This window comes from Neofelis nebulosa, chromosome 7, assembly GCF_028018385.1.
Source record: "Neofelis nebulosa isolate mNeoNeb1 chromosome 7, mNeoNeb1.pri, whole genome shotgun sequence".
Classification (NCBI taxonomy): Eukaryota; Metazoa; Chordata; class Mammalia; order Carnivora; family Felidae; genus Neofelis; species Neofelis nebulosa.
This window is the reverse complement of record NC_080788.1, coordinates 133,428,765-133,572,943: the sequence shown is the minus strand read 5'-3', so window position 1 is coordinate 133,572,943 and position 144,179 is coordinate 133,428,765. Positions and strand designations below refer to the sequence as shown.

Here is a 144,179-nt window from a genome sequence, read left to right as displayed (position 1 = left end):
AAATGTTCCTTCCAGCAGCAGGAGAGACACCTGCCTAATGAATCAGCAGTTATGCAGATGGTAAAATGGAGAAACCAAGCAGGAAAGGTCTGGAGTCGGCTTCTCTCGGTAAGTAATCAGTGCCAGAGCATCTTCCCCCCCCTCTAATCCTGCTGGGCTAGACCACATGGCTTTCCACACAAATGTAGGTCATTTAAAATGCTGTCAGCAAGCTGGTGTTTCTTACTGCCAAGACACTGGAAAACCTATAATGACTAGGAGAAATTATTTCCAAGCTGGTGTTTCTCTCTTAAAACAGAGAATCCAGAATTTTAAAGCTGTATTCTATACTCAGAGTCATGATTCTCCTTCAGTGTTCCCCAGATAGCTACCAACTTTGTACGTGTATGGGTTCAGGGGTGGGAATGGAAGTAATGGGAAAAGGAGGGGAAGGAAAGAGTGCTAAGCTATCTTTTTAAAGGCACTAATTACAATTTTGCACTTTACTCTTGAAGGTATTTTAAAGCATTATACTCACTTATATGAAGAATCAAAATGTCATCCTTTATGCCAAGATCTGGAGACACATTTGGCCCTTGGTTTGGCTGAAAAAGAAAAGTATCTGTTCTACTGATTGAATTTACCATTTTGCAAAATTACCTCTGTTTAATTCATGAAATTTAATCATGATCATGCTGGGATTTATTGCTTCTCATTAATGCTTCCTTTGAAGATGAGTGGGAAGACCTAAGGTTGAGAGGAAAGAAAGATTCTTTCCAAAGTACTGTAAGATTTAATTTGGATTTTATTAAATCTCATTAGTTCACTAATACAAAATTTATAACACTTTGGACAGACAGTGGGCTGGTATTTATCTTCGTTTAATCTATGAAAAAGTGATTTTTCTCTGCAGGTGAATGATATCAATAAGTCTCAAGGGGATATTCTATATCCTTGATAGAATATTTATTAGACACTTTCTTTTATGTACAAGTACTACACTAATTTCAAAATTTTTCATATATTCATTAAAGAAGATGGATAGAGGCTACCTCTTGAAATACTTTCCTATTTACTATTGCCATTGCTTTTTTTTTTTATTTTTTTTTAACATTTATTTATTTTTGAGACAGAGAGAGACAGAGCATGAACAGGGGAAGGCCAGAGGGAGAGGGAGACACAGAATCTGAAGCAGGCTCCAGGCTCTGAGCTGTCAGCACAGAGCCCGACGCGGGGCTTGAACTCACAGACCGTGAGATCATGACCTGCGCCGAAGTCGGACGCTTAACCGACTGAGCCACCCAGGCGCCCCATTGCCATTGCTTTTTAATTTTTACTCTTCCTCATTCCAAAAAGTGTCTGAACCAGCCTACAACAGAGGGCAATCTATGTAATTAAAACTAAATGTATGTCTGATTACCACATCACACAAAAATGTTGAACCAGATTTTCATTAAATCGGGAGAACATTTTGGGGATGGTCTGTCTTAAAAAAATGGGTGAATCTGAAATTAATTTTTGAAAAGTACTGGGAAATGCTGTAAAAATGGTGTAGCAGTTTTAGTGAAAAACCCAAAATAAGAGTGACTTCAAAAAAGTAAAAGTTTATTTCTGATTCACCTAAGAGAACCCATTAGCTAGGTGGCTGGAGCTGAGAGGATGACTTTCCAGGCATCAGTGACTTACTACCCATCTTTTTGTTCCATCATCCTAGTGCAGGCTTCTATCCCTTGGGATACTTCATGGTCCAAGATAGCTGCTGGTGTGACAGGGATACTACCCATTCAACAGGTAGGAAAGACAAAAGACACCCTCTCCAATGGGTCAGCACCCTTTAAGCAGCCTTCCTGGAAATCCCACAGAAAACTTACGTTAAAGCTCATTGGTCAAAACTTAGTCACATGACAAAACTTCACAGAAAGGGGACTTTTGTTAGTAAGGAAGAACAGGAGAATGGATGTGGGGTGGAACCAACCAGTCCCTGCCATGAACAGATAGATAGCCATCCGTCTGGGTGGCTACAATTGTGGTATAACCTGAGGAGGAGAACTAGAAAATGAAGAGCAAGGAAAGTAAACGAATGCATGCAGTTACTATGATTAAACAGCAGCTTTAACACTGATCTTCTTGATAGCCACCAAAAAAAAAAAAAAACCATTGTTTTTACTAAAAAAGCAAATATATCAATTCTTCAGTAGAAGCAATATGTATATTGGAACTGAATACTATAATGTTTCTCTCACTGGCACCACATACAAGCATAATAGACACATGCTCTGTACTTTCAAAATTACTTTCATTATTAAATATTCTATCCCATTGTTCTCCATACACATACTCACCTCTGCACATCCAATTTCTGTCTTAGAAAACATGGTCACCTTGGGTATTGGAAACAGTGAAAGGCACAATTGAATGTTGTGATAAATTTTGCAGGCAGTATGAAGAGTGGTTCTGTGGAAATCAGAGGAAGGGATGAAGCAGAAATGTCATAGTGTTGTCATCCATGCCCAGGTCTTTTGTTTTATAGGCCCCTGGACCTCACTGATACCAGGCTTGACCAAGTCCTGGAAGACTAACTTGGCCTAACTGAAATGCACATGAAATGGAGACAAAAACCAACAGTAAGTAAAATAATTGTCACAAAGACTAAGAGTGTCTTTCCTGGCATTATCTGCACATTTTCTCTCTTTAGTTAAGATATTTGGGAAGCCCAATCTTGATCCAAAGCCACACTTTGGATCTGTCATGAAAAATCTCTATCACAGGGGTCAAATTACTCAAAACTCAAACAATTCATTTATCTCCCTCTTAGGCAAGTGTACATGGAAACCCAAAGGTTGCTTTGAAAACAGGAAATTAGAGGAAGTTAAGTGATACCCTGAATATTTAATGGTATCAAGACTGTCTACTACCACATAGATGGGATAGTTTTGCCTAGAGAATGGAAATCATAGAAACCTTTTGGCTGAGACTCTTCTCTCCTTAATACAATCTCAACATGCATGACCAACATTTGCTCCTTTGCCCTTCTTTTTTGAGGCTCTCATGGCTGCCCAAACCTCCTTGGGGACATAGCATTCTTTAATGATGTCCTGCTTACCCAAAAAAGCTTTTTCTCTTTTGGGTGACCTTTCACTTCTTTGCTCTTCTTCATTGAGTGTTCCTTTCCTGGGTTAACTCTGAGAGGGCAATCCAGAGTCTTATGGGGGCCATTGTAGTGAAATCCCTAAGTATGGTCCTCAAATGAACTTTCATAAATATCAAGAGCATAAGACTCTAGTGGCTATAATTTATTGAGAGCCCACTGTGTTGGCCAATGGCCAAAGGCAGCTTTACTTATAGTTTCTCATTAAATCCATAAAATCTAGTGGGAAAGATTATTATGTCATCTTACAGCTAAGGAAACTGAAACTTGCAAAGTATATTCATTTCCTAGGGTTGCCATAACAAATTATCACAAACCTAGTGGCTTAAAAACAATAGAAGTGTATTCTCTCAGAGTTCTGGAGGACATCAGTCCAAAATTAAGGTGCTGGCAAGGCTGTAATCCCTCCAAAGACTCTAGGGGAGACAATTCCTTGTCTCTTTCAGCTTCTGGAGTGGTTACATCCTTCCAATCTCTGCTTCCATCTTTATGTCACTTTCTCCTTCAGACATCTAGCATTCTTCCACTGATGTTCTATAGTATAGGAGAAGGCACAAAAAATGAATTTCTTATTTCTACAGCTCTCTGGTTCTCAGGTGGACTCCCGTACAGGACTGCCTTCTCCTTGGAGGTTCTGAGCAGGGACCAGCATTAAGAATCACATCACAGTGAGCTAAAGAAAGTAGATATAAAGCCACTCTCAGAATAATGGAGTCAAGACTAGAATCTGGTTCTGCTTGATGAGTGCTCATTACTTTGATCTCTATAATACTGGATGATAGTATCAGAGTCCATGTCATAGTTTGAGTTAGGTGGGTCACTAATAGTGTTACCTAACAAGTGTGGCAGTTTCTCAGAGTGTCATCTGTAGGTGTGCCTCCTAACACCTCCACCATGTACCAGGCTCTGTGCTGTATCTTGGGGACACAGGTACAATTCAGCTATACTCCTTGATGCCAAGGTACTAGGAGAAGACAAGCCAGTGATCAAATAAGCAGGCATGGTGAGATGCAAGTGTTGCAGTAATAGAAGTTTGTATTATGGGGTAACATAGAGGAGGGGATGGTTTGTTTCAGAAGAGGCCGGACTCAGGGATGCTTTTACAAAAAAATATGGGTTCTCTACCCAAGATTATACAGTCAGTAGGCAAAGCAGCTAGAATGGGAGCCCCGATCTGTCCACCTCCAAAAACATTCTTAATGTTCTTTCCACTCTGTGAAGACATTTATGCAAGGGCAAAATTAATGAAGTAGAAGTATGCATCCCAGGAGGTCTGACCTGGTCCAAATTAGAACTTAGAATGTCTTGAGGGGTGGACATAGCATTTGTTTGCATGTCCTTTTCTGAAATATCACCTGTCTCAGCTGGCTGGTGATGATGGGAGAAGAAACAGCAAAATATTCTAGGTTTCTCTCTCAGAAGGCATCCTGGAGTGCTAGTTATTGCCTCCCTGATTGGGGGAAGCAGACGACCAGATGGTCATACTCTGTTTATTTTCTCCAAAAAAGCACTTTAACTGTTTATCTAAAAGCTAATCTTGTAACGTACAGCATTTAAACTAACTTATCTCAATTAATCTAATTAGTAAGATACAGCTGCATACTCTGTAGGATAAAGGCAGTGTACTCTCTATTTCTTTGGCCCCCACCAGGTCTAGCCCAGATCCTTGCATATAGTAGGTGAGCAGTACAATTCTATTGGACTAAATTGAGTTCTTCTTGTGCACTGTTGGTGGGAGTGTAAAATGGTGCAGCTGCTGTGGAAAACAGTATGGAGGTTCCTCAAAAAATTAAAAATAGAGTTACCATATGACCCAGCAATTCCTCTTCTGGGTATATACCCAAAAGAATTGAAAGCAGGGTCTCCAAGAGATATTCATGGATATAACCCATGGTCATAGCAGCATTATTCACAACGGCTAAAATGTGGAAGCAACCCACGTGTCCATTTATGGTTAAATGAATAAACAAAATATTGCATATACCCACAGTGGAATATTACTGAGCCTTAAAAAGGAGGAGATAGGCTACAACATGGATTCAATTTAAGGACATTATGCTAAATGAAATAAGCTGGGCACAATAGGACAGACACTGTAGGAGTTCACTTATGTAAGGTGCCTAGAGTAGTCAAGATCATAAAGACAAAAAAGTAGCATGGGGGGAGGGGAATCTGGAGAGTTAGTGTTTTAATAGGTACAGTTTCAGTTAGAGAAGAATGAGTTCTGGAGATGGATGGTGGTGATGGTCACACACCAATGTGAATGTACTTAATGCCACTAAACTGTATGCTTAAAAATGGCTAAGACAGTCAATTTCATGTTGTGTGTTTTAATCGAATAAAAAAAAAGGGAAGATGGGCACCTGGGTGGCTGGGTCAGTTAAGCATCCAACTTTAGCTCAGATCATGATCTCACAAATTCCAGCCCCGCTTCAGGCTCTGTGCCTCCCCCACTCTGTCTGTCTGTCTGTCTGTCTCTCAAAAATAAATAAAACAATAAAACAATAAAACAATAAATAAATAAATAAATAAAACATTAAAAATTTTTTAAAGAAATAAAAATTTTTTGAAAAGGGAAGAAAAAAGGAAGCGATAGAGAGGTCAAACAAACTTCATCCCCTCTGAGGTTTGTTGTGCTTTTGGTACACATTTCAACTTTCATAATAGATAGATTGATGTACAAAAAATGTTTGAGTTCTATTTAGCATCCCCATACAATGTTGGAAACCAGTAAGAATTCAAGTCATATTAATTTCATGATCAATTTAAAGTGATAAAGCCTGTAGATAAAATAATTTGGCAAGTAATTGTTATCTGAATGAAAGATTACTTGATCTAATATTCTAAATTTATTGTAGGTCATTGAAAATAATAGGTCCCAAATGATGGTAGAGTTCCCACTACGAGCTCCCATGAAAAGGCAAGGTGTCCCAAAGGAATAGCTTGCTGTAAGCTGAGAAATGTGGGGCAGGAGCATTTTGTTTTAATAATAACTTTGTTTATCCTGCTAGTTTCTCTCACTGCTCTTCTTATTCGAGCAGCCAGGCCTTCCCAGTGATGATGACCCAGAAGTGTCCTCCTGGTTTTGGTTTCCAAAAGCCTGAGGCCCTGACTAGGTGGTCAGTTGAAGAGGATAGCTATGAACTGAATGTTTGTGTCCCCAACAATACATGTTGAAATCCTGTGTGGAGCTATGAGGATTTAGGGGCCTTTGGGAAGGAAATAGGGTTAGTAAGGTCATGGGGGGGAGCCCTCATGATGGGATCAGTGTCCTTGTAAGGCTTGGCATGGGGCTTTCTTCCCTCTCTACTCTTACCACGTGAGGATACAATGGGAAATCAACAGTCTACAGCCTGGAAGAGGGTCCTCACCAGAACCCAGCCATGCTGGCATCTGATCTCAGACTTATGCTTCCAGAATTGTGAGAAATACATTTCTGTTGTTCATTAGCCACCCAGTCTGTGGTATTTTTGCTATAGCCACCCAAGCTGATTAAGACAAGGACTCCACCAAATCTTGGAAGAAGGGGGGGGGGAGCTTTTTCTGAAGACCAAGCAAGCATTCCTTAGGCTGTGGGAATAGGAAATGAAGAGTGAGTGATGAGGGTACAGGCACCACTAGGTTCCTAAACAGGGGGCCCTACAGCCTGCTTCCTGCTACAGCCAGCAAGACCCAAAGAGGAGATGGCAGGTTTGTGAGTTTGGCAGGTGGCTGACTGCAACCTGGCAGTAGTGGGGAGAGCCCTGAGACATGAAGGACCTTTGTGGACAGGAACAGGGGCACCTCTGTGGCAGCTGCACAGATTGATGGCTGTGGCACCTCTCAGGAAATCTCCTTTCCAGTAAGACTGCCCTTCCAACAAGGCTAGAACAGCAGTTGGATCATTGGCTTGTACTGAAATGGTTTGTTGTTGGAGGATTTGCTACACACATAGAATAGACTTCCCAGAGTTAAATATGTATATGACACAACTCCCCCATGCTCTCCAGAGTTGAGAGGAAATAGAAAACATTCATCCTTAGTGGTGATAGGCACTATTTGCAGGACAGTTTGGCAAATCTTGCCACAAGCTTTAATAGGATACAGACTGTTGGGCTGCCTGGGTGGCTCAGTCAGTTAGGCGTCGACTTCAGCTCAGGTCATGATCTCACAGTTTGTGGGTTCCAGCCCCATGTCAGGCTCTTTGCTGACAGCTCAGAGCCTGGAGCCTGCTTCTGATTCTGTCTCCCTCTCTCTCTGCCCCTCCCCTACTTGCTCTCTCTCTCTCTCTTTCTCTCTCAAAAATAAACATTAAAAAAAATTTAAAGCATACAGGCTGTTCAACTCTGTACCTCTCTACTTCTAAAAATTTATCTTAAATGATTCATTTTGTACTAAATACTAAATCAAAGATTTAAGAACAAGATTGTTCAGTGGAGCATTGTTTGGAACAGAAAAACATAGTAGGAAACCACCAAATTGTTCAATCACATGGTTGGATCAGAGATGGGAAAGTGAAAGCTCTCTTAGCCAACCTAACTGAACTGACTTCCTTTTTCTCCATAAAATCCACTGACTGAGGCTGTGGTCCCTCCAGCAGGCCAGCGGGCTATGCAGAGGAGTGCACTGAATACCTTCTGCCACCTGCTGAGGTGTGTGGTCGCTAAGAGCCTGCAGGAATCACCCCAAGGTAGTTCATGGCAGTTGTACTTACTATCTTCATCCCATGATATAATGAAATATTATGTAGTGATACAATATGGGTGCAGAGAGAAAGAGTTGTTTCTATGAAAACGACCTTGAGTGTATAAGAAAAACTTTCCTAAATCAGAGTTCCCAAGGAATCACTGTGGAATGAGATCTGAGTGAGATCATTATAAGTAAGTGGGGAAAATTAGAAGGATTTTGCACAAGGAATGTGTGGCTGTGTCTTTAAATGTTCACCCACTTTATTTTTTTTTAATGTTTATTTATTTTTGGGAGAGAGAGAGCACAAGCTGGGGAGGGGCAGAGAAGGGGGGAGGGGCAGAGAAAGAGGGAAACACAGATTCTTTCTGTGTTTTCTTTTTGTTTGTTTGTTTTTTTAAAATTTTATTTTTAAATAATCTCTACACCCAGTGTGAGGCTCGAACTCACAACCCCGGGATCAAGAGTTACATGCTCCACCGACTGAGCCAGCCAGCAGAGTGCTTTCACATGTACTATATGGTGTTATTCTCAGACCATCTCACTGGTTAAAGGCAGAGCCAGTTTTTTACCTTTGCTTTACAGATGAGGAAACCGAGACAGGCAGAGTTGGAATGATTTGACCAAGGTCTCCCAGCTGTAAGGCTGGGAACTGGGACTAGAATACACACCTCCTGACTCCTGGACAGGGACAGGTGCAGCCGAGTCATTCCTTTTACTGAAACCACACCAAACCTGCTGCCTGCTCAGCCAGCAGAGAAAGCCTGAGAGGACCTGGTTTCTGAGGAAGCAGGAGCAAGGCCCTTCTGTCTGGACCTGGGGGTTTGACAGGAGGCCAGATCTCTGTTCTGTTCCAATTCACTTTCTGCAAGGCTGTAACCTCTAGAATTCCCAGGAGGATGATCACAATGAAACATAATCTGATAGCCCCGAAGCAATCCCCAGCACCTGCTTGTTCCTTCCCACAAGGACATCACGTCCTGCAGGCTGCCATCAAGAGCAAGTAGCTTATAGCCCTGTTACCCTCCTATGGCAAAGCTCTGTGTCTCTGTGTCAGGTTGGTGGGAGGCAAAGGGATGACAGTGTCTCTTCTTGATGGTTGCACCTCCCCAGAAATGAAGGGAAGGTTGGCTCAAGGTGGCCATATTTGTGTAACTGCATGCTTTTAGCATTTCCAGCTCCACCCAAAGACCTTACATTCAGTAGAAGCATCTATCTCAAGAGCAGATTCAGGGAGACAGCATTGCCATTTGGGTGGTTGTCCTCAGAATTCTTGTCCATACACTGGAGGTGCTCAGTCCCTTGAACAGCCCCATTCTGTGACAGCAGAGTCTTGGAAAGAGATGAGTTTGCCCCGCTAAGGAGTTTGGTACTGAAGGCCAAGTACAAGCTGCATCCCAGAGATGCCTCATTCCCCATGTGGCTATGCAGCAGGTGCAATCTGACATAACCTTCCCCTTAAAGGTTCAGAGTTGAACTTCCAGTGAACTGGAAAGTTCTAGGTCTCTGGAATTCTTTTCCCTTCCTAGCTAGCTCAAGCTGGGTGGATTGAATTTGGAGGACATAGTTTTTCAAAAAAGAAAGAGAGGAAGGGAAGGAGAGATTGTGAAAGAGAAAGAGAGTGGGAAGAAGGGAAGGAAGGAGGGAGGAAGGAATAAAAAATGAAAAGAGGAAGGAAGGAAGGAAGGAAGGAAGGAAGGAAGGAAGGAAGGAAGGAAGGAAGGAAAGAGGTCTTTGAGATCTGAAAGAAGAAAAATAACTAGGTAGAGGGGTAGAGGGAAAATGTTCTGTCAGAGGTGGAGGAGGACGCATAAGCAGCCCAGAAAAATACATGATACTTGTAGTAGTTAAGGTTGTACCAAGTTGCTATGATAAAAATCCCCAAAATACGACTCACATGATAGCAATTTCATTTCTGTCTGTAATTAGCAACTAGAATGAATAGGCAGTGCTGCCCCAATAGGTTGTTCAGAGACCCAAGCTTCTTCCATCTTATTGCTTAGCCACCCCTCTTGGAACAGAAGGTGTTTTCCTTATCCACATAATCAAAGCTGGTTCACCCTGAAAACCCCACCATTTCAACCCAGAGGGGAATAAAGAAGTGGCTAGCAAGCACCAGTGGAGAGAACTTAATCACAGAGCCAGATCCAACTGCAGGGGAGGCTGGAAAATGTGACCTTCAGCAAATGGCCATGTGCTCTGACAAAAAGTGTACGAGAGTGGCAACAAGCTCTACTCTAAAAAGGGAGAAGGAAAGAATGGGCATTAGGATACATAGCCTCTGCCGTAAAGCAAAAGCACTCCCGACACATATTGTCATTGAACTAACAAATATAGATGGATGTCAGCTGTTGCCTTGGTTCAGTTGGAATGACTGCACCATAAAGATTTCGTAGTTTTATAAGTTTCCTGGAAATGTCCTAGTTGCAGCTTCTCATCTTTGTATATTGTGAATGAAGTACCAGGGAAGGAACTCCATCTATAGAGTACTTACTATGTCAGGGACTGTGTTCTGTATTTTGCATACATTGTCTCATGCGAATGTAGTAACAATCCATTTTATAGATGATGAAACTGAGGAAGAGAGAAATTAAGATCACATTACGTCACATCACAAGTGTATATGATGTATTAGAACTCAGATCTGATTCCAGATTCCATGTTTTTAACAGGTACACGATATGACTGCTCCTAGAAATTATAACTCTATTGAAAGGAATTTAAGAAGTAATGCATGTCAAAAAAAAAAAAAAGGAACTAATGTACGTCATTCTACTAAAGGAAACAAAATCACTACATTAAAGAGTTTTCTGCACCCCCTTCTCACTGCAGAATTATTTACACTAGCCAAGACATGAACACAACCTAAGTGTCCATCAATGGATGAATGAAGATGTGGTATATACATAAGTGGACACCTGGGTGGCTCAATAGGTTAAAAGATCTCAGCTGGATCTCAGCTCAGGTCTTGATCTCAAGTTTGTGAATTCAAGCCCCACATTGGGCTCCACACTGGGCACAAAGCCTACTTAAAAAAAGAGGATGATGAAGATGTGGCATATACATAAATATAATCTTTCAGTCATGAAAAAGAAAAAGGAAATCCTACCACTTGCAACAGCATGATTGGACTTTGAAGGCATTGTGCTAAGTGAAATCAGAGAAAGTCAAATACTGAATGATCTTATATGTGGAATCTAAAAAAAAATTGAGCTCATAGAAACAGAACTGATTGGCAGTTACCAGAGACAGGGGGCTTGGGCTGAGGGAAATGGGTGAAGGTGGTCAAGAGCTACAAACTTTTAGTTATAAGATTAATATGTTTTGAGGTTGTAATACACACCATGGTGACTAATAATACTTTGCTATATATTGAAAGCTGCTAAGAGAGTAGATCTTAAAAGTTCTCATCACAAGAAAAAAAATGGGGACTATGTTAGGCAACAGATGTTAACTAGACTTACTGTGGCAATCATTTCACAATATATACATATACCAAACCATTATGCTGTACTCTTTAGACTAATACAATGTTGTATGTCAATTATATCTCAATACAACGGCTGGTGGGGTAGCAAATTGAGATATGAATTGAACAGAGAACAAGGATAAAAATCGTAATTCATTTATAACAGGGCAGATACTTTCTATTTTATGTCCTTAGGAATATTCTAGTTTAAACATCTTGCTTTTTGCTTCTTTCCTTCCTTCCCCCATTCATGATTAAGTCTTCCATTTTATCATCTAAGTGACTGGCTTGCAAGTTACCCTTACACTGCTAAACACTGGGTTATACCACATACTGGTCATTGAATACTGATTTTTCAAACAGTGAGACTCCCAGAACAGATGACTTTTAATTCACTGAAGGGAATTTAACCTTTTTAGTTTTAGCTGTTCAGAAGTCTCAACTTTAGTCATCAAACATTTACTGATCACCTATGTTAGGAACAGTGTTAGGCACAGGCTACAAAAAATGAATACAGCCCAGACCCTGCCCTGGAGATGCTCTCAGTCTTGTGGTGGAGGCCCACAAGCAAGTGTGCAGTAATGGCATTGGCCTGACACAGTGGCCAAGGACATCAAAGACTGCTTGGAGAGCAGGGTGGGTGTTGAGGACAGGAGAGGCTTGGCGGGCATGATGATATTTAGAAAGAATCTTGAAAGGTGAGAAAGACTCAAATAGTGAACAAGGGCAAGGAAGGCCTACCAGGTAGAGGGAAGAGTATTTAGCAAAAGCACAGAGGTGTGGCATATAAGGACACCTGATTTACAACAAAAGCTTTATGGCAATTCAGTAGAGAAATGATAGTCTTTTTGATAGTTGATGCTGGGCCAGTGGAATGTCCACATGGGGGAAAAAAACAAATTTTAATCTCTGCCTCCCACCATACACAAAAATTAATTTATGATAGATCTTAGAACTAAATGTGAAAATAAAATCAATAAGGTATGTAGAAAAAAGATAGGAAAATATCTTCATGATCTTGGGATAAGCAAAGATTCCTTAAAACACAAAAAACACTAACTTTAAAATTTTGGTAAATTGAATTTCATTAAAATTTAAAACTTTGGCAAAAACCAACAGAAGATTGGAGGAGTAGAAAAGCAAGCCACTGGCTGGAGGATACATATATCCAACAAGGAATTTGTATCCAGACTGTATTAAGAACAGAAAATCAGTAAGAAATACACAAAGTGTGCAGAAGAATTGAACAGGCACTACACACACACATACACACACACACACAGACACACACACACACACACACACACACACACACACAAATCAGAATGGCTGATAAAAGTCTCTCCAAGACCAATGGTAGGACCTGGGGTTTCATTCTGCATGTAAGCGGGGAGCATCATGGTGGTGGTGGTGGTGGAGGAGGAGGGAGTCTGAGCAGGGGAGTGTCATGACCCAAATTTAGGCTCTCCAAAGCATTTGGAAGCAGGAAGTCCTGTTAATACATGACTGGAAAACTCAGCAGGGCTATCCCCATAAAAGACCTTATATGAGAACAATTGAAGTCAGGGTGTGACTTGCTCAGTTTCATGTGCTAGAAAAATCACATTGGCTACTATGGAGAGTGACCTTGGAGAGAGTGGGTTGGGGGGAGCCAGGTGAGTGACCGTGAGTATACTTCCAACTCTTCCTCAGGATCACCATTCTAAGCATCTATACATAGGTTATTCTAGAGTCAGGAATGCTGATTCGTTGGGAGTTCTGGTTAACAGGATGCCCAGTGCCAGAGAGCTTTCTCCATAGAAACCTCATGGCAAGATGGCAGCATTTATCTCAGATCTTTCTTAACAGTGTTTTACACAGAGGATAAATGAACAGCTGCCCCTCTATATTGACTCTCTTTTCCCCCTTTTCTTCAAACAAAATGGCAACTGGAGAGGGTTTGGCTGCTCTTTTGGGTTTAGCTCCATTTCCCAGCTCATAGTCACTCCCATGTGGCAAAGAGGAGCTGGTTTGTGGGCACATAAGTGAAGCCCAGCTGTGAGAGAGGCTAAGGAAAGAAGGGTCATTATCATAGCATCTCATTTGGATTTCATTTTTGCATGTCCACAACTGAGGAAAATTGAGAGATTAAGAGCCAAGTGGAAATTTTTTTAAGTTTATTTATTTATTTTGAGAGAGAGAGAGCAGGAGAAGGGCAGAGAAAGAGGGAGAGAGAGAGATTCCCAAGCAGGGTCCATGCTGACAGCGTGGGGCTCAATCCCACGAACCGTGAGATCATGGCCTAAGTCAAAATCAAGAGTCAGATGTGTAACCAACCAAGCCACCCAGATGCCCCACAAATGGAGCTTTCTTACTTGCAAAGCAAATCTATGTTCTACTGGAACCGCTTGCTGTAAAAAAAAAAAATCACAGAGAGCTGGGAACACACAGCCATTTTCAAACACTGTCATTATAGAAAAGACCCTTTTAGGGTTAAGCACAGTGATGTAATGTTGTTATTCAAAGGGATGTACTACAAATTTGTATTTTGTGCTTTTATTGTAGCTGGGGGGTAGGTTTTAAACACTGAGCAAAGTATAAGTCAACTGGAATATTGCTTATTCTCAAATGCTGTAGAAATAATAAGAAAGACAACCCCTTTTATTTGAGAAGCAGGGACCCATGGGTGGTTATAAGAAGACAACAGAGAATTTGGAGTTGGACAGATCTGGGTTCAAATCCCACCTCCACCACTTATCAGAAGAATGATCTTTGGACATTTGCTAAACCTCTCTGAGTATAGTTTTCTGTCTGTAAAATAGAAATAAAATGCCTACCTTTCCAGGTTGTTGTAAATATTAAACTAGAAAGTGCACATAAAGCATTGACACATAGTAGATGCTCAGTAAAGGAGAGAAATGTGACTAACATGTTATCTACATAATGCCTTCAGATGTATAATTGTATATACTCGATAATACCAAAACACATTGGAGACAATAAATAAAATAGCCGTTTGAATATTCCTCCTGGTACCAGACCTTCAATATGGCACTCCAAGGGCCCATTATCACAGGACTCCCCTATGGTGTTAGACACCCCCCCCACCAACCCAGGAGCCTCCCCAGGCCTCCCCAGACCCCTAATGGTCTGCAACGGAAATAATGGATTTCCCAAAAGCTATCATTAGTATTTCAAGAAAAGACTAACACAGAGCTACCCCTCAATAAACCTGCACAGACTATCTCAAAGTTGAAGAGCTGTTGCTTTTGTCTGAAATTAAGTCAGCCCAGGTGTTGACCCATGTTAGGCAGAAGCTCAGAGTCTTTGCCATACACATCTTTGATGATTAAAAATGGGCAAAATGAATTAGACATTTTTCCTCGGATTGTCTTCATATGTCCAGGTGCCTATGACAACAACAGCATAGACTGGGTTGCTCATAAACCACAAACGTTTATAGCTCACAGTTCTGGAGGCTGGAAAGTCCAAGATTATAGTGCTGGCAGATTTCCTAGACAGACATTATTTCTCTGTAACCTCACTTGACTGATGGGGCAAGGGATCTCTCTGGGGTCTCTTTTATAGAGACACTAATCCCATTTGTGGGGGCTCAGCCCTCATAACCTCATCACCTCCCAAGGGCCCCATCTCGTACTACCTTCACCTTGGAGGTTAGGATTTCAGTATATAGAGTTGGGAGGCACAAACATTCAGACCATAGCACAGATGAAATCTTTCTTATGGAGTCCAGAGGTCAGCTGGAGGCTCTGAGATCTGAGGAAACCTGCCTCAAGTCTCTCCATCCCATAATTTGAGGTAGTTCAAAGCCTTCGCTGAGGCATCTGCAGATCTCTGGGGATTTGGTTCCTCTGGCTCCTATGCTGGTTCCTCTTTGACTCCACTTCAGTCTGAGCTCATTTACACACACACACACACACACACACACACACACACACAATGTACTCACGCTGTGCATTTTGTGCGTTTAATTAACTTTGCTGAGGATTGTGGGGGGCACAAGGATGGAGGTGTCACCAGCAAGAACCCCTCTTCTTACTGACTTCAAACTGACAAAACTCCCTTTCTTCTCTGTCTCCCTTTTTCCTTCTTCCTTCCTCACTTCTTGCTTTGTCTCAGCAAAGCAGTCCAGCCAACATCCTTTTGAGCTAGAGCATTGGGTGTCTTCTCCCCCACACAAAATGGCTGCCTTCCTCCAATGAATGTCAAGGAAGAAGAAAAATTTTCCCCACCTTATAAAGTTAATATAAATTTCTTTGAGGAAAATCATCCAAAAAAGAAGGGGGGCAGTCTTTACTAACAAAAGTGTAAGAAGCATTAATCTAAGGAAGTGGTTCTCAAAATGTGGTCCCTAGACTGGACACAAGGGCATCACCTGGGAGCTTGTTAGAAACATAAATTCTCAGGCCTTACCCCAAACCCACAGAAACTCTGGGGTGGGATCCAGCAAATTCTGTTTTCACAAGCCCTCTGGGTAATTTGGAGGTGTACTAAAGTTTGAGAAGTGTTGATCTAGAAGGAGGACTTTGGGGTCGCCTGGGTGGCTCAGTCGGTTAAGCGTCCGTCTTCGGCTCAGGTCGTGATCTCGCAGTCTGTGAGTTCGAGCCCCATGTCAGGCTCTGTGCTGACAGCTCAGAACCTGGAGCCTGCCTGCTTCTGATTCTGTGTCTCCCTCTCTCTCTGACCCTCCCCCCATTCATGCTCTGTCTCTCTCTGTCTCAAAAATAAATAAACGTTAAAAAAAAAATTTTTTTTTAAATAGAAGGAGGACTTTGGCTGTTACCAGATGGGAGTTCCAAACTGAATGCCCATACAGGCCAGGCAGTAATATAAAAGGTATTGGGCAGAAGGGCATGTGATGAAGATATGAGTGAGCTCCGGCTGGTTTCTACTACCTGAAAAGGAAGATCCGGGGTGGTCAGTGTCTCTAAATCTTCAAGAGAAGACAGAAATGTGAGTTTTTATATGCAATCTGCAGCTGTTTTAAGTGTTAGCAACCAACTGAGAAGCAACCAAGTGAGAAGGTCATTTTGACCTTCTCAGTTAATTCAGAGGCTTGCAGATCCTATCCACATCGTCTCCCCACTTACACTGAGAATCACAGGTTTCCAAGCCCAACTCCTGGATCTGCTGCTCCCAGTTCAATTTTGAAAGCACAATTAGGAACACAGAAGAAAAAAGACCTGGAGACATTCATTTAACATGGATTTTGTGCCAAACGTTAAAATGGGTTTTTAAGTTAATGCAGGGCTGTGGAGTACAGAGCTTGTGAGGTGGCAGGGAAATGGTACTTGAACTAACATGAGACGTTGTTTCTGGGCAGCCTTTTTATTTCCATCTGTATTTTCTCAGGAAGTCACCAGGGAATCCGTTTTGTTCCCTGCATCAAGTTTAAAGCCCAGCCTATAGAATATATGCAGTTGCTCTGCTGTTGCCATGGCAACCATTAATCTCCTAATTCCTTTTCTAAAAATAAAGTGCCCTTTCTCAGAGTGTCTGTTTCCACTTTTTATTTAAATCTCACTGTCTGCAGAGGCTCCATCTCTGTTTGACCTGAATGTTACTTTTGTTTGGCTCCAGAAGAGATGGTGATAACATGCACTCTAGACCTGTTAAGGTAGAAGGCTAATCAGAGCTACAGACTCAGAGGCCATAAAACAACCCCAGTGATTTCACAGAGAGGGGTTCATGGCCATGTTCCTTCAGCACAGGTGCCACCTGGACCGGTGTCTCTCCGGCCCATTATTTCATCTGCTCCTTCCAAAGAACTGTATCTCCGCTACATAAAGAAAAGTCGGAGAGACAAAGAGACAGGCTGAGGGCCCAAAGCCCAAAGCGCTGATACAGGATGGAGTCTCACCCTCACTCCTGATCTGTAACTAGACAATTGTCACAGGCTTTTCTTCACCTCCACACAGGTCTTGATGATCCACTTTTGAGGCATTTGAAGAGCTGAAGGGAAAGGAAATGTTGAGTATTGACAAAAATTCTGCAGCCTTTGTACATCAAAGACCAGGCCTCCGTCAAGATGTCTGCTAACTGATTGCTTGGGACTTCTGACCTGAGAGGGAAATGATCTATAGACTGTCCTTCCTGAGGCCACTTGCCATGTTGAGATCCTACGAAAATGGGGCTTGTCAGGAGATAAGATGAAAAAATCTACCCAAGATGAAATAATAGGTGTGATCCCTGCCTTCTATGAGCCCGCACCCAAACTAGCCCACACTAAAGTGCCCAAGCAAATGACTAGAAGGCATTCATAAAGTCACAGTGGCATCCCTGGTTTTCAGGGGAATGTGTACTTGGAATTTTCTCCACATGTGGGCGAGCCATCCACACTCCTCCCTCTCCATCCTTGCTGTGGCCAGCCTGCTCCTTGACAATCCAAGCTTGTCTGTTAACTCTGTGATGACGAAAAAGGCACGTTCCTCCCTGCCAAACTAAGTGGCCAAGGCAGAAATGGCAAGTGTGACTTTGGCTCATTTATACCATACACAGCTTGTGTTTGAAACACAGACTGTCTAATGGGAGTCTTAAAGTTTGCCTATTATAGATAATACAAAGTTAGGTAAAATCATTATTTTCTTTCTCTTCCTCTTGCAATTTTAAGAGCTAGTTTTAGCTGCCATTCTGTCCTACTATAATGTTGTTCACTTGGATGATGGCCCTTTGGCACTGCTAATGTAGAGCCTCAACTCTGTGGTGTTTTTACTGAGGTAATGTCACCTGCCATGACCCCAACTGTACACTGTGGCTGGGGGTCAGGCTGGAGGTGATGGGTCAGCCACTGGGGACTGAAAACAGTCGGCCAAGAATTGGTCCTTGGAAAATTTCATATGACTTCATTCATATGTGGAATTTAAGATACAAAACAAATGAGCATAAGGAAATGGAAGCAAAAATAATATAAAAACAGGGGGACAAAACATAAGAGACTCTTAAATACAGAGAACAAACTGAGGGTTGCTGGAGGGGTCATGGGTGAGGGGATGGGCTCAATGGGTAAGGGGCATTAAGGAAGACACTTGTTGGGATGAGCACTGGATGTTACATGTAGGGGATGAATCACTGGAAGCTACTCCTGAAATCATTATTGCACTATATGCTAACTAACTTGGATGTAAGTAAATAAATTAATTTAATTAAATTAAACTAAATTAAATTAAAAAAAAAAAAAAAGAATTGGTCCTCGCAGAAGTCCAGGGCAGCACAAGGGATTCTGGGCCATATCTCCAAATGGACAAGTTGCTCACAGAAGAGAGCACTGAATTAGGTGTTGGTGGCACTGGCCAGTCCTACTATGAGGAGGAGAGAGTCCAGGGGCAGGGACTGCCCTGATGGAGGATGAAAACACCTGCACAGAAAGGGGGAAGACTCCTCCCTCTGACTACTTCCCCAGGAGTCTCATGATCTGATCCCTAAAGACTCAGACTGACCTTGGCTTTCACAACACTTTTTCTAAGGTCTCATCACATGCTTGATAATCTTCATGTTAATACTTAATCTTAAAACCCCTGTGCTTTTATAGCAGCATTTTCCCCAGCAGCCAAACTGTAAAGCAATCCAAGTGCCCATCAACAGACAAAAGGATAAACAAAATGTGGTGCATACACACAATGGAATGTCATTTAGCTTTCACAAGGAAAGAAATTCTAGCACATATTACCACACAGATGAACTTTGAGGACATGATGCTAAGTGAAAGAAGCCAGTCACAAAAGGACAAATACTGTATGATTCCATATATATGAGGTCTTTGGAATAGTCAGATTCAGAGAAACAGAAGTAGAATGGTGGTTTCCAGGGGCTGGGGAGCAAGGGCGAGTGGGGTAGTATGGAGTTGCAGTTTTGCAAGATAGAAAGATTTCTGGAGATTGGTTGCACAACACTATAAATGTACTTAACACTACTGAACTTAACACTCAAACATGACTGAGATCATAAATTGTATGTTCTGTGTATTTTACCATAGTAAAGACAAAGGAACAAAACCAAGAGAAAAAAAAACATCTCTTGTTGAATGGCCTCCCCTCTCCTTCCCCAGCTGCTCCCCTGAGATGAGTTGAAGACATTGGGTCCTAATCCCAGAGCTGCTGTTCAGAAACCAAGTGGCCCTGGGAAGCTCACAAAAACTTTGTGAACCTAACTTTCTTCATGGATAATTGGGAATAATAATAAGTACCCTGGAGGATCACATGAGAAAGGGTTTTATGAATTAAATAGGCAGTACATAAGGGATAATGAATGTTGTAAAGCCATCGTAACCCATATGGCACCTAAAAGGAGATCTTGTATTCCATTTCAGGACTCAAATATAGGGACTGAGGGGATGGGTGAAGAAATGTGCACTAACCAGCAACCGACCCACTTTGTTGAGACAGAACAGTGAGGCCCCACCACCTGCTAGTCCCTCAGCGTTCTCATTCTCTCCATCCCAGAAAATTAGGTGAAGTTTTACACTCAGATGTTGATTCACAGACATTTTGCAGGGATATGTGCACTGTTATAAGGAGCATTGGGGGCTACAGAGCACTAACCCAGAAGAATAAATACCAATGATGAAAGTTCAGGCATTAGCTTTTTTTTTTTTTTTTAATTTTGAGAGTGAGAGAGAGAAAGAATGCGAGTGGGCAGAGACAGAGAGAAGAAGAGAGAGAATCCCAATCAGGCTCCACACTGTCAGTATGGAGCCCAACTCAAGGCTTGATCTCATGAACCATGAGATCATGACCTGAGCTGAAATCAAGAGTTGGATGCTCAACTGACTTGAGTCACCCAGGTGCCCCCAGGCATTAACAATAGTACAACATGGAATATATACTGGGGCAGGGACAGAGGTTGAGGTGGGAGGGGATTTTTTTTATCAATCCTTTATCACATCATGCAGACAGATGCCAGGCTTGATCTCATGAACCATGAGATCATGACCTGAGCTGAAATCAAGAGTTGGACGCTCAACTGACTTGAGTCACCCAGGTGCCCCCAGGCATTAGCAATAGTACAACATGGAATATATACTGGGGCAGGGACAGAGGTTGAGGTGGAAGGGGATTTTTTTATCAATCCTTTATCACACCATGCAGACAGATGCCAGGTACACCACCAGAGTCTGTCAGTGGATAAATGGGCAAGAAAAACCAAGGTCCTCGTCTTTAGAGCCATGCTGCCATCTTGGTGAGATAAGCAACACAGCTTAGAGTTAAGGACAAGGATACGGGAATCTAACTAACTGGATTGGGATTCTGGTTCTTCCACTTAGCAACTGTGTGGCCTTGTGCATGTCATTTAACCTTTCTGTACTTCAGTTTCCTCACCTTTAAAAACGAGGATGAGGATAATAGCATCCACCTCATAGGCTTGTTGTGAGGAATAAATGACTATTTATATAGAGTGAGTACTTAGTGCTTGGCACATAGGAACCACTCTATAAATATTTGTTAAGTAGAACCCAGAAAGATTGTCAACCACCAGGTTTATTCTCTGGCTTCTCCATTTCATCTTTTCTTCTCATTGCTCTTATCACTGTAATTCCCTGCATGGAAAATGTACTCCCCACCCATGCCCTGGCCACAATCATTTAAGTCTCTCTTATATTCCTGGCTCCTAATAAAGCTGGCTTTCAGACCTCATTTTCTAGTTAGTTGTCTAATTTAGAGACCTTGTCAATTTGCATTACATAGAAATAATGCAGTAGGACTTCAAAGCTACTTGGAATTGTGCCCTGTAGCCCACAGCTCTGAACCTTCCAGAGTGGGCTGGAACAACTATAAATTATTTGACTGAACAAAACTTCTCCCTTGCTGATTCTCTTAGGATCACTGGGTTGGAACACTTTTTGGGGTAACTGTATAGAAACAGATGGGCCTAAAAAAAGTGAAGTTTTCTATCCATAGATAGAAGTTGAGTGAAATGTAATGTTTTCATTGTAATGATTTGGGTTTCTCTGTTATCATTGCTGCTCTTTTTCATTTCTTTCTTCTACTTTTTCTCTTATGTTTAATCTAATAAATCCTTGTTGGAGTTTTAGATAAAATAACATGCACAACTGCAATCTATGCCCCAAAATTTTTCAGACAATATTACAAGCCCCTTAGAAGCCCCATCATGACCCCTTCTAGTCACCCTGCACTCCTAAGCATGACCTTACTCCCAAGAGCACAGAATGGTTCTGACTGTTCTGATTCCCTGCATGAATAGAATCCTACAGAATGTATGGTTTCAGGTCTGTTCTCACTGAACACTATGTTTGTGGGATTCATCTGTCTTAATCGTGCATGTGTTTGTACTTTGTTCCACATTGTACATTGTACATCTGTACATTGCTGTGTAGTATTCCATTGTGTGATTATACCACCATGTGTTTATACATCCTATTGGACAGATATCTGAATAGTTTCTGGCTTGGCGCTATTTTGAATGGTGCTTCTAGGAGCCTTCTGGAACATGTCTTTTGGTAAATGCGTGTAATTGGTCTTGTTTTGTACAGTGGGTTTGTCTCCCCTCTTTTCCAACAGGGGTCCTCTCTCTTGGCACAGTGAGCCAGAGTAAGTGGTGGGTAGGAAAGGAGAAAGGAAAGGAATTCTGATAGCCTGACAACTAGCTCCCACCTTCCTTCCTCCCCTACCACCTTCCTCCACCAGCTCCCTCATACCTGGTATTCTACCTACTCCAGCCGGTAGCTGCCTTCCTGCTGATGCACTTGCCCCTGGGGGCTCCAGCTCTTGTGCTGGGGTCCCTTCCACAGACCTACGGGTCAGAGTTCTTGGGCCCTAAGGAGAGCCCTCTGAATCAGACACCTAACTTCTACTGATAGCTCTCTAGCATGCCCCTGTCTTCACTGGGCGACATGACTCAACTGCTTTATTGGACTTCTTACATCCTTAATAGCTGTGTCTCCTGGGCTTTCGTCACCACAGAAAACTCATTGTAACCTTTTAGTAGTTATGAGTGTGGGATTGAAGGGAAGGAAATGTAGATTTGAACTTCAGTTCTGGGTTCTAGTTGTGTGACCCTGGTTAGTCATTTAATCTCTCTACACCTCACTTCTTCATCTATAGTAACAGTAATAACACTGAATTCATAGTGTGGCTACTGAGTTAAATGAGATAATACACTTAATATTATGATAGTTATTGTTATACTACACTCTGCATTATATTTTATCTTGAGGAAGTCCCAATAGTTCACATTTGTTTGCCTTGCTTTTGGCAATGTGTCTAGTAAGAAGTTGCTCTGACTGAAGCCAAAGAGTTTGCTGCCTGTGTTCTCCTCTAGGATTCTGATGGTTTCCTGCCTCACAGGTCTTTCACCCATTTTGAATTTTTTTGTGCGTATGGTGTAAGAAAGTGGTCCAGTTTCATTCTTCTGCATGTCGTGATCCAGTTTTCTCAACACCATTTGTCGAAGAGACTGTCTTTATTCCACTGGATATTCTTTTCCGCTTTGTCAAAGATTAGTTGACTGTATAGTTGTGGGTCTGTTTCTAGATTTTCTATTCTGTTACATTGATCTATGTGTCTGTTTTTGTGCCAGAACCATACTGTCTTGATGACTACAGCTTTGTAATATAGCTTGAAATCCAGAATCATGATGCCTCCAGTTTTGTTTTTCTTTTTCAGGATTGCTTTGGCTATTCGGAGTCTTTTTTGGTTCCATAGAAATTTTAAGATTGTTTGTTTTAGCTCTGTGAAAAATGCTGGTGTTATGTTGCTAGGGATTGGATTAAACATATAGATTGCTTTGGGTAGTATCGACATTTTAACAATGTTTGTTCTTCCAATCCATGGAATATAGAATGCTTTTCCATTTCTTTGTGTCCTCTTCAATTTCTTTCATAAGTGTTCTATAGTTTTCAGGGTACAAATCTTTTACCTCTGTAGTTAGGTTTATTCCTAGGTATCTTATTATTTTTGGTGCAATTGCAAATGGGATTGACTCCTTGATTTCTTTTTCTATTGCTTCGTTGTTGGTGTATAGAAATGCAAGATTTCTGCACATTGATTTTATATCCTGTGACTTTGCTGAATTCATGTATTAGTCCTAGAAATTTTTTGGTGGAGTCTTTCAGGTTTTTTCTACATACAGTATCATGTTGTCTGCAAATAGTGAAAGTTTGACTTCTTCCTTGCCTATTTGGATACTTTTTATTTCTTTTTGTTGTCTGACTGCTGAGGCTAAGACTACCAATACTATGGTAAATAGTAATGGTAAGAATGGACATCTTTGTCTTGTTTCTGACCATAGGGGAAAGTTCTCATTTTTTCCCCATTGAGGATGATATTAGCTGTGGGTCTTTTGTATATGGCCCTTACGATGTTGAGGTATGTTCCATGTATTCCTACTTTGTTGAGGGTTTTTACCAAGAATGGATGCTGTATTTTGTCAAATGCTCTTTCTGCATTTTGTCACACTTTTTAAAAAGAGGCAGGATACTAATATTTATGTGTATTTTTTCATTTTAGAAAAATTAAATACATAGAGAAAGAGATAGAGAAATACATAGAGAAAGGACAACAGTATTTCCCTCTGGATGGTAGTATTCTGGGTCATTTTTATGGTGTCCCTTATATTTTTCTAAAGCTTCTGATACATATATATATATACATATACTTTTATACCCACATACACATAATTATCAGATTTTTAAAATAAGCCTAGTTTGAACAATGGAAAGGAAATCAAAATAGTGAACTGGTTATCTGAGGGTGAAGTTAGGAAATGGTTTAGTATTAATTTCCAGGATTTCACTCAATTTTTTCTGTGCAAAACCTACTAGGGTTGCCACCATGCCATGGGGGCAAGGAGGAATATGTTTCACACGCAGGTGACCCACTTGAGTACCTCTTGGCACTTGCACCATTTTGACAGTAAGTACAGCAAGCCCAACCTGAGAGGGGCATGATGACCTGGGGCAAAGATCCCTCAGGGATGCAAATCTGGATCACACCACTAAGTAAGCCCTGTAGATCAGTAGAGGTGCTAGCTGAGGGTGCGAGGAAATGGATGCTAAAGGAGAGAGATGATGAGTATTAGTTGTGGTTCTAAGACCAGATACAGAGCAGGGGCTCTAGCTCATCTTACAAACCTTCCTCTTCTAATTTTCCTCCTGGGAAGAGACCCACTGGACCCTGGAAGGAGCTGCTTCCAGAATGCATATGAAGACTGGATCCAAATGAATAAAGGGTGGACTGTGGTGATCACCTAGATCCCCTTTCAGGAAAGCCTTGTTCCCCAGCTGCTGGGAGTGCTGTTGTGACTGCCTTCAGCTGTCATCCCTTCATGGCAGAGAACTGAAAGAACCAAATTTGTGATTTGGAAAGATTTCTCTGACAGCTGTTAAAGGGAATGCTCTAGATCCATACATATCCACATGGAGAGAGATCCAAAACAAATCTTAAATGTAAAATCAAGATGTAGAGAAATAGACAGTGTAACTATTTGGAACACCTACCAAGCAAAACCATATACTACTTGTGGATACATATATATGTATATCAAGATATACAAAATGAACACATACGTGTATATCAAAATATATATAATTAACACAGTAGATATATTTGCATTCATTTTGTAAACTTTCACATACGTAAATATTTTGAATTAGTTAGCTTTTGCTGTGTAACAAATAACCTCAGTATATTGGTAGATTGCAATACCGAATGCTTATTTTTATTCACGTTACATAAGGACTATAGGTTGGTCAGGGCTCTGCTCAACTCTGCCCAGCTCTGCTGGACTATGGTGGGTTTATGTTCTGCCTCCAGGGAGAACAACAGGATGAGGAGGCAACAAATTATTGTGGAAAAAAAAAGTGATTCAATCTACCATACACACCAAACTTATGATGGTAATTGCCTCCGAAGGAGCAGGAAGGGGAATACAAAGAGGAGTTAGTGAATAAAGGGGATGTTGTCTAGACTGTTACATAGTTTTATAAATGACTTGATGCAATATGACAATTCTGGATGATGGAAATATAGATAATTGTTTAAATATCCTTGGTATTTAGCTTTCTATTTTTGCAGACATGATGGATTGTTAAGGGATGAGATTAAAGATGGAGTTGGGCGGGAGTAGTTAGGAGGTAGAATTCCAGGTAAAATGATAAAGACCCAAATTATGACCCTAAGAATAGAAATGATGTAATAGAGTTATTTAAAAGCTAGAGCTGACCAGACTTGATGATCAACTACATGTGAAAAGTAAAAGAGACTATAAGTGGAGCATGCCTACAGAGATGAATCCTGAGTGACCACAGGTGTCCCAGCTCGGGTGCCGTTCTCTGTGCTGGGGAACAGAGGAGGAGCAAGCAGGTCATGGTGTGGGTGGATCGAGAGGAAGTGATGCCTGTCGTTTCAAGGCTTGGTTGATAACTGAATCTTACTATTTTCCTTTTGTCCTGTTTGTTTACTTATTTGTTCTCTTGCTTTCTCTCTCACTACTGGTTTGCAAACCAGGAAGGCATATACCTAGCTGTAGCTGTTATTATCTGTAACAAGGCTCTTCGCTTAAGGATGTGAGTTCTATAGAGATAGGGTTGGTGAGATAGTGTCAGGCTGATCAGGGACTGTGTTGCTCTGAAGAAGAAAAGTACCACAATGAAAACTCAGTGACTGATCAACACAAACACTTTGTAGACTTCTTAATTTTGCTTGGAGGACTCATTCACCATCATTCAATATCTTTATGTATTTATTTAATATGAACCTGGAGCATCCCTCAGAGAGGCCTCCATGAGAGCCTGCTAGACAGCAAAACAAGCCTTCTAATTCAGAGCCTCAGTCCTTGTGACCTTTTGATTTGGGGTTCATATCTGAAACCACGGTTCATTTTTCTCTGTCGTTTTACCTCGCCTTCAGACATTCTGGAGGGAACACCCTCGCCCTGAATTCCTGGGACTTCCCAGAAGAAACATTTAACCAAGCCAATCAATATTTAATCTCCAAACTGTTAAAAATCTCTGCAACGCTTTCACATGACGAAATGACAAACAAAAGAAAAACAGAGCTGTATATGCATATAAATAGATCCTGGGCAGCAAAATGACCTCCTTCTCTGGTTAAAAGCCAGACTGACATTACATCTAGCCATGTCTTAATTCCTCCTCACTCCATGTACTTGAGGAAGAGACTGGAACTAATAGCTAATTCCCTACCTGCCCCTCCAATTCTATCCCATTCCACAACCCATCTCCACTATCACTTAGATCTGCAGCTCATGTTTCCAGCAGCAAAGTGCTGTGATCTTACTCCATCTAAGACAGTCCTGGAAGAAACAGTGGTGATGAAATTGCCTGGAACTAGACTGTTCTACTGTGTGCAATACTAGAAAAAATGCTGGGCTTGCAGACAGTCTCTCTTCCCCTTTTGTGGTTTTGAGCAAATCACATAACCTTCCAGAGGCTTAATGACTTCATGTCTAAAATGGGAAGACTCATAACCACAATGTGGATTTTTTATGAGGATCAGGTGAAATAAAGTCTGTGGAAGTGCTACCATAGTTTTAGAGCAGAGCTTCTCTGGCGTTGAAGTGTGTACAAATGCATGTGAATGGAATACAGATTCTGATTCTGTGGGTCAGAAGTAGAGCCTGAGATTTCTGAATTTCTCACAAGCTCCCAGGTACAGGCATGCCGTTTTACTGTACTTTGCTTTATTTACTTTGCTTTGCAGATACTAATGCCAGAGCTGCTTGTCCACAGATCATAACTTGAGTTATAAGCTCTTTGCTGTGCTGTCCATTATGGTAGCCACCAGTCATGTGAGGCCACTTAGATTTAAATTATTAAAATGAAACAAAATTAAATTAAACTTAAAATCCACTTCATTGATTGCAGTTGCCACGTTTCAAGTGTTCAGTAGCCACCTGGGGCTAATGGCTACTGTATCAGACAGCACATATAGAGACCATTTCCATCATTATAGAAAATTCTACTGGGCTGTGCTAGGTTAGAGCACTGTAGAGATGTTAGAGAGCCACTCTACAACACTCAAACTGTGTGTACTGAGCACCATTCATGGGAGCTCTATGCCTTTTCGTCATACCTTGCCACATGACTTCTGGCAGCTCCTGAATTATATCCTTTTGTAACAAACCAGTAATCCAGTGAGTAAATAGGTTTTCTAAGCTCTGGGAACCGCTCTAGCAAACTAATCAAACCCAAGGAGGGGATCGTGGGAACTTCTGGTTTATAATAGCCATTCTGTCAGAAGTACAGGTGACAACCTGGGCTTGCAACTAACATCTGAAGTTGGAGCATGGGACAGTCTTTGAGACTAAGCCCTGAACCTATGTAACCTGATGCTATCTCTGGATAGATAGCATCAGGATTGAGTTCAATTGTAGGACACCCAGCTTGCTGCATCTGGAGCATTTCTTGGAGGTGTGAGGACACTCTCCCATCCCACGATGGAATTGGGTTCAGAATCACCTTATGGCCCAACTTCCCCAGCCTTACATCCAGCTATAGCTTTTACTTCTCTGGGTCCTACCACAACTTTAAGAAGAGTGAGAGATGAAGTCTGCCTGCTCTTGCATTGTTGACAATGAAACACTGACAGTGTGCTGGAGCCTGCTCACCGTGACTCTCAGGAGCCAACAATACACATCTCTTCTCAATTTTTCATTCAGTGAATTCACACTGGAAGGCTTGGAAGTGGCCATAGTGGGAGTATTTATACCACAGCAATTGGCATAGACTATAAATCCTCTCCCCAACTCCCAGAGAGCCAATGGTTAGACATTTATTAGCATACCATCAGATACAGGAATTGTGGGGAGAGGATGTGGTGCTCAACATAATTTAGAATTTATTTGGAGGACTCTGTTATTTTTCAACCCAGATGCTTCTTACCCTCTGTTTTCTCCTATGAGGTCTGAAAGTTGTTTCATTTCTCAGAGCAGAGATTCCCTGGCAATACACAGGACAAGTGGCCACTTTGGCAATTCAAAGACACCATTCCATGGCTTAAGACAGAGTGGTCCCCAGCATAAGAGAGACATCAGAGAGACAATGAGACATGAGCCAACACCCCCCCACACACCCACACACACACCCCACACCTATTGGCAGGCTGCACCTGACACTCACTTCCTTTGGTGTGCTTCCTTCAGTTTGGTGATCAAACCAGCTGATTTCATTTTCCTCTGTGACTATTAAATTAAGAACCAAAGATGTGCAGAAGTGATAAAGGAAAAGTGGGCTTGCTTTTTGTATCTCACAACCATCCTTAGTGGGCTGTAACCACCATGGAAACACTCTGGAAGTTATGGAACACCAAGAACCAGGTGATAGGCACTTTTGCCCAGTGCTGGGGCTGCGGTGGGAAATTAAGTCCAATGATGAGAAAAATCATTTGGAGGACTTGAAAGAAGCTCTGAGTAAGGCAGCTCCTGGGCAAGCTTCTCTTAAGCTCCTCTTTTCTCTTTCTTGGGTCAGTGATTGTTGGTAAAGCCAGCTCTGCGGGACTGCAGTGGGCAGTGCCTCATCGGAAACTCCTACCTCCATCCCTGTTGTTTTTATTCTTCCCTTTTCTGTTTCTTTCGAAGGTTGACTCTGACACTCAGCGAAGCCTCTTTTGCTTTGGATCAAAGTCCTGGAAGCAGAGGGACAGAGAGTAGGAGACTCTCCAGTGATTTATCCTGTGGTTTCAGCAGGGCCTCAGACTCACCCACTCACACCAGCACTGGATGTTAGGTTCTTCCCTACCCCCCCACCACACCCTGATGTTTTAGCAGAGGGTAGCATCCATGATGACACTTCCTTGTCTCCTTGGCCTTCAGTTCACTCTCCTGCTCCTTTATTCCATTTGGATCAACTGTGGGCTCTTTCTCTCCTAATTATAGTCTACAAAGGCCAATTTTTCAATGAGTTGGCACCTAAAACGAGCCTGTACTTTTTCACACTGCAGTTTGGTTTTTAATAGCTTGATTAAGTAAGATAGCCAACTGAGGTGAATCAGCTTGCTTGGAAGGAGGTATTTAGGGCTACAGAAGAAAAAGTCTTTATAAGTGGCCCACTTAAAGGTAGATCCAGATGTAGCATGTCGATCAGAAATTCCAAGTTGGATATACAGAGTTCAAAATATGGAGCAGATATCCCACATGCGCCCCATGTGCAGTGGGGAGGGAGTGTTAGAATCCTGTTTGTATGAGGGGGTCTCACTCTCTTGAAAAAAAAATAACTCTTCTGTGAACAAGAACAATAACAAAAACCTGGATCATAAGGTTGGTCCAGTAACCTGACCCCACTGATGGATGGAGGATGACTTAAATGTTGCTATTCCCTCACTTTCACCTCATTGGCACCCCCAACCCATTGGTCCTACCTCTCTTCCACTGTTCCTTACCTCCTATTGTCACTCTACCCCTTCTAGGCTTAATTCCAACAGTGCATCATCATCACTGCCTTGCCTCTGCCATTTTCTCTTTCTCCAATGTGCTTTTCTCGCAAAAGCCTGCCCCTCTACGTACTCTGCACCTGCACCCAAACCACTGACTGTGGCCAGAGAGAAGCCCATGGCCACGCTGTCTGTTCTCACACTCAAGTCCACATCAGTCCCCAGTGGGGCTCTTGCTGCCAGTTAGCAGTCCCATCTTGCGTTCACCTGAAGAATCACTTCGCACTTTCTCCTTTTTCCTCAAACCTCCAGTATCTCCTTGCTTCTCCTTACTCTCAGCTGAGGACCCTGAATGGGAAATAAACATTTCCCAGAAACAATGGAAGCAATTAGAAGAGAAAGTCACATGCTCCCACAAACACACCTGTCCAGATGGCGGTGCCTGGGCCCTTACGCTCTGTCTTCCCTCTGGAAGTTACTGTGGTTGGAACTGTCTACACTTCATCTAAAGCCAAACCCTTCCCTGGAATGCTTCCCCTCTCACCTGCAGTGGTCTCTCTCCTCCCTGCCAGTGTACAGACATGAAATACAAGCAAAGCAAAACAAAATGTAGAAACAAAACCACCCCTGACTTCCTATCTCCACTCCTAATACTCTCCCTCTCTTTCTCTCCTTTACCTAAAAATACCTTGAAAAGGTTATTTACTCTTGCGGGCTCTCCTACCTCTCCTTCCCGTCTTTAGTGAATCCCCTCAGGTCAGACTTTCATCACTACCTGTTCGGTGAGAGAGCTGTAAATCCAATGGTCAGTTTCAGCTCTCCGGTTACTTTAGGAGAAGACTCATTTTTATGCCGCCGAGCACCTTCACTGCTGAGACACACTTCACTAGTTTCCACTGCTCACTCTCTTGTTTCCTTCTTACTCACTGGCAACTCCTCAGCCTCCTTTGCTGCATCTGCATGGTGGTCCCATCCCCAGAGTTTGGAGGGTACAGTCACCAGACATCTTCTCATCTCTATTATGTATTTCCTAGGAAATCTCAACCTGATGGCTTTAAGCATCACCTATCCACTAACGACCCCCAAAAGTTCCAACCCAACTCTTGTACCCAGCTGTCTCCTCAACAGCTCCATTTGGATGACTGATAGAAATTTTGAGCTTAATTTCCACTCCTGATTGCTCCCCTCCATCAGGTGTCTCAATTGCTGAGACTAAAAAGCCATGGAAGCGTCTGTACCTCCTTTCTCTCACTCACTCTTCTACATCCAATCCACCAGCAAATCCCTGGCAGCTCCACTTCAAAAATATATCCAGAATCTGCTCACTCCTCCCATATTCCATGGCTACCGACCTGATCCCAGCCACCACCATCTCTCACCTGATCGTTGCCCCCATCCTGTGATTCCCTTCTTGGTCTCTGACAGCTAGGATGAGACTTTAACTCAGGATGGATTGTGTCATTCCTCTTCTCAGAACCTTCAGATCACCTTCTGTCTCTCTCAGATAAATCTAAAGTCTATACCATGGCCACCAAGGCCATGCAGAGTGTGCCCTGGAACCTCCCTGTCCTCACTTCATCCCACTCTCCCCCTCCTGCCTCAGTCAGCATGCACTGCTTTAACAGAATACCACAGACTATGCAGCTAAAACAACAGACATTTATCTTCTCATAGTTTTGGAGGCTGCAAGTCCAACATCAAGCTCTCAGTAGGGTTGGTTCTGCTGAGGCCTCTTTCCTTGGCTTGCAAATGGCGCCTTCCCCCTGTGTCTTCACATGGTTGTCTCTCTGTACATGCACATGTCTGTGTCCAAATGTCCTCTTCTTACAAAGACACCTCTTCTTACAAAATTGTATTGGATCAGGGTTCACCCTATGCACCTCATTTAAACTTAACTACCTGTTTGAAGACTTTCTCTCCAAACACAGTTACATTCTGAGGTACTGGGAGATAGGGCTTCAGCATGGAGTAAGGGGTAGCATAACTCAGCCCGTAAAGTCCCTGTCATTTCACTCCAGCCACACTGGCATCCAATTGTTTCTCCGATGTGCCAAGCCTTATCTCCCAGGTTTTTTGCTCTTCTCTTTATCTGAACATCCTTCACCCTTGCTCATTCCCTTGCTCATTCTATCTTCATGACATATGGCATAACCCTTAAAATCATAGGCTCTGGAGCCAGACTGTCTGTATGTGACTTTAAGTGAGGAACTCCATCTCTCTCTATTTCTATTTTCCCATCATGAAATGGAAATAATAATGGTACTTTCTTCATATAACTGAAATAAGCATAAGTTAGATCCTATATCCAAAGCACTTAGAGCAGTGTCTGGCACATAAGAGATGCTTGAAATATATTAGCCATTGGAGTTGTGACCGTGGTTGTCTAATACAGTTAAACCTTGGTTTGTGAGCATAATTCATTGCAGAAACATGGTTATAATCCAAATCATTTGTATATCAAAGTGAATTTCCCCATAAGAAATAATGGAAGCTCAGATGATTCATTCCACAATTAATCTGGCCCCCTTATTTCTTCTTTATTCTTTAATATTGTATAAATTGTCAATGTAAATTTCTTATAAAATCTTGCAATTTCAGCCACTTGGATGCCTCGTTCATAATTCTTGATGATTTCCTTCTTAACTTCCACTGTAATCATCTCTTTACCACCTTTGTTTTCAACCTGTTTCTGCATGGGGACCATTGTATACACTTGCATGGATGTTGACTACAGTACAGTATTAATAAACTCTTATCATATACTGTATTTCATGTACCTGGAAATAAGGCATCAGAGGACAGGGTCTATATCTGCAGGCAGCCTGAACTAGAATGAAGCAAAGCATTCCTGAGCTTATTCTTATATTGAAAAGCAAAGGACTGTCCATAGATGCTTTGATGACATGACCAAAAATACACTAGTGCCAGTTGGGGGTACCTTCCAGACTTCTGAAAACTCAATGATTTCTGCCAAACACTGCAGCCTGAGACTGAGCATCTGAGCATGGGAGATGATCACCCACAATCCCACAGTGCGAGAGACAGACAGAGAGAGAGAGAGAGAAGGAGAAGAACCATTGGCTCAGTTGTGATCATGTGACATTCAGTGTCACATACTACTCATATTGCAAGACATCACTCATTTATCAAAATAAAACTTGGCGCACCTGGGTGGCTCAGTTGGTTGTCCGACTTTGGCTCAGGTCATGATCTCACAATTCATGAGTTCAAGCCCCGCATCGGGCTCTATGCTGACAGCTCAGAGCCTAGAGCCTGCTTCGAATTCTGTGTGTCCCTCTCTCTCTGCCCCTCCCCCACTCACACTCTGTGTGTGTCTCTCTCTCAAAAATGAATAAATGTCAAAAAATGATCAAGATAAAATTTATTAGAAGCATTTGTTCATCTTGCAGAACACTTGCAGAACAAGTTACTCGCAATCCAAGGTGTTACTGTATTCTATTTGATGAACAGATATTGTGCCTGGAGCATCCCTGAGGACTGGCTGCTGGAGGGTCACTGAGATGATTGGATGCAGACAGAAACAGCATAAATAGCAACAGCCAGTATATAGAGAGCTGTCTCAGTTGACTTTGGCTGCTATCACAGAACCTCCACAGACCAGGTGGCTTACACAGCAAACATTTCTTTCTCATAGTTCTAGAGGCTGGGAAGTCCAAGATCAAGATACTGCAGATTCAGTGTCTGATGAGAGCCCCTTCCCTGGTTTGCAGACAGCTACTCTCTTGATGTGTCCTCTTATGGCTGAAAGAGAAAGAGAGAATCTCTCTGAAGGTCAGTTTTATAAGGGCATTAATCCTGCTCATGAGGGCTCCATTCTTATGATCTAATCACCTCCAGAGGCCCCACCTCCTAACACCATCATATTGGGAATCAGGGATTCGATTTCAACATATGAATTTGTTGTGGGGTGGGGGGAGTGGAGGTGGGGACACAAACATTCAGTCCATAGTAAAAGTAGAAGTCAAATGTCACTTTATCATGGAGGTCTTCCCTAACCACTGCTAAAATCAATGGATGTGTCTGTCTCTCTTTCCCTCCCTCCCTCCCCCATTGGGATACATGACATTCATTACCCCTGATATATTGTAAGATTGTTTATGATCTGCCTTTATTATCAACCTCCAACCTGGCTTATAAGCTCCACAAGAGCCAGAACTTTGCTCTGGTCACGACTTTACCTCCAGAGCCTAGAATGGGACTGGCAATGCCAGGTCTCAACACACATTTGTTGACCAAAGGAATGGGTGTACTGTTCTGGGCCCCAGGCTCCCATCATCCTGTTCTTAGAGAAAACTCAGCAATGAACTTAAAAAACGAAGAGTACCAAAAGGTCACTTTTCAAACAAAAACTGTGACATATGGTAGTGGGGTTACATGTGGCCACAAATTTGGGGCAATGAAAACAGCCATCTCCGGATGTGCCGTACGGGTGCAAGGCCACTTCGGCAACATCCCCAGAGTGTGCTGCTGGAACCAGCAGCAGGTGGCAGGGCTGGGTGGTGACCTGGCCCCGTGATGATGCGCAGACTTAGCAGATGGCGCTAGCAGTGCCATGCGAGGGCAGAGCCGTGAGACAGATAGCCTCAGTAGCCGATACTGTTGTTTTCAGCTGGCATATCGCGGTGGCACTGACACCTCCTGTAGATGGTGGCAGCGGCACCCCAGGGTGACAGGTGCAACCATAGATGGCAGAACCTGAGCTTTACGGGGTGCAGACCCTGTGGTAGCAGAGCCAGCAGAAAAGCCACAGCAGCAGCAGCCTCAGAATTGGCCGGCAGCACAGAACCCCCGCCGGGGCTCCAGAGAAGACCAGGTTAGCGACACGTGGTACCCAAGAGCGGTGTGGCCACCGGCCCTTAGAGACACTCAGAAGACCCACAGGAAGAGCAGGAGGGTGTCTCAGTGAGAGCCGAAGCCCCCATAATTGTGGAGGGGGCAGAGCCAGAGAAAAACTGTCTGGTTTGGTGAAGGGGACAGACTGAGAAAACTTGGATTAAACATTACACTGGGCATCATTTGTGGCCCTTAACCACACTCCCGACTTGGGATGCTGTCCCCAGCCAAGCAGAAAAATTCTGTTTAGGTGCTTCTGACAAGAAGCGCTGACCAAGGTCAGAAGGGAGGAAGAAAGCAGAGACCATTCTTCTTCTGCCCGGTTATCAGCTGTTAACCAGCGAGTGCAGAGACCACGGGCCCCTGCTGTGGCCGTGGCGTGTTGGCTTCTGCATTTTCTGGGCTCTGGATCACATCACCCTTCCCTGCTTCCTACTCCCCCAGCCCTTCCAATAATTCTGTGACCTAAATCCCGTGTTAAATTCCTCTCAGCCTAAAGACCTAGAGCAGTTTCCAGTTGGTTGAGCGTCCAACTTTGGCTCCCGGTGCGATCTCGTGGTCCGTGAGTTCAAGCCCCGCGTCGGGCTCCGTGCTGACAGCTCAGAGCCTGGAGCCTCCTTCATATTCTGTGTCTCTCTCTCTGCCCGTCCCCCGCTCATACTGTGTCTCTCTCAAAAATAAATAAACATTAAAAAAAAAAAAGCATAGTTTCTGTCTTCGGACTGATAACCCTGACTGATACCAACATGTACCTTGTGTTTGCCTGATGGTTTATGTTTTAAAAATAAATCTAATTCTACAACAGTTCTGTAAGGTGGAAAAGACAGGAATTTTAGTGGCCATTTTTTATACGGGGATAGAAAAAGAGAGTAGCAGGAGCCTCCCTGCTCGCTCTTTTCTTCTCAACAGCTGAGTAATTTTGGCCAATTTGCTTCCTCTTTCTATGCCTCAGTTCCTTCACCTATAACATGAAGGCTTGAGACTACAATCATTAGCCTTCAAACAGTTTCTCCTGCAACTCTAAGAAATATATTTTACATACTGCCCAGTACTTACATCTGCATGCATGTAAAAAAACTAAGACTAGAGTTTCAAGGTGTCTGTGTGGCTCAGTCAGTTGAGCCTCAGGCTCTTGATTTCAGCTCAGGTCATGATCCCAGAAGTGTGGGATCGAGCTCCATGTTGGGCTCCACGCTGAGAGAGGAGCCTGCTTAAGATTCTCTCTCTCTCCCTCCGCCCCTCTCCCCTACTCACATTCTCTCTCTCTAAAAAAAGACTAGTTTCATGAAATAGGACCCCTGAGAAGCACAATGTACTCTGATGTCATTCTATTTTTCCATTAATTCTTTTAAATGCTCTTGGTAGTTATTATGGACTGAATGTGTTCCCCCCAAATTCATATGTTGAAATCCTAACCCCCAGTGTGATGGTATTTGGAGGTGGGGTTTGGGGGTGGTGATTCTATCACATGGGTGGAGCTCTCATGAACAGGGTGAGTGCTTTTATAAAAAGATCCCCGTGAGTTCTCTCACTGCCTTTGCACTGTGTGAGGACACAACAGAAAGTCAGCAGTCTGCAACCCCATAGAAGAGCCTCACCAGAACCCCACTGTGCAGGCACCCTGATTTCAGACTTCCGGCCACCAGAAATAAACGTCTGTTGTTTAAGCCACCCAGGATTGGCTAATTTGTTCTAGCAGCCCCAACAGACTTCAGCAGTGACCTACTACTACCTTGATTTCACAATCCAAGTACTTGGGCAAGTAACACCAGTTTCCTGAGTCTTTGTTTCCCACCTGAAAAGTAGGGAAATAACACCTCCTTTATAGGGTTATTGGTAGAATTAAGCAAGGACTGATTCTAGCTCAGGGTGTAGCCCAGGGTTGATGCTGGCTTTTATCCTTGGAACCCGATCAGCAGAGCTAATCATACCTGCTACAGTGATTACATTAAAAGCGAAGAACAGGCCATGAACACAGTCCAGGGGAGAAAAAAACCTGAGCTGTTTATAACACAAGAATACAAGCTCTGCCGAGTGGTTCAACACCTCCCCTTCAGTTGCCAGGAACTCAACGTAGAAACACTCACCATGGCTTTATACATGCTCAGGGGTCTGCAGGCAAAGAGAAACAGCTCATGCTGGAAAAGGATGTAATACCATCAAGCAGCATGCCAGCATAAGCGTAAGTGAGAGAGTAGCCTCATTCTGTGCCTTATCCCACTGGGGTACTTTAACAGTCAAAATGTCTTCACAAGTTTCATGTTGCCAAATACCCACCTTCCGTCTTAAACCAATGCTATTTCCATAGTTTTGCTCTCCAAGAGGCAATGAGCAAATTGAATTTTTATAAACCAGCTGTCATGCCCCCACTGGCTTAAATTATAACTTGCAGAGGTTTTGTTTTTAATTCCTGATTCATTTTCAACCCTAACACTTAAATGAAAGTCTCCCTGCCATCTGCAGCCTGCCTGCACCAGAGGTCTCAGTTGAGAAAAATAGAAGGCATACCGGCCGTTTACACAGAAAGGGAATTTATTAAAAGATATGAGATTGCCTACAGAAATTCCTGGAGGGCTAGAGTCAGGCTAAGAGTCAAGGAACATGGGAGCCCAGGCTGCAGGGCAGCTCAGACAAGGTCATGGTCCCTATCGCTAGATGCAGATACTATGACTGCCACCTCTTACCCCAGGGGCTGGATGCCAGGCTCTCCCTCCTCCTCTCCCCAGCTTATTGAAAGCTGGATTCCTTCACTGCCCTATCATCTGAGAATTGCATTCTGGGGAACAGCCGTTTCCTCACTGCTTTCTTCCAAATTAAAGCGTCACATGGGTGCATCTGATTGGAGAAGACAAGGTCATGTGTCTGTACCCTAGCTGCCAAAGGAAGGCCAGCTTCTACCTTGGTTAGTGGGGGGGAGGGGGGGGAAGGGGGAGGATTTATATTTTGGGACATTCTCCCCCAAATGCTGGGGGACCATCCTTTACTGCGCACTATCTTTACACCATCCCTGTCAGTGTAAGCAAAGATTTTTGAAGTAGAATTATTTAGAGATTCAATAAGCTTCAACAATGAAACCAGTTTTATGCTGTGTGGAAGTTTATGTGCATAGCGATTCTGTATACAGAACCTACCTTTGAAGGATTTTATAATTTAGTTGAAAAAACAGACAACCAGATTATAACCCAGGTTGGTATATCATGGCAGAGTAGACCTTTAACCATTCAGGAGGACCATATCTGGAGACTTTGGGGTGTCTAAATTTGCAAATATGGATAATGTGTTTGCTGAGAATCCTGTTTGAACATGTTTCCTGTGCGTATCCTCACTGCCTTTTCAATGTTCACTTATATTCTCTCTTAATTTAGTGCCATTTTAAAACAAAGCAACAGTTTGTCTCGTTTGCTAAAAATATATGCAACAATGGCCAGAGATCCACAAAGAAAGTTGAGATGAGAGTGCTTTATGGCCAGCTAGTGTTCTCAGTAGTAGCATCACTTAGGACTGAGACGTCACTTAGGATTAAGCGTCACTTAAGCAAAATTGTGCCTAAAGAATTAGTGGAAGAAGGTCAGTGAAGGTTCATCAGAGAAAGCGAAAATCCAAAACTCCTTTGATACTTAATACATGGTCTGATCTGGCTCTTACTCTCCGGGCTCATCTCTGTTATTCTCCCCTTCACTCACTAGACGTCGGCCCCCTGGCCGCCTCTCTGTTCGTCCAATGTAACAGGCTTTCTTGCCTCGGGGCCTTAGCACTAGCTCTTCCCTCTACGTGGGATGATCTTCTTCCCTGATCTTTGCACGCTAGTTCCTTCTCTCATTCAGGTCTCAGAAAAAACAGCACTTTCTCCAAGAAAGCCTTCTCTAAACACAAGGGTAAATAGCCACCCTGCCCCCAGCTCTCCAGCACACGTTGTTTTATTTCTTTAAGCATGCTTACTGTTATCAGCTGTTACCTCATTCACTTGTTTCCAATTAATTGTTGGGTCTCTTCTTCTGAAACATCGGATCCATGAGCAGGAATCCTGTCTGACGAGCTCGCTCCCCCCGGGAGAGTATGTGACACACATTAGGGACTCAGTAATTATGGGCTAAGTGAATGGTAAATCATTTAAGGGTAAATAAGGTAAATCTTTAAGGGTAAATAAGAGTTTGTAAAGAAGAAAGATATGGGCAGGCATTCTGGTCTGGGAGAACACAAAAGCATACGTTATTGGCACTGAGGAATAAAACAGCTTTAGACTGCGTGGAACAGGCTGACTGTAGGCAGGCACAGGTGCGGAAAGCCTAGTGTACCGCATGCTCCATCGGGGAACTTATTCCTGCGGGGAGTGAGGGGCAATGGAAAGATTGCAACCAAAGGTGAAAATGTACTGAGATGGGAGCATGACGTGTGCACGCGAACTTGCAGAGATGAAGACAAGGGAAGGAGAGACACTTACCACCAGGCTAAAGACCTCGTGTTGGGTCTGCCACAGAAATTTTAAGAAAGCCAGGTTGTTATTGGGTTTGGCAAACACCATGTCCGATGGGGTGGATGAGTCAGGGCAGGGAGAAACTAGATGGATCTCAGGCAACATGTCACTAGGGCCTAAACAAAGATGGTAAAATTAACAATGACTAATAAGGAGCCAAGAGACATTTTAAAGAATCAATAGAACTTGGCTATTGGGGCCAAAGAAAATGGTTGGGTTCCAGTGAGAGCCCTTTTTTAGACTGCAGACTGCAGACTCTGGGTTGTATCCTCATAGGGCCAGAAGAAAGCTACGGAGCTCTGTGGGGTCCGTTTTATAAGGGCACTAATCTGATTCATGAGGGCCCCATTCTCATGACTCATTACCTCCCAAATATCCCATGTCCTAATACTATCACACTGGAATTCAACATATGAATTTGGAAGGAACACAAGCATCAGGTCCATCACAGTGGCCTTGGCTATCCCTTTCCTCCCCCGTCCCCTGCCTGTCCTTCGAGGTTGATTCTCCAGCCATCTCGTCATTTCTGGGCTCTGTCTCACGTCTTCTGACTCACTCTCCACTCCACTCGAGTTAGCCATACTTGATTTCTGTGGTTCACAACCAGGAATCCTGACCGGCTCAGCACCTAATAAACCGAAGAGACTTACAAAAGGAGATCCAAAACAAAAACAAACAAAACTTGAAGATTTTAAAGCAGTGAAAATAGATAAACTTTCTTCTGCGTATACAGTAGTTTCAACTACACTTTTTTTTTTTTAACGTTTATTTATTTATCTTGAGAGAGAGAGAGAGAGCATGAGTGGGGAGGGGCAGAGAGAGAGGGAGAGAGAATCCCAAGCACACTGTCAGCATAGAGCCCGGCTCGGTACTCAGTCCCATGAACCATGAGATCATGACCTGAGAGGAGATTAAGAGACGCTTACCCGAATTGAGCCACCCGGGCACTCCTGTAACTACAGTTTAAATGGCTCCCAAGCAGAAACCGCTGCATCCAGAACGAATGTTAACAAAAAGCAGCTGAAATAATCCCAAGATGCCAGCCGCTTCTGCTCTAACACCCCTGATATTGTTGTGTTTTAAACCAGAGCAACAATCTCCAAGTCTTGTGTAGAATGGATACCCATATATGCCCCGAAAACAGCTGAGATTTCGTTCAAAAGTCATAAGAGGCCCTCAGAGAAGCTGGGCTGTTATATAGCAGTTCAGAAGAGACAGATTGCTACAGAACACAGAAGTAAAGTATTTTTTTAAAGAAGTGCTTAATTGGTACAGCATGTGATAGGACACGTCCTCCCAGATTTAATGAAGTTTAGATCGTATGACTCAAATTGTGAGGTCATTCGCAAATCAAGTTACTAGATGGCTTTTTTTTTTTTTTTTTTTAATGACTCATGTTACCAGGAACTGCTAGGGCACAAGTGATTCCTGCCTTATCCCTGAAGGGCGTTCCGCTTGTCAGGAAGCAAAACTGCTGGAAAACCGATCACACATTCTATATAAAATATGGCTTTGTGATGACCACCTCTAGCAGTGGGGGTAAAGGAGAAACTTAGAGGACATGATAAAAAAAAAAAAAACCTGGTGGAGGTGGAAGTGGAGGAGGGTCGTAACCCTAGAATCTGACCACTTCTCATTTGCCCGGCTCCCGTCTGGGCTTCTGCAGTGTTCTTACACAAGAACTTATGTTCTTATTTTCACTCTTTAGGGTCTATCCTTATCACAGCAGCCAGGGTTCCTTTTAGAACCTAAATCCAGATTATATTCCTAATCAGAATTTAGCAGTGATGCCCCACCTCACTCAGAAAAGCCCTTGCAGGGGCTTACGAGACCCTAATGATCTCTCAGAACACCCCTCCACACACGTATGTGCGGGCGCACACATGGATGCGTGCACACACACACACACACACACACACACACACACCTCTGACCTTACCTTTGCTGCTCTCCCTCTCACACCCTGCAGCCATACTGGTCTGTTTGCAGCTCTCGAACAATACCAAACATGTTCCCGTCCTAAGGCCTTGGCTTGAGCTGTTCCGTCTGCCTGGAACACTCTTCCCTAAGATACCCACTTAGCTTATTCCCTCAACTTTCCTTATGTCTGTGCTCAAATGTCACCTCCACAAGTCTTACCCCATCCTCTCTCTAAAATTGCAACCCGCTGCTTTCTCTCCACCCTCCTGGTCCCCCTGCTCTTGTTCTATTTTTCCCTAGCGTGTATCTTCTCCTTTATCTGTTGTTACACTTGCTGACTGTTGTCTGTCTCCCCTGGTAGAGCATAAGCCCCATAATCACAAGGATTTTTTTGTGTATTTTTTCTCCTACTGTGTCTCCATAGCTTAGAACAGTACTTAGCATTTAGTAGCCGCTCAATAAATAGTTATTGACTAAATGTCTCAAAGGAGAAATAGAGCCGGGCAGAAAATAGTCTTTCTGAGTTTCTAAAACTCTAAGCCCATGGTCAGGAGAAAGGATAGGGTGTAGACAAAATGCATGGGAGACCCTTGAAAGGGAGAGGTTCCTTCCTACTCAGATGCTAGAAAATATTTGAGGGGACTGAAGGAAACTGATGAAAGCTGAGTTTGATGAGTTCTGCAGGACCGAGGACAGCCACGTGGACAGGAAGGAGGGAGGTCTCAGTGGCAACCTGTGTGTCTAGATGTTCCCTCCCCAAACCCGGTAGCCTGTAACCAACCCCTGCCCCCCACCTCCAACCAACACCTTCACACAACCCTGAGAAAGCATGGTGATCCCTAAAGACTGATGGGATTTTCACACTATCTCATTGGGATAAAGATAGAAATCATAACCGAGTTGAGTTACGTAAAAATAAAATTCTGTTTCCTTCATGCCAACATTCCAACCTGCCTCATTTTGTATCATGTCAAAACGATCACTAATATTTGAAGGAATGGAATGAATTTCAAAGACGTTTTGGTCATGTGCCAGGCAGAGCCCAACTTTGTCCCCAGGAGTCTGGGACAGGCATTGTGTGTCCTCTGCTGACCTTGGGTGCACTTCTGCAGGAAAATTAGAGACGCATTAGGTGCTGCACACAGCTGAGTGATTGCCATGGCAACCAAAGGCCCATCACCTGAGCTTTAGTCAAACTGCTTTATCAGGAGGGAATTGCAGACCAGCTCAGAAAATGGAAGATGGAAAATTCATATTCTGTCTCATTTTCTCTTCTTTTCTCACGTTTTGGTACTAGAGTTCTAAAAGTGGCCCATCCCGTCTCTTCCTAAAATTATTCTGAATGCCTTTTTATTTCCATCTCTGAGTTGTTGTCTGATTCATGGATCCTTGCACTTGATGAGGTGAGGGATTGGGATAGAATTAGCACACAGCATTTCCCTCAGGGGTCACCCTGCCATGTCGCACGTGGGCAAGGCTGGCAGAATGACGATGTGTCCCTGAAGAGGCCACTCGGGAGCAAGCATATCTCTGGTCTGTTGAAGGGGATCCACGACCCTGTCGTTCTGTTGTCTGGAGGCGACCATAACCAAGATAGAAAAGTTGTCATGTCAGGCTGTTTCTGGACGTGGAGCTGTGTTAATGAATAAGTGATGGCTTGCCCAGATCCTCGTGGGTTTTATTTCTCTCTGATCTATCACTTAAAGTAGGAGACAGTAAACATGAAATCACGGGGAATACAGTTCAGGTGATGGGTCCCTAGGTTACTATGGTGATTACTCTGCTATGAATCAATGTCCTTTCTAAAAACAGTTCTAACGCCTTAATAAGCCTAAGCATCAACCACAGAACACGTCTACAATGTTTATGCCTGGGACCCTTCCCCACAATCTGATTTACTTAGGGATGGATAGACGGCCTAGCAATTTGTGTTTTTAAAAAGGACACCCTTCCCAGGGCACCTGGGTGGCTCAGGCAGTTGAGCATCCGACTTCAGCTCAGGTCATGATCTCATGGTTTTGATTTCGAGTCCCACATCGGGCTTGCTGCTGTTAGCACAGAGCCTGCCTCGGATCCTCTGTACCCCCCTCTCTCTGCCCCTCCCCTGCTCACACTGTTACTCTCAAAACTGAACAAACATTAAAAATAAAGCCAAAAAAAAAAGACGCTTCCCAAGGAGTTTCTCATTCAGATGGTCTTCACACAACATTGTAAGAAACACAGCACACTCAAAAGCCTTTCCCATGAGTAAAATTAAGCTGTATTAGTACAGGTTTGGCAACATGCTAATGAGTCTCAGATGACTTTGGGGTAGGACAACATGGCTACAGTAGGGTCAGCTACTTAAGTATGTGTTCTTGAGCCACTTCCAAGCCCTCAATTTTCTTATCCATATTTCCTTTATACAGGGGATATCTGGTATCTGCTTATGAGTGAGCACCTGATACAAAATGACTAACCCCTGAATGTCAAACATACGCACAGACAGGCAAAGAAAAGTTAATTCCAGATTGGTTCATATGAAAATAGATATTACTATTTCAAAAACCTTATAATAATGATTTGGGCGAGAAGATTCCCATTCTCATATAGAAGGAAAGCCCAATCTCCTAGCTTGATGTTAAGATTGCATTAAAAAATGGATTTTATATTTTCAAGTCTCCGTAGCTGTTGAGATAAGGAGTCATGTAAGTTTTATGGAAACTTTTGTTACTTTGCCTTAAGGGTATATACACACACATTTTGGTGTGAAAGACATAAAATCATTACATATATGGTTATACTGGGCTGCAGGACAGTGGATGGAATTGAATTAATTGTTAGAATTTAATCAAACCTTTTGCTAATTATCCCTTGGAAAAGAGAAAACTTGTGGGTCAGTTATACCATGTGAGCAAAATTATGGGTTTCAAAAGGCAAAAAAAGGAAAAAGAAAAAATTGGATCATGGAATTTTAGTTTGGAAAAGCCCTTAGAGATGCTGCATTCCTATTATCTACACTCACAGATTTTGATCTTCACCTGGGCAAAATTCGCAGCACACCTGGGTTGTAGCAATGCATTAGAGCTTTATCATGCTGATGATAACTTCAGATAGGTTCGCTTGAATTCAAGTGTCTTTGTCATTTAGGTTTTAGTTGTTTGTTGTTTCTTCATTTTTCATTATTTGGATTTGACTTCTACAAGTATATTTCAAATTCTGTTTTGCTTTTTTGCTTGTTTTGTTTTGCTTTTGAGAATGGGGTCAGATGGAGGGAGTTGTTTGAAATAATGGAAAAACAAGCCGATACCAAGACTTTAGAAAAAAAAAAAAACAATAATAATAAGGGATAATAAGGCTGTCTTAGCTCTACTGTTGTCACAAAATACCATGCACTAGGTGGCTTAAAGAACAGACATTTATTTACAGTTCTTGAGGTTGGGAAGTCCTAATTTAAGGTGCCAGCAGATTCCATTACTGGTGAGGTCCCTCCTCCTGGCTCACATAAGTATGCCTTACCACTGTGTGCTCACATGGTTGAGAGAGAGAGTGGTGGTCTTTTGCTCTTCTCGTCCTCATGACCCCATCGGAACCTAATCATCTCCCAGAGGCCCCACCTCCTAATACCATCATACTGGGTGGTTAGGGCTTCCACATATGAATTTGGTGGGGAGCACATTCGGTCCATAACAATGGCCTTGCACAGAAAGCATTCAACATGGCTCAGAACACCTGGTCCCTCTGGCTGTGGTGGTGTTGAGCCAGGCCTCCAACATCCTGAGCAGTGTCCTCATCTGAGACATGAAGGGGAGGGACCAAACACTTTGTGCAAGCTCTTCTGACTCCCAAATGCTATGACTTCATGAGCAACTAGTGCCTGGCTCCTGGTAATCACTCCAGAGACATGTCTGAATGAGTGATTACTTGGATTAGGTGCCCATAAAGAGAAAGAAATCCCCTCACCTCTACGAGCTTCCAGAGCCTGGATCGACAGTCACACTTTTATTTATTTTTTTTTTTTAATTTTTTTTTCAACGTTTTTTATTTATTTTTGGGACAGAGAGAGACAGAGCATGAACGGGGGAGGGGCAGAGAGAGAGGGAGACACAGAATCGGAAACAGGCTCCAGGCTCCGAGCCGTCAGCCCAGAGCCCGACGCGGGGCTCGAACTCACGGACCGCGAGATCGTGACCTGAGCTGAAGTCGGACGCTTAACCGACTGCGCCACCCAGGCGCCCCATCAGTCACACTTTTAAAGGCAAAAGACATTATCCAGCTGAGGAGCACATTGTTAAGGTTTATGTGCAAGGTTGTTTTAGAGGAAGATGTTTCAACTTTTTCCTTTGAGCAATTCTCTTTACATAAACTCAAAAGGCAACACATTTTCTGGAATATATGATAAAGTTTATGGTTTCTTTTTGCTAGGCTTTTCCACAAAGCCTAATGTAACCCTGGCTAAGGAATCATCTTAGGTTCGTAGATTTCAGGGGCATCTGCTCTGGACCCCAGGTTGATTTCATCTGCCTTTTGGAGTCTCCTACAAACTCTGACATTTCCCATTTAACTCTCAGCCCAATTCCTAGTTATTTTAGGTCAACATCCTATGCTTTGGTTAACTCAGCTTGAAGCAAAGCTATGTCTACTTCAGATGAGATTTTCCACACATTTTGAGGATTTAACCGTAGGAAATATGCCTATACTTCATATTTGAGTTATACTGAAGAAGGGATACAATACAATACAATACAATACAATACAATACAGCGCCTGGCATAGTAAGGGTTTGTTGAATAAATAACTGCCATCTAAATATTCATCCCAAGACAAACCTTTCCCCACTGTCCACTAATGTCCCTTCACCTGCCAGCCATTCTTGCCCCAGTTCACCACAAAGGCATGGGCCACTATTCACACAGATTCTGCCACACACATAATAGCCCTAATTCCTCCCAGCAGGCTTCTGTTACTGCCATGTGGACTTAACTGTAAACATGGCCCCTGGCTGCCTGTGTATTTTTCCTCTGAGTCAGAGCCCTTTATCAAGAACACAAAAAAGAGGGTGAGGAGGAGGTTCATTTTTCCAGGCCCTGCGGGGTGTGCAGCCGGTGACTTTCCAATTTGCAGAAGGGAACTTCAGTCTCTCTTTTATTAGTACACTTACCCGTCATGACCTGCTGTGCCCAGAGCAGCACTCTACCCTCCATAACCTATCAAGATATTTGCTCCGAAGATTACCCGAAAATCCCCTTCCAGAGAAGGCTGGCCCCAGCAAAGGTGATGGGAAATGACAGACTTCATTCGGAGAATTAGACCATTATACCCCATGTGCATCATCCTCTGTGGTGGGATGACTAGTGTCTTCCAAATATTCATGCCCACCCAGAACCTCAGAATACTGCCTATGTAGAAAAGGGTCTTTTGCAGATGTAATTGGGTTAAGACAAGGTCGTGTTGTATTAAAGTGGGTCCTAAATCCAATTACTGATGTCCTTACAAGAAGAGGAGAGGACACGTACAGACCTGAAGGGAAGGAAACCACGTGACAGTAAAGGTGGAGCCTGGAGTGACACAACTACCAGCCAAGGAATACCAAGGATTGACTGGCTTTGAGGAAGACTTCAGAGGCAGCAGAGCCTTGCTGACAGCTTGATTTTGGATGTCTTCCTGCCCTGTGGGATCCCCCAAATGAAAGCATATTAAGGTAAGACAACATGGTTCTAGATTTTGTGCCATGCCATTGTAGGTCAACAAAGGCTTGGACCTTTATGGGGGTTGGTGTGGATCGAGAGAAGGACAGAAAAGATGGCACACACTGGCTAACTGAGCTAGATGTTACCACGTTAAGACTGAAGGGTTTCAAATTACACAGGCAAAGTCTGGAAAACATTAGAGACTTAAATTGAGGATGCCTCTAAATATTAAGAATAACTACGAAAAAGACACAGATAGAACTTGTAAAACTCCCAAATCAGTAGAAAGAAGCTAAAGGGAATGTTCTCTGACTCTCCTCCGGGACGCCTCAACTCCTCTCTGCCTTTCAGTTCTAGTGCCATCACCATGTGAGAAAGCCAGACCAGTCCTGCCTGGCCAAGGAATTGGCTACTCTGCTCCCAATTGCAAGGAGGGGAGAGGCCGAGGGGATGGGAGGGGAGGGGATGCGGATATGTTGTTTAAACCTGTCTGCAGATAGGGAGCAGATATGTCCAAGAGAGATCATGGGTCCTGCTGGAACCATAACAATATGTCTATTCATGTAGTTGATTGATGCAGCTTACATGAGGCCCCATGAGTATAAATATTGTTTCTGTATTTTATTTTTTAATTTTTTTAATGTTTGTTTATTTTTGAGACAGAGAGAGACAAAGCATGAACGGGGGAGGGTCAGAGAGAGGGAGACACAGAATCTGAAACAGGCTACAGGCTCTGAGCTGTCAGCACAGAGCCCGACGCGGGGCTCGAACTCACAGACCGCGAGATCATGACCTGAGCCGAAGTCGGCCGCTTAACCGACTGAGCCACCCAGGCGCCCCTGTTTCTGTATTTTAAAGCAAATGGAAGATATTGATTTCCCAAATGGTATCTACATAGCAACTTTTAGGATCTTCAGATTAATTTACAATTAAAAAAAAGAATATGATCCCCCCACCATATATACACCTACACACACACACACACACACACACACACCAAGAAAACACTCCGCAGAACCCCAAAGGTGTAATGTGTGTGGCACCATGTGGGCAGAAATGGATGTGTGAACAAAGCCAGCACAGAAAGTGTCTCGAAACACTTATTCATCCTCCCACCCCCTTCCAAACACATTGTGTTGAGTTTACAGCTTTGAAAATGTAATTAACACTTTTATTCATGGGAGAGTAGGCCCTAAGAATTTTAACAGGATGTACTAGAAACAGATTCAGATCTCAATGAGCAATGGTTGACCTGAAGGATAAACCAAGTATAGCCACCATTTTCTGGGCTCCTAGGAACCTGGATACCATCATGGGCTTAGGTCAACCTTTCTTTGAATCCTGCTGTCATTGTTGTCATATCCCTGTATCACATTTGAAAATTAAACTCCACCGAGTACAGCTCCAAGCATACCATGATGAAAGCCCAGAAAAACAATTTGAATAAATGGGATCTAAAGCTTTCTGTCTCTTTGCTGTGATAACTTCACCAGCCACACTCATGGTTTGGGGATCGGCAAGAGCAATGCCCCTGCCAAAGTGGCTGCTTTTATGGTATGAGCTTAGGGATGCCATGGAGCTCCTCCTGCCCCCAGATATCTCTCGGGTCATTCTGCCATAATGCCTGAAATCCCATGTAAAATTACATGTATTTTACTTAGGAGGGAGAAACATATAAACCTCCAACATTAAAGAGAAATCTGACATCACCTTGAAGGAAGACAGAACTGGCAAGTATTGGTGAAGGGACAAAAGGTCTAGAATAGGAGATACTGCCGGGCAGGGCAGGGCAGGACCCCAAGACCTGACTGCTGGGAAAGGAGGCAAGGTGAGCCAGAGCGGGAGGGGAGGCACTAAACAAGGCAAACTTCATCCACTTAATTCTTCTCCCTAGAGCTGAGAAAATAGAAGGATGGTGTGGGTACTGCTGAGGAAACCACAGGCTAAATTATAGACCTTCATCCTGGAACAACTACTTTGTGTGAAGATGTGAGGGATATATTATTTTTGTATTAAAACAAATACAGATATGCTTTGGAGTTAGTTGCAAGATCCACATAGCTATTTTAAAGACAACAAACCAGAAGGCTCCAGCTTCAAATGCCATGCTCACCATGGACTCTTGGGGTGACCTAGACTAGAACTTTCTCAGCTCTTGTCATCTTGCCTGCCCCTATGTCACTGTGCACCTGGAACAGCTGCTTGCTGAAAATCTTCAAGGATATGAAACTAAGGAGGTTTGTCCTGGGAAATCAGTATCAAGACCTGAGAATCAGTACAGCCCTGAGAATGCATGTTCTTTTCAATGGAAGTCGCTGAGAAATTTTTTTCTGATTGGAAATCCATTATAAAGGGGCATAAAACCAAAATAAGCCCTCTATAAACCTGGCAGGTCAGAATGGAAGGGATGTAATGCCTCCTGTCTCTGTCGCAGCCATTTGGGATTTTTTTCTTGCTTCCTTTCCAACGAATGAACATCTTCCATGCTTATTCGGTGTAACGAAACTAAGACGTGCTCAACGCTGGTTGAGGCGACGACTTCCGGTCACAGGACTCCCTAGCCTGGGAAGTTTAAAATATTCAGCTTTGCCTTTCAGTTAGTGTCTACGCTATTAGCAGGCTGCATGGTTGGGAAAGTGGAAATGTATCGGTATAGTGGGGAGCAGAGGTATTTAAGTCCTCAAACTCTGTCTTATAAAGGTGTCGCTATGGCAGGGGTGGGGCTGCATTATATGTCTCTGAACTTTGTGTTTCTCATCTGTAAGATAGAGATCCAAACTGCTGGACTGCTAGCCCCACAGGGTTGCTGAGAGTGTCAGAGAAGATCATGAAAGCACATTGTGACTCATAGAACTCATGGAACCATCAGGACACAGTCTGATGGGAGACCTCTCATTGCGCGTGGACCATTCGTTGCGTCACATCTTGATGTTTATCGCGTTCGTGGAGAGCTGCCACCTTGTCTTCTACTTTTGCCACCTTATCTGTTCTTAACTGGCTGGAAGGAGACAGCACACCAAGAGGCTGAGATTCCCAGCTCTGCCTTTTACTATCGAGTGCCCTTGGACACAGTATGTGACACCCCTGAGGTTATCGCCAGGAAAATAGGAATCATGACTGTTAACTTGGGGAGTTGTAAAGATTACAAGCAATGAGCACTTAATACATAGTCATTACCTATCATTATGATGTCCTCTCTCCCCACCTCTGTTCACAAGTATTTCATGAGGGTCTCAAAAGGTAATCTGGATCCTTCAGTTTGAAGGCCTCTCTCTAAAGAAAGCTGGGACCCTTCCCAATGGAGCTTTACCGGACACCTCCCATTTGAGTGGTAGTAATAGGTGGATTTTTTTTTAATTTTTTAAATGTTTGTTTATTTTTGAAAGAGAGATAGAGAGAGTGAGCAGAGGAAGGGCAGAGACAGAGAGGGAGACTCAGAATCCCAAGCAGTCTCCAGGCTGCACGGAACCCAGTGTGGGGCTTGAACCCACGAACCATGAGATCATGACCTGAGCCAAAGTCAGAGGCTTAACCGACAGAGCCACCCAGCCACCCCTACGTGGATTCTTTAATAGCTACAGGTCTATTTGGATTATCTATTCTTGAAGGTGCTTCAATAGTTTGTGTCTTTTTTTTTTTTTTTGAGAGAGAGAGAGAGAGAAAGAGAGAGAGAGCATGCAGGTTGGGGGTGGGGGGTGGGGAGAGAATCTTAAGCAGGCTCTATGCTCAGTGTGTAGCCAGAGGCGAGGCTTGATCTTATGACTGTGAGATCATGACCTGAGCTGAAATCGGGAATCAGATACTTAACCAACTGAGCCACCCAGATGCCCAATAGTTTGTGTCTTTTGAGGAATTTAAAGGTAAAGGTGCTCTTAGAAACCACCTGGCGTGCTGGCTTTGGCAGCACATATACTAAAATTGGAACGATACAGAGAAGATTAGCATAGCCACTGCGCAAGGATGACACACAAATCTGTGAAGCATTCCATATTAGAAAGAAGAAAGAAGAAAGAAAGAAAGAAAGAAAGAAAGAAAGAAAGAAAGAAAAGAAAGAAAGAAAGAAAAGAAAGAAACCACCTGGAAAATTGGTTCTCAAACTTTAGATACATCAGGCTACCCACAGCCTCCCCCTAGACTCTAATTCTAATGTTGTAACAAATATTATAATGGAAAAAAACTGTCACCTGGGTAAGTATTACTGTTTTTATTTTCCCCAAATTCCTGTTTCATGAAATACAAAATATCACATAACTAGTAGCCCTGCGTTTGTTGTTTTTTTTTTAAGACAGCAATCTTGTTAAAACTGTTTGTTGCAAGCCATGATTAGTGAAGCACCATCTGTGACAGTCAGTGTTCTTTTCATGAGTTGGGACTATCTAGGCAAATTTTTATGCATTTGAGTGCAAATGGGAAAGAGAAAAGGGTGAAACCAAGCAGAGATGTGGCATATACTGTCCGATCAGATGCATGTACTGTGCAGTTGGGAAATTTTTATTTATTATCTAATGTAAATATATTCATTTTCACACCCTTCCTAGAAAACTTAATTTAAAATCTCTGTCTTTATCTTCTCCAACTGATCCTCAACATTGCCTCCAGATCAATTCTTACAAAACACCTGCCTCCTCTTCAACCTGAACTCAGGTAAAGCTTGAACTCCTTAACTAGGGAATCAAAACCTTCTATATTCTGGCACAAGAACAGACACTCAGATCAATGGAATAGAATAGAGAACCCAGAAATGGACGCACAAACGTATGGCCAACTAATCTTTGACAAAGCAGGAAAGAATATCCAATGGAATAAAGACAGTCTCTTCAGCAAGTGGTGCTGGGAAAACTGGACAGTGACATGCAGAAGAATGAACCTGGACCACTTTCTTGCACCATATGCAAAAATAAACTCAAAATGGATGAAAGACCTCAATGTAAGACAGGAAGCCATCAAAACCCTCAAGGAGAAAGCAGACAAAAACCTCTTTGATCTTGCCCACAGTAACTTCTTACTCAACACGTCTCTGGAGGCAAGGGAAACAAAAGCAAAAATGAACTACTGGGACCTCATCAAAATAAAAAGCTTCTGCACGGTGAAGGAAACAATCAGCAAAACTAAAAGGCAACCTACAGAATGGGAGAAGATATTTGCAAAGGACATATCAGATAAAGGGTTAGTATCCAAAATCTATAAAGAACTTATCAAACTCAACACCCAAAAAACAAATAATCCAGTGAAGAAATGGGCGAAAGACATGAATAGACACTTCTCCAAAGAAGACATCCAGATGGCCAACTGACACATGAGAAAATGCTCAACATCACTCATCATCAGGGAAATACAAATCAAAACCACAATGAGATGCCGCCTTACACCTGTCAGAATGGCTAACATTAACAACTCAGGCAACAACAGATGTTGGCAAGGATGTGGAGAGAGAGGATCTCTTTTGCATTGTTGGTGGGAATGCAAGCTGGTGCAGCCACTCTGGAAAACAGGATGGAGGTTCCTCAAAAAACTAAAAATAGAACTACCCTATGACCCAGCAATTGCACTACTAAGCATTTATCCATGGGATACAGGTGTACTATTTCGAAGGCACACATGCACCCCCATGTTTATAGCAGCACTATCAACAACAGCCAAAGCATGGAAAGAGCCCAAATGTCCATCGACGGATGAATGGATAAAGAAAATGTGGTGTATATATATATATATATATATACACACACACACACACACACACACAACGGAATATTACTCAGCAATCAAAAAGAATGAAATCTTGCCGTTTGCAACTATGTGGATGGAACTGGAGGGTATTATGCTAAGTGAAATTAGTCAGAGAAAGACAAAAATCATATGACTTCACTCATATGGGGACTCTAAGAGACAAAACAGATGAACATAAGGGAAGGCAAACAAAAATAATATAAAAACAGGGAGGGGGACAAAACAGAAGAGACTCATTAATATGGAGAACAAACTGAGGGTTGCTGGAGGGGTTGTGGGAGGGGGGATGGGCTAAATGGGTAAGGGGCATTAAGGAATCTACTCCTGAAATCATTGTTGCACTAGATGCTAACTAATTTGGATGTAAATTTTTAAAAATAATAAAATAAAATTAAAATAAAATAAAATTAAATAAAATTAAAATAAAATAAAATAAAATAAAATAAAATAAAATAAAATAAAATTCTATGTTAAAAATTAAAAAAAAAACAAACCTTCTATGTTCCATTTCTTTCTGTGCCTCCAAATTTTGTTCTCCTTCCCAGCCTACTCCTGCTGCTACTGCCCAACTCCCATTCAGACAAATTTATATTCTAGTGCCCCCCAAATATGTTCACCCACTAGCATTCCCTGGCCTCTCCCTAGCCCCTCTCTCCTCTGACTGCTCACAGTACTACTCCACCTGACATTAATATAGTATGGTGTATTTTTTCTTATACTTGTAACCTACTCATGTCTTCACATTTTAATGTGTGGTTTTTCCAGAGAGTAGGTTTTGTGATTTGGCAGGTAGATTGTCCAATCTGAAAATCTCTGCCTTTTAGCTGAGAAAATTGCGTTTAATTTAGACCATGCTATGGACCAAATTGTGCCCTCCCAAATTTAACCCCTGACAATACTACCTTCCAGATAGGGCTTCAAGGAGGTAATTAAAGTTAAATGAGTTTTTAAGGGTGGGACATTAATTCAATACAGCCGGTACCCTTGGAAAACGAGAAAGACACACCAGAACTCTCTTTCTCTCTGCCACGTGAGGACACAGCAAGAAAGCAGCCACTCACAAGTCAGGAGGAAAGCTCTCACCAGGAAGGGAATTGGCTGGCTCCTTGCTCTTGGACTTCCCAGGCTCCAGAATGGTAAGAAAATAAATTTCCGTTGTTTAAGCCACCCGGTCTGTGGTGGGCTTGTTATGACAGCCATTTACATTTAATACAATTATTGATACGGTTAACTTTAAATCTACCATACTGTTTGTTTATAGTTTGTGCGTCTCTTCTCTGTTCCCTTTCTTCTCTTTTCTGCTTTCCTTTGTTCTCTGCATGGTACAAGCACACTGTTGTGGGATTTCAGAGTCAGGGGACAATTAGGGCGCACTGCCTGAGGGAGCTGGATCTGACGGCGTCCTAAGTAAGCCTTGGACACACAGCTGAGGTTAGGAGCGTTCAAGGCTGAGAGAAAACCACACCTCAAAACCTTAATGCACTAAATATGTTGAAAACTAATAATTATGTTTGGCTGAAGTACAGGTGGCATAAAGGGAAGGCATGAAAAGTGCAGAATTCAAAGTAGGTTTGAACCTGATGCCAGGGGGATGCAAATAGTTGAGAGAGTTCAATTTATAACAAACTATTTGCCTTTAAGTTCTATGTATATTTCTTGAAATTTTTGAAAATTAGTAACTTGCCTAGAGATTCCTCAACCAACACATAACCGTGAAAGCCTTTTCATCGGAAGAAAATGCGCTTCTCTAACTTGTCCTTTATTTACTCTGCCAATGCCACCCAAAAGTCTTACTTGCACCTGGGTTTTACCTACACCTGTTTTCCTCAGAAAAGAGAAAGTGTAAGTCAAAATACAATATAGTAGGTAGCTCTTAGATATAAAACTAGCAAGAATAACTAAGTAATTCCTATAGGAAAAATCTACAAGTGCGTTTGATCTGCTAGGATAGGCTTTTAACATGCAAAAGGTCATCATTTCATGATATGAAACATTAAAACTTCCATTAATTTTTTAAAAAATATTGAGATATAAATGACATAGAACATGTTAGTTTCAGACATACAATACGATGATCTGATATATGTGTATATTGCAAAATGATCACCGCAATAAGGAGTTAACATTTACCACCTCACATAGTAACAATTTTTTTTCAGTGATGAAGACTTTTAAGATCCACTCTCTTATTCACTCTCAAATATACAACACAGCATTATTAACTGTAGTCACCATGCTGTACATTATATCCCCAGGACTTATTTTATAATTGGAAGTTTGTACCTTTTGTTCATGTTTACCCATTTTGCCCACCTTCCATCCCCATTTCTGGTAAAACCCCCAGACTGATTTTTTTTTTAATCTATCGGTTCAGGGTTTTTTTAGAGGGAGGGGTAAGATTCCACATGTAAATGATACCATATGGATATTTGTCTTTCTCTGACTTATTTCACTTAGCACAATTCACTCAAGGCTCATCTGTGTTGTTGCAAATAGCAGGATTTCCTTCTTTTTTAAAGCTGAGTAATGTTCCATTGTATACATAGCCCACATTTTCTTTATCCATTCAGTGGACACTTAACATTGCTTCCATATCTTGGCTATTATAAATACTGCAGTGAACATGGGGATACAGATCCCTTTTTGAGTTGTTATTTTTGCTTCCTTCAGTCAAATACCCAGAACTGGAACTACTGGATCATAGGACCACTCTGTTTTTAATTCTTTTAACAACCTCCATACCATTTTCCATAGGGGCTGCACCAATGTACACTCCCACCATCAGTGCACAAGGGTTCCCTTTTCTCCACATTCTCACCAACGCTTATTTCTTGTAATTTGATAATAGCCATTCTAACAGGTATGGGGTGATATCTTACTGTGCTTTTGATTTGCATTTCCCTGATGGTTAGTGATGTTCAACACCTTTTCACGTACCTGTTGGCCATCTGTGTGTCTTCCGCGCAAAAATGTCTATTCAGATCCTTTGCCCGTTTTTTAATAAGATTTTTTTTTTTGCCATTGTGTTGTATGAATTCTTTATATATTTTGGATATTAACCCCTTATTAGATATATGATTCTCATATTTTCTCCTGTTCGATATGTTGCCTTTTCATTTTGTTGATGGTTTTCTTTGCTGTACAGAAGCCTTTTGGTTTGATGTAGTCCAACTGGTTTATTTTTGCTTTTGTTGCCTATGCTTTTGGTGTCCAGTCCAAAAATTTGCAAAAACCAATGTCAAGGAGCTTACCGTCGGTTTCCTTCTAGGAGTTTTATGGCTTCAGATATTACATTCAAGTACTTACTTTGTTTGGACTTGATTTTTGTGCAGGGGTTTGATAGTGGTCCGGTTTCATTCATGCATGTGACTGTCCAGTTTTCCTAACCCCATTTATTGAAGAGACTGTCTTTTCCCATTGCACATAGTTGGCCCCTTTGTCCTAAATTGATCATATATGTGTGGGTTATTTCTAGGCTCCTTATCTTTTTCCATTGATCTGTATATATGTTTTTATGCCAACACCACACAGTTTTGATTATAGCTTTGTAATATAGTTTGCAATCAGGATGTGTGATACCTCCAGTTTTGTTATTCTTTCTCAAGATTGATTTAGCTTTTTGATATTTTTTTGTAGTTCCATACAAATTTTAGGATTGTGAAAAACGTTTCAATATCTATTTCTGTGAAAAATGTCATTGAACATTTGATAGGGATTGCAAGTGAATTTGTAGATTGCTTTGGATAGTATGGACATTTTAACAGTATTCCAATTCATGAGTATAATATCTTTCCATTTACTTATGTCTTCTGTGTTTTTTGTGAATGTCTTATAGTTTTCTTATAGTTCCAGTGTACAGGTCTTTTAAAATTGATTATAGTTGGTGCGTCTGGGTGGCTCAGTCGGTTAAGCGTCCTACTTCAACTCAGGTCATGATATCATGATTTGTGAGTTAGAGCCCCACATTGGGCTCTGTGCTGACAGTTCAGAGCCTGGAGCCTGTTTCAGATTCAGTGTCTCCCCCACTTACACACTCACTCTCCCTCTCTCTTTCTCTCAAAAATAAACATTAAAAAAAATAATAAAATTGATTATAGTGATGGCCGTTCAACTGTAATCATATTAAAAATCACCAAATGGTACATTTTAAAAGAGAGAATTGTATGGTATATAAATAATATGAATAAAAAGCTGTTATGTTAAAAAAACAAACAACTCTGGATTTGCTAAATGGGAGTAATTAGTGACCTCAATGGAAGGGTTCCCAGTAGTGGCTGGATTTGAAGCCAGACTGAAGAGGGTCAAAGAATAAATGAGATGAGGAAGTAAGCAACAAACATCACCTGCCCTTTCATGATGTTATGACAAAGGAGCTAGGGTTGTGCTAGAAAGGAAGAGACTTAAAGGGACCATGATTTTTTTTTTTAAATTTTTTTTTTAACGTTTATTTATTTTTGAGACAGAGAGAGACAGAGCATGAACGGGGGAGGGTCAGAGAGAGGGGGAGACACAGAATCAGAAGCAGGCTCCAGGCTCTGAGCCATCGGCCCAGAGCCCGACGCGGGGCTCGAACTCACGGACCGCGAGATCGTGACCTGAGCCGAAGTCAGACACTTAACCGACTGAGCCACCCAGGCGAAGGGACCATGATTTTAAAGACAGAGAGAGACAGGGCACCTGGGTAGTTCAGTGGGTTGAGTGTTCGACTTTTTATTTTGGTTTGAGTCATGATCTCACAGTTCATGAATTCAAACCCCACATCAAGCTCTGCACTGAGAGTGAGGAGACTGCTTGGGATTCTCTCTGCCCCTCTCCCATTCACACTCTTTCTCTCAAAATAAATACACTTTAAATTTTTGAAAATTAATTCATTTATTTGAGAAAAACAGAGTGAGTGGGGAAGGGTCATATAGCAGGAGAGATAGAATCCCAAACAGGCCCTGCATTGTAAGTGTGCAGCCCAATGCGGGGCTCAAACTCACGAACCACAAGATCATGACATGAGCTGAGACCAAGAGTCAGGTGGTTAACTGACTGACTCACCCAGGCACCCCTAAAATAAATAAACTTTAAGAGAAAGAGAGAAAAAAATTCTATAGAGAAAGAAATTGAAGCTATCAGATCAGAGCAGGTGAGAGGCCGTGGCCGTGACCATTATAAAGTGCTGGAGCCCATAGAAACTTGAGTTTCAAACACTGGAAAAGGGTCCACTTTATTTAAATACAAAAAAAAAATTCTTCCTAAATCTGTCTAGGTTTGGCTTTTCCTTCCCTAGGATAATATGGTTGCTGTCTCCAGAAGTTTCTGTCATTTACGTTTCACCAGCAAACTACTCCTTACTAGTCAGGATGCAGGGAGGGGGAAGGATCACAGTGCAGGAAATATTATAGTCCCTAAGGATTATAATTTAACTTTTATTAATCCCTGTTCTTTCATCTCAAGAATTTGGCTTTAATATCAAGGACATAAAATCACAGCATCTCTCAAAAATGTTGCTTCTGGTCAGCCAAACATAGGACTAATGCCATGTATATGAAAAGATGTACAACTGTTTTCAAATTGCTAAATAAAACTTTCCCCCTAATATCTGAGCCTAGGTAACTACTTTGGAACTCTGGAACATATCCATGGACCATTCCAATTTATATGTTCCCTAGAACTTAAAACTATCCAGTAATGTCCTTTAACAAAATTTGATTTCTGGGTTATTTTCCAATGTTGAGTCCTACCACAGAAGTTTGGAAAGCTTGTTGTTTTTCTGAATGCTTAAACTCAATCCCAGGTGAAAGCTCTTGATAGAAATCCCTCATGTTAATAAAGGTTAGTGGTGGAAACCACATTAAAGATGTAGTGATATGCTATCTTTATTAATTTTCTCATCTCGAGGCCATAAAGTACGTTGGGTGCTCCGATGATGGGACATACTATTCGGAAATGTAACAGAACAATGAGTAGGTTAGGATGTGACATATTTGGGAAGGAACTTCCAACCTCAGCAATTATTGTGCAGGCAATGGTCTTGCCAGATCCTATCTTCATCAGTGGGAAGCTGAAGTTAACTTTGGTCAGACAATTTGTAAATGGACTGAACACCTTTTTAGCCAGGGTAGAAGACAATTGTTAGCCTTCCTTCTATAGAGATGTTGGCACAGGTGCCTAGGTGGCTCAGTCGGTTAAGTGTCCGACTTTGGCTCAGGTCATGATCTTGTGCCTAATGAGTTCAAGCCCCCGCATCGAGCTCTGTACTGGACAGCTCAGAGGCTAGAGCCTGCTTCAGATTCTGTGTCTCCCTCTCTCTGCCCCTACCCTGCTCACTCATGCTCTCTCTCCCTCTCTCTCTCTCTCTCAAAAATAAATAAACATTAAAAATAATGTTGGCACAGAAGCCAGTTATGCAGTCCAGAAGTAATTTTTGTTGTGAAGATATATGTAGCTCTTGACGCAGTGTTCTCTTATGCCATCATTCTGCCTGGAGCCATCCTGACTCATTCTTTGCATTGGTGTTCACATTGAATTAACATAAATTCAAGACGAAAATATCCTCATATTACCTTAGGAATACTGACTCATTTATTTTTTGCTGTTAATATTAGCTTATTACCCAATTTTACTAACGCATATATCATTCATTTTAAACAGTAGTAGCTTTAGGGGCACCTGGGTGGCTTAGTTGGTTGAGCATCTGACTCTTGATCTTGGCTCAGGTCATGACCTCATGGTTTGTGAGTTCGAGCCCCGTGTTGGGCTCTGTGCTGATGGTGTGGAGCCTGGTTGGGATTCTGTCTCTCCCTCTCCTACCCCTCCCTCACTCACACTTGCACGCATGCTCTCTCTCTTAAAATAAATAAACTTAAAAAGCAGTAGTAGCTTTATTTATAGAAGAAACACTAGGTGATTTCATATAAGGGGTAAGAGCACATCCTCAAGGGCCACGCTGCCTGCATTTGAATCCCAGCTCTGCCGCTTATTAGCTTTATAACCCTGAGCATGTTAACTTCTCTGTGCTTCATTTTTCTGATAAGTAAAATGAGAGTAACGGCACCTTCTAGGACTACAGTGGGAAGGAAAGGATTAATCCACATCAAGTACTTAGAATAGAGCTGGGTGCATACAACATCCACGGTAAATGCAAGCCTTTGCGATTACTTTTATTTTCGATCAACTAAGAAAATGACTCACGTTATAAGGTTTCAGCCCAGATATTGAATACTGTATTAAGACATGTGATCGTGCTTGAGGAAATTCTCATGAGCTAAGAAACAAGCGCTAGCATATATCCTGGGGAACCAAGAAGAGTAAAAGCACAAGAGTGAAATCTTGGGTTCTAGTCATGGCCATACCACCAGCCCACTGGGCTTTGCTTCCTTCATCTGGGCCGCCATGATTCATCTATGTCTTCTCTAAAACTCCTTCCAGCCTCTCATACTCCATAATGCCTCCAATTCACATCTTTTTGTTCTGTCAGCTAAGCAATCCTACTCATACAAATCTGAACAGAAACAAATAGGTATCTGTAAGTTAGTTTTCACGGAATTAAGACCTTTTTGAAAAATCACATGGATGGGTCCCAACGTCCAAACTACAAATTTGGGTGGCTTTGTTCCTTTGACACATTTCCTTGTGTGAACACGTTAATGAGAATTCCACTAAATGTAGGAGAGACAAGTTCAAGAGCCTTTGCAGGATTTTGCAATACGTAGTCCAGTGATCTGGCCTAACCCTCTCGGGGCTCACCGCCCATGGGACTCCAGGCCTGTGACTCCATTTCTAATCCTGATACTCTTCTATTGAAAGTGTGATATCCCATAAATAGCTTCTGAGGAAAATACAAAATTGGTGGTACATCATCTCAAGTAAAATTAAAATAATGACTTGATTTCTAAGATTACTGGACTTTGGAAAAAAACTTGTTTTTTCTGAGATAACTAAAATAAAAAATCATGGAAAATGACAGAATGATGGTGTTTTACACACTGATTTATTTTAAAGCATAATACATAAAATGCATAGTGTCTCACAAAGCATTTGATAAAGAGTTTTAAATACAATTTTAAGCTCTAAGTAAACTCTCTAACTGGAATATATATACACATTTTTAGCCATAAAAGTGGAATTTTTATGGCAGGTTTCGGACCTCTAAAGCTACATGCTAGCTAATGGCCAGGTCAGGGACATTAAAAATGTGCATTAATAAAAATTTGAGGAAATTCATGAAAATGTTTCAGAAACATTATAAACAAACACGTACCATATAATGTGGGAGAAGTTTTCACGATCTACTTACAAATAGCACATCCTGTCTTAGAAAGCTGTTATTATAAAGTGTTCATTACGCATTCTTGTGCAAACTCCCTTAGGCCATCTTCACTAATATCAAGCATTGTGTGTATATCCTATACATACAAGCACACTACTTTTTCCCTTGTGCAATGCCCCATCGTAAGAATATACTTGGTCTCAGGGACAATCAGAGCATAGCAAAATGCTGCTTTAACTGTTTAATTAAATGTTGGGTATCCACATGATCTGGAAATGCTGCTTCAGATTTCTGAGCAGCAACATAGCTTCTCTGGAGATCTCCAATCTGTAAGAAATACCAGAATAAGACCAGAAAAAAATGAGTAAGAAAGTCAAAAAAAGATGTACTATCTGTACACTGTAGAAAATCAAAGGGTTCTTAAGGGTAAATCGCTTGATTATGCTCTTTGATTCTAGAATCCTTTCACCTAGATTACAATTCAGTCTTGTAAAATATGAGAAATATAAAATAACCAATCATATAAATTCTGCTCCATTACAGCGGTCTAGTTATGAATTCATAAGCCTGTGTTTTCGTTTCCTATCACAGACAGTGTTATAAAAATAAAATAACATTTGCATACTACAACACCCAGCTCTATATAGTTTCAGAATGTCTTAGGACAAGGATTTGTAATGTGCCACAAAGACAAATTTTGGCTAGGGCATTATCTTCTTTTTTTTAAGTTTATTTATTTTCAGAGAGAGAGAGAGAGAGACCGTGTGAGCAGGGGAGGGGCAGAGCAAGAAGGAGAGAGAATCCTAAGCAGGCCCCACACCATCAGTGCAGAGCCTGACCAGGGGCTGCTGGAACTCACAAACTGTGACATCATGACCTGAGCTGAAATCAAGAGTTGGATGCTCCCCTGACTGAGCTACCCAGGCGCCCCTCGGGCATAATCTTTTAGACAGAAAATTCAAGCAAAAACTATTATATATAAGATACGATTATGGGCACTAGGGTGGCTCAGTCAGTTAAGTGTGAGACTCTTGATTTCACTTAGCTCGTGATCTCAACAGTTCCTGGGTCGGAGCTCCGCCCTGGTCTCTGCACTGATGGCATGGAGCCTGCTTGGGATTCTCTCTCTCTCCTTCTCTCCCTGCCCCTCCCCCATGTGCACCTGCATATCTCTCTCTCTCTCTCTCTCAAAATAAATAAGCCTTAAAAAAAGATACAATAACATGCTCAGGGAGGTTTTAAAGGGTGCCAGTAATGTGGGGGTTTTAGAAGTTTTTAAGTAATCAGTTGTCTCTGATTTTCAATAAACTTTTGTGTTAAAGTCCAGTCCCAAAGAAAAGCACACACAGTATCTGGATCCATCTGAATAGATCTAGATTCATGCATGCGCTCATAAAAAAAGTGAGAATTTTTTAGTGTGTGCACACCCAAAACTAGATAATTCAAATCTGGCAGGGTTTTTTTGTTTTTTTTTTGAAACATATAACGCATATTAAAAGCATGAGTTTCTTTTTTTAAAAAATCATAGCATTTCTTTTTAACATACCATTTTCTCTTAAAGAAAGTATAGCCTTCTGTGTAAAGAAATCTCTCATTTGAGTTATAGATTATTAAAATGTGATATGGGAAAGGAAGGTATCAACCCTTTGTGGTTTAACTAAGTGGCAGCACAGTGCTGTGGAAAACACCTGGGCATCGTTGGGGTCTGGATACAAATTTTGAACCTGCCATGGCCATGTGACTCCAGGGGAGTCTTTTAAGCTCAAGCAGCCCTGGGTTCCGTTAGAATGTAAGCTGCATGAAGTAGACGTTTTGTTTTATTCACTAACATCCTGTGCCTACAACAGTGCCTGATACGTAGCAGAAGTTCAGTAAATGAACCAACAGTTGTATAAAAACACGAGTCAGGAAGGTGAGGGAAATGAACGTGGCAGGGTTGTTGGGAGAACTCGAGATGGTGTATAGGAGCACCTGGAACAGGGGCTAGCACTTACGAACACTCAAAAATGACTACTTCTATGGGGCGCCTGGGTGGCTCAGTCGGTCAAGCATCTGACTCTGGATCTCGGCTCAGGTCTTGATCTCATGGTTCGTAAGTTCAAGCACAGAGCATGCTCAGGATTCTCTCTTTCCCTCTCTCTCTCTCTGCCCCTCCCTCCCTCTCAAAATAAATAAACTTAAAAAAATAATGTTTAAGAAAATGACAACTTATTTCCAAGCAGAAATGCAAGTTAGGATAGCTTGATGTTCGTGCTATAAAAAATGACATTTTTATAATGTCTTCTGGTCTATAAAGAGTCTTTACACAGCAAATATTTTTAGCCATTTCCTTACCCTTGAAACTCACCTTTCTTCCATGTTAAAAAGAAAGATTTCCGAGTAAAAGTTATCAGATACTTTTTATCTGTTTTTCCTCTTGTTATTGAAAACGGCGCTCCTTTTAGCTCTTGGTTATTAACTGACTTGTAACACAGTATTAACAGTTGTATTTTCCCCACATTGTTCACCCATATCCCTAATTTTATAGCAATAATGACAGACAGGATTTCTTTGCAATAAAAGCCAATTACTAAATCCCTCCTCAACCAGGCGTTACTTAAGGAGTATTTTTTCATGACTAAATATCATATTTTAAAAATAAAATAATTCTGTAATCTATAACAGATAATCTATAATGCAATCTATAATATTAAGTTTAGTCCATATCCAGTGATAAATTTCTTTACAGTGTATCAAACTATCCCTTCAAGTGAAAGACATGTGTATATAATGTTTAAAAAAATCGCTTCTTTCAAAACGTTAGAATTTCCTTATCTGTATTTTAAAAACCAAGAAAAAGAAACAGATCAGATGAGGAATTGATAAAGAAAGAAAATACCTTATCAGAGACCGTTGCAAAATTAAAATGTGGCTCGTACATATGGGGTGCTAAGGATGAGGCAGTTTGTAACAGTGCTCTTGCCTGTATTTAAAAAAAGAAAAAAAGGAAAGAAGAGAAGACCAAGGATATATGAACATCTATCAGCACTATATTTGTAATTATGGGTTTTTTTGTTTTTTGGTTTTGTTTTTGGTAAAAGAGTCTTTTACCCAAGATAGGACCTTAATAAACATGATCCTGTGATAAATACAGATGACACGCCTCATGAAACACAACTTACCGAAATACAATACTTATATCTTGCCAAAATTATATTAATAATAAAATTGCTTCAAAATATGAAGAAAATTAAGAGTAGTTATAAAGTCAAGAATCATTGTTCTTGTAAAGTTTATATTTTAATACGACAAATCAAAATACAATCTTCTCAATGCAAAAAAAGGCTTATTCTAGTTTTATTGCTGTTGATTGATTTCTTAGGCTTCTAATGACTCGTTCTCTGATGCTACAAAAAACAATTAAAAATAGTAAATTTCTAAGCCCCAAGTTCTGTGCTGGAGAATGGTGATGAGCATTTAATACACTGTTGACCTCACAATAACAAGTGAGTGCAACTGAAAATGACAAGCTCTCTGTCATCTCATGTACTCAAGAAGCAAAATTCGCATCATTTTTCATCCCCTACAGGCTCAAACGATCACGCATTGCAGGGACCACTGATAGACAAGAGATGCTCACACATTCATTGTTAGGACCACAGACTCCCCATTCCACACTGCTGAATATCCCTCCAACGTGTAACTAAACCCAAAACCTCCATCCATGACCTGTGGACAAATTGTGCATCTTTTTTTTTAATGGAAAGTAACATATGGGATGGTAGATATTGATTTGTTTTATGATTAGCGATTTTTCTTTCAATTGATGTATAATTTTTAATAATAAAATAGGGGTTAGTAGCATGAAATCTTTCACCAAAACATTTTAAATTGGTTGAATACTAGAGAAACTGTAATAAGTAGGAAACAAAGATCACTGACATGGGGACAGAGAAAAATCACAAAAGCACTTGCTTCATATGGAGATAGGTCAAGTTCCATGGCAGAATAAGTTCCCATTTGGAGTACAGTTGACCCTGGAACAACACGGGTTTGAACTGCATGGGTCCACTTGCATGTGGATTTTTCCAATACATACAGGACAGTACTATTAATGTGTGTTCTCTCCCTTATGATTTTCTGAATAACATTTTCTTTTCTCTAGCTTACTCTACTGTAGACTACATGTAACATACAAAATATATGTACATATAACACACAAGATAACATAGTACATATAACATACAAGACAATGTGTGGATGGACTGCATATGTTCTTGGTAAGGCTTCTAGTCAACAGTGGGCTCTTAGTTAAGTTTTGGGGGAAGGTCAAAAGTAAAACTTGAATTTTCAACTACATGAAGGGGTCAGCAGCCCTAATCCTGTGTTGTTCAAGAGTCATCTGTAGTTAGTTTTTGTTTATAAAATACAAATCTGTCTTATTTGGGGGAACTGATGACATAAAGGTAATGTCCAAGGATGTTCATTTCCTTGTTTTGTTACAAGTTTATCGCTGTGCTTAGGAGACCAGGTTAGAGGTTAACATTCCTGCCATGGTGTTCACTATGTCACTTACCTCCTGGAGTCCCTGTTTCTTCATCTCTAAAGTTCGGAATGCAATACTTATCTATCCTCGATTGTCACTAATACTGTATAAGTGTATTTAGCCTTTTAAACTTCTTTTTTATGATAAAGTGATTTTTTAAGCGTCTGCCCCGTGCTCAATACTATGCTACCAAGCCAAGTGCTTTACGTGCATAATCAGCGAATCCTCCCCAAACACCTGCAGGTTCTGTTATTAACCCCATTTTATATACTGTTCATTCATTTCACAAATACTGGCCCAGCACCTACCACCTGCCAGACACTGTTTTTGATGTTGAACATCTGGCAGCTGGAAGAGAAACAAGGTCCCTATTTTCATGTGGCTGCCATGCCACATTACATATACATATGAACATATTTGATAAAATAAGTACTGGAAGGAAAAAATAGGAGATGTGACAGTGGCGGAGGGCTCCTTTAAACCGATGTTTCAAATGACCTTTGTAGGGAGGTGGCAATTAAGCTAAGACTCAAATGACAAAAAGAAGAAAAAGTCGCCGCAGGATCTGAAAGAAGAACATTCCAAAGGCCGTAAAGTAAGAACAGGCACAGCGTATGTGCAGAGCAGACTTCTGGATGTGTCCAGAAGTCTGAGAGTTGGCAGGAAGGGAGAAGTAACAAAACGTGTGGTCTGACAGAGAGCCAGAGGCCAGATGATGCAGGCCCTGTAGGCCAAGGTTTGAATCCATATTTCATTCCAAGCAAAAAGGAAAGCATTTGGAGGATGCTGAGCAAAGTAGTAGAAAATTATTGTTTTATTTGATTTTTTTTTTTTTTAAGTAGGCTTCATGCCCAGTGCAGAGCCCAACACGGGGCTTGAGCTCACAACCCTGAGATCAAGACCTGAGCTGACATCAAAAGTCGGATGCTTAACAGACTGAGTCACCCAGGTGCCCCCAAATCTTTCTTGTTTAAAAACAAAAATCCCTTCAGCTGTTGTGAGGAGGATGTGTTATAGGGTACAATTACTTGCTGATGCAAGCGGAGACCAAAAGAGCAGCTAGGAGACTCCTGTAGTCGAGTTCAGGCAGGAGAGGAGTACAGTTTGGAGAAGGGTGGCAGTGGTGGAGAAAAGTGGCCACATCTGGGATGTGACCTGGAGAAAGAACTGACAGGGCTTGTCAGACATGATGGGGTGAGGTGGCAGGAACTGAGTGCTTTCAAGGTTGGCTCTTAGGATTTTGGTTTGAGCACCCAGCTGGTCACAGTTCACAATTCACCAATTGTGTCACAGTTCACTAAGACAGGGAAGACTTGGGGCGATGCAGGTTTGTCCTGACAAAACCAAAGGTTAAGAAAAAACCAGAAAGGTTAAGTAACTTGTCCAAGGTCACATCACTAATGTGACAGAGCTGGGATTCAAATCCAGGCCAGTGAGCCTCTAGAGCTCAATTTTATAAACTATAGCATGTAAAGATAGCTACCCCTGACGACATTTCTGTGGAGAAACCGGATTAGCCACTGAGCCACTGTAGTTCACTGACCTGCTCCACGTGGCCCTTCCGCATCTCCAGCACGGCCAGGTTGTTGTAGGCCTCAGCGTGGTTATTGTTGTTGACCAGAGCGAGCCTGAAGCACTGATGGGCCAAATTCGTATCTCCGATGCCCTTGAAAAGAAAAGCATACCCGTTGGGAGGAGCACTGGGTGTTGTATGGAAACCAATTTGACAATAAAGTTCATATAAAAAAAAAAAAAAAAGGAAGAAAAAAAAGCTTGTATTCGCATCCGCGGATCCACACGCTTCCTCCCTTCTTTCCTCACGTGAGTCTTTGCTGCTACCAAGCAACAAGTACCGATCATAATCAAGTGTGAATTGTAGGTAAGAGGATTTAACTTGAGAAAATAAAATGAGTTCTGGTGACCCTTAGAAATCGCTACATTGCTACACAAGCCCATAACCAAACCTGGATTGATGGGATCTGAAAAGGTCTTCAAACTAATTTATGGCTACCTTTTCTACACCGGAAATAATATGAGAGAGAAAAAACCTACCACAGCCACATGTCCCAAGTTGTACCAGACATCAGCTGCCTCTTCTTCGTTTTCAGCCAGAGCAAGGGCACGTTCAAATGAGGTCAGAGTCATATCATACTGCTGGGCATAGAAGCAGCAGAGTCCCAGATTGTTAAAAAGCTGGCAGTTATAGACACCCATCTGCAGGAGCCGCCTTTTTGAAAAAGAGCATATATTGGTGTCAGACCAACTTGATAAATATTAAGACCTATTTTTTTTTTACAAAGTTAGAAATGAATGTTTTATAATTTTTAACATGCCCAAGGAATAGAAATAGAAAGTATTATAGTAAATGAAAAAACATTCTGCAAATACAAAAGCGTGTCTTTTTTAATGTTACTAGTCACGGGAAATATGTCCAGAGGACAAAGTCTGAAGCAACATACATGAGTTTTTTCCTCCAAAAGCTCTGTTAGAGAACCAAAATACAAAAGAGTGACCTAAAGGAAAACCCAAAGCATTTTGCTTCATAAAGTTTTGGTGACAATTAGTAAACCCCTAATACCCCTAATCTAAGAGTTGTGTTTAGGATTTACCCCCAAGTTTTCAGCTGAATTGAATCTTGGTTTTGGTTATCTGTACTTCGTCATTTAGCTGTGTCTAGGGACCTTCTGATGAGCTTCCATCGAGGAAGACAAGACCATCAGTGGATCCCTACATTATTCACTTAGCTTTCATGCTAGGGCTCAAAAAACCAGTTTGCTTCTATGCATCATTAATCCCAAAGGACAATGGGCAATAGAGTTCAAATAAGCCAAGGAAAATCCACCCCAGATGCCCTGAGGAAAATCCATGACCCATTTGGGGGATGGAGGTGTAGAGTCAGCTGCATATGCCTAAGGCAGCATTCATTTTATATTTTATGCTTCTAACATATATTTGGAAAGAACTCTCGTCAGCTGCCAGTTATCTCCTGGTATATTACCTAGGGGTGGAAGAGAAAATCAAAATTTAAAAATTAATCTCAGAAACCATCTGTAGGATGAAATAAGGATGTTCTCAAAAGAGAACCAGAGATAAGAACATATTTAGACTTTGAAAAATTATTTGGACAAGAGTTGACAACACTTCACAGAAGAGGGGAACCTGTTTCAGGTCCTCATCAGAGCTCAGAAGCTGGCATCCACTGCTCTTTGCAAATCTTGTCACTATTTCAGCTTCGGGGCCTTTATATTGTATGTGGTGGGATTAATGGAATCAGTGGGTGGCTGATTCATACAATGCCATGGTGTTAAAAACTCAATTATCCAGGTATGTTTCTGCAAGATGCCAATATCTGAGCATGTTCGAATTATTAGATGTCCCTTTAATGCTCATCAAACATCTGGGTGCTTGAACTTTTAGTCTCCTATAGACGTGGTCTATGCATTACCTGTCTACATTTTCATTCCATTATAGTTTCACCAGTATTTCACAGGAAAGGAGTTCTACAAAAAGACTGTAAAGCACACCTGTAAAACCGGAGAGCTATTTCTGGTTGATCAGAATAAAAGTGGTTGCTTCCAATGCATGCAATGGCTTCCACATGAGTATTGTCCTGTTTCAAAACTTCTTTGTAGTATTCAGCTGCTGATGAAATATTGTTCATTTCCTATTCTCCATCAAGAAGAAGAGTGACACTTTATTGCTGAGAAAAAAAAATTTTTTTTTTCTGGCTGATTTATTTTACTTGATTCAACAAATATTGAGAGCCTATTATGTGCCAGACTCTGTTCTAGGCCCTGAGGACAGAATGCAAACAAAAAGATAAAGTTGCTATCCTCAAGGTTACAGTGGGTAGGAAGAGAAGCAAATGAACAAGTAGGTAATATAATGTCAGGCAAGTCTAACGGATGTGAATAGAGGCGAAGAGAGAGGGAAGGAAGGATGGAACCAAGAAGCAGCATGGTTGTATTTACATTTTTAAAGAATAACTTGGTGGCTACACACAGGAGACACAAAAGGGGAGAAGAGCGGTAGCAGAGAGACCGGGAGTCCTCCTGATAATCATAAATCAATGCATTTAATGTTATTACTGTCTTAGCTCTCAAATACACCTTCAAGGCCAGTGCAGGCTCCACAGCCCTCATGAAGATATCCCTAAGGCCCTCACTTCACATAACTCTTTCCGCCTCTCAATTTATATGACACTCATTGTGGGAACCTCTCACTCATTCTTACCAGATGACAACTCCTATCTTTTGTTAGATTTTAATCATAACATATTTTATTGTGAGAAGCAAGCACCACACAATGCTTTCTTATTACACAGAATTTTTTTTAACCTCTGTGGACCTCAGTATGGTTTTTTATTTCAGGACTTTATTATTTTTAGAGCAGTTTCAGGTTCACAGCACAGCTGAGGGGACGGTACAGAGATTAAATGCATTTTGTTATTCAGTATCAAAAAATGACATCCATTATCACCAATATCATCAATATTTAGCAATATGAAACCAGTTTTGACCTTGTGGACCCTCTGACAGGGTCTTGGGGATCCCTGGGAATCCCTGGGCCACACTTTGAGAAATACTGATATTAAAATATTTGAGGCCTTTCTTCCCACTCCTACTCACTCATTCCCAGAAGGCAAACTCAGCATGCTTGTCTCAGCCCCTTCTGGACCTCTTTGGAAGCCAACCTGCCTGTCACATGCCCCCCTGTTCTTCCCTGCCAGGTGGAGGGGGCTCTCCCAGGGACAGAAGTTCTGCAGGTTGCACAGTCATGTCTGGGTGGATAAGGCTGTCTAACTCAGAGACTATCAAGTCCTTTTTGTCACACATCTAAAGCCACATGCTCCAATTCTGCTGTTATCAGTAATAAAGTTAATGGTTTATCTTCCATTTTTCTGAATCTTGTATCACCTGGAGTGATGAAGGGGGGTGATATTGATTCGTTCCATAAAACCCCAGTAAAACATTTCTGAGTTGATCCAAACTCATTCTGGATGTATATCTGTTCCCATACTTTATATTTGAAATTCTTATTCAAAGTCCTGCCAGGATTTAGTTCTTTAAGAGAAGAGGCATTTTCATTCATTGTTTGTAGCTAAAAAAAATAACTAAATTTTTTTTTTCAAAACACAAGGCTGATATATTCATTAGTTGTGAGGTCATTCTCTCCTGTATTTTACACTGCTTTTACGTGCAGCTATTCCAAATATCCTTTAATATTTTAGGAATATAAGAACCCATTGAAAAGCATGAATAATAAAGACTTTCATTAGAAGTATATTTTCTACTTTTTGGTAAAACAAAAGCCTTGTAAGACTTGAAAGAACACATGACATTGAGACATTGAAAGCACCTCACTCCCCACCCCCGCACACACACCAAATCCTTCCTTCCTATAGACTGAATGTTTCTGTCCCCCCTAAATTCATATTCATATTCTCCAAGGCGATAGTATTTGGAATAGAGTCTTTGGGAGGTATTTAGATCATAAGGCTGAAGCCCTTAAAGAAGAGACATCAAAGAGATAATCTCTCTCCCTACCATGTAAGGATGTAGAAAGGAGTTTGTCTATAGAGCAGGAAAAGAGCCCTCCCCAGGATATGAATTGGCCAGCACCTTGATCTTAGACTTTCCAGCCTCCAGAATTGTGAGAAATAAATTTATGTTCTTTAAGCCACCCAGTTTATGGTATTTTGTTACAACAGCCTGAGCAGATTAAGATTCTGTCCTTCCAAAGAAGAATCTCCACACCTAGGCAGCAACCTGACCACTGAATTTAATGGCCCCATGAGACATGGGCCCAATGAACATTACTTTTATGGTTTCTGGGGTAACAACATCCCACAGTGAAGGGCTTCAGTGTTACAGCTGCCAAAGTTGGTGTATCAGTCTGCTTGGGCTGCTATGACAAAATACCATAGACTAGGTGGCTTAATCAACAGAAATTTATTTTCCCACAGATTTGGAGGCTATAAGTCCAAGATCAAGATGCCAGTATGGCAGGAATCTAGTGAGGACCCTCTTACTGGCTTATAGAGGGTCACCTTCTCACTGTGTCCTCATATGACAGAGAGGAAGGGAGACAGAACTAGCCACCAGCACACTCTGGTGTCTCTTCATTCAAGGGCATTAATCCCACCATCAGAGCCCCACCCTCACAACCACCTCTAAACCTAATTATCTCAAAAGGCCTCAACTCTGCCATCACACTGGGGGTTAGAGCTTCAACATAGTAATTTGGGAGGGACACAATTCAGTCCAATGCAAAAAGACTCCAGCCTGAATGGATAATTGTTTCAAGACTTTCAGTTCTCTAAAATTAGTCCTATAAAATTATTTGGGAGTGTTTGTACACTTGATTGATGGGCACATAATTAATTTATGTAATCTTGAGGAGTTTTAGACTGAAACTAATTTTTTTGGCAGTCTCATGTAGTTTTTCAAATGTGTTATTGTAAAATATGTGTTTATGCTAAATAAATGTAAACATTGCAAAAAGTTATAAAAGTCCCTTCCCCAAATCCAGTCACAGAGGTTCTGTGAATAGTTTCTTGAGTATTTTTCAAGAAATTCTGTTCATATATGTGCACACATATATATATGTGGGAGCAGCCAAATATATAAATCGATCACAAACATAAAGAAACTCATGGATAGTAATACCATAATGGTAGGAGACCTCAACACCCCACTCACAGCAATGGACATATCATCTAATCAAAATATCAACAAGGAGGGGTGCCTGGGTGGCTCAGTCAGTTGAGCATCTGACTTCAGCTCAGGTCATAATCTTACAGTCCATGAGTTTGAGCTCTGCATAGGGCCCTGTGCTGACAGCTCAGAGCCTGGAGCCTGCTTTGGATTGTGTGTCTCCCTCTCTCTCTGGCCTTCCCTCGCTCATGCTCTGTCTCTCTCACTCTCAAAAATGAATAAATGTTAGGGGCGCCTGGGTGGCTCAGTCGGTTAAGCCGCCGACTTCGGCTCAGGTCATGATCTCGTGGTCCGTGAGTTCAAGCCCCGCGTCGGGCTCTGTGCTGACAGCTCAGAGCCTGGAGCCTGTTTCAGATTCTGTGTCTCCCTCTCTCTGACCCTCCCCCGTTCATGCTCTGTCTCTCTCTCTGTCTCAAAAATAAATAAACGTTAAAAAAAAATGAATAAATGTTAAAAAAATTTTTTTTTAAATCAACAAGGAAACAGTGGCTTTGAATGACACATTGGACAAGATGGACTTAACAGATATATTCAGAACATTTCATCCTAAAGCAGCAGAATATACATTCTTCTACAGTGCACATGGAACATTCTCCAGAATAGACCATATACTGGGACACAAATCAGCCCTAAGTAAGTACAAAATGATCAAGATCATACCATGCACATTTGCAGACCACAACTCTATGAAACTCGAAATCAACCACAAGAAAAAATTTGGAAAGGTAACAAATAGTTGGAGACTGAAGAACATCCTACTACAGAATGAATGGGCTAACCGAGAAGTTAAAGAGGAAATTAAAAAGTATATGGAAGCCAATGAAAATGATAACACCACAACCCAAAACCTCTGGGACGCAGTAAAGGCAGTCATAAGAGAAAAGTATATAGCAATCCAGGCCTTCCTAAAGAAGGAAGAAAGATACACAACCTAACCTTACGCCTTAAAGAGCTGGAAAAAGAACAGCAAATAAAACCCAACACCAGCTGAAGACAGGAAATAATAAAGATTAGAGCAGAAATTAATGCTATCAAAACCAAAAAAAACAGTAGAACAGATCAATGAAACCAGAAGCTGGTTCTTTGAAAGAATTAACAAAATTGATAAACCATTAGCCAGTTTGATCAAAAAGAAAAAGGAAAGGACCCAAATAAATAAAACCAAGAATAAAAGAGGAGAGATCACAACCAACACAGCAGAAATAAAAACAATAACAAGAGAATATTATGAGCAATTATATGCCAATAAAATGGGCAATCTGTAAGAAATGGACAAATTCCTAGAAACATATACACTACCAAAATTGAAACAGGAAGAAATAGAAAATTTGAACAGACCCATAACCAGTAAGAAATCAAATTAGTAATCAAAAATCTCCAAAAAAAACAGACTCCAGGGCCAGATGGCTTTCCAGGGGAATTCTACCAAACATTTAAGGAAGAGTTAACACCTTTTCTCTTGAAGATGTTCCAAAAAATAGAAATGGAAGAAAAACTTCCAAACTCTTTCTATGAAGCCAGCATTACCTTGATTCCAAAACCAGACAGACCCCACTAAAAAGGAGAACTACAGACCAATATCCCTGATGAACATGGATGCAAAAATCCTCAACAAGATATTAGCCAAGTGGATTCAACAATACATTAAAAAAAATTATTCACCACAACCAAGTGGGATTTATACCTGGGATGCAGGGCTGGTTCAATATCTGCAAAACAATTAACATGATTCATCACATCAATAAAAGAAAGGACAAGAATCATAAGATCCTCTTAATAGACACAGAGAGAATTTGGCAAAATACAGCATCCTTTCCTGATAAAAACCCTCAAGAAAGTAGGGGTAGAAGGAGACTACCTCGAGATCATAAAAGCCATATGTGAATGACCCAATGCTAATATCATCCTCAATGGGGAAAAACTGAAAGTTTTCCTCCTAAGGTCAGGAACAAGACAGGGATGTCCACTCTCCCCACTGTTATTCAACATAGTATTGGAAATCTTAGCCTCTGCAGTCAGACAACACAAAGAAACAAAAGGCATCCAAATCGGCCAGGAGGAAGTCAAACTTTCACTCTTCGCAGATGACATGATACTCTATATGGAAAACCCAAAAGATTCCACCAAAAAACTGCTAGAATTGATTCATAAATCCAGCAAAGTTGCAGGATATAAAATCAACGCACAGAAATTGGTTGCATTCCTATACACCAACAATGAAGCAACAGAAAGAGAAATCAAGGAATCGATCCCATTTACAGTTGCACAAAAAAACCATACAATACCTAGGAATAAATCTAACCAAAGAGGTGAAAAATCTATACATTGAAAATGATAGAAAGCTTATGAAAGAAATTGAAGACACACAAAAAAATGGAAAAAGATTCCATGCTCCTGGATAGGAAGAACAAATATTGTTAAAATGTCGATACTATCCAAAGCAATCTACATATTCAATGCAATCCCTATCAAAATAACACCAGCATCTTCACAGAGCTAGAACAAACAATCCTAAAATTTGTATGGAACCAGAAAAGACCCTGAATAGCCAAAGCAATCTTGAAAAAGAAAACCAGAGCAGGAGGCATCACAATCCCAGACTTCAAGCTATACTACAAAGCCGTCATCATCAAGACGGTATGGTACTGGCACAAAAACAGACACTCAGATCAATGGAATAGAATAGAGAACCCAGAAATGGACCCACAAACGTATGGCCAACTAATCTTTGACAAAGCAGGAAAGAATATCCAATGGAATAAAGACAGTCTTTTTAGCAAGTAGTGCTGGGAAAACTGGACAGCGACATGCAGAAGAATGAACCTGGACCACTTTCTTACACCATACACAAAAACTCAAAATGGATGAAAGACCTCAATGTAAGACAGGAAGCCATCAAAATCCTCAAGGAGAAAGCAGGCAAAAACCTCTCTGATCTTGGCCACAGCAACTTCTTTTTTTTTTTTTTTTTTAATTTTTTTTTTAATGTTTATTTATTTTTGAGACAGAGAGAGACAGAGCATGAATGGGGGAGGGGCAGAGAGAGAGGGAGACACAGAATCGGAAGCAGGCTCCAGGCTCTGAGCCATCAGCCCAGAGCCCGACGCGGGGCTTGAACTCACGGACCGCGAGATCGTGACCTGAGCTGAAGTCGGACGCTTAACCGACTGAGCCACCCAGGCGCCCCGTCCACAGCAACTTCTTATTCAACACGTCTCCAGAGGCAAGGGAAACAAAAGCAAAAACGAACTACTGGGACCTCATCAAACTAAAAAGCTTCTGTATGGCGAAGGAAACAATCAGCAAAACTAAAAGGCAACCGACAGAATGGGAGAAGATATTTGCAAAGGACATATCAGATAAAGGGTTAGTATTCAAAATCTATAAAGAACTTATCAAACTCAACACCCAAAAAACAAATAATCCAGTGAAGAAATGGGCAAAAGACATGAACAGACACTTCTCCAAAGAAGACATCAAGATGGCCAACCGACACATGAGAAAATGCTCAACATCACTCATCATCAGGGAAATACAAATCAAAACCACAATGAGATGCCACCTTACACCTGTCAGAATGGCTAACATTAACAATTCAGGCAACAACAGATGTTGGCGAGGATGCAGAGAAAGAAGATCTCTTTTGCATTGTTGGTGGGAATGCAAGCTGGTGCAGCCACTCTGGAAAACAGGATGGAGGTTCCTCAAAAAACTAAAAATAGAACTACCCTATGACCCAGCAATTGCACTACTAGGAATTTATCCACGGGATACAGGTGTGCTGTTTCGAAGGGGGATATGAACCCCCATGTTTATAGCAGCACTATCAACAATAGCCAAAGTATGGAAAGAACCCAAATGTCCATCGACGGATGAATGGATAAAGAAGATGTGGTTGGTGTATACACACACACACACACACACACACACACACACACACACAATGGAGGATTACTCAGTAATCAAAAAGAATGAAATCTTGCCGTTTGCAACTATGTGGATGGAACAGGAGGGTATTATGCTAAGTGAAATTAGTCCATCAGAGAAACACAAAAATCATATGACTTCACTCATATGAGGACTTTAAGAGACTAAACAGATGAACATAAGAGAAGGGAAACAAAAATAATATAAAAACAGGGAGGGGGACAAAACAGAAGAGACTCATAAATATGGAGAACAAACTGAGGATTACTGGAGGGGTTGTGGGAGGGGGGATGGGCTAAATGGGGAAGGGGCACTAAGGAAATCTCCTGAAATCAGTGTTGCACTATATGCTAACTAGTTGGGATGCAAATTAAAAAAAAAAAAATTAAATTAAAAAAAAATACTGTCCATATATGTGCACACATACACACATGCATTTTTTACCCATAAACAGAATCATTCTACACATTCTGATACATGGTTCATTGTTTTCACTCAGTGTCTTGACTCTTTCCATATCAATACAAAGGGCTCTATTACTTTTTCATTTTTGCAGTTTTCCACCAAGACATAGACCACAATTTATTTAACCAGCCCCTTTTTGATGAAGTATTAGTTTGTTTCAATTTTTTTTTTTTTGCCAAAAAAAAAAAAAAACCACTATAAAACCATCCTTGTACATATCTTTCTGAACTTGTATGAAAAGCCTTAAGGAAAATTCCTACAAGTGAAATTTCTGGGCCAAGGAACATACACACTGGAAATTTCATCAGTACTTGTGAACTGCCTCCAAATGGATTTTGACAATGTACACTCCCAGCATCAGTGTTCATGTGTGGGATTCGTTCCTCCACAACCTTGACAACCCTACATGCCATGGAACTTCTCCATCTTTGTCAACCTGATTAAGGGGAAAAAGGCATCTCATTTTTGTTTTAGTTGTTTTTTCCTTAATTATGACTGAGGTGAGGCATTTAGTACACCACATATTTATATTTCTTTTCCTGTGAACTGCCGATTCATGTCTTCTGCCTGTTTTCCTATCCTATCTTGTGCTATGTGGGGCTTGGGTGGAAAACTGCCCTCCTGGATACAAGAGAGCCGAGGGCAGAGATGTGGCTCTGAGGGATCTGTGGGGATCCCTCAGACCAGTCTGCTGATGGGACTTAAGTTCAAAACCAGGAAAGCCCCGTGTTTATAAATATTTCCTTCAGAGGAAAAGTACAGATGATTTAAGTTCTTCCCAGATGGGTGTTACAAAGCCCCAGTATGAAAGGTGGTGGTGTGGCCAAAATGTAGCAGGAATTGGCTGTTGTCTCATCTCTAGGGTGACTTTATTTGCATGGAGAGCATCACAGCCACAATACAGGCAAGTAGGAAAATGAGGGCCTATGCAACAGCCACACCATGATTTTGACCCACAACTGCTCTGAGAAAATACCTCCTTTCCATAGGGGCTTACGTGACTAAATGCGAACCTGTAAGTTTGTATGCATGCACATTTGTGTGTGTATGTGTGTGCACATATATGTGTCTAATTCTCCCACCAATCTGCCACCACCTGAAATTCAGCAATTTTTAAGCAACATACAGACTGAGGAAACTTAAAAAAGTAGTCTTTTGTCTGTCTCATGTATGACAAATATTTTCCCTGTTGGGTATTTTTACACTTTTTTTTTGTTTGGTTGGTTTTATTTCTCTTTTCGTTTTTATAGAATATTTAACTATATAGAAAACTTATTTAACTATCTAGAAAATTTAACTTTTATGTTCTCAAATTTATTAATCTTTTCTATTATGGCTTTCAGTTTTCTATCATGCTTAGAAAGGTCTTCCCATTCCAAGTCTATACAACTAATTCATCTGTGTCTTTTTGTTCTGAAACTTTCATGATTTTATTTATTTTTAAGTTTATTTATTTTGAGAGAGAGAGAGAGAGAGAGAGAGAGAGAGAGCGTGAGTAGGGGAGAGGTAGAGAGAGATAATCCCGAGCAGGCTCCACACCATCAGCACAGAGCCTGACGCAGGGCTCAGACTCACAAACCATGAGATCATAACTTGAGCTGAAATCAAGAGTTGGACTCTCAAATGACTGAGCCACCCAGGTGCCCCTGGAACTTTCATGGTTTTAAATCTTTGAGTCATCTGGCAGTAATAGATTCTTTTAGTATAATCATTATTCATTATTCATCCAGCTCTATTTTTTCAATAATCCAACAATCCAACTGATTTAATAAGCAATCTTTATAATATTATAAATTTTCATATGTATGAACATACATAGACTCTATTTTGCTCCTTTAATCTATTCCTGCATCAGAATTGTTTACATTACAGTAACTCTAGGATAACTTTTGTTAATGTAGATTTTTTTTTAATTTTTTAACATTTATTCATTTTTGAGAGACAGAGACAGAGTGCAAGCGGGGTTGGGGCAGAGAGAGAGGGAGACACTGAATCCTAAGCAGGCTCCAGGCTCTGACCTGTCAGCACAGAGCCCAACTCAGGTTCGAATTCAGGAACTGTAACATATGACCTGAGCCGAAGTCAGATGCTTAACTGACTGAGCCACCCAGGTGCCCCTTATTAATGTAGATTTAAAAAAATATTTTCAAATATGTAAATGTCACTTCAAGTCTATGAATAGCCATGGTATCATTTAAGTGATGTTTATCGGGGTTGTTTTGGAACTAACTTATAAAATACGAACTATAATTCGATTTTAGTTATTTAAAATAAAGTCGCTAATAACTTAAGGAGGTGAATGTTGCAGTGATTCTCAAACTCCGTTTCTACATCAGTGAGCTCAAACATACAATTGCCTGAGTCCCGCCTTTCAGGGCATCTGATTCAGGAGGCAGAAGGTGGGCCGTCCTGCTCAACCTCTCCTAAAGTCAGTTTTTCAACACAGTAAACCTCAAAAACCACTAGAATAATATTTGCTAGAGTAACATTTCTAATTTCAAACATCTTTAACAAAGAACAGTTCAAATTAGAGACCTGCCTGTTAAGTGGATAAACAGAATTCCTTGAGAATAATTAAAACCACAGCCAAATAAATTTAGCAAGAATACATTATTTTAAACAAGTTTTCTGCTCAAAATAAGCAATGAACAATAAACATGTTTATTTTAAAATAGGAAACACTGGAAAGACACAGGATCAAAATGAAAGAGATAAAAAGAACATGATGGAAGAGGATCCCTCCAGAGAAAAGCCTGACGTACATACAAAAATCCCTAAGGTGTATGTAATGTAGACTGCAGTGCTAAGGAACAAACTTTACTTATTAACTCTGAATCTACAGTCACATAAAGAGAAAAAGAATACAATGGAAATCTGTCTTTATATGGTAAACTTTGGCACCAGGGAAATTAACTGTTAGATTCCAGGGGAAATACTGCATCTGACTATTTTAAGTTTGCGCATAGTCTCTGATCATGCTTCCTGCGGATGACAGATCGTCCCCACGATTTGGATGCTTTCTTCTCCACTTCGAGTGCCAACTCCAATTCCACTTTCCTCCCCAAACTTTTTCCTGTACACTTAGGAAAGGATATGGCCCTCCAACTCCTGGCTGGACCCAGAGCTGGAAAGGATGAAGGGAGCTAATTAAAGGGTCTATTCTCTGTCCCAGCCATAGCAACAGTGACTATAACAGAGGCTCGGAAGGAATTCTTTCAACCAGCAAACACGCGTCAAAGATTCCATAGTATGTCTAGCTGTTTCTGCCAGCACCTCCTGCCTAAGAAGGGCAGAAGGACTGAAATATGCAGAAGGCAGATCTTAAAGGTCAGAGAGCTCCGACTGTATTGAGGCAGTCCCCACTATGCGTGAATACCACTGCTCTCAAAAATTGATTCTCTTTTGTTTCTTGAGCTTCTTGGTCAAAAGTTTGTTCATGTTCAACTTAGGGTTACACAAGTAAAGATACAGAGATACTAATACAGTATTTCATTTTTATTGAATCACCAAAGCCACCTACTTATGTGTTTACCAAATTTACATCTCAAAAGGGGAAACAATATTTTGAGACAATTTAAAAATAAAATTTGTGGGGTGCCTGGGTGACAGTTGGTTAAAGTGTCCAACTTCAGGTCATGATTGCACAGTCTGTGAGTTCGAGCTCAGAGTCAGACTCTGTGCTGAGAGCTCAGAGCCCGGAGCCTGCTTTGGATGCTGTGTCTCCCTCTGTCTCTGCCCCTCCCTTGGCTCTGTTTCTCAAAAGTAAACATTGAAAAAAAATTTTTTTAATAAAATTGTTTTTCATTTTATTTTTTTAAATGTTCATTTATTTATTTTGAAAGAGTGTGGGGGAGGGGCAGAGAGAGGAGAGCCAAGAGAATCCCAAGCAGGCTCCACACTATCAGCCCAGAACCTGATGCGGCGCTTGATCTCAAGAACCATGAGATCATGACCTAAGCCGAAATCAAGAGTCAGACACTTAACCGACTAGGCCACCCAGATGCCCCAGGATATTTGTTTTTAATTTTAAAAGTAATGCATGTTCATGACAGAACATCTGGAAAATACAAAAAGTATGAAAAAGACAATAAAAATCATTCACATACTACTACTCAGATACAGCAACTATTAATACCTTCCACTCTTTTCCTACCAAAATAATTTTAAAATATTGTCCCAGCATTTCAAGTAATTTAAGAGAGAACAGAGATGCTTGTCAGTATTGTACTGGAAGTACTAAACAGTAAAAAAAAATTTTTAAGTGGCAAAATAATTGATGTGAAGAGATGAAAATGTGTTTGCAGATGATGACTATTTTATTTATTTAGAAAATCTAAGAGAATCTATGGGTAAGCTATTAAAATTTAAAAAAGGTATTAGGCCTGTTTTCTAGTATCAAATCAACTTTAAAAAATTAATGTATTCCTACTCACCAGAAATAGTCAAATAGAAAATAACAAAAAAAAAAAAAAAAAGAAAGAAAAAAAGAAAAGGATTCCATCCACAGTTATACTTAGGAATAGATCTATGCAGGAAAGAGCATAATAGGTCTGAAACTGCTATTCTTAGAAAGGCCTGCTTGTTGTAAAGAACTTAATCAAACTCAACACCCAAAAAACAAATAATCCAGTGAAGAAATGGGCAAAAGACATGAACAGACACTTCTCCAAAGAAGATATCCAGATGGCAAACAGGCACATGGAAAAAATGCTCTGCATCACTTATCATCAGGGAAATGCAAATCAAAACCACAATGAGATACCACCTTACACCTGTCAGAATGGCTAACATTAACAGTTCATGCAACAACAGATGTTAGCGAGGATGCAGAGAAAGAGGAACCTTTTTGCACTGCTGGTGGGAATGTAAACTGGTGCAGCCACTCTGGAAAACAGTATGGAGGTTCTTCAAAAAATTAAAAATGGAACTTCCTTATGACCCAGCAACTGCACAACTAGGTATTTACCCAAGGGATACAGGTATGCTGTTTCAAAGGAGCACATGTACCCCAATGTTTACAGTAGCACTATCGACAATAGTCAAAGTATGGAAAGAGCCCAAATGTGGTGTGTGTGTCACACACACACACACGCACAATGGAGTATTACTCAGCAATCAAAAAGAACAAAATCTTGCCATTTGCAACTGTGTGGATGAAACTAGAGGGTATTATGCTAAGCAAAATTAGTCAGAGAAAGACAACTATCATATGACTTCACTCATATGAGGACTTTAAGATACCAAACAGATGAACACAAGGGAAGGGAAGCAAAAATAATATCAAAACAGGGAGGGGGACAAAACATAAAAGACCCTTAAACATAGAGAATAAACAGAGGGTTGCTGGAGGGGTTGTGGGAGGGGAGATGGTCTAAATGGGGAAGGGGCTTAAGGAATCTCCTCCTGAAATCATTGTTGCACCATATGCTAACTAACTTAGATGTAAATTAAACAATTAAAAAAAAAAAAAAAAAAAAAGGCCTGCTTATACGGTTGGCCCTTGGCTGGCACCTGAGAACTTGGAGGGTTTCTTATATTGATATAAAACTTCCCTCAAATGATAAGAGGGGCTCACACACCTAAACTATCTGTGTAAACAATGTGGTGCATAAATCTGATGTGGTGTGTGAATACCTGCTTTATTTCTTGGAGTCTGGGATTTTGGTACATGGTGGGCAGAAGGTGCCCATATGACCAACCCCCAGTAATAACATTGAGTATCAAGTCTCTGATAGACAATGCTTCATACATGTTGTCACAACTTGTTACTAGAAGAATTAAATGTGTCCTGTGTGACTCCACTGGTGGAAGACTCCTAGTAACTTGTGTGCCTGATTTCCTCTGAACTTTGACCTGTGTGCCTTTTCCTTTTACTGAGTTTGCTTCATAGCCTTTTGGTATAATAAGTCTTAGCTGTGAGTGCCACTGAATGCTGAATCCTGAGTCCTTCTAATAAAGCACTGAACCTCAGGGTGGTTTTGGGAACCACCAAAATAACATCTTCCTGGAGAGAATTACAAAATATTCACTGAAGCACCAAACAAGACCTAAATAAATGGAGAATTATACCATGATGGAGAGTGGGAAGAAAGGCAGCCCACTCACCCCATCATTCATATATTCAATGAAATTCCAATCAGTATGCCTGCAGGAGTTATTTTGATTATTGGTGGTTCTCAATAAGTCAATCCTAAAATCAACATGGAAAAACAAAGGATCAAAAATAGCCATCTGTGAAGAAGAACAGGTGGTAGAATTTGTCCAACTTGGTAGAGGAATTATTGTAAAGCTACAGTAATTAGGCAACAGGAAGGTATCTCAGTGGGGCTTTCCATGGAATCTGACAACATGATTCTAAAATTTGTAAGAATAAGCAAAAGTCAAAAATGGACAAAACATTCCTGATAAAGATGAACACAGAGCTGTGCCAAATGGTATTTGAGGCTTCAATACATAGGTGGTATAATATTGGTACAAGGATAGACAAACAGACCAATAGAATAGAATAGAATAGAATAGAATAGAATAGAATAGAATAGAATAGAATAGAATAGAATAGACAGCCCCTGAAACATACTTACCATGTATAGAAAAAAAGTTGATAATTTGACATTACAGACTTTGGAGAAGGATTAAAAGATGTGCTGTACAAAAAGCTATCTATAGGGGGAAACTCATTTAAACCCCTACTTCCTACCACACTTTATAGTCTTTTGTATGTTTTAAATACTTCATAAGAAAAACTTAGTTGACTAAACACATACACTAAAACTCTGACTCTGTTAGTAAACCACAGGCCAGTGATCATAATTTTATAAACTGTTCTTCTTCCTAGGACCCCAAGGGCCTATGAGCTTCTTAAGTAGCGTTTAACTTCAATTTTACACCAGCTTTTTGTTTTTGTTTTTTTTTTTTAATTTCTTTTTTTAACGTTTATTTATTTTTGAGACAGAGAGAGACAGAGCATGAATGGGGGAGGGGCGGAGAGAGAGGGAGACACAGAATCTGAAGCAGGCTCCAGGCTCTGAGCCATCAGCCCAGAGCCCGACGCGGGGCTCGAACTCACGGACCGCGAGATCATGACCTGAGCTGAAGTCGGACGTTTAACCGACTGAGCCACCCAGGCGCCCCATACACCAACTTTTTGAATAAGCCTTACCTCATAGATCCTGGCAATTCCACAAAGTAGGGTTACTTCTCCTGGAAACTTATCTAAGCCTTGTTTGAAAAGATTTAAAGCCGTCACTGGCTGATCCAATGAGACGTAAACCTAAAACCAAGATACATTTCAATAAAAGTACTCGCACTTAAAATAACAGTATTTGTTACAAGTTTATAATTACTGCTTAGTGACCCGTGATCTCCTAGATGTTACAGTAAGAAGTTAATTTCCAATAGTGATGTTACAGTTTTACCTTCACGTGTCGTATCTGAAGCATTTATTCATTTATCCCTTCAACAAATGCTCATTGTGGACTTGTATTTCCACAGAGACTGAGCAGTAACTCAGCAAGAAAGGAACAAGGGAAAATCTGTTTAGGATACGACAGATACAAGTATGTCTATAAGCGGGCACTAAGGAACCAAATTCGAGACCGAAGTTGAAGATGAAGAAAGAGGAAGGACCCAAGGAACAATAAGGTCTGCAAGAGAGCAGCAGCAGAGACTCTGTGGAGAAGCTGGTTTTCAAAAGGGGCCTCCAGAAATAGAGGACGAACAGACTTGTGAAGAATGGCGTCAGGGAGTTGAGAAAGTCACTCGATGGCTTCCACTTAATTAGCAATTAGAACAGTAGCGTGGATAAACCACACACTTCATAGAAATTTCTAAAGTAGAGAATTATAGTTTTAGGGATGGAAAAATAAGATTATGACATTTTTTCTTCATGATCTTGGATCCTCTGTTTCTTTCCAAATTGTGTTTTGAAGGTCTTCATGGGAAAACTGTGTATAGTGTCTAATGCTTACGTATGAGATTAAAAGGAGAGGTATGGATGAAAAATTTTCAATATTTACTTCATACACTACTGAACTGCTTTTTTAAATAAAATAAATAATTTAATATACTAAGTAATACAAAATGTTTGATAATTTTTTAAATTAACAATCTAATATTTGCAGAAATAATACTGTTCCTAAATCAGATTGATGTTTATTACCTAGCAATTACTCTTTTATATATTAAAGAAAATAAGAAAATTTTACTTTTATACAGTCATGAAGGCAACAATGGATTTAAGCAAATCAATTTATGGAAAAATATGTCAAACCATGTACTTAACAATAGTTAAAAAGCGTATTTTTTTAACCACCGGGCAAGTGATTATCAGTTAAGAAAATGACAAATAGCGTGACCTAAGTTTTCATTTCAAGGTGTCAGAAAAGTTTAAAAGTCTACTGTGATGCTTAGAAGCTTCCTTAAGAATTTTAATATGTGATGTACCGAAGGTGGACTTAGTTTCAAACATCTCTGAAAACTACAGTAAATATATCGAGATTATTTGGCACTGTAAGATTATATGATGTAACTTTCATTGTGTCCTTTTAGTATACAAGTTCTTAAAACCGTATTTAGGAAGTAGTTCTTCCTTTTATATTTCTTCTTTTCAACCTCCTTTACCACACTTTTTCATTTTAAAGTGTTTTTTGTTTTTGTTTTGTTTTGTTTTGTTTTGTTTTGTTTTGAGAGAGCAGGGGAGGGGCAGAGAGAGGGGAGGACAGAGGATCTGAGGCAGGCTCCGCACTGACAGAGAGAGTCAGATGCAGGGCTCAAACCCACAAACTATGAGATAGAACATGACCTGAGCCGAAGGCAGACGCTTCACCAACTGAGCCACCCAGGAGCCCCGGCACTTTTTAATTTTAAAAAAATTCTTCAAGATACAGTAAGATGATGTCCTAACTGCCACTTCATCAAATGTTTCTAGAAGCCCTGGTGAGGGGCCAAGACGTAACTTTTCTCCCAGGACTGAAAATTCTAAGTGGCCCTTCACCTCTTTTGTGGCTGTGGGGGGCAGCAGGGGACAGTGAGTAGGAAGACCTGCGTTTCAGTGCTGGCTCTAAACAGCCAAGTGACCCTGAAAACCCTACTGGGGCTTCTTTAAGTCTCTGTGGCCATAAAAGTACAATGGAAATGTGAAACCTACCTTGCAGGATTGCTATGAGTCTTACATTAAACTGTGTGTGGAACAGACCTGATATAATACCTTGTACTGAATAGGTGTTCAATAAAGGGGAAATCTTTGTTGTTATGGCCAAGCCAGGAAATGAAGGATCTACGTAAAAACAGTCCCCGTTCTCTACCGTGTGCTGAGGTAGGAGTCTGGCAGGTTGTAGGAACTATGGCCTCTCTGGGGCCTGTTACCCATGAGGGTGGTAACAAGCCTACGGCAGCTTCTTCTACTCTGATGGGCAATCTTTCAAAGGGGTTTTCTTATTTTTCATGGCAATCAATTTCTCCTGAGACCGTTAGCCTCCATATGTTCTCACTTTTCCACTTGCTATAAAGAAAAATATGTCTGAGCACATTAACTTGCCAAATATTCCTGAAGAAACTGGCAACTCTCCGTGTATACTGGCCAGAATTTGAACCTTTATTTTGAGAAGACAGATTTCACTCCTGTTTAAGAATACTTACTTTTGCCAAGTAGAGAAATGTATCTACCATTTCCTGCTGCTTCAGGGCTGATTTAAACTGTTTTTCTGCTTCACGATACATTCCTAACCTAAGAACAGTCATTTAAAAAATTAGACATTCAACTTAAAAATACTCTAGCACTTATTCACACACTGAGGATATGAATAGAGACAAGTTACATTTCTATCTCGAAGAGTAAGTGTGTACTAAAGAAGGTAATGTCAAACACACATATAAATTAATATTAGCATTATGTTTATACAGTTTAGCAAAAAGTTGCCTATTTCCCATGTTCACAGTCCGTGCAACCCTCAAGCAACCCTCAAACGGTGTGTAGAAAGTCTGTCTGGACAGCAGGGCTAACAGCTGCCAGTGAGCCAGGTCATACCAGTTTACCACCCAAAGAGCTTATGATCAGCTGGACATATGGCAAGTGACCTGAATAAGTGCTTAAGGTCTCCATTTTATTAGAAGAACTTGATGGCATTTCTATGAAAATATTACCTGCTCTGGGACAAAGGCCCATTTTTAAAGCCATTCTTAAACAGTTTTGATGTAAGTAGTAATTGCTACTTGAGGGAAACAGGTATACCATGTTGTGATTCTAGAAGCATTTTCTTCTCCTTTTTTGTCTTCGTATCCAATACAGATTGTCCTAGTCTACAAATCTGAGATCTGTTCCTTGTCTCACTGAAGCCGTCCTGATATCAGCCCAGGGAACGTTCTATTACCACTAACTCAATCGTGGAAGCATACTTGAGCCTGTCCTAGATCTGTCGGGCTTTCTCATAACTACTCATTGCTCGCCAGCCAAGAGCTACTTGGGCACCTTACGATGCTTTTACTTTGTGAAAGTTGGAACAATACACAGTATGTTCCCTCAGTCTACTTCCGTTCACAGTGAATGAAACAGCTGTATCCTAACAGCTGTTGGAAGATATAAGATTAATGGGGTTAAAAGCAACCTCCCCCCCCCCAAACACTGCCCTAAAATTAGAGAGAATGTGTTAAACGGCAGAAGCCCCCATATAACTTTTACAAGAGTATTCATAAAATGTTACCAAAGAACTCTAAAGTTCTGAAAAACGGCATAGCTCTCTACACAGCTTCGACTGAACATTCAAGTCTCAAGCATATGGCTAAAGTTCAGCCACTGAATTCTGTGAACACTTAATTATCCACGAGAGTCTGGATATTTTTATCTAATATGATGTCTCTTCCCAAAAATGATTTAAAAGGGATTACAATGTAATCCTATAAAACACATGCAAAACAAGAATGAGAAAACGGATTTTTTTCAAACAATGCTGATGGAAAGATAAACAAGTTAAAAAACAAAAAAGCACTCAGAGCCATTTAACTCCCCTGGAAACCAAAGAAAGGAAGGATGGATCATACATATTTTTTTATTACCACACCCTCAAGAGAGAACTTCTAGTACTATCAAAAAGGAATAACCACATGGGTTCTTGTGCAAAGGAAATTAACTGGGCCATGTATAAAGAAAGTCTAGGAATAACAAAAGTATCAGTCAGGTTCAGGAACACCGGCCAATATCGGAGAGTCAAAGTCCAGAGATAACCCCACCAACTGCTTAGCTTTTCTCTCCAATTTAATTCATTAAATACTGTCAAGCACCAACTGCATGCACATTTCATAACACAAAAGAGAAGATCGCAACAATGTCCTAAAGGCACAAATAAGCATGAAACAAAACATTCACAAATAAAAGGAATCATATTATGGCCAAAAAGAGAAAAAAAAGTGTTTTGAGAGCACAGAGGAGGAGTGAACCAAGATAGATTCAGGGAGGAAGAGACAGGCAAGCCTTTGAAGGCTAGAGAGGGTGGGATGGGGGTTGGGTAACATCTCTGCTGGAAACAAACTAAACTGTCAGCACAGGCACACAGAGAGCACAGTGCACAGCTCTGTAGGGGAACGCTGGGTTGTCTAGGGAGGTAGGTAGGGTGCAACTGGAAGGAAGGACACAATAAGTAACGGGGGAAGAGAGACAGATGGGCAAGCGTGTGGACTGGACAAGATCAGGCGTGCCCCGTTTAAAATCCAGATTTCATCCTCCAGGTAGGGGAGATTAACCAAAGAATCCAACCAGAGCTGTTTTTTTCACAACACTGTTCTGACGGTCGTTTCTAAGAAGGGCTGATGGAGCAAGAAAATGGGGGCAGAGAATCCAGATTAGAAGCCAATGGAACAATTCAAACAAAGCGAAAAGCCAGAATTCAGGCACTGGTATGAGAATGGGTAGTAAGGGAACAGCTGTGAGAGCTACTTGTAGACAAAGAATTGGCAGAATTTACTGATCAGAGCAAAATTTGGGGCTACATCCTCTGGTAATCCATCCTTGACCTCTCCAGTCCAACTTGGGAGCTCTTTTTCTGGGCTTGCTTCTATCATGGTGGGAGCTAGGCTTATAATTGTTTACTGTCCTCTCTTCCCTCCCCTAATCCCCTATGATTTTTTTAAATCATTTATTCTGTTTATGTTTGAGAGAGCAAGTGTGCATGGGGGAGGGGCAGAGAGAGAGGAAGAGACACAGAATCCAAAGCAGGCTCCAGGCTCCGAGCTGTCAGCACAGAGCCCAATGCAGGGTTTGACCAATGCAGGGTTTGAACCCACGGAATGCAAGATCATGCCCTGAGCCAAAGTCAGATGCTCAACTGACTGAGGCACCCAGGTGCCCCGACTGTAAACCATTTAAAGGAAAGACTGTCTAATAAATATTGGTAACCCTTGTACCTGGCAGAGTAGCAGCTCGTTACATAGCTTAGTGAGTGAATGTAGGAGTGCTGAGCACAACAAAGATGAGAGGTTATTAAGGGACAGAGAAGAACTCTGACTCATACGGCAAGGTGCACTCATTTAAATGCCATCTTACACGGACGGCAGAAGGAGTCCAAATTGTGCTTGTCTTTAATTATTAAAGATTTCTTAAGCTTTTGTTTAGAAGCTCAGGATTTCAAGCTTGCCTTCAGAAATTATACTCATAAAAATTTAATGGTATAATGCTACAAAATTACCTTTTAGTAGAAAATACTTCCTCAATCTAACAGCAGAGAAAACACATAAGTTCTATGTAAAAATACCTAAGCGGAAAGTAGTCTTAATTTCAACCAAAAAAGAATAAGCATTCTTTTTATTCCATTTATATATTTCCTTTTCTTCACAGTGTTGGACTGATAAGTTCATCTGAAGGATGCTCAGAGTAACCGGTCTACCTGGTTTTGAATAATGAAAGGCATATTTATCTTTATAAAATACAATTGCCCGTTCGTCTCTATTTTTCAAATGCTTCAAATGCACTTCAATTCTAGGCAACAAGTTTTAGATCATTTACTAGTTGCTGTACAGTATTCATAAAACTAATTACAACTTTTCTGACCTCGCAGTTAATTTGCTTAAAAACATGTTTAAACATTAAGTGAATTAATGGAAGATTATTCAGATCCTAGAGAAACACCATGGAATTGTGCAAACAGTAAGAGAACTGGCCTCAGAAAACTGAGCTCTAATTCTTGTCCTGCCACTTACTAGCTGTGTGAATCTGGACAAGTCACTTTTTCTGAGGCTCAATTTTTCCCATCTGGACAAAGGGCTAATAATTGCAACTACCTCCAGGTGCTGTGAGGTTTAAGGTAAAGTAACAAATGGACAAGCTATCTCCCAACTGTAAAGCACACTACAGATGTGAGGCATTGGGGGAAATAAAAAGACCTGAGAGCAAGAGGAGAAGAATGGGAATCAACAGCCTCAGCTCTAACTGCTTCGTTACTGACTGGTCTCGTACTAACTAGTTCCTGATGCAAATCACGGGCTCTCTCTGGCCTCAGCCTCCTCATTTAAAAAGTGCTTTTGTATCTGATGGTCTCACAGTTTCCCTGGCCCGGCACTACAATTTTACTATTCTAAATTTTTTTTAATGTTTGTTTATTTTTGAGAGAGACAGAGACCCAACGCAAGCAGGGGAAGGGCAGAGAGAGAGGGAGACACAGAATCCGAAGCAGGTTCCAGGCTCTGAGCTGTCAACTTAGAGCCCAACACAGGGCTTGAACCCACGAGCCGTGAGATCATGACCTGAGCCGAGGTCGGAGGCTCAACCGACTGAGCCACCCAGGCGCCCCTACAATTTTATTATTCTAAAGGTATCAGTTCTTGGTGTTACCATGTGATTGTTCAGGAAGTGCTTTCTCAGGTAAGTCAAAGGCCCAGTTCTTATTTCTTCCTGAGGAAATCTACCCAGAAAAATAATGATCAGAGTTGAAACTCTAAAATATGTCACTACATCTAAGGCCTTCACAAATCATCAAAATTTTACCTGTAGTAACACTTTCCAATCTGCACTTTCCACCACCAGTCCTTGTACTGAGAGTACTCTGTGGAGAGGGCAGCCAAGTCCAAAGCCTTTGAAAACAACTCATTTTAGATTAGGATTTTCTTTTCTAACAATAAACAGAAACAATAATGAAATGAACCGTGTAATTAGCATCAATCAAAACATGCATTAGAAATCAGACAGAAACTCAAGTTGTTCATGTTTCCAGATGGCTCCACCAATTTTCCCTAAATAATCAGTTCCAGACCAGAGGGCTGACAGCAGATGAACAGTAAAAACTGATCAAAGAAAAGCAGATGGACAATATGTTAGAATACAATGCTAATATACAAGGCTTAAAATGGATATTTAAAAATCCCCCAAGTTGTACCCTCCCCCACCCTTTATCTACCATCCAATGATCCCTGTAAAGTCAGTGGTGGTCAAGTCTCTGGTGTGTCAGCCAGATCCAACTTCAGGCCCCACTTTACAGACAGATGTAGAGAAATAGAAAAGGGTCAAGTAAGCAGACAGAAGAAGGCCTGGAAAACAGGATCATGAAGAAGAGTCAAAGGACAAGGGCACTTGGGTATCTGCTGTCTTCAACCACCATTGTTCCATCATCCTGACCCCGCCTCACGTCCAGTGATGCTGAGGGTCAGACCTGCCTTTGCTGCAGACTGAAAAAGATCTGAGTTGCTTGCATATTTTACATGGGTTTATCCCTTTCTCTCCAACATCTTCTAGTTTGTTCCTTCCAGTGTTTATAGATGACTAAATAGGAATTCAGATTTTATACAGAAGTAGAAACCATTTGGACAAAAAGGAAAGCAAATCAATCTTTCCACAAATTTGAAGCTCATGTAAAGATCTAGTGAATAAAAACTCAAGTTATTAGTTAAAAGAGAATTCTCACGTTTTATGATACAAGTCTTTCTCTCAAGATTGGAAAACTCTTACTCTTTAGCCAGTGTTAGTATAATCATTATATCCAACAGTTAAAGTATCTCTCAGATTTTCAGTTCTGTGATCTCAGAATATATCCCATATTACTGTCCATGTCTTAATGTGAACTCATTGCTGAAATGCAAGCCAGATGAGTTCCTTTGATGTCCCACCACAGAATTAATAACTTTTCCTTGTGTTTCCTCATCTTCCCTTACTCCAGGGGAGACTTCTAAAGACGCATACTCTTTATAAAAGAACAGTGTCACCATGCTGAGGTTCTAATGCACCTGAAAATCAACACCTCTATTTGAAAGCTATGTGAATTCAAAACAAGCCACATGCTACTCTCGTATGCTTATTTTTCTTTTTTCCTCCAAGCCAGAAATAAAAGTGGAAGCAAAAACTGGGGAAAAATTATAACTTCAGTTAGGTTATCTCCCAAAATACTTGAAACACATATTTTCAATCAGCTCCATTCGGGACTGCATTGTAAATATCTGAACATGTTAATTTTAACTTAATCTTTATAAAGAACTTTTCCAGCAGATAGATTATACACTCTCATGTTTACTATAAAAGACCTTCTATTTTTTCAGAAAAATATGTCTTTCTCAATTTGCTACATATTCTAATTTCCCAAGGTTAGATTTAGTGCTTGTTACAGGCTGCTGATTTTGTTTATGGTCCTAAAACAAGTCTTCCTATGTAAGACCTCTGTGTTTTTTTTTTTTGTTTTTTTTTTTTGGGACAGAGAGAGACAGAGCATGAACGGGGGAGGGGCAGAGAGAGAGGGAGACACAGAATCGGAAACAGGCTCCAGGCTCCGAGCCATCAGCCCAGAGCCTGACGCGGGGCTCGAACTCACGGACCGCGAGATCGTGACCTGGCTGAAGTCGGACGCCTAACCGACTGCGCCACCCAGGCGCCCCAAGACCTCTGTGTTTGTTCTCAATCGATTAAGGAAATTAATATGACTTATTGATATGGAATAAAAATGTAAAAATATATACTTTAATGATCATTCCTCAAATGAACACTGAGGCTGCACTAGACAAAACTATGTATGACTATTTCAAATGGGCTTTAAGTTCCCTGAGAACAGGCACCCCTTCTTACACATCTCTGTGGTTCTGATATGTTGCTATGCTGTTAAGAGGCACTCAAGGATGATGTGTTGATTGAATTAATTCTATTCCTTATTTCTGACTTATACTGAAAATAACTTAAGAGCCAAACAAAACTCATAGTAGTAAGATTTATAATTAAAAGAAACTAACATTTTAAAATGTTAAAGTGATGACAGATCTTTATTTCTTTAAAGTCTTTCTCAATTTTTCAAAATAAATGACTATGTAACATTTAAGAATCTTTGAAAAATCAATCTAATATCCAAATATTCATAAAGGCCTAGAATGTCATATAAAAGCCATAAGTTTATAAAAGTCCACAGGAGAGGGGACCTTGGCAGATCTAGGCTACATAATGTTTGTGAATACACCCAACTGAGCATCACAGTGTATTTCTTTTTTTTTTTTTTTTTTTTAATGTTTATTTATTTTAAGAGAGAGAGAGAGTAGGGTAAAGGGAGAGAGGGAGGATCCCAAGCAGGCTCTGCACTGTCAGCACAGAGGCAGGGCTTGATCCCACAACCGTGAGATCATGACCTGAGACAAAATCCAGAGTTGGACACTTAACTAAGCCCCCCAAGGCGTCCCGTCCAGTTTATTTCTAAGTGACAGTGCTCCAACCATTAATATTTTTTAAACCAGTCATCCTTTAGCTATTGTTATTGTTGCAACAACTTCAGGATGATGAAATTAAAGAGCATACGGAAATAAAGATTCCAGAATCAACTCACATGCCACTTTAATTTTGCCAATACTGCCAATATCACCCCAAAAGGCACAAGTGAGGAGGGAAGGGAGTTATTAAGAACTCAGAGGCAGAAATACGGTTTTCTATAAGTCAGCTTTACTTCTTCTTATCATTTAGCTATTACTTCATAATATTCTCTATATTTACCTCCAGTATCCTCCATATTTGTCTGCAGATAAACACAGGATCAACCACCCACATGGCACTTAAGTTTTGTCAACACTGCCCCCACAAATGGAAAAAGCATTAAGAATGGAAAGACACAAATATAGTTTTCCATGGGAAGATCAATTTCATTCTTTCTTAAGTACCACTTCACATTATCCTCATTTGTCTATTGTATGTTCGTGTTTGTGTGAAATGGTTTATTTAAAAAGAAATCTGGAGGCCACCCAAAGTAACCAGTATAAAAGCACCTCTGATTTCTTAAGAATGTTAAAAAAAAAAAAAATTCCTCTTTTCTTTTTCCAGATAATGTCATAAAACAGAGTTTGTGGAAAAAAGGCATGAAAATGCATGCTTTCTGCTCATTACCTAAATCCTTCTTCCTTTCAGAAAATAACATTTGTGATAAAAATCTAAAATGACATCTTAATGAGACAATCTGATCCATAACAGAACTATAATGCAATGAGTCCATAACAGAGTAAGAAAACAGAAACAGGGCATCTGTCCTGCTCGATCCTCCTCACATCCATCACAGTACCCAATAATTATTTGTTTCAAGAATAACCCAGTCGAGAAATAAACCAATCAATAAATTCATGAATAAAAAGGAAAACAGAGGAACCAACAATTTGTGCTTTTCACAAAATAAAAACAAAAATTTCTTAATTTCATGTTCTATAAAATATATGTATTGAGGGTAAGCAGATGAAAATAACAAGCGGGATATAATTAATTACAAATATTTTATTTTATTACTGCCCCTAATTTATAGCTAAACTTATAAATGAAAAGTTGCTATAACATTATTGAAAATTTTGGAAAAAATTGGATAAAGTTTTGGTAAAACTGGATACTTTCCATTACTGCCACAAGGTATAGCTTTTCAATTTACTGTCGTACTCTTTTCAATTTACCGTTGGCACCATGGAGGCATTTAACAAATATCTGTAGAATTAACACACCTTAGTTCTATAATACTTTTATTTCCTTTTTTTTTTTTTTTTGGTAATACCTTCTAGCAGATGTTATAGTACATATTTAGACTAATAACTATTTAACATACGTACTAAATGTTATATTCTGTGGGCTTAACATTATAAACACTTTTCTGTTTCTGCCCGAGTTTTGTAATTATGATTTTTTTAATGGCTGCATAAAACGTTAGGATGCAGTGTGGTGTAACTTAGGTTGTTAATCCGGATTGCTTAGTTACTACGGCTAATGCTACAATGAACATCTGCAAATAGAGCACTTGTGAAATTTCTTAAGAAGTTAAAATTACAAAAAAAAAAAAAAAGTTAAAATTACATACACAATAGGAATATGTTATCTTATTCTGTTTTATATTACCATACTCTTTTCCAAATTATTGTACCATTTAAAATATCATCTATATCAGGGTAACAATTTACTCCACTCTTTCCCAGCATTTTTTTTTTTTCAAATTTCAGAAATGTGAAATTGAAAGTCCAAATTCTTTAACTTACTTTTTTGTGTTAGAAAGTGCATCTCTAGTGTGCTCGTTTACTGGCATTTTCTCTAATGTCAATTTTCTGTCACTGGATCATTTCCATTTCCACAAAAAATTTCCTAACAAATTTAGATAAGCTTTTTCCTATTTAACAAACACTAACATTTTTAAATCATGCTTATGTACATATTTCATCCTTCTGTTGTCCTTTTACATTTGTTTGGTTTTGTTTCTGTTCACTGTGCAGAGATATATATATATAAGTCAGTATATGAATATATACTGAGATATATATGAATCAGATATATATGAATCCATAAGTCTCTATTGTTTGCTAGTTTAAATTATTTTTCATTCTTCACTAATCAAATGTCTAAAAGAAAGTCTTTAAACAAATTTTCTCAACAGTGTTGTTTAATGAAGCATAAGGATCTGTTTCCAAAAAAGTAAAAAATTGTGCTCAATGTTGCTTGTTTCTAGAGTATTGAGTCTTTCGCTGTTCTGAAGAATAAAAATACAGGGGCACCTGGGTGGCTCAGACGGTTAAGCATTCAACTTCTGCTCAGGTCATAATCTCCCAGCTCGTGGGTTCAAGCCCCACATCGGGCTCTGGGCTGACAGCCCCGAGCCTGGAGCCTGCTTCGGATTCTGAGTTTTCCTCTCTCTCTCTGCCCATCCCTGGTTTGTGCTCGTTCTCTTTTTTAAAAATTTTTAAAAAGAATAAAAATATAAAATTTGTAAGTGGGGACTCCAGCTCTCAACAGTAGTTTGTATCACTTCCTTGCTACTGAGATCTATTTGAGAGTCATTTTTTGCTGTGCTTTTCTCTTAATTTATGGACTTCCTTCATTGAGCTAGGAGACACACACCCTCCTATTTGTTTGTTATATCAAGCTCTGGTCCTCAAGTCCTGTTCATGCTCCCAGCTCTATTTGCCTACATTAGGAGGCCTAGCATTCCAGCCTTCGATTTTTAATTTTTTAAATGTTTATTTATTTTTGAGAGAGAGACACACACACAGCATGAGCAGGGGACAGACAGAGAGGAGGAGACACAGAATCCAAAGCAGGCTCCAGGCTCTGAGCTGTCAGCACAGAGCCCGACACGGGGCTCAGACTCACAAACCACGAGATCATGACCTGAGCCAATGTCAGATGCTTAACAGACTGAGCCACCCAGATGCCCCCCCAGCCTTCTATTAATCATCGCTTTTCAAGCTATATTCTTCAGCAGTAGTTCCCAATCCTGACTGAAAACTAGCATTGCCTGTGGAGGTTTTACAAACAACAGATTGACCAGACATACTCGTGGGGATTCTGATTCAGGAAGTCTAGCAGGGATCCAGAAATCCATGACATTAAAATTCACCAGGTGAGCAGTGTCTGGGTGGGTCAGCTGGTTAAGCGTCTGACTTCAGCTCAGGTGATGACCTTGTGGTCCATGCGTTTAAGTCCCACATCAGGCTCTATGCTGACTGCTCAGAGCCTGGAGCTTGCTTCTGATTCTGTGTCTCCATTTCTCTTCTGCCCCTTCCCTACTCACACTCTGTGTCTCTCTCTCAAAAATAAATAAATGTTAAAAAAAAAAAAACTTTTTTAATAAATAAAATAAATAAAATTCACCAGGTGATTCAGAAACAGCTGGATTTAGGAACTACTTAAGAGCCCTAGGATTTAAGGGGCAGGAGCTCAGAGAGGGGAGGAGTAAGGAGGTGGCCCAGTGGGTGTATTCTTGGTCTGTTACTTCTGCTTGAACTCCTGCAGCCCTTTTTGTCTGTTTTCTACAGCAGGGTCTGGATAAGATTTTGTTTGAAGAAAAAGGTTTGTGTTGTTTAAATAAAAAATTTGAAAGTCGCTGCTCTGTTTAAGATCAAATGTTTTTAATCAATGAATATGAAGAACTGTGAAAGCATTCTATAATACATCATACGTAAAGGTTAAAGTCTGTTAGAATCTTTAGAGTCTTTAAGATCCTTAGGATCTTTAGAAGAGAAGTTCAGTTAGTGCAGAGAATAAATCCTATTTTATTTCACTGTGGCTCCTATTCCTCAACGCCATTATATCAATGCCAAGATGTAGAATGACATCCTTGAGATGAATGTATTGATAAAGACGTCATCCCTGTGATTTCCAAACAGCATACGATCTGTCTTTCTGAACCCATGGTCTACAACTCCTCCCCTCACAGACCTCACTACAGCCACCCTTGCCTCCTTCCTGCTCCTCAAACAACCCACGCATGCTCCCACTTAGGGTTTTTGCGGTTATTCTCTCTGACTTCCATATTCTTCCTACACAGAACTGCACGGTCTGCCCCCCGCCATCAGGTCTCCGATTAAGTGTCTTTTCAGAGTGGATTTCACTGACCACCTCCTACCCCATCCAAAATGGCATCTTCCCCCGTCACTGTATTCGCTTCCCTGCTCTTTCACTTCTGCAGTACGTACTATCCCATGACATGTTACGTGTTTCTAAATGTGCTAATTATCTCTATTCCTTGCACGACCAGAATATAACCTCCAAAAGAGCAGAGATTTTTGTCTGCTTGCTTCACTCTGTCATCTCAGGGCTAGATCAGGGCCTGGCACACCACGGTGGCTCAGAAATCTGGGGATGAAAGAACAAAGGTCTCTCCAATAAACAAATCCTCCAAAAGTCAAGATACAGCTTTATGTTATGTAGAGATTGACTCATTTATGAATAGGAACGGTGTTTGGATGTTTCTTTATAATGACGGTATAACTCTATGATTTTACGTGTCATACTGTGACTCTGACCAGCTTTACATGAAGTGAAAAAGGCGCGTCCTGACTTATTTACAGAAATGTGCATGATTTCTGCTCCAACCTCAGTTTCCTCTCTTCCCTACGTGGCCACATCCACTAGCACTCATCACAGACAACTTCTACATTCTGTGTATTGGGCCTAGGCTCTCACCTACATTTAGTACCACATCTTCCAGTACACGCAAGTATCTGCACTTGGATAGCCTGTCATAGTTTCAAACTACAAATGCCTTCAAGTGAATTACCCAGCTTCCTTGGAAACTGACTTCCTTCCCTAATTATCCCATTCCTGTTAGTAAAACAATCATTCTTCTTGTAGCATCTTTAGGAGGCAGATTTGACATGTTTCTTTCCTCTGTCCTCCACATCGAATCTATCATCAAGTTCTGCCACTGCTTTCTTTAAAGATGTCTCTCTGATGCTCCCACTTCTTAGTATATGGCCTATTTATTTCTCACCCCGTCATCTTGCTCGTGTTTTTAACCCTTTCTTTACGTTTATTTCCCCTCCTTCCCAAAAATCTGACTTACTTTGTGGATCTTTACTAATATCACCCTTTTGAATTTTTTTTCCCCTTTGCTACCTGGTGACAGTTTCACAGCTTGGCAAGTACCTCTCTAATTGTCTCATTATGCCAATTTTATTTTCTCAGCTGGACTGCAGGCCTGATAGAGTCAGGAAAAAATATATTTTTATTAGTTTTCCTAGTATATGGCATTGTGGTTGACACACAGAAAACACAACTGAGGAAAACGTTTTTATTTCCCTGAATATTTAACATATGCATATAAAGCTTTTTCCCTAAACTAATAAGAAAATGAGGGAAAGTACTATCATTAGACACTGCAGAATTAACTACGTTCAATTTGACAAAATTTGTGAAGTTACTGGTCATTTGCATATTAGCATGTAAAAAGTGAGGGGGCGCCTGGGTGCCTCATTCAGTTAAGTGTCTAACTTCAGCTTAGGTCATGATCTCATGGTTCATGAGCCCCACATTGGGCTTTGTGCTGACAGCTTGGACCATGGAGCCTGCTTCGGATTCTCTGTCTTCCTCTCTCTCAGCCCCTTCCCTGCTCATGCTCTGTCTCTCTTAAATAAATGTTAAAAAAAAAAAAAAACTTTTTCTAAATGAAGAAGTCCTATGCATATAACCTTAAAAGTCTGTTAAGAGACTACAAAGATATTTAAGTATTATTGAAGCTGGGTGATGGGTGATACTAGCTCATTATATTATTCTCTGCACTTGTGTGTTTGAATTTTTCTATCATAAAATGTTAAAGGAGGGATAAGGGGTGCGCTACAAAAAACCAGAAATACACATATTAATAAACCTATAATTCACTATATGGACTACAGAAAAAAATGGATCAACAACGCTATTAGTATAAAAAATAAACTGTAGCAAAAGCACATTATACAATATTCTCAACTATCTATATCTTGCTTTTTAGTGGAAATCTATGTAGTCTATGGACCAGGCACAGTTCTTACCTCTTCTATATTTATACAACTTTTCCTATTGAAAATAACAGTGGATTTGAAAGTATTAGTAATGCTCCAATTTTTAATAATTCGTCTGTTTATAAGGTCAGAAATAGAACATTTCAGAACTGAAATCCCCAAAGTCAGAAAAATTACAATAAAAGAGCATGAATTCAAAACTTACAGTCTTAACATCATTTTCATGATGAAAGATATATTCAAACAAAGCCTATGAAGAAAAAAAAAAAAGGCCAAAAATACATTAGATTTTATTTTACCAAAAGCACTCCATTGGTATATCTGATACAGATATACTCAGACCATTTTGACAGCAGCTGGGTTGAACCAAAATAACAGGTACACTAAACGTGCCTTCATAAGTAAAGGGTCTATCCATCATTTGTTATAATCAGCATTTTAAAATACAGTGATTTATACTTGATTCTTGTTTTTACAAACTGGAAAACTGAAATAACTGAACAAGGTTTTTCGTATTATATACACTATTTTACTACAAAGAGAGATGAAAAGACCAACTCTGAGATTATCCTAAAACAGATTCAGCCCATTTTTTTATACACTCCGCACATGTTATACAGTCATTATGATAACGATAATGACACTTTAGACATGGGAAAAATCCGGAAATTCCTTCTGAAACAAAGTAGATCTTAGGTGTAAAGTGGGATGTGTACATGACTCTAATGTGCAGCTAGGTCTGAGAACCATTATTTTAATACTTCCCCCAGCTCATCTGGATAAATAAGCATTGACCGAATTACCTCTTAGTGGTATCATGTTTGTCCATAAAACCATCAATGCACCCTTGCAAAGAGGTTAGCGTGTCAAGGTTATTAACAAAGAAGACTTAAGAGGCAACCAAAGGAAGAAAAAAGAAATCAGGACAAGTCCCTTCTTTTAAAAACTATACCTGACCCTCCATTTGCTCGGTGATAAAGAAGAAAAGTTAAGAGTACAGCTTGTGCTCCCGTTGCTATGAAAGGAGTAGACTCAAGCAATCAATGCTAGAAATGAGTCTTGATGAGTAAAGGCAAATTGGAAACCAAAGACAGAAAAAAAACCTGGCATTACTTCTATAAAAAAGCACAAAATCTGATTCAGTTTAAATCTAGTAACAGACCAGGTCTGTCCTGGAAGCATCATAGTTTGAGGGAGATGCCTCCATGGGCTACACTCCCTGAATAGAAAACAGCAATGGTACCAACCAGCCATCCAGCCACCTCAAATAAATGGCTGAAAAGGGCAGGGGAGCTGGATACTCCATATGAGTTGCTGTTAATACTTCACTCTCGTGAAGGTAAGGGAAATACACATAGCTTTACAATTTTGCTAAATGAAGTTGACAGGATTGCTGTCAAATGAGAAATTAAAACATCATGGGCATTATTATAGGCTAATTTCCTATCAACTGACATTTCTTTTTCAGCTTTTAATTTCAAGTCTGTATGGCTCACGTCCATTCTTATATAACCTCGTGTTTGACATTTAGTAAATATGTTAAATGCCATTAGAATTCAGATTCAGAATGAGCTCAGCACTGATGCACAGAATTCACAGACATTACAGCTCAAAACTTGAGCTAGGGTTAGACCAGTTTCAGCAACAGCTAAGTGCTCATGTCTCTGAATTATTCCAAGCTCAACTTCAAGTTTATTTTTACACTAGAAAGGTCACGGGCCCCACCTTTCCCTCTCAGTCTCTCCTTTTCTCACTCTCACACATACACACACTTACTTTCACTCTCCCTTTCTCCTTAACATAAAGGAGCATCTAATCTTTGAGTAGTTAGAATTAGTAAGGTAATTCTCAATGAGGATCACTCAAGCCAGACAATGGCTTATGGAGATGCTTGCCTAATTAGTAATTAAACGAACATATTTTTTTCATCTTCTTTTTGACAGTCATAAAATTCTACAAGGCTAGAAAATTATTTTTCTGAGAATAGTCCAAGAGGGAAAAGGAAAACACACACACACACACACACACACACACACACACACACACACACAGATGACCTTCTAAATTTCATTCCACGAAGATGATGCTGCTTGTCTGCTTCGTTTGTTATCAATTACTATTTTTTGTTATAAGTGACTACAATTTCCTATGCAATGGTATTGTATACTTTATTTCTGATTGACTTTCCTTAACTCAAAAGACTAAGAGAAATTTTACACAGTAATTAAACATTTCCATTTCAAGCAAGATATGGCCTTTCCTTCACAAAAGAAATTTTTTTTTATTTCCTACAATGTTATCAGGATAACATATCTAACATTACTACTTCATAACATAAAATCATTTTAAGTACATACCTTTGCCAATTTCGGTTTCTGGGCATATTTTGTCAAATTCAGTCTAGATAAATTTATAAAAGGTCCATCAGGACTTGTAAGCATGGAAGCCTATGGGGAAAAATGACAGAACAAGAAATCTGAAACTCCCTCTGGAAATATAAATTGAGTGTAATGAGCATAAGTAAAAAGAACCACCTTCAAAAAATCTGCCATGTGACTTTCCACTATAACAACAGCAAAAAAAAGATACAACGTAACACCAAGCTACTCTGGTAATACAAAGATAGGGTAAAGCTGACAGAATTTACCGTTCCCAGCCTGACAAATCTTCCAGTTGTGCTGGTGACTGGGCGAGCTGTGTAGGCAGTTCTGGGTGTTCTGATGGCCTGTTCCATAGTGCCAGGCCTTCCGCTCTGTGTGCTGGGTCTAAGGAAACCTGTAATGGGCCTTCCAGCTTGAGTGACTGGCCTGTGAAGAGCGTACATTGTGAAAATACCAAGAAGATCAATAAGGGAAGATTCTCATACAATCTGGTCAGTATTTAATGGCAGAAGGTATGAAACAGAAGTACATACCTGATGGCTGGACTAGGCCCTCCTGTCTGATTAGTTCCAGGCAGTTTCAAGGATGTTCCCGGGCCTACGACATGAGATGGCAAATTCAATTTATAGATTAGTTATTAATCTGTAAAAACTGTCAGCTGTTGTAATTTTCAGAAATGTGCCGGCCTGGTGAAAAAGACGTTAATAACAGGAAATATATTAGGGAAAGGTGTTTGAGACTGATATTTATTAAAAATCATGGTATTTTATGTTCTTACATTTAATCTTCACACTAAGTCTGTAAGGTAGGCTGTATTCACCATTTAGCAAAAGCTTAGAGGGTTTAGTAAACAGGTCAACCTATTAATAGAGGTGGGTTTCAAACTCAAGGCTGGCAGACTCCAGAGCACCCAAAGACGGTTCTATGCTCATAGTGTATTTCTGATACAAACTTCTCCCAACAAAAGATCATGTACCCACAATATATAGAATTTAGACATTTTAACTCCAAAAGAACAAAATGATGGGGGGAAAAAGGAATTTTAGCATGAACCATATGTATTTTTTTCCCTCAATTTCCATTTGAAGCTTTAAAACAGTTATTATCTTGGGGCACCTGGGTGGCTCAATCAGTAAAGTGTCCGACTTCAGCTCAGGTCACGATCTCGCAGTTTGTGGGTTTGGGCCCCGAATCGGGCTGTGTGCTAACAGCTTAGAGCTTGGAACCTGCTTCAGACTCTGTCTCCCTCTCTCTCAGCCCCTCCCCTACTTGCATTTTGTCTCTCTCTGTCTCAAAAATGAACATTAAAAAATATTTTTAATTTATTATTTTTCAAAACATAAAAATGACTGACAACAGTTATAACTAATAAATACCAGCAAGACCACCATACATTATGGTAATCACTAAATACCATTTGCTCCAACACATCTGCAAGCTGGGGGCTGGGCCTCTGCGGCAATCCCAGTGGGCATTCACAGGCCAGTGTATTACCCCATCACCTCATATCATGCATTAGAGCAAATCACCTTCAATTATTACAGTGAAGTGATGTTGTCCAAAGATGCTTTTTTTTTTTTTAATCCTTTTAGAAGACTTGAGTTGTTTGGATGCTTCCTGTGTTTCGACTCTCGGATAAACAATTTTCTGTTATATTAGATAAGCAGTTCAGCTAGAATCCATTTTAAATATAAAATCTGTTTAAATGCATAATATAGCTTGTATTGAAAAATTGTTTTATACAGCAATCCCACATCTTAAGTTTAAGATAGTGTAATTGAATTGTGGAAGGAAAATCTTTGTACTATATGACAGGAGAGAGACCATTAACCTGAAGCAGTGTTTTTTTCATGTATATAATGTCTTGTGTTTATTTTATACATATGTAGTATTCTTCCTCCTAATGGCATTTCATTTACTTAAGTGAAAAACCAATACTTACGTGGAACTTGAGCGATAGCATTTTCATCCAGCATCATTTCTGCAATTCCTTCCTGATCTACGTCAATTTCATCTACATATACCATTTCAGTGAGTGCCCGTGCCTTCAAAATCCAAGCTGCCTATAAACATGGATAAAACAAAGCACACATTAAGTACTATTAGAAGTACTGCCTAGCCTATAGAAGATTTATTATCGTCTAAATTTTATTAGGCATGTTTACTGTTTAAGACATTATGCTAATTTAAAGAGCTATTTCAAGAAACTAATACAAGGCAAGGTCATTACTAATCAAGAAATGCCCATTAGATCAATTACCTAGTCGTCTTCTAACATGCCTTTTTGTAAGTAAAAGAAGAACTTCAGAGAAAATTTTACTGGAATAATAATTCGAAAATCAATTAAGAAAGCTCTGACTACAGTGCTCTTTCTGCCTTCCTCCTTCAGGACCAAAGTCCCTCATGAAGACCTCCCTGATGGTTTAGTTCTAAACCTACTTTCCTCTTGTCTTTCTCACAGAGCGTTCTCTTTACACTTCCATCAAATGTACTCACATATTCAAGAAACACTGTAATTATCAGGCATAGGTTAGCTCCCTTCCCCAAAACACAAGCCTTTTTACCTTGTTCAGTTCTGAATTTTCCATAACACCTATGGTTTTTGCACATAATAGGTATTCCAAAAATGTTGAATTGAACTAAGGGCAATTTCTCCCAATTCCCAAGAAGCTAATCAACACAGTCTTGGCTGCTTTGTGATCTAGGCAGTAGAAAACCTGCTAGAAAGTGGGGGGGGGGGGGGGGGGGGGGGCGGGGAATGGAAAAGGTAATTAAGGAATCTGGAAAATATCAACTTCACTCTACCTTGAGAAATTAGATGTCAAGGTGTGCACCATTAAATATCTTGCTCAACATTTAAAACAGCTTTATCAGAAATGTTTACCTTTCTGCTTCACTACAGAACAGAAGCAGAGAACAAGAAAGCTCGGTGTCCTTGAGCAGCAGCACAGACCTGATACTCTATAGTGCAGAGGAAGCAGCAGCGAGGGAAGTTTGGCGGGAGGCAGGGTAGGACTCACCATACTAGGGAACGGGCTGTGAAGCCGGCTGAAGGAGGAACAGACTGAGAGAGGAACAGACGAGAGCTACAGAGTTCCAAAAAGTCCTCGCGTAAAGAACCCAAGATGCATTCAATCAGTCGGTCCATACCTATGGAGCACTTCCTAGTTACATAGCATTGGGCTAGGTTCTGAAGAGGAAGCATGAGAAGCTTAAAACTTGGATCCTAATTTCCCTGAACACATCACCTACTGAATTAATTGACAAGGCAAAGCAGGGCATGAGAGGTGGCAGGTGTGTGGTATAGACAATAGTTTTATAGGAATTAAAAAGTAGAGATCCTTTTGTGGGCTAAAATAACTGGAATGCATGCATTAGACAAAAGTTCTTAAGGAAAAGGAAAATTCTTCATGCTTTCACTTTAATGGGAATAAAAAAGGCTGCCTTCATAGCCGTAGGTTCCTAAAATGAAATTATATTTGGTTAGATGATTGGGTTTTTTAGCTTCTACTTTCCTGGGTGAGATTTACTGGATTCAGATAACTTAAAATGTTTCAACTGTGTGGATTTAACACAATTGAATAAGCAGAATATGGAATCAAAGAATTCATTTGTTAAATAAATAAATAAATAGATAGATAGATAGATAGATAGATAAATTCCAGTCGTAACTGCATCTAACTGTAAGAGCCACTAAAGTGTGGAAACAATTGGAGGTTTTCATTCATCAAAGATCAGGAAGGTCGGCAGATCTTTATAACTCTGCTCAGGGGTCAGGGAGGTCATCTCTGGCTTCAACTCATGGTTTAATTTAACTTCAAAGATGGAAATAAGTAATCCTGATTTATCTTGAGTCTCCACAGCTCATACTGCCCTGCAAGGATCTGACAGCTTTCATTTCTCAAAAGGGCATTCCTTGCTCAGCATGCTGGTGGACAGGAAGGATTGCAGCATTTTCTTTGAAACAGTAAAGCAGGATATGGGCGCCACGGTTCACTCCCATATTACTAGGGAGCACCTATGGCATGCCAGGTCCTGGGGACAGAGAGAAGTAAGCCGCGGCTCAACCAGCTTACACAAATTTCGGTGTTGTAGGGAAAGCGCAGTGATAAAAGTCTGGAGCATGCTACGGGAGTACAGAGAGAGGCACCCAGCTGCCTGGGAGTAGAGGAAGGGTAGGAGAAAAGAGTTTGCTAGTAGCAAAGACAGGAAAGCATGTATTAGGCAAAGAGAACAGGACAAGGGCAGGCTAGCTTGAGGGCTCAAGGCATGCTTGGCAACTCCAAAACAGTTGAGTACAGTTGAAGAATCAGGTTCAGCTGAGGCAGCAGTCAAAGAAGCTAGAGAAAAAAGGCAAAGGGCAGTTGAGGGACCCTGTATGATCCAGTGAGGTGTAGGGACTTTTATCCTGATGATGAGCTAATGAAACTTTAAAACTCCAACTTGGAATCCTAGTTAAATCAACCTTCTAAAAGTCAACTTTTTATTATTATCGTATCACCTATATGGCTGGGTATTAATTATCCCTGCACATATCTTTTTAATAATTAGCATGTACATACCGTTATCTCATAGTTAACTCCATCATTCTTCCTGACATCCAGCCTCCTACTAACCTCTCAGATATTATGGAGGTGCAAATTTTTTTAATATTAGGCTAAGTAAAAGAAAAGAAAGTAAATCTACTTTTCCCTCACCACCAAATGAATAAATGCTTCAGAAGCCAAATAGGAACATCTTTTTTAAAAGGTTATTCTATATGATTTCACTTTTTCAAAAAGGTAAATGGATCTATATTTCAGTTTCTAAAATTTAATTCTTCAGAAGTAGAAATCGTGGTGGGAATCTTTTATATTTAAAGATCTATAATAAAATCTACTTAAACTATTATTTAATTTTAAATTTCATCATTTTTTGAGAATACTAATCTTCCTGACTTTCCTCTTGTCCTAACACAAATGACCTTGAAAATCACATATCACTGCTTGCTTAAACATCAGATTGTATTCAAAGAACTGCTCTTGGCAATGTGAACAATTCTTGAGATTTTAATGAAAACAGCAGATGGGGCTTTGGCTTTAAAAAAATTTTTTTTTAATTTTATTTTGGAAACAAGCCAAGTATGTTTTACAGCCCTAAAATCCTGTTTAAGTTTTTCAAAAAGTTCAAAACTAATCAGTGATTACATTAAAATGCATAACAAAGCACAATGGGATGATCCCAAACCGGTCCTTGAATCTGAATAAAAAATACAAATTGGTTTTATTAAATATGTTTAAGTTGTTACTACATGACAGGGTCATGCAGTTTATGTAAATATATTTGAATGCCTATGTATTGGAAAGTACTGTGAAATCAACAAAAAGCACAGAAGTGCAGGAACTTTTTTAAAGGGAAAAGCATGTGAGTCAATTATATCGTTCTTTATCTGTAAAACATAATCCCATCTCATTCACCTATTAAGGTAGTCTACAGGACATTATTCTTGAGGCAATGACGGAAAGGAAAGGAAAATAATGCCTTACGAAAAGTGAAAAAGTCTACTGACTGAGCAAAACATGTTGAAATTGTCTCATTCCTTTTAATACAGAATTGGAGGCCAAGAGTTTAAGACATAAAAGAAACAATTTTGCTAGATTATTAGTAGAATAAAGCTACCAAGGAACAGTCTGTCTAGCCTGAGCGAGCCATCATAAGAATCGGTATAACATCTGACACTCTGCCTACTCTACGAAAATGAAAACTTAGCACAAAATATTGAATTGTTATTGTAAAGCCTCATTTATTTTGAAGTTGTGCAAAAGAGGAAGGCAAAATGTACGAATAATGAGCTCAAAAGAATCCCATCAGCCTTGTTCCCTTTTTATTCTTTTAGATCACTATCCAGATAGTGATAGATAACTACGTCTACAGTAACAGAACAAGAAAGTAATACTAAATACAGGTCCTTCATGAAGTCCCTGCATGGTTTGAAACTTTCAAATGCCATTTACAGTTTTAAAACCATAACAACAATGTAAATTATTGACATTTTAATTTAATTTTAACAAAACCAGGGCACCTGGGTGGCTTAGTTGGTTAAGCATTCGACTTCAGCTCAGGTCATGATCTCACAGTTTGTGAGTTCGAGTCCCGCATCGGGCTCTGTGCTGACAGCTTGGAGCCTGGAGCCTGTTTCAGCTTCTGTGTCTCCCTCTCTCTGCGCCTCCCCTGCATTCACTCACACACTCTCTCTCTCTCTCTCTCAAAAATAAATAAACGTTAATTTTAACAAAACCTTCCAAAATCACTGAAAAGAAAAGGCACATTACTTACTCTATTTATAATTTAGGTCCTTCTCAAACGAATTGTGCATATATTATGCAAAAAATAGTTTAGTACCATCTATCAATTTGGAAATCAAAATTACGAACACTGCAGACAAATTCCTTTAAAATCCTTTCAAGAACAGAGTGCTTCATTTTAACCTTTTACGGTGCTTGCTTGATAATATACACAGGCCTCCAACAAAGTACTTTGTATTCTGCTCTCTTGGAAAAGGTTGAATGATTACTCATAGGAACCACATTTGAGGTTCAAGTTGTTTATTTACTGAAAACCACTGTTAGCATTCTCTCTCATGTGGCAGGGCCAACACCTGGCAATATTTAGGGTGATTTATAGCACTCTCATCCGTTCTTATTCCCAGACTTACTGGAAACTCCCTTGTGTTAAAAGCTTCACTGGCCCGCATGTCCCCCTAACCACACTTCCTCTCCTTGGGCTCTCTCCAGACTCATTCACTGCGTCTTCTCCAGTTAGCAGGTCTCTCTGGCCACCTCCCATCTCTAACCAAGATAGTTTGGTAGGGGCGCCTGGGTGGCGCAGTCGGTTAAGCGTCCGACTTCAGCCAGGTCACGATCTTGCGGTCCGTGAGTTCGAGCCCCGCGTCAGGCTCTGGGCTGATGGCTCGGAGCCTGGAGCCTGTTTCCGATTCTGTGTCTCCCTCTCTCTCTGCCCCTCCCCCGTTCATGCTCTGTCTCTCTCTGTCCCAAAAATAAAATAAAAAATGTTGAAAAAAAAATTAAAAAAAAAAAAAAAGATAGTTTGGTAGACAAGGCTATCTGGCCAGTGTCTCCTCCTGTCTTCTTCACGGTGGCAGGCACCTCGCTCTAAAATCGAGCCCTTCCCAGGCAGGGTGAGCCTACTCTTTACTCAAGATATATCATCCTGTCCATCACAATCTTTTCAGACATTTGGGGCTCTGCTGACTTCTTGGCCCCATTCCTAAGCTCCTGGTTTCCCTTGCTTCCTTCTCTATTTTTCTCATCTTTCTGGTCAACATTGGTCATTTCAAGTCTTAAGACTATAAGACTACTCACCCATAGACACAAAAATACTGGAAATAGAATACTCTACATAAAAAAAAAAAAATACTCTACAAAAAAAAATATTGGAAATAGAATACTCTACAGAATGGTAGAGAAGGCTGATTTTATAAAAGCATTAATAGATATGCAGCAGGTTTTCTAATCTATAGGAACGAGTAAGCAATAGGAAGTATTGTATTCTCTAAACTAACAGTTGCAGCTAACCCTTTACCTGAGTCACTGGCAATTCAGGATCCGGTTCCTGGAAAGCATTAAGAAGGTAGTAAACATTTTTAGGAAATACAGTTTCTAAAATAAAAAGTCTTAGTGATGAATTAAGTATTTGTAGACGGACTCAAATTCATTGAATAAAAATCTGAATATCAACTTTAATCTTTCTCCACAAGTACTCAAGAGTTCTGCATATACTAATACTAATATTGGTATTAGTGTGTTAACTAATATACACTGAAGAGTGCTGAATTTGCTATGATCAGAAAATTCTAATTACTCGAACCTCATTTAAAGCACAGAGAAGTTATCTTAACTACTTGTTTAATGAAGACACAAAATCTCAGAAATTAAAAACAATTTTACAGCTATACCAAGGAAACACTTCCTTATATTCATGGTGGTTAAAGCATTCAGACTTTAATCACTTGGGGAGGAGGAAGAAAATCCACAACATACTATAAATCTTTCTACTCCACATAAATGGGATTAGCAGCTGAAGATAAAAAAGTAATTCCAACTGTAATGTGCTCCGAGAAATGTGTATGAATAGACTATGTCATACATATTAGTGTCAGGTGCTAACAAACTCAGGGTTTATTCCTGTCCAAATTAAATAGAAATCCACTGGGGAAAAGTCAGACTTGTAACAAATTTATTTATGAAATAATCTGTACTTCTATATCTACAGTTAGCAATCTGTGCTGAACACTTCACTGGCAGCATGTTTTATCAGGGAAGCTACTAAGAAAAAAGAGAAAGGGAAAAAAAAAATCCTTCCTAGCCTTGCTTTCTACAGCTCTAAAACCCAAGGAGAATACTCAAAATATTTTTTAAAGAATATATTATGTGTGCAAGCAATGTTGAAGCCATCTGGTCACCATGCAAGGGTAAGCAATTTCTATAGCACGATACACGGTAGGAACACGAGAAGCAAAGATGAAGCTAGGCTACAAAAGCAAAGGCCCTGGAGGGTGGGATTTAGAGAATATTCGGCAAGCAGCTGAACCGAACACAAAACAGCAACTAAGAATACATGGCAGTTGGAGGTTTTCAATTCCAGCATGCATCAGGAAGATCTGGAAAAGCACAGATTGCCTAGAACCCACAGTCCATAATTAAAGAAACACACCGACACAGGCAATGAGATGACAGAGGAGTAACCCTTTCTATTCCTTCTTCTGTTTATTTGTATACATGTCTGTATGACCCATTATCTCACTTGAGTCTCATAACAACCACCGGAGGGAGGCAGGTGTTATCCATTTGACAGATAAGGAAACAAATTCAGAGATGTCATGTAATTTGCTCAAGGTCACACAAAGAAGCCAGGCTCTTCCTTGCCAGTGCATCTAGGAGATTAAAAAATGAGTTCAAGATAATAAGGCAGGATTGAAGCGTCAAGTGTAGGAGAGATAGAAGATAAGTTCCACACAGGGAAAAAAAAAGTTTACCCATGGTGACTGCAGACAATACTTGAAAAGGAAAACAAAACACACAAGGGCTGGAAGCCTCTAATAGGAAGGAAAAGCTAGAGGCCTGTCATTCTGCCAAGGACAGGAAGATGCTTCCCAAAGTCAAACGGCAGCTCAGCGTCAGTGTTCTGATCACTGAGGAAGGCCTTCGTGCTCTATCTGGTTCTTCTGCCCCACAGGAACACATCTGTGATTTGCCACACCACGAAGGTGAGGTGAGAAGGTCAGAGAAGATGGGCAAGTGTAAAGACAGGTGAGGTTGTGCAGATGGAAGATGGAGACAAGGCCCAAACAGGAAGTGAGGCCGAGATCACGATCATGTTAGTTCCACAAGCTTCCCCGGACATTCCTGTACCCTGCTAGGTGCTGAAAACATTCTGTGGGGAATGCACATAATTAAATAAATGCCAATACAATGTATGAAATGCTATATTCAAGTTATAGACCAGTTATAGACGACTTAGATGGAGAGGAGAAAAACAATAAGGGAGATAAGAAGGGTGTCAGAGAAAAAGAAAGATATTATTCCAGAAATTACTGAGTGCCAGTGATCTATGAACTATATTCATCATCATTTTTTTTAATGTTTATTTAGAGAGAGCTTGAGCAGGGGAGGAGTAGAAAGATAGGGAGAGAGAGAATCCCAAGCAGGCTCTGCACTGTCAGCACAGACCCTGACGCAGGGCTTGAACTGGCAAACAGAGAGATCATGACCTGAGCTGAAATCGAGAGTCGGATGCTTAATCGACTGAGCCACCCAGACGCCCCTGTTCAGCATCATTTTATCAATTTCACTGAACACTTTCCTCACAGACACTTTCCAGATTACCAACAATCTTTTCAGAAAAAGATCAATGCCAGAATCCTACATGTAAATATCTCTAGCTACAGAGACAATAGCAGCTAACATTTTCGATCACTTACCATACATTAATGAGCTTAACCCTCACAACAACCCTTTGAGGTAGGTGTATTATCAACCCCATTTTACAGAGGAGAAAACTCTGAAGTCAAAGTGTACAGGCAGTATTTGAACCCAGACACTCTGCATCGAGAGCCCGCACTTTGCTGAGTATGTGAGATCATAGCAAGGCATGGAAACAGACTGCTGAAGGGTGTGCCAGCCCAAGGCTGCGTAGGACTGGCCTGGAGATCCATCAGGAGTAGCAGGATTAAGAAGGAAGAGTTAGGATGTTTTAATTTAGAGATAGGGCAAAACTTTTTTTTTTTTTTTTTAAATCACGGAGACTTTCACCTTTGGGTCTCTCAACTATAGTCTGTTATTTAAATTAATCCAACCAAATAGGGAACGACAAGTGAGGTTCATTTGGTCTAGCAAATCATTTCCATGGGTATCGACAGAGTTGAGTACAAAGTAGTTGGGTACAAAATACCCTGGAGTCAGAAGGGCTGGGCTTGATCCTCAGGGAGCCACGTGACCTTGAACGAGTCACACGACCTCTATAACCTAGTGCTCCTCTTGAATTGGAGCAAATAGTGTCTACTTCATAGCATAGTTTCAAAAATAAACCTTGGGGGGGGGGGGCGCCTGGGTGGCTCAGTCAGTTAAGTGTTTGACTTCGGCTCAGTTCGTGATATCATGGCTCATGAGTTTGAGCCCTGCGTCGGGTTCTGTGCTGACAGCTAGGAGCCTGGAGCCTGCTTCGGATTCTGTGTGTGTGTGTCTCTCTCTCCTTCTCTTTCTCTGCCCCTCCCCCACTAGTGCTCTGTCTCTCTCTCTCTCTCTCAAAAATAAATACACTTTAAAAAATAAATAAATAAAATAAATAAACCTTGTATTTTCAAGAATATTTCATAGTTTTGAGGCCTTCCCCATATGCTATCATAATTAGTGAAGTGTAAGGTGGTAGCACTTTCAATGAGAAATATCAGTCGCACAATTTCTTTATAAAACCATTTCTATAATGACCAGAAAAGCCCCACACTCTCTATTACTTCCCTTTCCCAAACCCAGAACTAACTCCCACTTGTGTCTCATCAAATTAAAACTACCTTTTGACTCTCCTTCAGAGCAAGTAAGGGGACAGAGTGGAGTGACACAGCCTGGAACCAACAAATGCTCATTAGCATCAACTTCAATTCACATCAGTTTACTTCCTTCCTTCCTCCCCAGGGTAAGGCTTACTCTTAGGTCGTTGCTATTACTTCAGGGTATCAAATCTCTAGATAATTCTGAATGCGACTTCTTAATTGCCACCATTACTTACGCTGGCTCGGGAGTCCGACCCAGCTTGGCCCTGAAACTTCTGAGACATTATTCAGAAGTTAGCAGTCACACGAAGGAAAACAATGAAAGAGAACACAGAAATTGATGGATATCAGAAGGTTTAGGGAGAATCCAAGGACCAACCAAGCAGCCAAGTAGGAATGTCATCTGTGTAATTCAGCAGGAATACAAATTCATAAAATGAACTCCATATAGAATCAAAAGATTAAGTCTGGCTTAGTCTCCATGGCCCCAAAGAGGAACTAAATTAGATAATCACACAGAAAGATTTGTTTGTTTGTTTGTTTTGCTTAGAGCACCAGATCATTGTCTCAATCAACTAATAACACAGAGCTCACTAGGGACCCCTGGTTCCATGTCTTTCCCTTAAGCCAGTGGCTTTCAGCCTTTTCTCCATCTTCAAATCATTTACAATAATAACCCCTTCCTCTCTGTAACATATCTCATTATAAGTAGAGACTGGGGAGGAGAATGTGAATTCTTCCTGTTCTGATATATAGCCCCCACTCCCACTCCCAGAATCACTGATTTTCATAACTTGAAAATCTATCAGAAATCTACTCCATTAATAAAAGCATATTGTCTTAAAAACCTCACTGCCTGAAAAACCTGCACGTTTTATGAACTGTTTAATTATAATGGAGCTAAAAAAAAATTGGGGCTGGTTTTAAAGCCATGTATCTGACATATGGAACACAAGGAACAGTAATCAGATTAAGCAACTAATCAGGATGATGGACATGAGCTGTAAAAGCAAGCATTCCCTCTAGGTCACACCGCCGTGTGGAAGACCATTTTGCCTTTCTCCCTTTTATATCTTACAACTTATAAGCACTTTTTCAATCGTGATTTAAAGAACACTTTGGAAAAAGACAATGTCTCTCGATGAACTTCTTGTTCGTGCTGTATTTTATCAAACAGGGAAGCTACAATAAATTAACCAGTTATCTTTCTTTCTCTATATTCTCAAGAGATCAGAATCTTAAATGTCCTTCATGGTTACACACCCTGCCCTTTTAAGTCTCACTATTCTGAATCTGGGAAAAACAGTTTACAATCCATCTTCTTCAAGAACCTTTCCACATTACCAAATACCATATTATTACAGTCAACAACCTATCCTTAAGTTTCTTTGTGTCCAAATAAAAATGTATGACTCTAAAGAAACATGCTATTTCATTGTATATCATACCTCTCTGGCCAACCTGACTACCCTGACTTTGGCAAGAATCAAAATTAAATAAAATCCAGATGTCCTAATGGAAAGTACAAAGCACGACCTAAGTATTTTTGATGATACTATACCAAAATTGTATCTCTTACAGGAGAAATAAATGTAGAAGACATAGTCTCAGAGGTGGACTTATCCCAAAAGGTTGATATATCAGAACCAAAAGAGGTTTTTTGGGAAGCTCTGTGGACCAACTTAAAGAAAAATTAACAAATAACAAATCACTTTAGAGAGGCTTTCCTCACCTGGCACAAAAATAAGCAAAACCCAAAGTGAAAAACAACATCTAAAACAAAAGCTATTTGGGGCATCTGGGTGGCTCAGTAGGTCAAGCTTCTGACTTAGGCTCCAGCCATGATCTAGCCGTTAGTGAGTCAAGCCCCGCGTCAGGCTCTGGGCTGACAGCTCGGAGCCTGGAGCCTGCTTCGGATTCTGTGTCTCCCTCTCTCTCTGCCCCTCCCCCACTCACACTCAGTGTCTCTCAAAAATAAATAAACGTTAAAAAAAAATTTCTTTAAGCTATTTTTGTTTTAGGGGCAGGGAAAAAAAAAAGCAAAAATGAATCCATTTGGCCCTCAGAAAAAAACATTTTAATTTCCTTGCTCTTCCATGTGTCCAGGAACTGCTTCAGAGTCATTCATTTGTACTAAAATCAGTTTGGTGGCACAGGAATGGTAATCGGAAGTTGTGGGGGAAAAGTACTCTAAAATGTTGAAGCCTCAAAAAATTCGTAAAGGTTAAAGGAGGATGTGAAGATAAACCATCTGACTGCAGAGCTGAGGACCATCTGCTTCTGCTCTGATCACATTTCTGTTAGCTTTTCATAGATTGGTAGTCTCTCCGTCAATTACCTTCCTCCACTGAAACAAAGACAGCATCACAAGAAATCCCAATAACAAAATTACTATCAGAAATGCCCTCCTGGGGGCGCCTGGGTGGCCCAGTGGTTTGGGCTTGATTTTGGCTCAGGTCATGATCTTACGGTTCATGGGATCAATCCCCAGGTTGGGCTCTGTGCTGACAGTGCAGAGCCTGCTTGGGATTCTCTCTCTTCCTCCCTCTCAGCCCCTCCCCTGCTCTCGCTCTCTCTCTCTCTCTCTCAAAATAAATCAATTTTAAAAAATAAAGGGAAGGGGCACCTGGGTGGCTTAATTGGTTAAGCGTCCAACTTCGGCTCAGGTCATGATCTCACGGTTTGTGGGTTCGAGCCCCGTGTCGGGCTCTGCGCTGACAGCTCAGAGCCTGGAGCCTGCTTCAGATTCTGTGTCTCCCTCTCTCTGACTCTCCCCTGCTCATGCTCTGTCTCTCTGTCTCTCTCTCTCTCTCAAGAATAAATAAATATTTTTTTAAAAATTAAAAAAATAAAGGGAAGAACATTTCATTGTTCATTTTTAACATCTAACAGATAAAGAATAAATAAATATGAAGAAATACATTTTTCTCATATCTCTTCCCAATTTGTTAAAATTAAAAGCTTTTAATTCTGAAAGAATTCAATGTATATATTTCTGATAAACTGCATAAAGAAATCTCAGTGGGAAAAAGGAAAAAAGAAAGAAAGGAAAGAAGGAAGGAAGGAAGGAAGGAAGGAAGGAAGGAAGGAAGGAAGGAAGGAAGGAAGACTCTCCTGGAGGAATCCGGGAAGAATTTCCTTAATTGATTAAAAAAAAAAAAAACTGGCCCTCAAATCAAGAAATGAATTAAGAATGTCCATAATGCAATTACATTTATTTGAAAAGGTAAATATATGTTTAGGAACCTATGGGGCTGACAATTAAGGATGGGAGTGGAGGGACACAAAGGTCAACTCTCATGTAGTGTTGGTAGGAATGTAAGTTGGTGCAGCCACTGTGGAAAACAGCATAGAGGTTCCTCAAAAAATTAAAAATAGAAATACCATATGATCCAGTAATTCCACTACCAGGTCTTTACCCAGAGAAAATGAAAATACTAATTTGAAAAGACAGATGCACTGCTGTATTTACTGCAGCATTATTTACAATACCCATGATATGGAAGCAACCATATAGATAAATGGAAAAGGAAGGTATGGTATATATGTACAATGGAATATTACGCAGCCATAAAAATTAGATCTTGCCATTTGCAACAACATGGATGGATCTTAGAGGGTATTATGCTAAGTGAAATAAGTCAGACAGAAAAAGACAAATACCATATGATTTCAGTTATATGTGGAATCTAAAAGACAAAACAAAAAGCAGAAACGGACCCAAATATAGAGAATAAATGGATGGTTGCCAGAGGGGAGGGTTGGAGAGGGATGGGCAAAATGGGCGAAGGGGAGCCAGAGATACAGGCTTCCAGTTATGAAATGAATAAGTCATGGGAATAAAAGGTACAGCATAGGGTTTATGATATTGTAATAGCATGGTATGGTGACGAATGGTAGCTACACTTGGGGTGACCACCGCATAGTATAGAGAAGTTGAATCACTATGTTGTACACCTGAAACTAAGGTAACATGGTGTCAACTATATTCAAATTTTAAAAATTAAAAATTACCTAATTAAAAAGGAAAAGCACACAGTGAAAAAACAGTGTTTAAAGGCTGGGTCAAAAAATAACTAACACATAAATGAACCCTACAAACTTTTCAGCAGCCCTATCCAGCTATCAAAAGCCCAGTTTGGTGGGGTGGCTGGGGGGCTCAGTTGGTTAAAAGCTTCGGACTCTTGATTTTGGCTTGGGTCATGATCTCACAGTTCATGAGTTCGTGGAGCCTGCTTGGGATTCTCTCTCTTCCTCTCTCTCTGCCTCTTCCCTGCTCATGCTCTCTCTCAAGATAAATAAATAAAACTTAAAAAATTTTAAAGCCCAGTTTGATAAGGTAATATCAAGTTAAACTTCTATTCCCAATGAAATACTGCTCATTGTTCTGCCAATATATATATATATATATATATATATATATATATATATATATATATATATATAGTTCCTACTTAAATAAACTACCTCAGCAAAACAAATAAAAAGGATTAGAAAGGAAAGGAGTATCATAAATTTCTTCTAGATCTGGTACTCATTCTCCTAAGCCTACTCTGATATTTACATCAAACCCATTAACAACCCCTGCTCATAACAAGAAAATAGTAATAAAGCATAACATTTTTTAATGTTTATGGCAGTAGACATTATGTATCACATTATGGACGATTATTTCAAATCCACAGCAAATAGGACAATAGAATAGGCCAGGACCTAACAAAATTGACTGCCCTAATGATCTTAACCATGTCAAATGGTTAACCAATGACAACAGCAGTATTTCCCAATATAAACCTGTGTCTTTTTTTCTTCATTATCATTATCAAAATCACGGTTCTACCAAACATGCCTTGTAATAAGTCTTTAATCTTTCAAGAGGGCCAATAAGGCCTAATGACAGCTGTACAAGAAACCAAGTAAAAAGACACAAGCCCTTACCTTATTTAGCTGCTAATTCAGGAGACTGCAAAGCCCTAAATCTGTTTATCTTACTCTTCCTAGATAAAAAGGAGCAAGGTCCCTCTGTGGCCCCATCTTCACCATTAATGAAAACACTTCTGCCTTGACCATGCACTTTCCAAAATGGCATCTCTCCAAAATAACAAGGGAGAAATCTATCTCTGTCTCCCCCATCCACCCCCCACCCCGAAGGCACCAGGGATCAAGTAAGTTTCAGAATACTGTCTTTATCAAAATTAGATAGGTCACCTTCCTTCAGGATTTTCTAAAGCCTTTAATCCACAAGTATGTTAAAATTCTTTACCATTTAGCTAAAATCTTGAAAAAGGCACAGTAGATGGGAAAATGTACTGGGAAAAGTTGAGAAACACACAGCTTTGAAATATTAGGCTACATCGGGGCCAAAGAGGGAGCACAGTATGGACAAAGTAAATGGATTTATCAGCTTTGTAACTTTGGACAAATTACTTAACCCTGTGCCCCAGTGCACTTAATCTGTAAAACGGGTGAAACAGTACCAATTTCCTAAGAGGGATGAGGATTAAATGAGATGACTTCTAAAACCCTCCGAACCAAGCCTGACATAGAGTAAATACTCAATAAATGTTAGCTACTATTTTTGTTACCTATTTTGCAAGGTTATTCTAAGCATAGAAATACCCATAATTTACACAACTTAGTAAGCAGTAAGCACTCAACAAAGGTCATTTGGTTGAACACATATAAAATCCTGCTCACAGTGCCTAGCACAAACTAAATCTGAATTCACAGGCACAGTACTGTACTGAATGTGCTATGATTATATGTTATTAAGAGTATAGGATCTTAACCATTAATAAAAACACTGCTCCTTTGCTTATAACATTTCACCATGAGACTACATCTCCCTAGTACGGTAACAATGAAGATACCCAAACCTTGCCCACTGCCAAAAGAGTAGCAGAGGTCAAATAAGTTTCAGAACTATTGTATTGACAAAATTACATTTCTTTTCTTCAGAACCCAGAGGCTTTAGTATGAATCTTGAATCTTCGAGTAGGAAATATACTGTCCCCAGATGAATTTAGCGAGGAAACTTTCTGTCGCTAAGCAGCTCTTGGGCAACAGCTCTGTGGAACACAGAATGGAAACTACCCTAAATTAATGGAAAAACAGAAACAGCATGTAAAGCTCTTGCAAACCATTGTGCTTAGAGCAGTGCCCGGTCCGTCTTAGGGTTTTAACAGACTTTTGTTGTACAAAACGAAAAGGGGCCAAGGTACTGTAACAGTTCCCAGACATAGTTGATTGTGGAATCTGGAACCTTGTTTTTTGTTTGTTTGTTTGTTTGTTTGTTTTGTTTTGAGTACCACCTGTGGGACTAACTGTGCCAAGAAACACGCTTGGAAAAATGCTTCCCTGTGGAAACACAGTCCTATTAATGAACACGAACTAACCCAAAAGAATCGAGCTTAGCATTCTAACATGGATTGTTACAGGAGAGATGTTCTACCTATCTGAAAGTCTGTATGTTCACCTCAACAGGTTATCTGTCATCCACTTGCTCACATGCAACAAGGCAGAGCCTAATAACAGTATTCACACATAGGCCTCCACTTATGTAACTCCCCTCAATTCTCCTTTTTTTTTTTTTCCCCTAATATCTCCAAGGCAACACTACTAAAGGAAAAGCTGGGAAACCAGCTTTTACTAGAAGCACTGACAAACTGCCACAGCTCTGCTCCTCTTCTCCCTTTTTCTCCAGGAACTACCTGCCACCGGTGTTGTTCCTCTCACACACAGTATATGGCCATCCTCACTCTCTTGATTTAATCTCTCACTTCATTTAAGAGAACAAAACTAAACTAGCACTGTAGTTTATTTAAGGTATTTTAATCAATGCCATCATTTCTTCTTTCAGGGAAACTCTTTTCCCATCCCTCCCTCCTAATAGTAAATGTATCTCTTCCCCTCGTAGATTCTCATTTCTCTAACCGCATTTCCTGCCTCAAATTGCACTCATGTCCCAGAATCAAAGCCTCCTTCACTCCCGGACAACAATCTTCACATGAAGTGGGAGGATCACAACGTTTGATCCAAATAACAACAACAACAACAACAAGGCAACTATTTCAACAAGAGTTGAGAAGTTACAGATCTTTATACATAATTGTTTTAGACATTAATAACGCACACGCAGAGAACTTAAGAGCCCATCCATATGAAAGTATAAACGATCATCAAAGTTCTGCACCAAAGTGAAATTCGGGACTTTTAAGTGTTCCTTTAAGGGACGCGTAGGGACTGCTGAAGTTTGAGGAGGGGGCGGTTCTGGCACAGCACTCCGGGGTTCCGTGGGGTCGCGGGGACGCCGCCGGCGGGGAGGTGCGGGGTGGGGGGGGGAAGGTGCTGGTCACAGCTCTAGGGGATCTCGCGCCAGATGCCTGTGCTGACCACACGATCAACTTCGCCCCGGGCCTTTCACCCCGGAGCCCCCACGGGGCGGCCCCGGGACCCCCCAGAGCCCTCTGCCTCTCGCCGGGATCCACAGGGCTGACGGGGTCCGGCCGGTACCTGGTCATAAGGGGACTTCTCCAGCATCTGCGTGCACAGATCGGCGCAGAGCTGGAACTTCCTGCGCCTAAAATAGCTCCAGGCCAGGAGCAGCGGCTCCATCTCCGAGCCCATGGCGGCCGAGCGCGGCCCACGAAGGACCGGAGCCGGGCCTGGGAGGGCGGGGTCGAGGAGCCAGAGGCGTCCAGCTCTGCCCGGCAACGCGCGGAGGCAGGGGCCTAGCCTGAGAGGTGCCCGCATCGCGCCTGATAACAGGAAAAAGAAAACCCACCACGAGTCGAACTCAGCTACGAGTCTTGTCAAACCTTGGCTGCAGAAAGTGTGTACTTTTAAAAGATACATATTTCATTAACCTCGAGAAGAAGGCACCATGGCTAAATTAAGAGGTAGTGACTTAGACACCTCCGACTGGGGTCCTCCACTCTCCCAAAGGAGGACCGGTTGCCTAGCAGCGAAACGCTCTGCTTACTCTGCCAGTCTGAGAAAAATCCCAGGTGTTGACCCTACAACGGCTGTCCTACTCTTCCTTGCACGCTTTCCTGCCCCTATCATTTATCCTTCCAATTCTAGAAACACAAACATGAGACCAGTTTCTTCAATACCATACTGCCCACCAGAACCCAAGGATTCTAAAAGCCCTCAACAAATCTCAGTGTTCGAATAGAAATGGGTATTGGATACTGCTTAGTCCTATCGAGGCATTTTACAGATGAAAAACTGAGATCGGCTCAGAGAAGAGAAATTATTCACCCAAAGTCTTATGAAGTTAGGGAGGGGGACTGTAATCTGGGCTACAGATTAGGCTGTTACAGATAGGCTGTTAATACCGCTATTATACAATGCATAAGGATTCCGGATTACACATTGGTGACTTTTTTACAAACAAAATGACATAACACAAAATTTTAAAAAGGAGCTTTTTGAAATGCCATCTCCAACCAATTGCTGTTTGTCAAATGCTTAAATGCTTACTTGTGCGGAATGATTTCTTTAGGCACAATTCTGACTTCTCTCTAGAGATTTACACAGATATGAAAAAAGAAGTGTGTCTGGGCTAAATCTAGGTAGACTTCGTTAGGAAGGGTATCTTTTTTCCTTGCCTCTTTCCTACCACAGTGGGAGAGACAAGAGAGGAAAAATAATACTGAAGAAATTTCTGGTCAGGTCTAAATCTCCTTTTACAGATAAGAAACAACAACTCTTAGCAAAAATAAATCACTCACAGTTTTCTCAAACCATTAGGGTACCATAATGCAGACATTATATTTAATCCCAATATTTATATATTTCATAAATATCAAAATGAAACTACCTTTCTAACCTGACTAATGGGTTGGGAGTAGTTTTCTTCTCCTTACTAAGCAGTATTTCTTGTATTTCTTGAATTTTTGCTTTTTAGAAGCAAATAGTAATCAGGGTTTTTTCTTTTTTAAAAAATGTTTATTTATTTATTTTGAGAAGGAGAGAGAGAGCATGAGTGAGGAAGGGACAGAGAGAGACAGGGAGAGAGAGAATTCCAAGCAAGCTTTGTACTGTCAGAGCAGAGCCCTATGCGGGGCTCAATCCCACTAACCATGAGATCATGACCAGAGCCAAAATCAAGAGTCAGATGCTCAACCAACTGAGCCACCCAGGTGCCCCTATCCAGGTTTTGATTATTACAGTTATGTTTATTGTAATTAGTCCATTTTTGTTTCCCTCAAAGTGCTTCTAGAAATGTATTCTGTCCTAAGACAATAGCCTGTTGTTTCTGAGAGTCAGGTTGTAGGACTACACATGCTGGCAATTGCAGTTGGGCTCAATATTTCAAAAGACTTTTTGTTTTCTGATACAATGTTGCTATGTAAGTGAGTCTCAACTCCAACTCCGTATTAGACAGATTTTTAAATAAAATTTTTATTTTAGAACAGATTTAGATTTATGAAAAAGTTGTAGAGTACAGAGAGTTCCTATATACTCCTCACCCACTTTCTCCTATTGTTAACATTTTATGTTAGTACAGTACATGTGTCACAATGAAGGAACCAATATTGACACGTTGCTATTAACTCCACGGTATATATGGATTTCAATAATTTTCCCCTGATATCCTTTTTCCATTCCAGGATCCCACTTTGGATACCTTATTACACTGAATTAGTAATGTAAGGGTTAAATTGTAGTGTTAGGACTAACCTGTAGCCTTGAGAAATAACAGCTTTGTTTTAACACTGTAGGTTAAGAGATACCAGCCTTATCCTATCAATCAAGGGAACAAAAGTTCAAGGAAAATCAACTGGATTAGTGTTTGATTGGATTGGGGCAAGGGCACGTCAGAACTGTTTCCACCCCCATCTGGAAACTATTTCTTTGTTCTGTTCCCAGGTGACGATAAGACGATGTGGTGGGCTATAAGAACTCTGTACCCCCGGCTGTTCGGGTCGCACTCTGGTCAAGAGTGTCAGTCCTGATCGGTCTGCCTTGCCTCTCATTGCAATAAACTTTGTTGTGACTGTCACTGGTGCCCATAGCATTCTGTTTCAGGAGTCGTGTGGATGCAACAGTATGTCTCCTTTCTCTGGTCTGTGGCAGTTTCTCAGGCTTTCCTTGTTTATGATGACCTTGACAGTTTTGAAGAGTACTAGTCAAGTATTTTGTAGAATATCAGGAAAACTTTTAAAAATACAGATACTCAAATTCCATCCTTCAAGATTCTGATTTAAATAGCTTGATGTAGAACTAAAACGTCAGTTTTTTTGTTTTTCTTTTTAAGTTTCCTAGTTAATTCTACTAGGCAGCCAGGGTTGAACAACTATCATGTTGAGTTCCACATGGTCTTGCATATATTGAGATTATTGCCAACTTCCTAGACAACAAGATTTTTATAAGTGGTAAAAATAAAGAGACATAAATATATAAGTATGGAACAAAAAAGAGGCATTAAAAATATTTTAGGACCATAATAATTCATACTAGCTTCTTTCAGAAGGCTGTTAATTTTTTTTTTTTTTCCTTTTAGAAAAGTCAAATGGAGGGGCGCCTGGGTGACGCAGTCGGTTGGGCGTCCGACTTCAGCCAGGTCACGGTCTCGCGGTCCGTGAGTTCGAGCCCCGTGTCAGGCTCTGGGCTGATGGCTCAGAGCCTGGAGCCTGTTTCCGATTCTGTGTCTCCCTCTCTCTCTGACCCTCCCCCGTTCATGCTCTGTCTCTCTCTGTCCCAAAAATAAATAAACGTTGAAAAAAAAAATTAAAAAAAAAAAAAAAGTCAAATGGAAGGGCGCCTGGGTGGCTCAGCCAGTTAAAGTGTCCGACTACGACTCAGGTCATGATGTCTTACTTTGCGAGTTTGAGCCCCACGTCAGACTCTGTGTAGACAGCTCAGAGCCTAGAGCCTGCTTTGGATTCTGTGTCTCCCTTTCTCTCTGCCCCTCCCTGCTTGCGCGCGCTCTCTCTCTCTCTCTCTCTCTCTCAAAAACAAATAAACATTAAAAAATTTAAGAAAAGAAAAGTCAAACGGCTGTGGAAAATTGTAGAATACTTAGTAAATTGCAGGATATGAAGCACGTCTAAATGTAGCATAAACTGAGCCTTTAAAAGATTATACGGGGCACCTGGGTGGCTCAGTCGGTTGAACGTCCGACTTCGGCTCAGGTCATGATCTCACAGTCCGTGAGTTCGAGCCCCGCGTCAGGCTCTGTGCTGACAGCTCAGAGCCTGGAGCCTGTTTCAGATTCTGTGTCTCCCTCTCTCTCTGACCCTCCCCTGTTCATGCTCTCTCTCTGTCTCAAAAATAAATAAATGTTAAAAAAAAAAAAAGATTATAAATTGTGTAAATTTTTAATTGTGTAAATATGTTAATTGATTATGTGAATGTGCAGATAGACTTTATTACATTTTTTATAATTTCTAATCCATAATGCAGAAACCATTTTTTAATGTTTACTTATTTATTTTTGAGAGAGAAAGACAGAACGCGTGCACAAGTCGGGGAAGGGCAGAGAGAGAGAGAGAGGGAGACACAGAATCCGAAGTAGCTCTGGGCTCTGAGCTTTCAGCACAGAGCCCAACTCGACTCAGGGCTCAAACCCACAAACCTGTGAGATCATGACCTGAGCTGAAGTCAGACACTTAACTGACTAAAGCCATCCAGGCACTCCAGAAACCACTTTTTTAAATGGCATGCTAGTAACAGCTCCTAGCAAAAAGGGTAGATAGGACTTACTGGGGTCATTTTCAAACTGAGGAAAATGAAGCACAGAGAAACAACTTAATCCCTTTGAAAGAAAGGGTCAGTTTCCCAATCAGAGCTAGATCTCAGTTCCTGGATCCTTATCTTTTGCTCTCCAGCAACTACATATCCCTTTAGGTTAATTCTGTTTAAAGTCAAATACTATAGATATGTAACTTTAATTGTCAAAAGTTAACTTTTCTTAAATGTTACATTGGTATTATTCAGGCCATTTAACGTTAACCCAAAAGAAAAGCAGTTAAACTGGGATCTTCTCTTAGTCAACAAGTATTTGTGTAGGCCCTATGCTTGGTGATAAGAACAGCAGAGAGGAACAAGAGAGGTCTCCCGCCACAAAGATACTTAGAATAAAGAGTAGTTAGGGGAAAGAGCACTGAATTTGAGGTCAGACTTACTGGCTGTGTTTTCTCAGGCAAATTAGGAATCAATATAGGATGGTAGTTAAGAAGTCGGCTCTGGTGCTACATTTCCTATATTTGAACCCCTGACTCTCCCATGCACTAAATGTGGGGATCGTGGGCAAGTGGCTTAATAGTCCCATGCCTCAGATATGTGCTTCATCCATAATGTAAACGTTCTTTAAGAATTTTTTATTCTGCCTTAAAGGACTAGAAAAACACACATGAGGGATGAAACTCATAAGAAATGTTAACTATAGATAGTAAGTATGTCATAGACCTATAGGACATGCTAAACATAGAATAGACATTTATGTGTTAAACACATTAAGAGAATGAAAAAATGAGTGTTACTTGTAGACAGAAAGAGATGGAAAGCAAAATAAGCCTTAAATACTCATAAAGCATGGATCAGCTTTATCTAGCTCAAATTGGCCACCCATTGGTATCATCCGTTCTAGCCCACTTGCCCTCTGCTTAAAATACATACCGTTGCTCATAAGGTTATCACAGAGCTATAACTGTAGCTGTGTATATTTGCCTCTTCTTCTCTCCAATAGAGCAAACATCTGGCACCACAGATCTTCCATCTCTAAACTTTCTTGCCTGCCCTTGACTCTGCTCCTTGTAACAACACCATCTGTGATAAAGAAAGGTGACGTAAAGAGAGTCAGGACACAGGAACTTTGAGCAAACCACAGGCCATGTGGTCCTTTCACCTATTTGCACTAAATATCTTTACCTATTCAATCCCATTCCCTTTGCTTCTCACTGTAGATTTTAAGTTGATTTAACAAACTAGCCATTTTGGTCTATGAGCCTTTCAATTTCGGGACTTCCAGGATAAGCCCACTAGTTAGTGTACTTAGAAGCCACCATAGCATTTCCCCACTACATATCAAATGGGAATGAGGATGATGACTACGAGAACAATGATGATGACAGAATGACTATTTTATGGGACGGTTGTAGAGATCAAGCCAATTTCATTTAGGCAAGGCATAATTACATTGTCTATTCAAAAAACACAGAAACACATTGGGATGGAAACCAACAATGTATGCAACCAGGGATTGCCTCAATTTTCAGTCAGACACATTTATTACATCCTAGAGAAAGAATATTTTGAGACAATACCAAAGAAACTGGAAGTCGTTCTTTTTTACCCATTCTTGAGAAAGTGCTTAATAAATATCTATTGATATTTTAGCGAAAAATTCTTTTGAATACATAGTATGAGATGCCAGGAATACAGAGTGAATAATGGAGGTGAACAAAAAAGTGCAATAGAAGGAGGTGGGAGCCATGATAAACCCAGGAAGGGACAAGGGTACGAGTGAAGGCACGGGGCTGGGTGAGTTTACATCTTCTCCACGGTTGGTAAAGAGCTTTGTGGTCAGCAGGTCAGGGAAAGCTTCACAACATGAAATCATGTGATCAGGAAAGAAGATGTGGAAGGAAAGAAGCAAAGGTGGGCTCAAGCCAGATCATCAAGAGTATGGAACATCACAGAGTGGAATTTGCACATCCGATGAAAAACCACCAGGGAAATTTTACCAGAGAATAAGAACAACTTGGCTGATTTAGAGTGAGGGTAGGAAGATCACTTAGGATACTCCTGTCATAGTTAAGGTACGACATGCTGGAAGTAATGGGCGTGGACGCAAGAGGCAAACAAATGTCGAAGCAATAAAATCAGTAGAACTTGGACACTGATTGGATATGTGGAGGGCATTTGGCTAAGGAAAGAGAGAAAACTAGTCTAGTTCTCAGGTTTCCAAGTGGTGAGTGTACGGATAGGGGGGCCAGTCACCAAGATCAGAATGAAGGAGAAGGAATGGAGTGAGAAAAAATGAGAGTAGTTCAGTCTGGGGCATAATGATTTTATTGCCTCTGGGACAGCAGGATGGAGATGTTCTGTTGGTTACTGGAAACAGATGCACAGAAGAGGCCATGAAAACAGTTCAGTGATGGAGCTAAAATCTGAGACTCACATAATTATATATCTGTTCATCAAAGGCAATGGAGAGAATGAGATTACCCCCATGAATGAGAAAAGAAAAGAACCAAAGACAGAACCATGCAGATTACTAACATTAAGAGACAGGTAATGAAAAGAGGAGAGATAAAACATACCAAGAAGGAATGCTCAGACATGTAAGAAACCAGATCTAAGAAGACCAGATGAGTGTGGGATCGTGAAGCCAAACTATAGAGAGAATTTCAAAAAAGAAGAAGCAGTTCAACTGTGTTAAATTCTGAAAAGATACGATGAAAACTAAAATAAAAAATAAAAATAAAAAAAATAAAAATACCAGGTTTGGCCATAAGTCACCCATCTACAATATTTGTCTCCATTTGACTACAGTGGAGTCAAGAGAGAACAGGCAAAGAAATCTGTGTGTAATTAGTTGAGGTGAGAATCAGACCTAAGAAATAGACACACGAATAGAAGTTATTCTTTCAAGGAACAGTCACTCAAGCAAATGATTTAAAAATATTTGCAAAGCCACATGCATGTGTTTGAATTAACAGAAGTTTTATACTTTGTGGTGGTTCACCATATAATAGATGCTGTGTTCAATTTTTTAAAGCTATAGGGCTCTGGGGTGCCTGGGTGGCTCAGTCGGTTAAGTGTCCAACTTCAGCTCAAGTCACGATCTCATGGTTTGTGAGTTAGAGCCACACATCAGGCTTTCTGCTTTCAGCCAGAGCCCGCTTCAGATGCTCTGTCCCCCTTCTCTCTCTCTGTCCCTCCCCTGCTCTCTCACTCTCTCTCTCAAAAATAAACTTTAAAAAAAAAAAAAAGCTATAGGGTTCTACTACTGGCAATTGCATAAACCACTGATTCTGGGGTAGAAACTTTTCTCTAAAATGGATGTGATCTGAGGTAACATGTTTTTAGTCTTTTTGCTCAGGAAGAAGTGGTACTTTTATACTCCAGGACTCTACTGAAAAAGTGAACTCATTATTAGTACTAGTATGGGACTTATTCTACTATTTAAGCTTTTTTTTTTTTAAAGCCATTGAATGAATAATTCCCAGCAATATACAAGCAAATGCCATTCAATATTAAAGTAGGAGTCACTAACAGATTTATCTATTTACCAGTATAACAATGGCTACCATTTATTGAGCTCTTATTCTGGGTGGATTGGGCACAGTATTAGGTTCTACACATGCCCTTAAGTCTCCTCACTAACTCTGCAAGCTTGGTACTATTATTGTCCCCATTCTACAGAAGAAGAACTAAGACTTGAACTTAGTTGTTTGCTCAGTTATCCAGTGAGTCTGTGCACAACGAGGATTTGAATTTATGTGGAGTCAGGATCCTACACCCTTCACCAGATGAGCAACTTGTATTTTTTCAAAAGTACAAGATGCTCTAGTCACACTGAATTTCTCCCTATTCCCTCTATACTTGATGTACTTGAAGCATTCTGTGCCTTTGCACATAGCTGCAGTGTCTTATCTCCATCCCCCATGCCTTTTGTCTGGTTGGCATAGATCCAAGCCAACTTTCAACCCTATTTTGAACTCTACTGATTCTCCAAAGACCTATCTGCAAGATGCTCTCAGTACCCCTCTTATAAAACTTCTTATGCTACACTATAATATCTTTCTCCTTGTAGACTTTAATGTTATTCATCCCTTTCCCAGAAGCCTAGCATACGGTGCACACATGGCATAGACATTTCATAGATTCTTGGTGAATGAATGGCCAAATGAAGTTCAATAACTACTATACCAAATTCAAAATTGATGGTTACATTTTGAAATAAATAACTTAATCTTTGAATATGCATTGTGGCATCTATCTAAAGGCTTAGGGAACCAATTTAACCATGCCAAAACTTAGTGTCAAATAACTTGTTTTCATTAAAATACCAAAGCCTTTGGAGATCAGTCTATATTAATAGAGTCTACCTAAAGCAATTTGAAATTTCTTTTCAAAAAGAATTAAGAAGGGATAATCCTTAAAGGGAATAAAAGTCTGATTTTATAAAGACTGATTCTTGGTTTTTATTTTCTAAAATGATCCATTTAAAGATCTTATACATTTTTAAAGATAGCTTAAATATTATACAAGTTATCAGAAAGTTCACTTGCTTTAAGCTAGTGGATATTTTTTCTAATACTTTTCTATAATTCCAATATTACTAGGTAAATGTTTCTTAAGATCTCAAATAAGCCTTTTTTTTTTTTTAGATAATTTCTTGGACACTTCACGTATCTTCTTGATACAATCAATCCTCTTGATAATTAGTTATTCACCGAGCATTTATTGAATGCCTACCGGTGCCAGGCACTTTCTAAGCTATGGGTACAGTGATTATTAGAGCAAAGACTCTCTCCTCTCATGGATGGGGAGAAGAGATTATGACTATTGGTAAACTAGTAATATACCTACCTTAAACCACAACCAACGTCATACTCAACAATATACCCTTAGAAGCATTCCCAGTAAAATCTGGAATAAGCGATGCTAGCACTACTGCTATTTAATACTGTTCAGAAAATTATAGCAATGCAATAAACAGAGTAAGACGTTTGGCTATCAGAAAGGAAGAGCCAAGATATTATTGTTTGTCAGTTGTAGATAATTGTCTTTCTAGGAAACTTTGTTATTTAGAAAGTTCTTTTTTTTTAATGTTTATTTCATATTCCATAACTTCTGGGACCCTCTGATTCAATGATTTGAAATGCTACCTTCATTATATGCTAAATTCGAGTATAGAATAAATATTGTTTCTGGGTTGTGTGTTCAGGGTCATTGACATGAAGGTCAATATTTTTGAAAGTATAACACTGTTTTAATTTCTGTAGCTCTGTTTACAAATCTTTACATTTTTTTTCAAGTCCTCGAATTTATGTGAGGCTTTATTCATAGATAAACTATTTTCAGTTATGAAGTTAGTCACAATCCAATATTACTGGCATTTTAAGTACGTGAATAATGATTTTTCCTAATCTACTGGGAAATAGTCTCTTAATACTCTGCTCCTACTATAGTAAACTCCAAATCAAAAAAGCTCTATAAAACTAGTGACTTCCTTGAAAATAAAGAAAATGCTTCTCAATTTCTGCACATGAGCTACACTACATTAACCCCAAATTACTGACCATCTACCAAAATCTATTTTCTTCTTGTGGCTCTTGAATGAAGCTATTACCTGTTATTTTGGCAAAGGTCTTCAGAAAGTGAAAATACAATTATTAAATATTCCCTTTTATTCTAAATTTGCTTGTTTCAGTCTGAATTTCACACGCAATTACACATCTGCTCAGGTGAGCCATCTAGGTGTTCTTAGAAATATTTATCAAGTCCCTTTGATTCATATCACATACAACAGCCTAAACGATTTTAAACCAAGCACATAAAGAGAGGCTGATTACATTCAATTGCTTTTTCCATCAAGCTTCTTGTACTCTGAAAATCAGATTCTAAAGTCTGAGAATGAATTAATTTTCAACAATTGAAGTAGGCTTAGAACTCTGTTGGTATAAATTCTATTTATGTGACAGACAACCACTTCTGCCTCCATCTTGTCCTCATGCAGTTGAACATGATATGAAAGAGCACCTTCTTTCCAGTCATTGGTAAGGGGTCATACAGATTCTTTAAAAATCACTTAAAAAGGAAAATAAACCCAGGAGCTCCTGGATGGCTCAGTTGATTAAGCTTCCAACTGAAGCTCAGGTCGTGATCTTGTGGTTCGTGAGTGAGCCCCACATCGGGCTCACTGCTGTCAGCATAGAGCCTGCTTCCGTTCCACTGTCCCCCACTCTCTCTCTGCCCCTTCCCTGCTTGTTCTCTCTCTCTCTCTCTCTGAAAACAAATAAATAAACTTTTAAAAAAAAGGAAAAAGAGACCTAGATTCTTTTCACTAAAAAAAAAAATGACAAAGATCAAAGCAAAATCTACCTATCCTATGACATTTATACATAGAGAATCCTAGTATAAATATTTAAAATATAAAATATAAACACAGTAAATTGGTGCAGCCACTATGGAAAACAGTATGGAGTTTCCTCAAAAAATTAAAAATAGAAATACCATGTAATCCAGTAATTCCACTACTGGATATTTACCTAAAGAAAATAAAAACACTGATATGAAAAGATATGTACACCCCTATGTTTACTGCAGCATTATTTATATTAGCCAAAATATGGAATCACCCTAAGCGTCCATCTATAGATGAGTGAATAAAGAAAATGTGGCGAATATATATATAGATGTATATAATGGAATATCACTCAGCCGTAAAAAAAGAATATCTTGCCATTTACAATAGGATAGACTTAGAAGGTATTATACCAAATGAAATAACTCAGAGAAAGACAAATACCTTATGATTTCACTTATATGTGGAATCTAAAAAACAAAACGAGCAAATAAATAAACAAAAGCTCTAAACAAATAGACTCTAAATACGGAGAACAAACTGATGGTTGCCAGAGGGGAGGGAGTAGGGGAATGTGTAAAATTGGTGAAGGGGAGTGGGAGATACAGGCTTCTAGTTAATGAATGAATAAGTCAGAGGGATGAAAAGTACAGCATAGGGGCGCCTGGGTGGCGCAGTCGGTTAAGCGGCCGACTTCGGCCAGGTCACGATCTCGCGGTCCGTGAGTTCGAGCCCCGCGTCGGGCTCTGTGCTGACAGCTCGGAGCCTGGAGCCTGTTTCCAATTCTGTGTCTCCCTCTCTCTGCCCCTCCTCCGTTCATGCTCTGTCTCTCTCTGTCCCAAAAATAAATAAAAAACGTTGAAAAAAAAAAATTAAAAAAAAAAAAAAAAAGAAAAGTACAGCATAGGAAATAAAGTCAACGATATTGTAATAGTGTTGTATGGGGACAGATGGTAACTAATCTTGTAAGCATAGCACAACATAAAGAGATGTCAAATCACTATGTTGTACAGTTGAAACCAGTGCGACATTGTCAACTATACTTCAATAAACTTCACATCTTAAAAATACAAAATAGAAGAACAGATTAAAAAAAATTTTTTTTTGACGTTTATTTATTTTTGAGAGCCAGAGAGACAGAGTGCAAGCTGGGGAGGAGCAGAGAGAGAGGGGGACACAGAATCCAAAGCAGGCTTCAGGCTTTGAGCTGTCAGCATGGAGCCCGATGTGGGACTTGAACCCACAAACTGTGAGATCATGACCCAAGCCGAAGTCAGACACTTAACCGACTGAGCCACCCAGGCACCCCAAAAGAACAGATTTTTTTTAAATGCAGTATACACTGTATTATTACATCTCTGCTTTCTACTCTGACCAGCCACAAGGACATTATATACATATATGAAAGGAGGGCAAAGAGTGAGAAAGTGTCTTTGATGTGGCTAGAACGCTGCTCATTTTTAAAAAATTAAGTTCTGGAATGTTCTAACACCACCATCCAAACTCCCCAGCAAGACCTAAAAGTCCTACAGCTCCTGGCTATTTCTCTGACCATATCTCATCCCCTTATCGACTTGCTTACTCCACTCACGTGACACTGGCCCCCTTGCTGGTCTTTGACTGGACTTAGCGGGGCAATGTTGCACTTAGTCTTAGTAGACAGCCACATTCTTCCCCCAGATAACCTCTCAGTCACTTAATGAAGGGGTCCTTCACTCTGTCAATTCATGAAGGTCCCCACTGACGTGTCACTTCATTAAAGAGGTCCTCCCTACAAACCAGCCCCATCTCATTTCCCTGCCACTTTTTTCTCCATAGTACCTGACACCCCTTGGCATATTTCATAAGTATGCACATATACATTATCATCTATGTCTCTGCCCTCTCTACTGCAGAATGCAAGCACCAAGAGTTGATACTTTGCTCTATCCTCAGTGCCTAAGGTAATGCTTGGCATATAATATGTCCTCAAAAAATATTTGCTGAATAAATTGCTTTCTTTCCAATAATGTTAGGCTAAATAATACAAGTTGTGGGTCACTATTTAGGTTTAAAGATCCAATTATTAATTAGCATGTTGATAAACATTAGCACTTGACAGTATGAATTATTTAATTGAACATAATGTCTATACCTTCTCATAAAACCACATAGAAAATTGTCAAATCAAGAACCTCTGCAACTCTATCTCATTCTATTCATAATCTCTGGCCTTAGCCCTCTCTTTGCTGTTAGGGTCAATAGCAGAGTAGTCCCCTCACGGTATTCATTACTAGACAAATTTAGCAGAGAAATGAAGAGTCATCTACCCAGCAGACTGCCTACCCTCACTTACATCCTGACTGCCCATCCCTGAACCCCCACTGGCCCTTTTTTTAAAAACAATTTTTTTTAATGGTTATTTATTTTTGAGAGTGTGAACAGGGGAGTGGGAGAGAGAGAGGGAGACACAGAATCTGGAGCAGGCTCCAGCCCCTGAGCTGTCAGCCCAGAGCCTTGATGTGGGGCTGGAACTCACCAACTGCGAGATCATGACCTGAGCCGAAGTCAGATACTTAATCAACAGAGCCACCCAGGAGCCCCTATAGGAAGTTTGAACCCCTACTGACCCTTGAGAAGAGGAGGATGGCTAGCGGTGCATGGAGGAACATATTTTGTCTTCTTGTGAAAGTATCATATTTATGCTTACTGGCATTCCCCTTCCTTCCCTCAATATCCTAAAAAATTATCCACTTCACTCCGGAAGTTCTAAAGTTCTAAGCATTTGTAGGGTGATGAATTACATTACACGACTCCTTTCCCTTCAGGATATTATGGCAGATTATATTATTATCCCCACTTATTCACTCCTCCCTTGCAAGAAGATTTAACATCCTCACCCATTGTTGCCATGTGATTCAACACTGAGTTGGCCCCCATTGACATTGGACCTGGCCATGTGACTTGCTGTGACCAATGGGTCATGGGCAGAAAAAGTATACTACATGCTCTAAAACTTTAAGAGCCTTTCCGTGGTTGGCTTTGCTCTTTTCCCTCTGCTTCTTCAGCCTGAGACCTAGAATGAGAAGAGATGTAAAGCAAAGTATAGCCAGGCCATGTCACTGTAGCTGACCCACAACTACCCTGACCCACAATATGAACAGGAAAGAAATGTTGGTTATTGTAAACTACTGAGATGCTTGGATCATTTGTTATTGCAGCAAAGCTAATATCTTCATACTCTTCTTTTTTCTCCCATGATTAGAATTCAAATATCCATTTCTACAAAATTAACAAGATGTGAAGAAGTCCCACATGAAGAACACTACTAATTTTACTGAAGGGCATATGAAAAGAAAAATAAACAAATAAAAAAATACCATGTTCCTAGATAGGTAGATTACACAGTGAAAAGTTTCAGTTCTCTTCAAATTAACCTATAAATTCAGGGTGTTTTCAACAACTAGAATAGTTGAATCTGACATTCATCAGGAAGAACAGTCCCCCCAAAAAAATTTTTGAGAAATGATAATAATGACCGTCTTGCCCTACAAGATATTAAAAAATGTACACGGATGCTATAGTAATCAAAATAAGATGGTACTAGAACAGGTTCACAAGTAGATGGATGGAATAGAATAGAAAAGCCAGAAATGGCTACATATATGTGATGATTTAACAGATGATAAACGTGGTAGTTCCTCCCAACACTACCCAACCTGTTCTTTCTGAAATCATTCCGATCTCAGAAAATGGTACATCCATCTTTCCAGTTGCCTAGACCAAAAGCCTTACATATATGCTTATCTTCTCTTTCTTAAACACACACATCCAAATTCATTAGTCAAGCCTGTTGGTTCAACCTCAAAAATAGATCTAGAATCTACCTCTACTAAACCGCTTTGCCCCAACTATCCTTATCTCTTGTATCAATTACTGCTTTAGGCTCTTGGGACCTTTGACACTACTCAACACAGCAGCCAAAGTGACTCTTTCAAAATATCCTAAATCAGATCATGTCACTTCTTTCCTTAAAACCCTTCCAGTGTTGGCCATCTCACCTGGATTTGAAAGCCAAAGTTCTTAATGCTAACTCATAAGTCCCTAAATGATCTGCCCCCTCTTCCACCCTATTAGATAAGATCTGATCTTATCGAATGCCACCTTACATTAGCTTATACTGGAGTCACTCGAGCTTCTGTGCTAATCCTTAAGTGGATCAAACATGGTGCCATAACAGGTTATTTGCACTTACTCTTTTCTCTACCAAGAATGCTCTTTTCCTAGATATCCACGTGAATTGCTTCATCCCCTCCTTCATGTTCTACATCTAATGCTATCTTATTAGAGTGATCATCCCTGACCACCAAAATTAGTCACATAACTTTCCCAGTGCAAAATGAAAATGCAAGGTTTTTCATTTTCGGAATTTCAAGACAACAGAGCATTATAATATTGAACATTTGGAAAGGTTCAAAGCTAACATGTATTTTTCTATCACTTATCAACTTGTACATTAGGCCACTAATTTTATTAGGAAGGAAGACAACTAATTTTTATTTACATAAAATATAAAACAACATAAATCTCGTTTTGTTTCTGTTACATACAGTAAGACACACTCTATGATCATGTGTCAATCTCTTATAATTTGCCTACACAGTATTTCACAGGATATGAAGGAATGATCATAAGAAAAATTAATGGTGCTCAAAAATTGTATCAGATGATGTCAATGATTTAACAGTACACTTACTAAGCTTTTCTTAAAGGTATATTATGTTCAAAGGCTATAAACCCCTCAATTTATGATTATTGAGTTGAGAACCATCCTGTTTTCTTCCAAGTACAGAATGTTTTATTTCTGTCACTTTTTCTGAAGTCAGTACTTAACCCATCTCATTTTTTATTTGTTTGTTATTATTTTTCCAGAAGGCCCATCTCATGATAATGTATAACTAACTTGGACTCGCATTGTATGGCACAGGTTTTCATGTAGATGTATTACCAGTGTGTGTGTGACATTGTTTGAAACAACCTTTACTCTTCATGTCTGAGAACAACCACCACAACAACATAATAATAAGCATTTTCTAAAACCTTTTTGAGATGCTGGCCTTCTTTTTGATCTTCCAGGTCAAGTTCACTTATTGTCTAACAAACAAATCAATCAATGCCATTGAATTATTTCAATTAAATCCTTTTTTTTAAATTTAATTCCTGTTTTGAGAAGGATTATTAATTAGCCAAATGATTCCTTTTCTGGGCAATGTTCCACAACTCTTTGGTGAAATGAGCATATTACATATGTGCCTTCTTAATTGACTACTTAACTACTTAACTCACTTAACTACTTAACTACTTCTGCAGCAAAGTTAGAATGTTAACACTGCTTTTCTTACATATAAAGTTTATCATCTAATTTCAAAATGTTAACAGCTTTCCCCATTCTGTCTAGTCTAGTCATCCACTCCAGTCTCTGCTTATGTCTCTACTTTTCAGCTAAAGTTCTAAGTTATCGTTCAAATTTGTTTTGAAGTTTTAATTTTAAATTTTTTCCCCAGTCCTGATCAAAAGAAAGGAAGAAATAACTCAGATAACTCACTGAGTAATGACTTAAATGGGCCTATTTCTCTTGTGGTCTTCCAAGAGTCCTGTCACTATGTCAACCCCATTAGAATGTGGATCAACATAAATTATAAGATATTCATAAAGTTCGCTCTCCATAATTAGATTTTTACTCACAGGACTGGGTATTATCTGATATTTAAAAATTAATAGGAAAGGATAAAAAAAATCAACAACAAAGTTAATCTTCAGGAAAGGATGTGTTTTAAGATGTGCCAATGTTCAGTAGAGCTGTTTCAAGCCTGTAGAGGAACTCTGTCTCTTCCTCCCCGTGAATACTAATAAAAGAATCTGAACAAGTTGGAGAAGATAAAGTATATTCAGTCACTAAGCCAGAAGATCAACAAAGTAGGAAAGGCACAATTTTGAGGATGAGTTAACATGTCCCATTTGTTAACAGTATTTTTGAAGACCCTCGTGTACTCATGCTCTCATACATTTTGTAGAAATTGCTTGGAAAACATTCTTCAGGCATCCGGGAGCTTTTTTATATGGAGACCTTTACAAATTCCACTCAAGTGCCCCAATTGCAGAAGTATTATTGAAATTCCTCTAACTGGTATTGAATCTTTACCTGTTAATTTTGCATTAAGGAATATTATGGAAAAGTACCAGCAAGAAGTCCGTCCAGATATCGTTACCTGTCCCGAACTTTACAGACAATATTAAGTGTTTACTGTCTCCTAGATAAAAAATTAGTTCGTGGTCATTGCCTTACCGTAGGTTAACGTCATGGTCATCCCATAGATGATCTTCAAGGTGCCTATCTGAAAGAAAAGGATACACCCCAAAAACTGCTTGAACAGTTAACTGACACACACTGGACAGATCTTACTCATCTTATCCAAAAACTGGAAGAACAGAAATCTCATTCAGAGAAGATGGTCCAAAGTGATAAGGAAGTTGTAAGGAGTTAGTGATACATTAGAACAGAAAAAATTTTTTTCTTAGCTGCTCTTGGTAAAGTTAGCAATCTGATTAATCAAGAATACACTCCACAAATTGAAAGAATGAAAGAAATATGAGAGCAGCAGCTTGAATTGATGACACTGACAACATCTTTACAGGAAGAGTCTCCACTGAAATTTCTTGAAAAAGTTGATGATATCCGCCAACATGTACAGATTTTGAAACAAAGACCACTTCCTGATGTTCACCCTGTTGAAATTTATCCTCAATGAGCCAAATATTGAAAGAAGACTGGAGCAGAACAGAAATTGGACAAATTAAGAAACTTCTTATTCCTGAAATGAAAATTTCTTCAAAGAGGATGCCATGTTCCTGGCCTGATAAGGATGAAAAATAAGTCGAAGTTTTTAAGATTTTAAACATCGTTGTAGTTTCATTAATTTCAGTGATACTGATGTTGATCCTCTTTTTTAACCAACACATAATAACCTGAAGTCTATCTTTTTACCAAAGTTTATCTAACAATTTGCATGATTTAAAGAATATGCTATGTCACACTTTATATTTGCTGAAGGAATTCATGTGGAAAATAGTTTCTTGTTGAAAATTCAAACCTGAATTGTTTAAATAGGCTTATTCTGTACAGCAGAGACTAACAACCATTGCTAAAGGGAGAAATAGGGTAGCATGGATAAATAGCAAACTAAACTATCAGAGTTGCAACAAATACAAATACACAGAAATGTTAAACCATCCATACTTCTCTTAGATGAAAATGTGTCAGAGCTAGAAATGATACAGAATGTGTCTAAACTAGAATAATTATCTAGTAACTACTTAATTTAATACATTATCCCATTTTATTTGATTGAGGCTGACTTTATCCCTGTGACCTTGAAACATTTCTGTACCGATACTGTCTTTCAGCATGATTATTTCTTTTAGCATTATATGCCGCAGTGGTTGGTTACTGTTGCAGTTCTTTATGTATACATAGCTTTTAGGTTAAAAGATGGCAAAATTGTTAAAGTGCATATATACCTTTATTTTGATGTGGCCCGAAGCCTCTAAATGGGCAAAACAAGGAGGGTGAGTAGAGGTTTTAATTCAAACAGCAGTCTAAAAGTAGTAAGGGATTGCATACATTAAGGATATTTCTGATCAAACATACATGATACATTAATGTATTTTAGATAAACATTGCATTAAATCTATCAGCATTCATTCCTAACAAGTTATTGATTTTGGAAATGTGTTAGGGAACAATGACCTTTTCAAATAATGATCTTACTTTATGGTTTGTGTAAATTTGACTTTTGGTTAGTGCTTTAGTCTTGCCAGTCAAATCCATTTTTGGATAAAAACTCTGAAAACACATTACTAGAATAATTGTTGATATATTCCATCCTCATTTGATTTAGGTGGCACCATGTTAACTATATTTGTCTTAAAAATGGTCTTAAGTTCTCTGCCATTTGCTTATGTGAATATCAAAGTACCAATAATTTAATATTTTCTTCAATTTTGCTTAAATGGGAGTCTGTGTAGCTATTAAGTCAAATCCCTTTGATTAGTTCCCTTATTGTTAACAGGGACTGGAATTGTGCTTGTGGTAGGACTTTTGGCTCTTCTGTCCATGGAACCATAAGTATAAGGTTATTTGCTTTCCAGAAATTCCAAATTGGCTGTTGCTCTTGGATCTATTCCCTAGGAGCCCTACCTAGCTCAAAGACTTTCAGGCCCTATTAGGGAATGCTCCTGGTCCTAGATTACATATAAAATATAATGAATTAATATGGCTATAGTTCTAAAATACTCCTAATTTTTAATTTAAAAAAATTTTTTAGTGTTTATTTTTTTGAGAGAGACAGAGCATGAGCAGGCTCCAGGCTCTGAGCTGTCAGCATAGAGCTTGACATGGGGCTTGAACTCTCTAGCTATGAGATCATGACCTGAGCTGAAGTCAGATGCTCAACTGACTGAACCACCCAGGTGCCCCTACTGAGAATAAATCTTAACACAAAGATGGCTGGCTGTATTAAATCAAATTTATGATCAGAATCAGAATTATCTAGCACAATTAACAGTCGTGTGGGCAAAGAATATTTGGAGGGTATTAATGGAGGTGGAGGGGAGAGACATATTGAGGTATTGAAATAAACACAGCATAATAACTTTAGGCTGAAGTTGCATTAAATTTTAGTCACAACGTAAAAATGCCATGTACTTTTTGAGTACATGCATTAGTAAGCACTGAAATTTGTTAGCTGTTGTGGGTCAAGCACTTACTGAAGTAGGTATTAACTTCTACTTTTTATAGATAAAGAAACATACCCTAAAGTAATTTGCCCAAGGTCAAAAAGCCAGCATATGGGAGAACCTGTGTTTTATTTTGAGTTCTTGCTCTCATGCTATCAAAACTTTAAGCCAATAGTTTTATTTTTATTAAATTAAAGCTTCTAATTTATGTCTAAGAATCATTTATAACTAAAAATTGAAGCATATGCCTATGAACATTTTAGGTTTGACATAAACATTTTGTAACTTGCCCATTCTTAGTAGACAAAAACTATTTATAAATTTTATATAGTATGCAAGAACATAGTCCAGAATACAAATAACTGATTTTTAAAAAATTTTTTTTTCAACGTTTTTTATTTATTTTTGGGACAGAGAGAGACAGAGCATGAACGGGGGAGGGGCAGAGAGAGAGGGAGACACAGAATGGGAAACAGGCTCCAGGCTCCGAGCCATCAGCCCAGAGCCTGACGCGGGGCTCGAACTCACGGACCGCGAGATCGTGACCTGGCTGAAGTCGGACGCTCAACCGACTGCGCCACCCAGGCGCCCCAATAACTGATTCTTATACATGCTCCTTCTGTTTGGTAATTCTTACCAGGAGTATGAAATTGTAAAATTTAAAGTATATAATCTTGATATATTTCTAAGTTTTATATACAACAAAATATTTTAATAAACTTATTTTGCTACAAAAAAAAAGATGTGCTAATGTTCAAAATGCTTCATTGTGGACTTTAAAAAAAAAAGCAATTTCAGTATGTAATAAACTAGTTGACTGTCCTTTGAACAAAGCCAATTATTCTAAAGAAAGATTTTTATCGTAAGCATTCATGGAAAATTCTCTATAGACTTTAATGAACATCGTGAACAAACTAAAGATACCGTCATATGCATTTTTGTCAGAGATCAAAATAACATATTCTAAATCAGTAGTTTATAATCTTTTTATTACCCCTCAAACACCTCTCATGAACAGCGTGCCTTGAAAAATTATGTGAACCAAACTGCAAATATTAATTATCAATTTATTTTTCAACCCTTCTGAATCAAAGCTTTATATTATCATTTTCTGATTCGTTCCCCACAAGACAGTAATTAATTGCAACTTTATAGTGGAGAAACCTGGTAGGCACCAACTTAACCAAGTGACCAAAGTTGATATAACCAATAACAGAACAAATAGAAATCATCTGCCTCTGGATATGATGTACTAAGATGGACACACACTGCTTTTATTACTGCTAAAAATGTATAATGTGATCTAGTAATGAGGAAACATCAGACAAACCCAACTGAGGAACATTCAACAAAATAATCTGCATTCTTCAAAATGTCAAAATGTTGGAAGATAAAAAAGACCCAGAAACTTTTCCAGATTAAAAGAGACATGGAAATAAAAATGCAGCATGTGAATAGGATCCTGGATCCTATTGAAAAATTTTTAAATTTTTCCTATAAAGGACATTAATTGGACAATGGGCAAAATTCGAATAACGTTTATAGATTAAATAACAGTAATGTATCAATGTTCATTTGCTCCTGCGCCACCCTCTGTTTTTAGTAATCTCTGCAGGATTGTAACAGAACGGGGTCTCTCTCTATGTTCTTGCCCTTGCCCCAGCCGACCATTGATGCTTGTCACTCATAAACTTGTGGTGGGAAATAGGGGAGATGTTCCTGGTCCTTTTTGTCCAGCCTCTTGGGCTTCGTCAGGCCTGTGAGTCTGGCCTGGCAGTTAGACTTTTTTAGTACTCCTGCCCTCTCCCCAGGACAGTCAAATGCTACCTTGTATCTCTGATCTTATTTGGGGGAGTTTTCTGTTCCCAGCCCAGTAGTATCAGACCTCTGCTTTGTGTTGGTATTTATACGGTATTCCTGGACCCAAGTGGATTTCCTGCACCTCCCTGAGAGCTGATAGATTTTGTAACTACCCCTCCCCTATCAGCAGTGGATCTTTGTCTGAGGCCCATGGTCCAGGTTAGTGGGCAGAGTTGTCTGCCTGTTCCCTAACAGCAGCCAACCACCTATCAGGCCTGTGTGCCTGTACCACAAAGGGGGCCACTGTCCATTTTCGTGCTCTCCCCCTGATCTGATTTCTTCCTCATGAAAGCCCTCAAGGAGTTTATAGCTGCTAGGGGAGTCCAACATTAATGAATTGTGCAAGTAGGTATAAAATTACAATTTTGATAAGTCTTTAAAAAACTTTTTTAACATTTATTTTTGAGAGAGAGACACACACACACAGAGTGGGCACACGGGAGGCGCAGAGAGAGAGGGAGACACAGAATCCAAAGCAGGTTCCAGGCTCTGAGCTGTCAGCACAGAGCCAGACACGGGGCCCGAACTCATGAGCAGTGAGATCATGACCTGAGCTGAAGTCAGATGCTTAACCGACTGAGCCACCCAGGTGCCCATGACTTTGATAAGTATTATCAAAGTATTATAACTGGTGTTATAAGAGTGTATAAGAAGAGGAGTGATGTCCTCAGGCTATTCAGGAATCGACTCAGGAATGACTACAGAGTACCAGTCAACCAGATGAAGGGCCTAGAGGAAGATCAGCATATAGAAAAGCCCTGTGGCAAGGTAACATGACTTGTTCTAGGAAACAAAAGAAAACAAGAAGTCTAGGGTGGCAGGAGGGCCAAGAGAGTGGGAGAGGGTGTGAAATGAAGGTGGAGAAATAAAAGCCAGTCCCTAGTGGGCTTCCTGGCCTAGTTAAGGATTTGGTCTGTCTTTTAAAACAGTAGGAAGCCTCTGGAGAATTTCAAGTTCGTGTTGGTGGTGGTAGGGGGAGTAATTTTAATGAGTTTTGCAAAACCTAATATTTAAGCAACATATAGTTCAGATCCTACAATGTTTGTATTCTGCATATTGAAGCCTTTGAGTTCTTGAAGATAAACCAGAATGTACTAGAAGGAACCACAAATAAGAGAGTAAATAAGATTCGAACTACTCAGTGATATGCCAGTATTTTGTATTTGGTTATAGAATGGGCACTGGAAAGTGACCTCTCTACACTGTATTAGATGGAGGTAAGTTGTAATTCAAAAGAAATTTTACATTAGCTTATTTAGTCACATTTAATTACGTGGCCTTATATCCTGAAATAAATTACCAGCAAATCTATATTCAGAAACATTTAGTTTAGTTTTAAAGTAAGGTATAGTTTTAAGGGGCTACATAATATGTAAATCAAATATTTATTGAATCTCATAGGGTGCATAGGACAAAATCATGTAAAATGTAAAGATACTGCTTAGAGATAGTGTTTTATTTGCTGATTAAAGTACTTTCCTGCTATAGGAAACTCTGTGGCTTTGAAATATATATGGTATTTTACTCCTGTCTTTTATACATCCTGGCTTTATCTCCTTTTAGCTCCAATTATCATATCTCTTCTTTCTGGAACTGTAGTATCTACAACTAGACTGTGCTGCCTTACCAGGAAATGTCCTCCTATATCAAAATCAGCTTCAGGCTAATCTTTTCATAAATACTTGGCAGCTAAGTTTATTTTTTTGCACAACCTATAGTAAATCTACTTTTGTTTCTTATCTTTCTTACATCTCTTTTTAAAATTAGAGTAGGTGGGGTGCCTGGGTGGCTCAGTCAGTTGAGCATCGGACTTTGGCTCAGGTCATGATCCCATGGTCCATGAGTTTGAGCCCCATATCCGGGTTTGTGCTGACAGCTCGGAGCCTGGAGCCTGCTTCGGATTCTGTGTCTCCCTCTTTCTGACCCTCCTCTGTTCATGCTCTGTCTCTCTCTGTCTCAAAAATAAATAAGCATTTAAAAATAAAAATAAAAAAATAGAGTAGGTGTTGATCAGTAGAATTCAATAAAGTCTCTTTTGATAAGAGTGTGATTATGATTATTTTGTAATTTTTAGGTACGGTATTTGATCTATTAAAATGTATATAGGGGCACCTGGGTGGCTCAGTCAGTTAAGCATCTGACTTCAGCTCAGGTCATGGTCTCATGGTTTGTGGGTTTGAGCCCCGCATCGGGCTTTGTGCTGACAGCTCAGAGCCTGGAGCCTGCTTCAGATTCTGTGTCTCCCTCTCTCACTATCCCTCTCCTGCTCACGTTCTCTCTCTCTCTCTCTCTCTCTCTCTCTCTGTCAAAAATAAAACATTAAAAAATGTATATATATATTTATATATAATTCACTTATTAACATACATTTTCACTTGTTTTTAAAGGTACTTATGTCTTTATCTTGTTTTCTTCTTTGGAACATAAATTTTTCAAAGCACAGACTGTGGGTTCATTTTCCTTGATCGCTCCTCCATAGTACCATAGTGATTCACACATGGGTGCTCCATTTATGTTTCGCCATGATTATGGCAGTGGTTCTTAACCTTTTTCTTCCTGTGGCATGCTTTTGAACAATGGAAGTTTTGGTGATCTATTTGAAGGCATTACAAACATGAAGTGCCTTGAAACAAGTCAACAATAATGAGAGTAATCAGTACTACTGTATATAATAATATCTTTCACTATTTGTGCAAGCATCTATGGCCTTGAAGGTGTTCTATTAAAAGTTCATTGAGCAAAACGGTCTCACGTTTTCTTTATCAGATTGATGTTAAGATGTGCATCTTACTTCCTAATCGTAGCTAGCTATACAACTGCTGTGCTGAGGACCACAGGACACTTGGCACGTAACTATGCCGTCCAAATCTTTGCACTGAGAGACTTGACAAACTCTAGCATGGCTTTAATAGCTTAAGACCATGGTTGTAGAATTACTCATCCCCCTTAAAACGCCTGACTGAGAAAGCTCAATGCTGCCAGCAGTATTTACTGTTTGTTCCAGCCAACACCTGGTAATAGGGCCATGTACTCCCTCTTAGAGCAGTTACTTTAGAAAGCTTGCAATTATATGTCCATTCTCTGCCCTTTGAGATGTAAATCTACCACCCCAAATTATTTCCTCAAGGACTGGAGAGTCGTCTCTTTGAAATGCAAGCATTCTGGGAGACAACTCTCACCCTCAGTCCCTGCATCTGCATAAATAAACAATTTCCTAAAATTCAATATGTAAATATTAAGTGGAGGATAAGGGACTA

The 144,179-nt window shown here is 40.1% G+C and overlaps 1 protein-coding gene, 1 long non-coding RNA gene, 1 other non-coding gene and 1 pseudogene across 8 annotated transcripts; 2 read left to right on the top strand and 2 right to left on the bottom strand.

The window, feature by feature from the left end:
* Positions 1 to 50,407: 50,407 nt before the first annotated feature.
* LOC131518325 (U6 spliceosomal RNA) lies at positions 50,408 to 50,514 on the top strand. Its single transcript, XR_009265016.1, has one exon. It is a non-coding gene; the product is annotated as a U6 spliceosomal RNA (small nuclear RNA).
* Positions 50,515 to 60,205: 9,691 nt separating this feature from the next.
* TTC8 (tetratricopeptide repeat domain 8) lies at positions 60,206 to 119,933 on the bottom strand. Of its 6 annotated transcripts, none has more exons than XM_058739966.1 (15): positions 119,754 to 119,931; positions 108,776 to 108,805; positions 103,137 to 103,257; positions 101,728 to 101,791; positions 101,461 to 101,620; positions 101,171 to 101,260; positions 99,019 to 99,063; positions 90,106 to 90,191; positions 85,773 to 85,860; positions 83,296 to 83,406; positions 68,553 to 68,692; positions 67,081 to 67,255; positions 66,572 to 66,694; positions 63,382 to 63,465; positions 60,206 to 60,830 (listed from the first exon to the last, which is right to left on the bottom strand). In XM_058739966.1, the coding sequence occupies exons 1-15, from the start codon at positions 119,865 to 119,867 to the stop codon at positions 60,714 to 60,716; spliced, it is 1,548 nt and encodes a 515-aa protein (XP_058595949.1). In that variant the 5' UTR covers positions 119,868 to 119,931; the 3' UTR covers positions 60,206 to 60,713. The 6 variants fall into 6 exon arrangements, with proteins under 6 accessions (XP_058595949.1, XP_058595953.1, XP_058595951.1 ...); XM_058739970.1 differs by lacking the exon at positions 108,776 to 108,805 and adding an exon at positions 119,185 to 119,241 and having other exon boundaries at positions 103,137 to 103,259; positions 119,754 to 119,853; XM_058739968.1 differs by lacking the exon at positions 101,171 to 101,260.
* On the bottom strand, positions 90,222 to 92,581 carry LOC131517616 (uncharacterized). Its single transcript, XR_009264703.1, has 3 exons — positions 91,985 to 92,581; positions 90,515 to 91,762; positions 90,222 to 90,401 (listed from the first exon to the last, which is right to left on the bottom strand). It is a non-coding gene; the product is annotated as an uncharacterized LOC131517616 (long non-coding RNA).
* LOC131517993 (tripartite motif-containing protein 59-like) lies at positions 119,866 to 137,456 on the top strand (annotated as a pseudogene).
* The last annotated feature ends 6,723 nt before the right edge of the window (positions 137,457 to 144,179 follow it).

Excerpts from the sequence above, each read along its gene's own strand:
- TTC8 (XM_058739966.1), bottom strand. The coding sequence starts at position 119,867 with ATGGGCTCGGAGATGGAGCCGCTGCTCCTGGCCTGGAGCTATTTTAGG. Across the intron at positions 66,695-67,080 it reads ACTTGGGACATGTGGCTGTG|GGCATCGGAGATACGAATTT; the intron begins GTAGGTTTTTTC and ends TTTCTTTTCAAG. Across the intron at positions 63,466-66,571 it reads GGAAGGGCCACGTGGAGCAG|GCAAGAGCACTGTTACAAAC; the intron begins GTCAGTGAACTA and ends TTTTAAATACAG.